General features: G+C 54.6%; 5 protein-coding genes and 1 non-coding gene across 10 annotated transcripts; 2 read left to right on the forward strand and 4 right to left on the reverse strand.

Annotated features, from left to right (window-relative positions):
* Window positions 1-158: 158 nt before the first annotated feature.
* Window positions 159-230, reverse strand: TRNAW-CCA (transfer RNA tryptophan (anticodon CCA)). The gene has a single exon. It is a non-coding gene; the product is annotated as a tRNA-Trp (tRNA).
* A 25,439-nt stretch (window positions 231-25,669) lies between these two features.
* Window positions 25,670-30,228, reverse strand: RNF112 (ring finger protein 112). The gene is given in 14 exon segments (XM_058676343.1): window positions 25,670-26,140; window positions 26,255-26,329; window positions 26,471-26,524; window positions 26,601-26,770; window positions 26,893-27,019; window positions 27,104-27,243; window positions 27,246-27,318; window positions 27,534-27,584; window positions 27,853-27,957; window positions 28,342-28,476; window positions 28,589-28,795; window positions 28,903-29,188; window positions 29,859-29,899; window positions 30,026-30,228. Coding segments are annotated over 14 exon segments (1,989 nt in total). The 5' UTR covers window positions 30,080-30,228.
* A 16,737-nt stretch (window positions 30,229-46,965) lies between these two features.
* MFAP4 (microfibril associated protein 4) lies at window positions 46,966-49,792 on the forward strand. Its single transcript, XM_004599642.3, has 6 exons — window positions 46,966-47,036; window positions 47,249-47,330; window positions 47,588-47,742; window positions 48,158-48,254; window positions 48,344-48,526; window positions 48,888-49,792. The coding sequence occupies exons 1-6, from the start codon at window positions 47,031-47,033 to the stop codon at window positions 49,133-49,135; spliced, it is 771 nt and encodes a 256-aa protein (XP_004599699.1). The 5' UTR covers window positions 46,966-47,030; the 3' UTR covers window positions 49,136-49,792.
* A 379-nt stretch (window positions 49,793-50,171) lies between these two features.
* Window positions 50,172-54,960, reverse strand: MAPK7 (mitogen-activated protein kinase 7). Its single transcript, XM_004599641.3, has 7 exons — window positions 54,818-54,960; window positions 54,270-54,506; window positions 53,617-53,782; window positions 51,667-52,745; window positions 50,862-51,553; window positions 50,428-50,561; window positions 50,172-50,330 (listed from the first exon to the last, which is right to left on the reverse strand). The coding sequence occupies exons 2-7, from the start codon at window positions 54,499-54,501 to the stop codon at window positions 50,177-50,179; spliced, it is 2,457 nt and encodes an 818-aa protein (XP_004599698.2). The 5' UTR covers window positions 54,502-54,506; window positions 54,818-54,960; the 3' UTR covers window positions 50,172-50,176.
* A 6,374-nt stretch (window positions 54,961-61,334) lies between these two features.
* On the forward strand, window positions 61,335-68,112 carry B9D1 (B9 domain containing 1). Of its 2 annotated transcripts, XM_004599640.4 has the most exons (7): window positions 61,384-61,471; window positions 62,167-62,235; window positions 62,753-62,864; window positions 64,834-64,930; window positions 65,129-65,191; window positions 67,609-67,676; window positions 67,868-68,112. In XM_004599640.4, exons 1-7 carry the CDS (start codon window positions 61,409-61,411, stop codon window positions 68,008-68,010), a joined length of 615 nt encoding a protein of 204 aa, XP_004599697.2. In that variant the 5' UTR covers window positions 61,384-61,408; the 3' UTR covers window positions 68,011-68,112. The 2 variants fall into 2 exon arrangements, with proteins under 2 accessions (XP_058532324.1, XP_004599697.2); XM_058676341.1 differs by lacking the exon at window positions 62,753-62,864 and having other exon boundaries at window positions 61,335-61,471; window positions 67,868-68,005.
* A 4,548-nt stretch (window positions 68,113-72,660) lies between these two features.
* EPN2 (epsin 2) lies at window positions 72,661-108,119 on the reverse strand. 4 transcript variants are annotated; one of them, XM_058676336.1, is made up of 10 exons: window positions 108,018-108,119; window positions 105,893-106,660; window positions 103,961-104,131; window positions 87,912-88,024; window positions 86,863-86,955; window positions 86,391-86,565; window positions 76,604-76,774; window positions 76,021-76,107; window positions 73,856-74,068; window positions 72,661-73,527 (listed from the first exon to the last, which is right to left on the reverse strand). In XM_058676336.1, exons 2-10 carry the CDS (start codon window positions 106,485-106,487, stop codon window positions 73,229-73,231), a joined length of 1,917 nt encoding a protein of 638 aa, XP_058532319.1. In that variant the 5' UTR covers window positions 106,488-106,660; window positions 108,018-108,119; the 3' UTR covers window positions 72,661-73,228. The 4 variants fall into 4 exon arrangements, with proteins under 4 accessions (XP_058532319.1, XP_004599693.2, XP_058532321.1 ...); XM_004599636.4 differs by having other exon boundaries at window positions 73,856-74,071; XM_058676338.1 differs by lacking the exon at window positions 103,961-104,131 and having other exon boundaries at window positions 73,856-74,071; window positions 106,588-106,660.
* Between the last annotated feature and the right edge of the window lie 31,753 nt (window positions 108,120-139,872).

Below are 139,872 nucleotides of genomic sequence, written 5' to 3' on the forward strand. Positions count from 1 at the left end.
ACAATCCACGAGTCCCTTGTATGTTTACAGTCGCAGCGACGGGGGAAAATGAGCAAAACTTCCCTTCATGTTTACCTTAAGACTCTGAACATGCCTAATTTCTCAGGTATTTCTTTAGCGTTCACCTGCGGTTGGCCGAGGTAAAAAGTGACAGTCACTGACCCCGACGTGACTTGAACACGCAACCTTCTGATCTGGAGTCAGACGCGCTACCATTGCGCCACGAGGTCACAGCAAGCGCCTGCCTCTGCGTCGTTAAAGGCCTCGCTCCCTCCGCCGCCGGGAAGGTGCGGGCGGCCCGCGCTCCCTCCGGAAGTGCCGCCCGAGTTCAGCGGAAGAGCCGCCCGAGGCGGGGCAGCGGGCAGCGGGGCGGCCCTGCGAGGGCGCGGGGCTCCAGGACGTGGGGCGAGGGGGCCGCGGGGATGGCGAGTCGCAGGGATGGCGCCCTGACACCCCCGCAGCCCCAGGACGAGGGGACGCCGGCGTCGGGGCAAGGCGGGCGGCTGAGGGCGGCGTCCCCGCGGCCGCCTGGCAAGATGGCGCGGGTGCCCGGGAGCCCCGGGACGCGGAGGGGCTGCCGGTGGGGGAAGCGTCGGGCGCCTGAAAGATGCAGTTGTGTTATTTAACTGTAAGAGTCGGAGGAAAATCAGAGCAGTTTATTGGGAGAAAATGACAGTTGTGGGGGGAAAAAAATCTCACCATTCTCTTACTAATATTGTGATGCGCGGTTTGTTTGTTTACTGGGTGTAATCCCAGGTACTTCAAGGCAATTCGTGCAAAAATGAGATTTAAAAAATCAGATTTTGGCATGCAGAGAAAGTTTTTTTTTTTAATCTATGGCTACCCCCTTTAAAAAAAAAGATTTATTTTTATTGGAAAGTAAGATATACAGAGAGGAGGAGAGACAGAGGGGAAGATACTCCGTCCATTGATTCGCTCCCCAAGTGAGCCGCAACGGCCAGAGCTGAGCTGATCCGAAGCCGGGAACCAGGAGCACTTCCAGGTCTCCCACACGGGTGCAGGGTCCCAAAGCCCTGGGTCGTCCTCGACTGCTTTCCCAGGCCACAAGCAGGGAGCTGGATGGGAAGTGGAGCTGCCGGGATTAGAACTGGTGGCCACATGGGATCCTGGCGGCACATGCAAGGCAAGGACTCCAGCCGCTGGGCTACCACGCCGGACCCTGTGGCTACCATTTTTTCTTTATTTTTGACAATCTTTACATAGTTATTTAGGGCAAAAAGTTTAAAGGGCTACAGGAAAGTGGGTAAGACTTGATGGTTACCACGGTCATGCAAAGTGGGTGGACACCACAGTAACCTCAGAAATCTGGCTCGCCCCAAGGGCAGCCAAGGCCACGTACGGGCCAATGATGGACAAAGACCAACCTTTCCTGTCCTTTCAGAGCCCAAGCAGGGCTGATGCCTGCACCATGTCAGAGGGGGCATAAAACCTTTGTCTCGGCCACCCAGCTTGTCCTTCCCACTTCTGGTTCTCTCCTGTCCTGTTCATTCCTCCACCGCATGGGAAAGGCCCAGGAACGGACTTCTCTTTGCATAATAAAGGTCTGTTTGTACTTGGCTGGTACTTTCTTTCTCAGGTGGTCAGCAGATCTAACAAGACTATTATTTCCACATTTTTTTTTTCCTGTATCTGGGATAAAGGGGGAGATAAAGCGAGAAGCCCCACCCAGCCTCCCACCCATCCCAGGTCCCAGATGTGGGGCATGCGCCATGGTTGTTGCTCAAGTGGTTTTGATAATTCAACAATTCTGAATTGCTGCCAGTATCACCACTCCAAGCACAATGCAGTTGCTGCAGAATCCACTGACTGACATAGTCCACCTTAGAGTCTCTGTTGCTACCCTTTTTAGTGCACATTTCCCACAAGTATTTTGAAGGTTCCTCCTTCAAAATTTATAATTCTGCTTTCTATGAACTTTTTAGTCTCAAGGGGTGTGTGTGTGTATGTAAATAACAGGTGGCTCACACCCCTAGAAGCAACTTGTAAGGTTATCCAAAGTCACATTGACACCCCCTCCCTGTCACTCCCCAGTTCATTTTTAAGATGTGGAGAGTGGAATGCTGTCCTCATTTCTGCACTGGTGTGGCCCCTATATTTGAATTCACAGTTTTCCCTGGTATAATTCTTAGTGGCTTCTTGTCTTACTTGTTAGCACCTTTCGTCTCTATTCTGGACAGTATTTTCTTTAGAGAGAGAACCCATGGTTTCATCCACTGACTTCCAAAACGCAGACCACAGCTGGACTTGAGTCAAACTGAAGCCAGGAGCTCCATTCGGGTCCCCCCGATGAGGTGGCAGGAACCCCACTACTGGAACCACCAGCTGCTGTACCCCCCACAATCTGTAGCAACAGGAAGTTGGACTCTGGAGTGAAGCCAGGCACCCCCACATGCGATACAGGCCTCCTACCTGGGACCTGACCCCTAGTCCAAATACCCTCCTGTGAAGACGTCATTCAGATTCAGTAAATGTGAAACCCACAGGGCCCTGGGTCTTGGGGCGAAGGGAAGATCCGGAGTGTGCCTCTAGAAAACAGACATTCCCGGTGTCTGGTGCTTCCAGTGAGGCTTGGTGCGCAGCCGCCAGGGGGCGCCCGAGCCTCGGGGGAGTCAGGAGGAAAATCCGGGCGGTGGTTTTGTCTGTGTGGAACGGTGTCACACTAGCAAGCGCTCGGGTGGGAACGTGGGTTCCCATGTCTTCCAGAGGGCCTGGCTTGAGTCCTCGCTACTTGACATCTGACCAGCTCCCTGCAAACAGCCGCATCAAAGCGGTGTCCACTCCCCCAAAGGCGCAGAGGAGTTCCAGGCTCCCGGCTTCTGCCTGGCCCAGACCTGGCTGCTGCAGGCATAAAGGGAATGGACCAACAGATGGAAGTGCTCGTGGGTCTTTTCTCTGAGTTTCAGATAAAGTGGATTTTAATTTTAAAAGTGTGGCGGACATTTGGGGTTAACTGTGGCTGTCACCAGGCTGGCAGAAAAGCCGGGACGGAAGTGGTCCCCGATTCTACCTCAAAGTGACCAGAGCCAGCCTGCTGCTCACTCTCAGACTTCTTCCCTTCTCCCCTGTGAAGCCCTCCAGTATACCTACCAAGTGAAGTCATGCTGTGCCTCACCTCCAAAATTAGAGGTCTGGAACTTTCTGGAAGGAATGCCTCCTGCCCAAAGGAAAGACTGCAACATCCAGAAGTTTGAAACCCCTGCTCAGTTTTGTAGTTGCACCTGTGGCATCCTGGTCCCTCTTCTCCTGGGATTATGGACTCAAAAACTACATTGTGTCCTGTGACAGGGTATGCCACTAAACCACAGCATGACCATGTGACCAGGTGAAGGGACTAGAGGCAGGCAGTGAGCCTGGCTTCAGCCTTTCTCTGCTGCCTTCCTCAGTACATCAGCAGGGAGCTGAGTGGGAAGTGGAGTAGCTGGGACATGAACCCCGGATGGGATCATGGGACTTGCAAGGTAAGGCTTTAGCCATTGAACCATCATGCTGGGCCCTATTTTTATTATTATTATTATTATGCATGTGAATGCACCTGCTTTATGCAAACCACAGTAACATTTTTCCTCTTTTTACCTCTTGAGATCGCCACCCGGTAACCTCATGTCCACATCAGCACCCCTGTGGGCAGCAGGCAAAGAAGGTGTGGCAAACTGCATCCTACAACCCAACGGGAAGCCTGGCCTGGTTGCGGTTGCTGGGATTCCCTCCTCTGCTCTTACTGGGAAACACATCAGTATCACAAAGTCTTAGCCTTGCTGAAGTGATTGACACCGCCAACGCTTGGCAGCATCCTTCTTCCAGTGCTGCCTGCCCCGATGCTGTGGTGAGCTCACCTATGACTCTCCCAGAAGGTCTGCCCCAGTTTCCATCCCTGTCAGTTGCCCATCTGCCTTTGAGCATTAAAAAGAAGAAAAAAATACAAATTCAAAAATACGAGAGTGGTAGGTTTTTCAAAAGGATGTCAGTGAGGTTTTTTGTTTTTTTGTTTTTTTTTTTTTTTTTTTTTTTTTGAGCTGAAACCTACTTTCTAGACATCACCTGATCAGACACGTGCATGGCTGGAGACAACAGCGTGGGAAAAGAGGCCCAGCTGGAAGGCGTCCAGGTCACTAGGGAGACCGCCAGCTATTCTGCAGCTACGTGCAGGGATCTGCAGTAGAATAGATGCTAAGAAAACCCACAGGTTGCATGCTAAGAAAACCCACAGGTTGCATGCTGGAGGGGGCACAGCTACAAGCTGGAGCTGGAAGTTTCCTCCTTCACGTCTTCAAGTCTCATTCCCCTTCGGCCCCTGTTCCAGGGCCATGGTGGGGCTGTTTATGTTAGCGATTTTCACCATTAACCCAAAAGGCCAGACAGAGAGTTACACAGGAGGTCTTTATTCCAGCAGGAGAGGCTGCCACTGGGAAGTGAGAGCAAGCAGGGTAGAGGATGATAGCAGGGGGGGAAGACCACAGAGAGAGAGGAAGGGAGCGTGCTTTTATGGCATAGAGGTGGGTATTGGGAGTACATGGTCGTGGGGATTGGCAGGTGCAGCAGCGTTAGGCGGGAGCAAGGGATACGCGACCACAAGGGATTGGTGGATAGAGCTGTCAGGGAACAAAACTGGGCGTGGAACTGAAGAACCCAAAAGCGAAATATAAGGGAGCTGAAAGCCTAAGGGAAACGACTGTTTAAAGCAGTGGCGGGTCTAAAATGGTGGGGGTCTCATCAATCTTCGAGGCTGATGTTGGCGCCGCTCCTCACAGTCTAGGCTGGCCTGAAGCTGTAGCCACCACCTCATTTACACTTTCCTGGGTGGCTGAGAGGCGTGCCCTCCTTGGTGAAGGCTGTTGGATACAGCTCAGTCTCACATGTGTTGTTCCAAGAACCACCTCAGGGGGCCAGCCGCTCTCACAGGAAGTTTCTGGAAAGAACGGCTGTGCTCGCCCCCTGGTGAGCACGCACAGGTTGCACCAGTCGCATCTTTATTATCAACAGTGTGGGCTGGAACCTTGCCGGCCTGTGTGGATGCGACCTGGGGCGTCTTCACATTCCCAGCTGTGAGCAGGGTGCCAGAAGGCAGCTGAGGTGGTGGTGGTGGTGGCAGGGGTGCCACCTGCTGGACTCTGTCCCTTCAGGCTGAGAAGGTGTGGGCCCCTGGAGGCTGCGGGCTGCCCTTTGCACCTCTCAAGCCCAGGATTCCACATCTTGGTCATGATTCTTTTAGAAAGAGGAGGCTTGGAAGGCTGGGGGTGGAGTGGAGATGACGAGGGAAGGGGCGTGGCTAATCAAGGACACGCTCATTTGTTTGAAATGTTGATGAAAAGCTGTCTATCATCAGAGATTTCTGCCCTCCGTTTTTAAATTGCATCCTTTATATTGAGCTATGGCTGGGGGCGGGGGAGGATTGTGCACAGAGCAAGCGCCTCCTACCTGCCCTGCCACCCATGTATTGTCCAGAAACTGTGAAGAGCTGCTTCGTAAGTATGCAAGCAGGGCGGGGAGAAAGGAAGGGAGATCTTCCAACCACTGGTTCGCTCCCCGAGTGGCCAAGCATGTTCTCCTCTAGGTAAATATGAGTAAAGCAGCAGTTAAAAATAAGTGCAAAAATGGACCCTCTGAAACGGTCTCCATCAAAATGGCTGCTTGCTTTCCTGCTCGCTCTCTCCTTCCTCCTTCCTTTTTTTTGGGGGGGGGGGGGACAGTGCTGGAGCCACCTGCCCCCTAGGGAGGAACACACAAAAGCCTACCGCAGACTTTGCACCTTCTCAAACTTGGCCAATCGCTGTCCTCATTATCCAAGAAAAAGACTTTTCCTCGGCTGCTGTTTTCTGCAGGGCTGCCAGCATCCGATTCCTCGCAGCCCACCCAAGGGAGATGCCCGCTAGCTTTCAGATGTCCTTCTTTCTCATGCAATCAGACTCCACAGCAGAAGGCAGGCAGGCTGGGCCACGGACAGTGAGTTCTACCCGTGTCACACGGAGGCGGTCTGGGGAACAGCCGGAAGCAGGGAGCGTCTGCGCGGACGCTGAGTATTGAGAGAGGAACGCTGTGTGGGAGGAGCGAAGAAGCAGCTGAGTGGGTAGGAGAAGCTGACAAGCTGGGGCTCTGCCAGGTGGCATGAAGCTCAACCGGAGATGTCCTATCTCCCGAAAGTGGCTCATCCTGGACCTTGACCTTCCTTGATCAGGGCCTCTCCTGGAGGGAGATGACCGTTTGGACGCGGGGCAGGGTGAAGGCTGACGGCAGGAGGCTGTCCACCAGCGGCCCCACGGGGGCTGGACAGCAGGTTCTTCCTGGAAGGGAACACGCACTTGCAAGGCTTGCCTTTCTCTTTTCCTCTCCTGTCCTTGGTGGCCAGCTTCAAACACAGATCCCAGCTGTGACTGACTCAAACCAGTGGAAGGCTCAGCACTGCTGGCAGCCGAGTACCAGGTCAGCTCTCCCAGCTGTTCCTTCTCCCTGTCTGGCTTCCCCTCCAACAGAAATCCAGGCCAAATGAGATCAAAGCAATTCCTGTTTCAGACTGCGAAAGACAACCCCTCAGCGAAGCTCCGCTGGGCAGAAGCAGAAATTCCAAGGCCATATCAGTGCCAATGTCTCATGAGTGCCAGTTCGACAAGTCCCAGCTGTTCCACTTCTAGTCCAGCTCCCTGCTAATTATCCTGGGACAATAGCAAAGGATAGCCCAAAGCTTTGGGCCCCTGTACCCACTGGGGAGACCCAAGGAAGCGCCATATGGCCTGGTGTTGAGTACTGGCTGCAGCTTCCTGCTAAGGCAGTCCCTTGGGAGGCAACAACGATGACCCAAGGGTTTAGATTACTGCCACCCACATAGGAAACCTGGGTTCCCCCATCTGGGGAGTAAGAAACAAGATGGGAGCTGTCTGCCTGGTTCTCTCAGATTAAAATAATAAGAATGCAAATTTGGGAATTTGCAGACTTAGTAGAAAGCTATAGATTGTATTTTCATGACCATTTTGATGCCAAGGTTTTCATTGAGTTGAGTCTCAAATACCCTGATGGAAAGTTCTAGAAGGACTACAAAACGGGTATCGTTACTCCACATTTCCTCTCTGTGATCAAAGTGATCCCTCAGACTTTGATTTCCCTGAGACTGTGGCCCAGTTAAGTTTACATAAACCAGATCAGATGGGTGTCCTTCAACAGTCCCTCTGAGCGGGAGCTTGCCAGGGCTGCCCAGTGGGCCCCAGGGGCTGGCGGGGTGGTGGAGGGAGCACTTCCTGTGAGCAATCTGAGACAGCAGTGGCAGTTTCGGTTTGCCTGGGCAACCAGTGTGAGTGCAGCCACGAAGGTCAGTTTCCAAGTCCCTGATGGACACCATATGACAGTAAATGAGTCCTTTTCTAGATCTCTCGGCCCCAGTGGCAGTTTCAGCTGCACTTAGTCCTATGGGTATGGTTCAGGCTTGATTTGTGCTCTCAAGGTCATTGACGAGATCCAATGGCCACGCTCCATGGTGCTCACAGGATGTAGCTGACGGGGCTGAGGGAAGGTTACATGTAGAAAGAGGCTCCAGGGGCCAGGCCAAGCGCCCTGGCACACCAGCAGCAAGACGAATACGCTATTTTTAAGAGACTTTTTAAAGATTTATGTTTTTTTAAAAAAACTTGGCAAAGTAAATACAGAGAGAGGAAGTGAGACACAGAGAGAGAAATATTACATCTGCCAGCTCATCCCCCAAAATGGCCACAGTGGCCACAAAGCCAGAAGCCCGGGGCGCCATCCTGGTCTGCCACATGGGTGCCAGGGGTCCAAGCACTTGGGTTATCTTCTGCTGCTTTCCCACGCGAGTGAGCAGGGAGCTAAACTGGAAGACGGTGACTGAGACATAAGCCTGCATTCCAGTGTGGAATCCTGCTGCCACAAGTGGCTGTTTCACCTGCAGTGCCACGGCCATGGCCCGTTTTCCTTTTTTTTTTTCTTTTTTAATATATTTATTTGTTTTTGTTAGAAAGATATACAGAGAGAAGGAGAGTCCAAAAAAAAAGATCTTCCATCCAATGATTCACTTCCCAAGTGACTACAATGGCTGGAACTGAGCCGCAATCCGAAGCCAGAAGACAGGCGCTTCTTCCGGGTCTGCCACGCAGGTACAGGGTCCCAAGGCTTTGAGCTGTCCTCGACTGCTTTCCCAGGATACAAGCAGGGAGCTGGATGGAAAGTGGAGCTGCCGGGATATGAACCGGCACCCATATGGGATCCTGGCGCATGCATGGCAAGGACTCTAGCCACTAGGCTACCATGCCAGGCCCATTACCTTTTTTTTTTTTAATTCTAAGTTATCTTCCAACCTTGTATACAGCAAGAAGACAGCCCTGTCTCTGCTGGAAGTTAGTGATCAGCTTCAAAGCCTTCAGCAATACAAGGAAAGTCTAGTGTGAGAAAATGCCCTGTACCAAGAAAGAAGAAGCAGTTAATGTCCCAGTGCCTGAGTATCGGGGGTTCTGTCCTTACCACGTAGTGACTACATGGGTGACTTTGAACAGATACTCAACTCCAAACTGTTTCCAGTATAACCTACCTCAAAAAGTTGTCACAATTAAGGAAAATTATATATAGAGACAGGTTGGTTCCACAAAGAACAAACTTCAGTTTAGGAAGTTGAATGACAAGTGCACCTGCCAGGCTTTCAGACTTGTCAGAATGTGGGATCCCAGGGGTGAGTACCAGGGCATAGCCACATCCCATTTGGGCACCAGCATCAAGGCCTATATTCTGTAGGCATTTGGGAAATAAGACAGCAGATGGAAAAACCCTGTCTCTCTCCCCTCTCTCCGTGTTGGGGGGCGGGAGTGGTGGGTGGTGTCTGCTCCTTTCACATAGAAAGTTTTAAAACCATAGAAAGTGCTCTCTGTTTGTTGCTTTGTTCTTGATGTCTAGACTGCAATACAATGTTTTAATGCTTTTCAAATGAAGTCTAGCTTCTTTTTTTAAAAAAAAAAAAAAAAAGATGATTTATTTGAACGAGTTGCAGAGAGAGATGGAGACAGCAGGGAGAGACAGATCTTCCATCTGCGGATTCACCGCCCAGCTGGCCACAATGGCCAGAGCTGGACCAGTCTGAAACCAGGATCTTCACACGAGTGACAGGCCCATCTTCTGCTGCCTTTCCCAGGCCTTCAGCAGGGAGCTGGGGCAGAAATGCAACAGGAGGGGATGTAACCCAGCTCCCACGTGGGTTACTGGCACTGCAGGTAGTGGCTTTTCCCACTACACCATAGCATCATAATCTTTGACCTCTTGTTTTAAAAAGAGAGTGAGTGAGGGAGCACTCCTTATCCACTGCTTTCCTCTCCAAAAATCCCGCAAGACTGGAGTTGGTCCAGTCCCAAGCTAGGAGCTGGGAGCTGCGTCCAGGTCTCCTCCCTGGGTGCTAGGGACCCAGTGACTGGAGCTGCTGGCTACAAGGGCATGCATTAGTGGGAACCTGGAATGGAGTGTGGGAGCTGGACCTCAGCCCCAGGCAAAGTGGCATTTCCACAGCCTAGGAGCTTTCTGACCTCCTGTGGATATTCAAACTGAAATGAGAGTGAGAACAAGATGTAGGTGGGGCCCAATGATACAGGCACAACGCAGGAAGCCCAGGTTGGGGCTTGGGACATGCCATCCCAAAATGCAACTGCAGGGGACCAGAAATATCCCACCCCAAAATAGACCTCCTCAGTATTTTTCCAGCTGGTTATTCTGAGACTCGGCAGCTACAGAAGCAATCTGGAAAGCTTATCTCTGGTCAAACGAGAGGTCCAGCTCTAGAGGGAACGTGTCTGGCTTTGGGGCCACTTGTCCTGCCTGGTGAGAGATGCTGGCTGCTCCCAAGGGCTGCAGGTGCAAGCTATCCTCTGAGTTCCCGTTTAGGCAGTCAACATGTTCATTACATTTTTTACTTAAGGGGGAAAAAAAGCAAAGGAAGGAATCAGAATGGCTGTCCCATATAGGAATAGGAATGTTGGAGGGATTAGCTACGTTAACCCTGTTTGGAGCGTCATGCACATGGAGCCACGTGAGAGGTACAGTAGACACATTTTCCCCTGCCCGTGACACTAAAGACGAAAAGAACTCAATGGTCATGGGTCCCCTCCCCCAGGGAATTTTGTTCACCAGCGAATACTGACTCTGGCACACAGGAGTGGAGACTGGCCCTTAAGAAACCAAATAAACATAGGGATGACCCTAAGAACTGGCTAAGCCAAGCAGAGCCACACAACAGTGCTGAGGGAGGCCAAGGTCAGGGACGGCTTCAAGTCCAGCCCCTCCCTGTATCCCACTCTCCGGAGTGTCCTTGGGAAGGCAGGGACAGTTCCTGCAGACCACGGGCTGAGAGTGAAACACAGCTGGCCATGAAACTCCAGTGCAAAGCGCAGGCCCGCACACATTTACCCAGGAGACATGAAATTCTGCTTTATGGAAGGATTATAAGAGATTTTAATATCGGTAGGTTGATAAACCTGCAAGAAAGCGGTAACTTCCTAGAAACTTGCCCCCTCCAAGGACTGAATCGTGAAGAAGTTGGAAAGTCGGAGAACTCTGGCAGGTTGTCACCGGCAACCTGCTGGCAAAGCGCGGTGCTGCACCAGGCGGCTTCGGTTAGAGAATCACACCCATTAAAGAGCTAATGTCAGCTCTTTACAAACTCTCCCCACCCCTCAAAAAAAAATCAATTCAGTAGACTTCAATTTTTAACGTTTATTTTTCTTTATTTGCAAGACAGAGGGAGAGGCAGGGAGATCTTCCACCCACCGGTTCACTCCCCAAATGGTCATGATGGTTAGGGTTGGGTCTATATGAAGCTGGAATCCAGGAATTTGACCCAGTGCTCTGATAGGGGATCCAGCCTCCCAGGCAGCGGCTTAACCCACTGTGCCACAACACCAGCCTCTAAAAGGTTTTTAAGAAGGAACACTTCAAAACATTTTTAGGAGGACAGAGTTATTCTGATGCCCACGCCAAACCAAGATACTCCAATAAGAAGATGACAAACCAATATTTCTAGCGCATAGAGATGCAAAGATCCTTAACAAAAATATCAGTGAGCCCCATTCCACAGCATACTAAACAAGTCCACATTATGGTCAGGTGGGATTTGTTAATTCTTGGAAAGCAAAGGGTTCAGCATGAAAAAATCAGTAGCTGCAATCCACCACATCGAGGGAAGGAAGGACAGAGATCATGTGGCAAGGTCAGCTGGTGTGGCAAAAACTGCTGACACAGCACAACACTTTGTCAGGATAAAAACCCCAAACTGGAACGGTAGAGGGCACCCCCGACAAAGCCGGCAGCCCTGCTCGTGTCCATGGATCAAACACCAGCACGTTTTCCTAAGATCCTGAAGGCAAGGACGCCAGCCGCCCCTCGTGTGCCGGATGAAACTAGACGTCCTAGCGGTACAGAAGGAAAGGCAAGCGAAACAGGGAGCAGCCACATATTGGAAGGGAAGGGACATCTCTGCTTGCAGGTGACAGGATTCCATCTGGAGAAAACTCTTTTTCAAAGATCCCACCCAAAAGCCCTGTCAGAACTCACAAATGTTGTCAGCAAATTCGCAGAGTAATGAGTTTGCGCTGTTTTTATAAACTAGCACCGTGCCATCCAAAGAGAACATTGCGAACAATGCAAGTTACAATCCCATCAGAAGACTAAAATACTTCAGAATAAACTCAACCAGAAAGGCAGAAGCCTTTAATTTGAAAACTACAAAACACTGTTGCCCTCAAAGATAAAAGATGGTGGAGTGACAGTCTTTGTTTCTAGTTTGGAGACAATGTTGTTACAATGCCAAAGTATACAGTGGGCCCTAAGGCAATCCCTAGTCAGATCACCATGGCGGGGAGTTGGGGGGGCGGGTAGGGGGAGATTGGCAGAAAAGAGAAAAATTCTGAAATTCATCTAGAGCTCAAAGGCCCCTAAATAGCTAAAACAATTTTAAACCAGAAGTCCAAAGCTGGAAGCCTCACACTTCCTTGGTTTCAAAATATTTAGCAAAGCTCCTGTAATTAAAACAGTTTGCCACTGACCATCAAAGCAGAAGTAACAGCCAATGGGACAGAACAGAGAGCCCTGGAAAATCAGCATCAGTGGAGTCAGATGACCTCCTCTAAGCATGTTAACATACAGCAGAGAGCCAACACTGTGGTGTAGTTGGCTAAGCTTCTGCCCGTGGTGCCGGTATCCCATAGAGGTGCTGGTTTGTGTCCCAGCTGCTCAACTTCTGATCCAGTTCCCTTAGGTGGCCTGGGAAAGCAGCAGAGGATGGCCCAAAGCCTTGGGACTCTGCATGCACGTGGGAGACTGGGAAGAGGCTCCCAGCTCCTGGCTTCGGAATGGCTCAGCTCTGGCTGTTGTGACCATTTGGAGAGTGAACCCAGCAAATGGAAGATCTCTTTCAAAAAAAATCTATCTTTCAAATACAAATCTATCTCTCTCTCTCTCTCTCTCTCTCTCTCTCTCTCTCTCTCTCTCTCATTTTCCTTTCAAATAAAAATGGCAATTGAGCTGCATTGACTACATGTAAAAACTCCTATACTGGGCTCGGCAGGTTATCCTAGTGGCTACAGTTCTCTGCTTGCATGCACCAGGATCCCATATGGACACCGGTTCGTATCCTGGCTGCTCTACTTCCCATCCAGCTCCATGCTTGCGGCCTGGGAAAGCAGTCAAGGACAGTCCAAAGCCTTGGGCCCCTACACCCACATGGGACATCTGGAAGAAGCTCCTGGCTCCTGCCTTCCAATTGGCTCAGCTCCAGCCATTGCCACTTGGGGAGCGAATCAGTGGATAGAAGATCTTCCTCTCTCTCTCGCCTCCTCTCTGTATATCTGACTTTCCAACAAAAATAAAATAAATATTAAAAATAACTTATCCTTTAACATTAAAACATGTGGCAACAGGAGGGAATTTGGCACAGCCTTAAGAGTACCTGGATTGGGGTTGGTGCTGTGACATAACAACTTGGGCTAAATCTGCAATACCGGTATCCCATTTTCAGCGCCAGTTCAAGTCCTGGCAGCTCCACTTCCCATCCAGCCCTCTGCTAGTGAGCCTGGGAAAGCAGTCGAGGACGGCCCAAGTGCATAGGCCCCTGCACCCGTGTGGGAGACCAGGAAGAAACTCCTGGCTCCAACCTGGCCCAGCTTCAACTACTGGGGTCATTTTGGCAGTGAACCAGCAGATGGAAGAACTTCCTCTCTCTGTTTCTCTCTCTCTCTCCAGTTCTGCCTTACAAATAAATAAATACAGTTATATATAGTTGCTATGTCTGCGTTCTGGCTGCACTTCCGATTCTAGTTTCCTGCTAGTGCATAGACCAATCTGGTCTTTCTCTCAGGATGTTCCCCGCCCGGCACATCCTCTGTCGCTCCTAAGAACTCACATGAGAAAGGGGAGAGTGCTGACCAGGCCCTTGGCCGACTGGGCAGCTGGGGTCCTCTGGCTCTTTCCCAGCCGCTTCTCGCCATCAGGCCAGCAGGTCTCACTCCGCTGCCCCTCATGGCTCCCCGCAGGAACTCGGAGTCCCCTTTGAGCCTGTGTGGGACCCCACGGTGCTGAGAGGTGGTGGATGTTAAACAGGGCACAGCAATCGTACCCCTGACCGTTAACGCATAGGCACACACACACACACACACACACACACACACACGCTATGGAGCCAGGCAAGTTCTGACCACACACATTCCTGCAGCCCAACCTTGAACTCCGCACTCCGCTCACGCAAGGTCTGCAATGTACCCCACTCACCATGGATTCTTCCAGACCCCTGCCCCTTCCCCCAGGTGATCCTGCACAGACACTAAGCCCACACACATCCATAACAAGCTGCTCAGCTGTGCTGTGTGGGTGTGGATCACGGGGGAGTATGGCAAGTTCTTCTTTAAGATTTTTATTTGAAAGGCAATTCAGAAAGAGGGAGAGACAGCTCTTCTACCTTCTGATCCACTTCCCAAATGGCCAGTCCAAAGCCAGAAGATTCTCCTGGGTCTCCCACATAGATTTAGGGGCCCAAGGACTTGATCCATTCTCTGTTGCAATAACAGGAAGTGTAGTAGCCAGGACATGAAATGGTGCCCATATAGGATGCTGGTGTCCCAAGCAGAGGCTTCAACTGCCAGGTTACTCAATGCCCTTGCAGGCAGATTCACTATGCAGAACATTGCCTGGTATCTAGCCAGAAAAGCACAGTTAAATGTCCTTCTGTCCCATGGTGCTTTAAATTTGAAGGCATCGGGGCAGCACAGTGGTATAGCAGGCAAATTTCCAGCCAGCAAGCACCAGCATCCCATTAGGCACAGACTTGACTTCCTGCTGCACCACTTCCTATCCAGCTTCCTGCCCGTGGCCTGGGAAAGCAGCAGAGGATCAGTCAAGTCTTTGAGACCCTACACCTGCGTGGGAGACCCAGAAGAAGCTCCTGGCTCCTGGCTTCAGATCAGCTCAGCTCCGGTTGTTATAGTCGTTTTGGGGAATGAACCAACAGAAAGATCTCTCTCTCTCCCACTCTGTAAAAATCTGCTTTTCAAGCCCAGCTGTAGACAACCGTCTAGGTTGCCTTGTATCTAGGTAAAAGTTACACTGCTGGGAGAAAAGCAGCCAGTAGCTGGCAGGCACTATGGGCCTGGTTAGTGCCAACTCTGTGTTAACTACACCAGCATACCAGTGTAGTTGCCTATTCTATGTGTGTGTGCTTTTTCTTTTTTTAAGATGTGTGGGGAATGTAGGGAATGCCAAGCCAGGACAGGAATCACCCTAATAAAGCAAACTTTAAAAACCAAATTGAGGGCCCAGCATGGTAGCCTAGGGACTAAGGTCGTTGCCTTGCGTGAGTCAGGATCCCATTTGGGTACTGGTTTGGTCCTGACTGCTCTACTTCCCATCCAGCTCCCTGCTTGTGGCCTGGGAAAGTAGTAGAGGACGGCCCAACACCTTGAGACCCTGCACCTGTGTAGGAGACCCAGAAGAAGCTTCTGGCTCCTGGCTTCTTATCAGCTCAGCGCCAGCCATTGCAGCCACTTGGGGAGTGAATGAGCAGATGGAAGATCTTTCTCTCTGTCTCTCCTCTCTTTAACTATGGCATATATATATATATATATATATATCCTTAAAACGAAATGAGAAAAGTGCAGTCACCGAATTCTAAAATTCACTGCAGCCCCTCAGTGGCAGACATGAACTGAGGGCAGGATGAACTTGAAGATGGATTGAGGGAAGATTGGCAAGCCCATGAGCAAAGAGCAGAAGGAATGAGGAAAAGCGAGCGAGGACTCAGGGCTTGGCAGCAGCACTGAACATGTCACCCTCGGGCTACCCCAATTCTAGAACCAAAGATATGAAACAGTGAAGACCTTCAAACTAAGTTTGGTTCATTAGGGTGGGTTTTGTTTGTTTGTTTGTTTGTTTGTTTTGGTTTTGACAGATCGTAGTTGTTTACCTGCATGTTAGCAGGAAGCTGGAATTGGGAATGGAGCCAGGACCCTACTCTGGGCACCCCAGGCATCCCAGGTGGCAAAGATCCTTTTTACTATGGATCATGGGGGCGTGGCACGTGGCAGCCTTAAGGCATCCTATGTCAGCTCTAGGGGCTGATCATGAAATGTTAGAAGGTGCAGTTTGTTGCTCAAAGTAGCCACAAGCTGAGTGAATTAAAAGCCTAAGGCCGCTGTTCCAGGCTCAGAACTTCAAACAAATCCATATCTTTTTTTAAAAAAAATGTATTTATTTTCATTACAAAGTCAGATATACAGAGAGGAGGAGAGACAGAGAGGAAGATCTTCTGTCCGATGTTTCACTCCCCAAGTGAGCCGCAACGGGCCGGTGCGCGCCAATCCGATGCCAGAAACCTGGAACCTCTTCCAGGTCTCCCACTCGGGTGCAGGGTCCCAAATCTTTGGGCTGTCCTCGATTGTTTTCCCAGGCCACAAGCAGGGAGCTGGATGAGAAGTGGAGCTGCCGGGATTAGAACCGGCGCCCATATGGGATCCCGGGGCATTCAAAGCAAGGACTTTAGCCGCTAGACCACGCCGCCAGGCCCAAACAAATCCATATCTTAAGAGAAAAATATCTGTCATATAGCAAGGAAGAGTCAGCAAAATAGAGGCTTCTGCCTTTGACATGAACCAATACATTGCATAGAACAAAAATGAAAAACTGAGTACAACTTCACTCCCCTGGGCAAAATCCCTCAAATGCTCAAACGGGCAAAATTCGGGCATGTCTAAAGAAGCTGATTTCTCTGCAGAGCTGCGGAAGCTACTATGTAAATTGGGAGGTGACCCCAAGGGGGAAAGTTCTGTTCAGGGAGCAAGCATTTGGCACAGTATTTAAGGACACCTTGGGTTCCAGGCCCAGCTCCATGTTCTCGGGCACCATGGGACACAATGGGATGACTGATGTGCTGGGCCCCTGTCACCCACGTGGAAGACCCGGATGGAGTTTCTGGCTCCTGGCTTCACACTGACCCAGCCCTGGCTGTTGCGGCCATTTTGGGTGAAGAGAACCAGCAGAAGGAAGAGCGCTCTCTCTCTCTCTCTCTCTCTCTCTCTCTCTCCCTCTGCCTGCCTCTGCCTCCCTACCTTTCAAATAGACTCCAAGCCTGGGAATGGGAAAAGGTTTGCGGGATGTGCAGAGGGCCTGAAACCTAATGTCATTCATGTCTGCACACTTTCTGAGTGGCCCTCTGTCCTCCAGACAAGCAGAGTGGATTTGTCAGACTCCAACAGGCCTCTCAGCCATCTCCCAGTGAGGACAAAAAATCCAGAGCGTGAAATCCAGGGTGCCCTCCAAGAGGAGGGGCAGCTTGCGCCCTTGGGCCTTGTTAAGCAGGCCCCCCACCAGATCTGGGACCAAGGCCTTTGTCACAAGAGCTGAACCCTAGCCTCGCTGTGTTTGGTACTTGAAAGAGCTTATCTGCCTCCTAGAACCATTGAGACCTAAAATCAGAAAGATCCGAAGGACCAGAGGCAGGAAGCCGGCTACCCTATCAGCCAGCTGATGCGCAGAAAAGGCGTGCCTCAAGGCGCTGAGAGGGGTGCCGGGCTGGCTCGCCCTGGGAAGGGCCTTTGAAGCACTCCACTGTGGCTATCAAAGCGAGGAAAGGATCCGTCCAATTCATGCTTTCCCCGGGAAGTCAGCACCCTGGCTGCACCAGCCTGGGGTTCCCACAAAGGCTCAAAAGCAAACATTTCCGGAACAGCAGATACTGAGTCAACTGTAAAGGGATGCTATTCTAGGAAGCTCATTATCACAGACCGTCTTGCTGGCCTGTTCACAGCAGTGATGATGTCAGAGCTTGAAGACTCATAATTTGCTAGAAATAAATACATCACCATCACAGCGTCTTGCCTTCTGTGCACCCAGTCCCAGACTGGACAGTGATCCAACAATCTGGAACCTGTGTCTCCTCTTTCATCTCAGGTTCTTCCCCCTCACAGGCATAAAGATTCAAGCAGAGCTGTTAGGTAAAGTGCACAAAAGAGATTGACAAATGAGTGAATTCACAGTCAAATGTCAGTGTAGGCTACCCTATGGGGGAGATGCCCAGGGTCCAGTGTGGTAGCCTAGTGGCTGAGTCCTTGCCTTACAATCAGCAGGATCCCATACAGGCACTGGTTCGTGTCCGAGCTGATCCACTCTCCATCCAGCTCCCTGCTTGTAGCCTGGGAACACAGTTGAGAACGGACCAAATCCCTGGGACCCTGTACCCGTGTGGGAGGCCCAGAAGTTCCTGGCTCCTGTCTCCTGGCTTTAGATTATCTCAGCTCTAGCCATTGCAGCCACTTGGGGTGGGGGGGTGAACCAGCAGACGGATCTTTCCCTATCTCCTTCTTTCTGTAAACCCACCTTTCCAACAAAAAAATCAATGTTTTTAAAAGAAAAAGAGTTGTCCATCGGAAGAGCGAAGGAAGCCAGAGAAGAGCCGGAAGCTGACACATCCACTCAACCGCTAAAACAGAAGGTAACCTACCCCAGCGACAGTTGCAACATAATTTTATTACAATGAGAGGCAAGGCGACCTGGACCAACCCACACCCCTCACCAAAGTGCAGCCTCAAACAACACATTTCCAGCGTTTTTATGCAAGGTTGATCACATAAGGTTTATACAAAGGTCAATACAGAATTCATTTCCAGGACAACTCATTTCCAGATATTGGAGGTTGATCAGGTTGATGGGACCCCAGTTAATTTCAGAAGTTCCTGGTACAAGGGGGGAGTTAATTACAAAAATTTCCGGTATGGGGACGCACTCCTTTAATGATTAATATCTCATTCTGTGGGCCCTTCTTAACTAATTCTATTAGCAAAAGCATTTTACAGAAACAAGAGCAAGTTAAATCACATTGTTCTGTCCTAGTTACGGCCTGTTACCCCAAAACATTGGTGAGCTTGAACAATAGCGACTCCATGTTGTTTGTACTTTAACCTCTGTAGAAACAATAATAACCTCACATTATCTTTACATTTGCATTTCACTTTTGCAAAGCTAAAGAGCAAAATAGGGTTGCTCCCACTGATAGCAGTCCCCTTTGTGGGGTGGGAGGTGCCCTAACTGAATATGTAAATGAGGTTCCATTTGGGCCGGGTTTAGTGAGAATGAGGCATTCTGGGAGCTTCTGGGCGTGGTCATCATGGCAGCTCTTCCTTCCAGGTCCCAGAAGAGAGCCGGTGCATGGTGGGAAAGTGGGCAGGTGAACTGGATTAAGGGTACAATTACAACACAAGGTTAGAGACAAGAATTGTGGAAAACCTTCGGCTTATTTGTATGGCAATACTCAAACCCTCAATTTGACAGAAAACTGCGTTCAGCTAGAGACCCTCCTCAAGGAAAGTATGAACCTTGAGGGCTCCCCCAGAGGCCGATCTGGGACCAGACAAGGACAGAAAAGAAGCTTGTTCCATGCAATTCTTTTTTTTTTTTTTTAATTTTTTTAAAGTGTTCCCTTATTCTTTTTTTTTTTTTATATATATATATTTATTATTTAACTTCAGTAATTACATTGTATTATGTGACACAATTACATAGATACTTGGGTTCTCCCCACCCCTCCCCACACCCTCCCACCATGGTGGATTCCTCCACCTTGTTGCATAACCACAGCTCAAGTTCAGTTGAGATTCCCCCATTGCAAGCTTATACCAAACATAGAGTCCAGCATCTTATTGTCCAGTCAAGTCCAACGGCTTCTTAGGTATACCCTCTCTGGTCTGAAGACAGAGCCAGCAGAGCATCATCCCAGTCAATTGAAAGCTCCAACATACCATCAGCACAAATTTACATCATTATGGAATTAATTGACATAGTAATGAGTAACCAATATGGTAAAAGTAAATGCGAGTTCTTAACCACCTTCTGTGACCACCTCATTGACATTTCAATTTTAGTTTATACACAACATATAACATACATAACATAACATGTTATACATAACATCATATCATCTTAAATTAAGGCAAACATGTGGTATTTAACCTTTTGGGATTGGCTCATTTCCCTTAGCATTATGGTTTCCAGTTTGGCCCATTTGGCCACAAAGAACTGCATTTTGTTTTTTTTAATAGCTGAGTAGTATTCCATGGAGTAGATGAACCATAGCTTTCTTATCCAATCCTCTGTTGATGGGCATTTTGGTTGCTTCCATGTTTTTGCAATTACTGATTGTGCTGCTATTCTTTTTTTTTTAATTAAGATTTATTTATTTTTATTACAAAGTAAGATATACAGAGAGGAGGAGAGACAGAGAGGAAGATCTTCTGTCTGATGACTCACTCCCCAAGTGAGCGCAACGGCCAGTGCTGTGCTGATCCAAAGCCAGGAGCCAGGAGCCTCTTCCGGGTCTCCCACGTGGGGTTCCAAAGCTTTTGGCCGTCCTCGACTGCCTTCCCAGGCCACAAGCAGGGAGCTGGATGGGAAGTGGGGCTGCCGGGACCAGAACCGGTGCCCACATGGGATCCTGGCGCGTTCAAGGCAAGGACCTTAGCCGCTAGGCCACGCCGTTGGGCCCTGTTCCATGCAATTCTTGCAGCAATAGAAAACAGGCTAGCATAGCTAATGCTTGTTTATGTGAGTCCTTGGATGTGTAAGCCCAAAGATAAACACCAAAACACATAATCAAATCGCAATGGAAATAGGGGAGGGCTCAGAACACTCATCATAGGGTCTCAAAGACACTCAGTAATAAGCAGTCTGGCCCTGGGACTGTCCCGAGCCCCTGGGACGGAACTGCTGAGACAATGTCAGTGTTGGTGGGACCTGTGCAAGAAACGGTGGTGTCTGAATTAGAATCCAAAACGAGGTTGTGATGCTGGGTAATGGCCTCACCTCTGGGAACTACTACTGAAGGCAGGGCCTAGTGTACCTGTGTGTGATTCTGAGTATGGTGTGGGAGGAGATCAGCCTCATAAAGAAAACCCTGGTAATTCTAAGTCATCAATCTGCACAGACACGGCTCCTTGGCTGGATCGGGCAAGACTTCGTCAGGAATGAGTAAATAATATGACCTGCTGAATGGTGGGAAAGTGTAACCAGCTGTTAAGGACAATGGGAGGGTTGGCATGGTAACGTGCGATGCTGATGGTGAAGGCTCTGTCGCCTTCCTGCTACATGCCCGTGGGTGCTCCCCCTGGGTTACATCTTGCACTGGTTTTTAAAATTAGAAGGTGGGTCCTCTGGATGGCAATTAGGTCACATAGGCAGGACACTCAGGAAAGGAATTAGTGCCCTCTTAAAAAGGCCCCCCCTCTCCTGCCCCGATGAGGGGTAAATAGTGTGCTGTAGCAAGGAAAGCCACAACCTGCGATGCCAGCATTGTATACGGGCACTTGTCCCAGCTGCTCCACTTCTGACCCAGCTGCCTGCTAATCCACCCGGGAAAGCAGTAGAAGATGACCCAGGTGCTTGGAGCCCTGAACCCATGTGGGAGACCCGAATCAAGCTCCAGGCTCCTGGCTTCTGCCCTGCCCAGCCCTGGCTGTTGCAACCATTCTCTTTCCCGCTCTCAAAAAACGAACAAACTTACCTTTTGTTTTTGTTCATTCTCCATTCCTTTGATTTCTTATGCAAATCTTTGCAAAGATTAAATAAATCTCTTACCAGAACTAAAAAGCCAGGGTCCTTTTTTCTGAGGGGCCTAGGAGCCCCTCTTTTTAAGTGTAAACCCGGAGGAGGAGAGCAGCGATGATTGTGTCGATACCTGTCCTCCATCCCTTCTTCCAATCCCTCTCCTGGAGTTTCTCCTCGGGAAGCAGCTCCGAGGTGCTAACCTACTTGTCCTGGAGTTGTATGATGTTAATTATTTTTCTCTCAGAAATAACTAGCCCAGAGGGCCCCAGATTGCCAGGGTGAATTTAGGGTGCTGTGCTGTACCCTCACCTGGGGACTGACACCCCCTACATATGTGTGGACACCTGTACAATGGGCTGTATCTGTAAGGCCACATCACGGAAGGGCAAAAGAAAAAGTTATGTTTGGTGCAAAGAAAAATCAGAAGCCCATGCCTGCCAGAGGTCTTCAAAAAGTCCATGCAAAATAGCTATCATGAGAACACTTGGCAGAGAATCCAATTTGGAGCAGGGGCTACCCCAAATAGAGTCACTTCTTTACTTCACTTGTCTAAGTAAGGTGGGCCTCCTTCCATGTTTGTGACGTGCTCACAGATTGCATGTGACACACCCCAGGCCGCTTTCATGCACCATCCAAGACAGAATAAACATTCTGTCTTTTGCACATTTGTGGAGAGGGTTTTCTGCACTGGCAGATTCCATTTTAGAAAATGTTTTTCTCTGCAGCACAAGGCCTGCCTCCCAAGGTACTGCAGGCAACAGTTTGGCAAATGTTTGGTCACGACAGAAGGTGCGGGCCACCACCAGGCCTACAAGAACACCCTGGGTGTTTGTCACTACATCACCCCATTTCTGTATCTCCCTGCTCGTCAGGGTAGGGAGACAATGGCACCAGAACAGCTCAGCCTGCATGTCCCAATCCCTCCCTGCCATAGAAATGCTTTTATCATGCTTATTTTACTTGTATTTGAAAGGCAAATTTTACAGAGAGAAGAGACTGTTACAGAAAGATCTTCCACACACTAGTTCACTTCCCAGTTGGCCATAATGGCTGGAGCTGAGCCCATCACAGTCAAGAGCTTCTTCCAGGTCTCCCACACACGTGCAGGGGGCTCACGGACTTGAGCCATTCTCTATTGCGTTCCCAATCCACAAGCAAGGAGCTAGATGGGAAGTGAAGAGCTGGGACACTGACTGTTGTCCATGTAGGAGGCATCCCAAAGTGCTTCCCCTTGCCTGTGCCCTGGTTTGGTGCAGGTCAGTAGCCCCTGGGGCCCCTGCTCCATGTAGGCAAGGTGGTTTTAATCTGGACCTTCTGCTGTCTTCAACACCAGGAAGGTTTCAGAAGTGGGGACCCCGCCCTGCGCAGTTGCTTAGCGGCTAAAGTCCTTGCCTTGCATGTGCTGGGATCCCATATGGGCACTGGTTCTAATCCTGGCAGCCACACTTCCCATCCAGCTCCCTGCTTGCGGTCTGGGAAAGCAGTCGAGGGCGGCCCAACACTTTGGGACCCTGCACCCGCGTGGGAGACCTGGAAGAGGTTCCTGGTTCCCGGCATCGGATCGGCGCGCACCGGCCTGTTGCGGCTCACTTGGGGAGTGAAACATTGGATGGAAGATCTTCCTCTCTGTCTCTCCTCCTCTCTGTATATCCGGCTTCCAATAATAATAAAATCTTTAAAAAAAATGTATTTTATTTTTATTGTAAAGTCAGATAGGAGAGAGGAGAAGAGGAGAAGAAGGAGAGACAAAGAGGAAGATCTTCTGTTCGCTGGTTCACTGCCCAAGTGACTGCAGCGGCTGGAGCTAAGCCAATTCAAAGTCAGGAGGCCAGAGCCTCTTCCAGGTCTCCCACACGGGTGCAGGGTCCCAAGGCTTTGGGCCATCCTCGACTACTTTCCCAGGCCACAAGAGGGAGCTGGACGGGAAGTGGAGCTGCCGGGATTAGAACCAGCGCCCATATGGGATCCTGGTGCATTCAAGGCGAGGACCTTAGCCGCTAGGCCACGCCGCCAGGCCCAAAATACATTTTTTTTTAAAGTGGGGATCCTGAGGTCCTCTCTAATCCAGGAACTTGAGTTGGTGACATGCAACAGGTCAGAGCTCAGCACATGACAAACACCTTGGCCATAGAGCGATCTGGGCCTTTGCGACTTGCAGGGCTCACATCGGAAGCCCAGGAAGTCATCTCATTAGATCTTGGAGTCTGGGGATACTTGTGGGTTGACAGAGGTGCAGAGGCACTGTTTTGGGGTTCAGGGAGACTTGGGGTGCAAGGGGATGACCTCCTCAGTCACAGTATTTGGCCTTGGAAGTCTGGGGTTGGAGCTCTGCCTCATGTCTTAGTTGTTTCCTTGGAGCCGTGAGTTTCCTGAGAGCTTCCATGCCCTCCCCTGACATATATGTGTCCTACGCACTGCCACGGGGCTGTTGCAAGCTGGAGGGGGGTGGTGTTTGGGAATATCCACCACCTGGCACAACTCCTGTCCCCACGGGGCCACCACGTCTTCTCCCAGAGCAGACTCAAATGGACTGCTGCCATGGCTGGTATTGCTGGGTGGGATCCCAGCCCCATGGCACCCTCCCTGTGTGAGTCCTCAGAGGCCCCGAGGCCTGAGCCCCATCCGCCAGTCCCCACAATCTGGGAGATCTCAAAGCTCATGTGTCCACCAGATGATGATGGAGGAATTCAAGGAGAAGTTTCCAGAAAGCTTTCTCCACACAGTCTAGACTGAGTTCCCACCCCTGGCCCAGTCCCCAGGAGAGAGTCACCCTCATCTGTCCTTACCCTGCCCCCTGGCTCAGCCAATCTTTGCTGGCTCTCTCTCTCCCTGCATAATGACATATTCTGTCCCCAGCACACTAACTACCGAGCCATCTGTCCGGGATCACGTTCTGCTCCTCACATGCGCAGTTCCATCAGTGCCAAGCATTACTGAGCAGGTGCAGCCCCACGACAGCCCAGCACTCTGCCGTCTGTCTCAGAATGTGCTCTGCCGTTTCCAGGAGCCAGCCACTGGGCAGATATCCCAGTTCCAACCCTGGCCAGCGGCACAGGCTTCTCTGGGTTTGGATACTGGTGACTGTTGGTGTGCTTCTGACAAGCAGCTGGGTCTGGGAGGAGGACCAGGCAGTTGCACTCCACATGTGTCCTCTGGCTTGGACACCTGCTGGGGTGACCCCCTGGTGACGGGATCTTTTGAGCAGTTTTTCAGATGGAAGATGAGAGGGCAGGGACCCCACATCTTAATGGACAAGCCCATGAAGATGATAAAGCACTTGGTCTTTGACCTAACACTCAAGTCCATCTTCTCAACCACACACACCCAATGGTGGAGTTCACTGTTCATCTCCTCCCATTCTGTAGTCTTCTGTGGCTTGGATTTTATCTATTTATTTACTTATTTTATTTGAAAGGCAAAATTACAAAGAGAGAGAGAGACAGAGAGAGAGATCTTCCATCTGCTGGCTCACTCCCCAAATGGCTACGACAGCCAAGGCTAGGCCAGGTCAAAGCCAGGGAGCTGCAGCTCCATCCAGGTCTCCCACGTGGGATGCAGGAGCCTACGCACTTAGACCATCTTTTGTTGCTTTCCCAGGCACATCAGCAGGGAGCTGGAAGTAGAGCAGTTGACACTCGAACCCAGTGCTCACATGGGATACTGGCCTCTCAGGCAACAGTTTAATCCATGGCACCACGTGACCAAGGAACCCATGAGGCTCAGATTCTCAATTCAGTAACCTACGGGAAAGCTGACATTCACACACGCATATTTTATTTTTCATAAAGGTCAAGTGCCCATCCAGCCCATACAGTTACATCCTCTGGAGGGAGAGTCTCTCGCTCCCCACTGCCACTGCCCCTGAGTTCCTGCGAGACCCCACGTTGGGCACTGAAATTGGAATGGAGCAGAGTTTCTTGCGAGCTTGGGCCTGCCCCCTTGGCTTTTCCTCTGCCAGACATGGACAGAACACTGCCAAGGCTGCTCCAGCTCCCAGGGCAGTTCATGCGCCGTTCTTTGGTGTCTGAGCTGTCGGATGAGGGCGTTCCCCCTCCTGGAACACGGACACTCCTGTCTCCAAACGGGCTCCAGCAAGGGGCACAAGCCCCGGGAGGTCAAGGGCAGGGTCCTTCAGGACAAACACCTGCACTCCCTGGCCACCGCCTCCGTCAGCCTCCGCTTTTCTCTCCTCCGGGGGTCTAGGCGGCAGGCAACCTTGCCCCACTCTTTGGCTCTGCCTCCCCTCCTCCTCTCTCTCCCCCAGGTTGCGGGGGAGCAGGGGAGGGATGTGGACTTCCTGCATAGAGTCCGCTGAACCTTCTTACAGTCCAGGGTCACCAGGAAAACCCTGGGAAGAGATCTGCACTTGCGGTGAGAGATCCAGCGGTCAAGTTCATCTGGGATGATGGCAGATCAGCCAACTATCTGCAACCACAAACAGGTAGGGCTCTACTCCTCCCCCGACAACAGAGTTCACCCTCACCCGACCTGGCTCCCCCCAGGGTCCCTGCCAGCCACCGGTGGAGATGTCACCTCCCCACCCCACCTCCTCCCCCCACCACACGTGCCTCCTGCCCTTTCCTGTCCCCTGCAGCCGTTACTCTTCCTGGAGAAGGGGCTCACGGTCTCCCTCCTGCACTCGGTCGTCCTCTTCCTTCTCCATGCAGCCCACGGTGGCAGCCAGCCCAGCACCCACGCCACCCCCGACCACAGCTGCCCCAGTGGCCCCCACTGCGGCCCCGGCTGCCACCATCCCAGCCTCGGCAGCCAGCGCAGCGGCTGCCATGCCAGCACCCACCACGCCCCCAGCCAAGCCCATGAGCCCAGCCCCCACGGCACCCCCCACCGCGGCCAGGTGGCCGCAGAAGCGCATGGTATAGGAGTCCATGAAGGCCTTGGCTGTGGTTTGCAGCTCGGCCTCCAGAGCAGCTAGGGTCTGCTCCCTGCCCTTGCACAGCAGGGCTGCCCCGTGCCGGGCCAGAACCACATCCTTCTGGGCAGACAGCAGGTTCCGCATGGTGTCCGGCAGGACACGGAGCGCTGAGAAGATGCGCTTGGTGGCCATGTCCTATGATTGTAGGGGTTAGAAGGAGGGAGACAGGAGGTTGCCATCAGCAGGGGCAACCTGGGGGTCCCTCCCCCACCCCCAGGGAGTGCACAGGCCCTGTGGGGGGCGGCTCACCTGCTGCCTCACATACTCCTCAAACTCCTTCTTGGCAACCTCCACCCTCCTCAGGTCATGCAGCTGGGCGGCCATCTGTCCATGGGAAAGGCCAGGCTGCCTCCTTCCTTCCTGCCTCCTCACCACCGCTCCTGGGGCAAGGCCTCTTGCCACAGACCCCTGAACCACTCCCTCCCACTGCCTCCCTGCTGTTGCCCTCCCCGCGTGGCTCCGTACCTCGTCCGGGGAGCTGAACCCAGGCCCCGTCCTCCCCATCCAGCCCGAGAGGTTCTGCAGAAGACACCATCGCGGGGTCAGGGAGAGCTGGGGCTGGCCAGGCGCCTGGGGCCGCAGGGAGCTTTCACACCTTGATCTCCTGCGCCAGCTGCTGCCCCGTGAGCAGGCGTCGGTCCCCCCGGGCCACGGCGCGCCCCTCGCTCCAGTACCCCGGGCAGCGGCTCTTGGCGTGCTGGGGGACTGCACCAAGCACGTCCATCACGTAGGCTGTAAGCAGGTGGCCACAGGCGTCCTCGGCTCCTGCGGGATAGGTGCACCCCCTACCCTGTGCTGGCACGGCTCTGGGGTGCGGATGGGGTGGGCTGGGGGGGTGCCAGGCCAGGGTTGAGAGGGCTGTGGTCTCTGCTGTGGGCAACACTCACCACCTCCTGGGCTGCCATAGCCTTGGCCTCTATCCACCCAGCGCCGCCCCAGAGCTGGCAGGAGGTAGCAGCGGGCTCGCCGTCCTTGAAGCAACTCCTGGACCTTGGGGTATCTGCCCGCCAATTTCTAAGAGACAGACGGGGTGGGCAGAGAGGTCTGAGCTGGGCACCTTGGACCCATCCATACACCCCACCTTCTGCCATGGCGCACCTGGAGGACATCACCAGCATGCACCTGCCCAGCCTTGCAGGGATGGGAGGAGTCTCGCACAAGGAGGTCCAGGTGCTGGAAGACATTAGGGTTCCACTGCCCACGGCTGGGGATGGTTACAGGGTAGGAGCTGGCATGTGCAGCAGTGGGGGCCTCACCTGGACTGGCACCATCCCATAATGCTTGCCCATCACCTCGGCCACCTGGGTGAACATCTGCAGGCGCAGCATGGGGAGGCAGGGCCAAGGCAGTTGGTGGGAACCAAGCTTAGGCTCTGCCGCCTCAGGGTTCTGCCTGCCTCTGTCCCTGCAGGCAGCTCATGCTCACCCTCCACACCCAGACCCCGCCCACCCTGCGTCCTAGCTCCCCTGGCCAAGGACCGGGAGCCCCTGATCACTCCTGCTTTAGCCATGGTCATGGGCTTGCTCACCTCCAGCTGGTCCAAGTCAGTGTCCTTCAGCTCCTGGGAGGTGTTGAGGATCTGGGACAAGGAGAACAAGAGGCTAGGTGTGGTGGGAGAGGGGGACTACAGACACACAGAGTGGTTCTGGGAAGACCCAGAAGCTGGGAGAGGTGCCCCCCTGCCCCGCCCTCCTCCCCCTCCTGCTGGCCCCAAGCACGGCCAGCCTCCTGCAGGACATCCTGTACTCCCCGCTTTGCTGGTGGGGAGACCCTCAGAGCTGCAGGGACCTCAGATACCAAGGGCACGTGAGCCCCTAGGAGGCAGCTGAGCCGCGGGGCCTCCCCACCTGGTAGGAGCTCAGCATCGCTGTGAGGGCACAGAGCTTGATCCTAGTCTCTCTGCTCAGCTCCGGGCTCATGGTATCGCCCGTGTCCACCAGGAACACAGCCACCTGTGGGGGGGACAGGGACGGGCTTCAGGCCCGCCTTGCTCCCCCAGGGCCTGTCTCCCTGCAAAGGCGGGTCTGCTGCTCCTCCTCTATTCTCCGTGCTCATTCTCCCTCCCCTCCCTCTGTCTCACTTCCTCTCAACTCAGGCCTTGGCTTGCTGTTACTCTCCCTTGCTCTAAGTCTTGCTCTCCCTCTGCCTTGTTCTGTCTCCTTTGGTGTGTCCCCCCTCCCTCTTCAGTTTCTCTTTCTCACCTGCGCTCTCTCTCTCCTCTCTCCACCTTGTTCTGTTGCTCTTTGTGCCCCCACCCCTTTTCTCTCTCTCATTTTCTCTCTCTCTCTCTGCCCCCAACACTGCTCTCACTTGAGGAGTGCCTTTTCACCCCTCACCTTCTTCCCCTCCTTTCCCAGCAAGAAGGGGCGACTCCACATCCAAATACCCCTGGTGAGGCCATTGTTGCTCCCAGAGCCGAAGCCCTGCAGACAGCCTTCACCTCCTCTGGGCCAGCCACCGTCTCCGGATTCCTGCAGGGACCAGAGGGACAGTGCCAGTCAGCCAGTCCAGCTGGTCCCTCCCAGCCAGGCCCTTCCCTCACCTCCCTGCCCCAGGCCAGCCTCCTGCCCAGGTTGCCCTCACCAGGCCAGGCAGACCCTGGAGCAAGCAGTTGAGGAGTGAGGACTTCCCGGAGCGCTGCTCCCCGAGGACAGCAAGGAGACACACGGGGGTGTCCCTGGCCAGGGGGTGCTTCAGGCAGCGGTTGATGGCACCCATCCTGAGGATCAGACCGCCCGAGGCGTTGACCCGCACCAGCAGCAGCGGTTCTGCACGCACAGCACATGTCTCCTGGGGGAGGGGAGGAAGGGAAGAGGGCACCCCACCCTGAGCATCCCAAATGGACCCTGATCCCCGCCCCACCACTGCCACCCCAGGGTGAGGCCTGGTGCACGCACCTGCAGCGCAGCGGGCAGTGGCCGCTGTGGCAGGAGCCTCATGCGCTCGCCCAGGCCACGGAGGCCCTTCTTCTGCCGGCAGGTCTTGCGGCACTCTGGGCAGCAGGGCGGCTCGCAGCCCGGGACGCGGTGCGTGCTGAAGCACCGCAAGCAGAAGTCGTGGCCACAGTCCAGCGAGACCGGCTCCCGCAGCCGCTCCAGGCAGATGGAGCAGGCAGGCAGCTCCCGGGGGGCCGCGGTGCGAGGCCCCAGGCCCAGCTCCAGCTTGGGGAAGGCCGCGTGGGACCTGGGAGTGAGGAGTGGGTAAGACAGGCCATGCGTGGGTGGCAGAGATTTGACATGGCTTGGGGGTAGGGGTGGGCCCACTGGTGCCAGCTCAGTGATCTGCAGGGAGCTCCGAGGTGCAGCTGCTCCCAGGCGTCCCAGCTCTGCCCCTGCGGTACCACAACGCCAAGACACACCCTGACTCAGCTGCCTGCCAGCCACAGGAGCCCTAGAACAGCTCTCTGCTGTCTGGGCCCTCAACCTCCTCACTGTCCCGAAACAGAAGTCATGGCCATGGAGGCAAGGTGGGCGTGCAGTGACCCTTGGTGGGGGGCAGGGCGGTGTCTGGCAGCAGTGGGCACCTGTGCTCCAGATGCAGCGCCTCTCTCCAGCTTTGGAGCCAGGCCACCCCAGCGGCACTGGGAGGACAGAAAGGAGCAGCCTGCTGTGGTGCTGGGCAGATGGCACCAGCTCTCAGAAGAGTCCTTTCCACTGTACCTCCCCACCTGCTCACGCCTGTGCCCGTCTTACCAGCATGACAGACCCAGCCCTGTGGGCACTCCCTCCCAAAGGATTCAGTCCATCCATCTGTCTGGTCCAGCTGGCTACCTGGGCAGCAAGGCTGAGCTCCCGGATTCTGCAGTGCCAAAGCCCACCACCCAGAGACCCCTGCAGCAACCTCGGCCACTCACCAACTGTTGCTGCTGTTTCCCATGAAGCTCCGCTTTCTCTCCTTGATATGAGAGAGAGAGAGAGAGATCTAGAAGAGAATGCAGACTTCCATCTCTAGCTGGGTTTCAGGGTCCCCATCCTCCCTTCCTTCCCACACCCATCCCCCTTCCCAGGACTTGAGACTTGCCCGTTTGCCAAGCCGGTGACAAAAGGAAGTGACGGACAAGGTGGGCTTCGGCATGGGAGGCTTGGCAGGGAGAGGGTCCAGTGGGAGCGAGCGAGAGTGGAGAGGCAAGGGCTGCTTCTCCCAGGGCAGATGGATGAGCTGGGACTGCAAGGCAGGCAGGCAGGCAGGCGGAGGATGGCGGGGGATGCTGGCTCCTCGTGAGACTTGCCAGAGAGAAACGTGCCGGTAGGTCGGTTGGGGAAGGGCCCAGGCTGCTGCTGGACTCACCCCAAGGGGAGGGGACAGGGCTGCGGGGACCAGAGTGCCGAGGGAGGGAGGGACGGAACCCGGCTCAGAATCCCTGGCAGAGGCTGGGATGCAGGCAAGCTGAGGTGGTGAGTCGCCATGGAGACCGAGGGAAAGATGAGGACAGGCGGGGGGGGGGGGGGCCGGGGGGGGGGAAGAGCCGTGGGGGTGCACTGCAGAGGCGGAGGGCGCCCTCCAGTGGCGCTGTGGCAAAGGGGGGTGCAGGAGGGGCAGACCTGGGCACAGAGGGGCTGTGTGTACCTGCTGTCCCCAGGCTGCAAGTGGCCCTGGAGGTCCTGCCCCTTTCCCCAGCTGGCCCTTCTTCACCCACCTGCATCCCGCTGCCCCCAACTCCCCACCCCCGTGCCTCTCCTACGTGAAATGGTTCGCGTGCTTCAGGCATGTGGGCCACCTCCCATCTGCTATCTGTCCCTTGATTAGGCCCCTCCCATCTGCTCCTACCCCTGAACAAGGCTGACCCAGCTCTCCCTCCCCTCAGCCACTCAAACACCTCCCATGGCTCCCTACTGCCCTCAGAGGGAAATCCAAACCACCCCTCCTGCCTGTGTGGGGCTGCACCTCCCTCCCACCACACCCTCCCTGCCTGCGCTCTCCTCATCCCACATGCCTGGAGACCCACATGCCTGGAGACCCACTGCCTGCCACTCCTTGGTGGGTGTGACTCACACTCAAAGGATGCCCATTTGCAATGGGTTTGGTGGCTAGGATGATTTTAGCACTGTTCTCAGCTGGGGACTCTGGCCATTTTGGATCTCTGAGCTCGGAGGGGTTCCTGGTCCGCTGGGCAGAGCCACCTGCCAGGCAGCAGGTGACTTGTGGGGGTCCTCGGATGCTCACGGGCATGGAGTGAGTGGGTGGGAGCCCAGGTGGAGATCACCCCGCAGCTGGCCAGCAGAGCCCTGAAGCTAGGGTCCCCTCTTCCTCCTCCCGTTCCTTCACAGTAGGCGCTAGAGGGCCTCAGCGAAACCTCAGAGGCAAGGTAGGTCTTTGGCGTAATAATTAAGACTGCCACCATCCGAGCTGGCATTGTGACAGAGCATGTTAAGCTACCGTCTGTGTCACCAGCATCTCATAGAAGTGCTGATTCAAGTCCCAGCTACTCCTCTTCCAGTCCAGCTCCCTGCTGATGCACCTGCTAATGCCTCAAGTGCTCAGGCCCCTGTACCCACATGGAGGACCCAGAAGCAGCCCCAGTTCCCGGCTTGGATTGGCCAGCCCTGGTTGTGGTGATCATCAGGGAAGTGAACCAGTGGGTGAAAGATCTCTCTTGCCCTCTGTCTCCTCTCTCCATGTAGTTCTACCCTTCAAATAAAATGAATCAATTGTTAAGAAAAAAAAATGGTGACCTCCCTCCCCACTCCCTGAGCACAGAAACTCAAGCACAGCCCTGAGGCCAGACCTGGACCCTCTGGCTGCTGAGCAGACATGTTAGCTAGTATGGCTGGAGACCAGTGGGGAGGCCAAGGCCCCGGGTGGTAAGTGGAGGCCTGGGCAAGTCCTGGCCCCCTAGCAGGCACTGTGCAGCAGAGAGAGGCCCAGGCCCCTCCCTGGCCACACCTCGTGCTCCCTGGGGCCCCGCTCCTTTGCTTCCCGGGGGCTGTGCTGGTATCTGGGTGTTCCTGGGGCACAAGGAAGCAGCTGTGAGGTGGTCAGATTCCCTACAGGGTCCCATGATGGGTGTTCTGTGATGGGCATCCGTGGAAACACTGAAGCCCAATGGGAAAGCAGTCTTCAAACCATACTTCCGAGCCAAAAGTAACAGGTGTGGAGTTCCATGTCTGTCACCTTGTAAGATCTGTAAGGTCCTCAAATGCCTACCAGTGCCACTGACCCAACCAGTGTTTGCAAGCACCCACTAAGTGCTAAGCATAGTAGGGGGTCAGCCATGACCCAAAAATAAAATAATAATAGTCATCATCATCATAGTAGGGCAGTGTCCAGACATCATCAAAACACCATAAATCCTTTTCAAAAATCTTCATGGCAAAGAGTTCAGTGCCCCGGCGTGGCCCTAGTGTATCTGATCTGACATGGATAGCATCCTGGCAAAGGTCAAGGGGCTTGCAACCTGCAAAGTTCTGGAGCCTGGCAGGTGGGGACTGCCCTCCTGCCATCCAGAAAGGACCGGAAGCAGCTCCATTCTCTGTTACTCCACTAAGGGGAGGCTACTGCTCAGGTCCCCTAATGGTGTCCCCTGGATGGCCCCTGACCCTCCCCAGTGACTCACAGGACAGGAAGGGCCACACAGAAGCAGGCCTGGTCCTGCTGGGTGCTGCTGGGGGTCAGGGGCATCTTCAGGGTTAGGTGAAGGAGAGGGAGGGGCGGGACTGCAGGTGTAGGTTGGAGTCATGCAGAGGGAGTGGCCCTCAGGCCCCATGGCTGCTGGCTCATCCCTTTTACCCACCTCTTTGTTCATCTCCAACAAAGCCAAGCCTGAGTGAGGCGCAGACAGGTTCCCGAGTGGGAGAACTGCACACATCCAGAAGGCAGACCCGCTGGGCAGGCAGCAATTCACTGGGTGGCCACCTGCAGGCCACCTGCAGTGCTTCCCACAACCTGTGCGCCCCCTGCCGACACAGAGCTCTCTTGGCGTGTCTGTCTCCCACCCCAGGTAATGGCCCCATGCTGCCCACCTGGTCAGTGCCCTGGCCGGAATCCAGCCCTTAGTCTTTGCATTCAGGATCCAGAAATTCCCAGCACCAGCTCTCCCCCTCTTCTTCCTCTTCTTTCCTCCCTTCCTCAGACCAGGGTCCTGGAGGCCCAGCCCAGGCCACCAGCCTCCTCACTTCTTGACCTCTGCCCCCACCCATCCCATCCAGGCTGGGAGTGGGAAGGGACCATTTTGGAATGATGAAGCTCTGGAGTCAAATATACAACCTGCTAGGCCAGGCTACTGGTAGGGAGGTGTCAGGGTCCCCTGCTATAGGCAATAGCTGGTTTCTCTCCCCCCCACCAGACACACCACACACATCATACATGTCACACAAATCACATCAGGCACACACCACACACACAAATCACATTCATGGGCACACAAACATACCACACACACACATCAGACATCTCCCATACACACCACATACACGCAGAGATGTCACAGAGCACACACATCGCACACTACACTTATAGACATATCACACACAGATATACCACACACACACATCAAACACATACCACACACACACCACACAGATACACCACGCATAACACACACATATATACACATCAGACATACACCGCACACAGAGACCATACCACACACACAAAAACATAAACACACCACATACATACCACACATACATGCCACATGCACATTAGACATATCATGCATACACACACATCAGACACTTGTCATGGTCTCCCCTCTTCACACCCTTACACTGAAGTTCCCACCCAACGCTCTCAGTTCACACTGTACGCCCTTCCTACTAGACACACTTCCTACTAGACACACAGACACACGTGCCCAGCCTCCCCCAGCCCTTCAAGCCAGGAGCCCACTCTCGCCAATGCCCCTAAAGAGGGAAGTGCAATACTCCCACTCCTCGGATGAGGAGACTGAGGACAAAAAGGTAAAGCCACACGTGTACAGCCAAACAGCTCTGGATGGTGAGTCCAGTGCCAGCACAAGGAGAGCCTCGCGCTGCACACACTCCATCACCGCTGTGGCAGAAAGCCGTACAGGGAGAGCGTGCACACCTCATGTCACAGCACCCACGCACCCAGACAGGCAGCCTCCCTTCCTCTGCCCCAGCTCAACCTGCCCGTACAGCTCCCGCCACCACAGTGGCATGCAGTCTGATGGCTTTTGCCCTCAGCCCAGGCCTCTGCCTCCCAGCCTCTGCCTGGCTCCCCCTAGCCTGGAAGGAGGTCACCTGCTACTGGGACCCAGACAGGGAGCAGGTGTGGGAGATGGGAGACACAAACCTGGACCCAGGAGCTGCATGTGCCATCTGTGCCCCATCACCCAAAACCAGGGTGCGAGAGACCCTGGTCACTAGATAGGATAGGCTGGTGGGAGTCAGGGAGACACTACAGGTGTCCCAGAGTCCTGCCCTGGAGCCAAGAAATCACTCTCGCCCATCCCTCCCTCACCCTCTCCCCATTCCTCCAGCACCCCTCCACCACCGTTGTCTCCATTGTCTCCCTATCTGTCCACATAACCAGAAAGGTAGGGGTCCCAGGGGCTGGCCCCACGTGGGCACAGCAACCCTCCTTCCCCTGGCATCATCCTTCAGTTCCTGCCCCTCAGTGGTGACCTGTGTTGTCAATGAGACTTCTCTGGGGGCGAGCAGGTGTGGTGATCCAGAGAGGGAGCAGGACCCCCACCACTCTGCTGCCCCCCGCCAACGTGGCTGCCTTCACACTTGCATCTTCACCCTGGCTCTGAGGTGCTACAGCCTCTGCTTCCTAGGCCTGCCCTCCCCCTGCCCACACCCCCCTGCGGGAGCTCCATGTGAACTCTCACCTTGGGCTCTCGTGTGGGCTGCAGAGGCCATGTCGGAGCTGATGGATCCGCAGGGGAAGGAGGAAGCAGGTGTCATGAGTCCAGAGCCAGGATGCAAGCTGGGAGCAGAGATCACAGAGCGCAAGGGACGTGCCAGTCCCCCTGGAAGCTTCCCAGTGGGGCCCGACACCATCATCTTCCTGCAGCTTCCAACACAGCTCACCGCAAGGGTTGCTGGCACCATGGTCAGAGCTGGGAGGTTGCTGGGGTCCGTGTGGTGGGTGTGGAAGAAGGAAGGTGTGAAGAATATTGTTCCATTGCAGGCAGGGCCGCAAGGAATTTCCCGCTGCATGGCAGGGCCCAGCGGATGTCTCTACGACCACCTGAATGCAGCTCCACCTCCCTTGGCATGGACACCTGGACAATCCAGCTGGGAATTCTGTAATCTATTTAGGCATTGTCTGCCTCTGTGGAGCTGATGTTTACTATCAATGTGAGCTTGGAAGTTGATGTTGCTGATACCGTTTTAGCAAAAGGGCCTTTTATTATTGCTGTCTCCATTGACCATATGCTAATCAAAGGTGTTCTGTCCCCAGGTGCAGTGGGAATCTATTCTTTCCCTCTTTGCTTGATCTTTAGGTCCTTCCTTCTGTGATGCCTTTCCTCCCTTAACTGATTCAAGACTAAGCTGTAGAATGAGGATTGTAGTAGGCATGTGTTACTGATTGATATGCACCATCTACTGAGAACTTCCTGACCACAAGGTCAGGATGGATAACATCCTGCGTTAAGGTGAAACAAATTGGCAAAATTATCCTTGGAAACATCCACTTGACCATGACGTAAAAAGTCTGAGCCAGAGTTTGACTGTTTCTGTATAAATAAAGCGGACAGCTTTCCCTCATTGTCCATTATGATCATGAAATCGTAGTGGTCCATTTCGTCTTTATGCCTCACCCACGCACCTTTCTTGAGTTCCGAACTCGGCTGGAGCTGGACTCCAGCAGGAAGTGGAGACTGGTGACTGCTGTGGGTGGGGGGACACAGAGGCCAGTCCCTAAACTCTGCGGCTGAGGATGGGTGGATGACGTAGATGCCAGAGGTGAGCCACATGTGCAGCTGCTTGAGACCCCACACCCACCACCCCTCCCCTCCTGCTGCCCTGAGCTGCAACTTCCCTTTCAAAGGTTCCCAAGCTGACCCTGGACTTCCTGAAGCAGCCATCCATCCTAACCACAATAGGGAGACACACTGGCTTAGGGACTTGGGTTCCCCAACGTGTCATCCCAGGAGCCAAAACTTTCTCTACTGATTTCCACCACAAGTGAGAACGGTAAGAACAATTAGCACTGCTTTGCTTTTTATGTGCTCATTCACGATCGGAAAGTCAAGAGTGACAGAGAGATTTTCTGGCAGAGTTCACATCTGAAGCTGGGCCAGGCTGAAGGCAGGAGCCAGGGGCTCCATTCACGTCTCCCACATGGGTGACAGGGGCCCAAGCACTGGGACCATCTTCTGCTGCTTTCCCAGGTGCATTATTAGCAAGGAGCTGTCAGGATTGGAACCAGTGCTCCAATAGGGAATGCAGGTGTCACAGGCAGTGGTTTAACAACATTTGCCCCAGATGTGTTCCTGTCCTCCCCATCCCACCCCACCCCGCCTGCCCACACAGGACGCACCCCCTCAGACCCAGCTTGGCTCAGGCCTCCAAGGGAAAGCCTCCCAGCTGGGGCAAGCATGCTGGCTCATTAGGTTTATCTTCTGCCTGCCAGCACATTCTACATGGGCACCACTTCTGGTTTTTCCAACCGGCTCCCTGCTTGTGGCCTGGGAAAGCAGCAGAGGATGGCTCAAATACCCGGGACCCTGCACACAGATGGGAGGCCCAGATGAAGCTCCTGGCTCTGGCTATTATGGCCATTTGGGAAGTAAACCAGTGCTTGGAAGATCTCACTCACTCTCCTTCCCCCTCTGTAACTACCCTTCCAATTAAAAAAAATAAATAAATCTTAAAAAAAAAAAAAAAAGCAAGCAAGCAAGCCTCCCATCTCTTCCTCTTATTCCTTTTGTTTCTCCAATAACCACGAATCACGCCCCCTACTGAGACTGTAGATGCAGTAGCTAGAACAGGTAACAAAACAGCACATGTTTGAGCCAGGCGCGATGACGTAGTGGTTAAAGTCCTCACCTTGCATGCGCCCTGGGATCCATATAGGCGCCGGTTCTAATCCTGGCAGCCCCACTTCCCATCCAGCTCCCTGCCTGTGGCCTGGGAAAGCAGTCAAGGATGGCCCAAAGCCTTGGGATCCTGCACCCGTGTGGGAGACCTGGAAGAACTCCTGGCTCCTGGCTTCGGATTGGCTCAGCTCCAGCCATTGCGGCCGCTTGGGGAGTGAACCATTGGACAGAAGATCTTCCTCTCTGTCTCTCCTCCTCTGTGTATATCCACCTTTCCAATAAAATAAATAAATCTTAAAAAAAAAAACAAAACAAAACAGCACATGTTCAATCACAGACGGGCAGCCCTGACCTCCCGCTCGAGGCCCAGCTGTCCAGACCAAAACCCAGCTCCCACTGACGTCCACGCTCCAAAGCCAGACAAAGTTGTTTATCTGATCTTCCAAGAAATTGGGAGACAGAGTTTAATAGCCAAATCCCCAATCAGGCCACTTTGAGCTGGCATGATAAACAATCCCCTTGGCTTAAAACATATAAGGAAAGCAAGTTGGGAAGCGCCAGTGCCCCTCTTAACTCTGTTTGTGCTTCTGCAACCTTTTCTTCTGTCGGCTTATGGGAACACTCCTGCTTCATAACAATGAGTGTGGCCTGTTCTTTAAACCCATTTTGTTGTAATCCCGTCTTTGGTGGGCCCCTGCCTTAAGGATCTCAAAGGCTGGCAGGAACCACCATTGTGGCACATCAGGTTAAGCGGCCATCTGCAATGCTGGCATCCCATATGGGCACTGGTTCAAGTCCTGGCTATTCCATTTCCCATTCAGTTCCCTACTGATGCAGCCGGAGAAAAAGCAGCAGAGGACGGCCTACGCTCTTAGGCCCCTGCGCCCGTGTGGGAGACCTGGAAGATGCTGCTCGACTCGGCCTTGTCCAACCCTCTCTATTGTGGCCATTTGGGGAGTGAGCAAGCAGATGGAAGATCTTTCTGTGTCTCCGAGCCTCTTCTTCTCTTTATAAAATCTGAAAAACCAAAGTTAGACACAAAAGAAGGACTCGGGCAGATTTTCCTTAGATGTCTTCGAAGCTTAGCCTGGCAGGATTAGGGCTGTGGGATTCCAGGGCCAGAACAGAGGGTGGGTGAGCAGGCCCTTGGGATGTAGCTGGAACAAGGTGGGGTGGCTGCTCAGAGGCAAGGGGGCAGGGCTGCTGTCAACACTGCCCATCGGGGACCATGTGGCAATTTGGAATTTCACTTGTGTGACAGTGAGGGGCAGGGAGGGTGAGTGCCCCAGCCAGCCTCAGCTATGTCCCAAGCCCTTGATTTCACCAGCAGGTTCAAACATGGGAGCCTGGCTGACCATCTGCCTGCTGCGGTCAACAGGCACTCCAACTAATACCTGTTTTGACAGGACTTTCCACAATGTAGGAATAATTCCTTTTTTTTTTTTTTTTTCAAGATTGATTTACTTTTTTGCACAAAGAGAGACAAAAGAGACACAAATCTCCCAGCCACTGATTCACACCCTAAATGGTCACAATGGCCAGGGCTGAGCTGAGCTGATCCAAAGCCAGGAGCCGGCAGCTTCTTCTGGGTTTTCCATGTGGGTACAGGAGCTCAAGCGCTTGGGCCGTCCTCTGCTGCTTTTACAGGCCATCAGCAGGGAGCTAGACAGGAAGTGGATCAGCATGGACTCAAATCAATGCCCATATGGCGTGCTGGTGCCAACGGCAGAAACTTAACCACATCATGGTCTCTAAAGGATGCTCCTAATGATTTATTCACTACTCCTAGTTTACCTGGAACTTCAGTGTCATCTCTGCCAGGTTGTCAAAAACAGAAGCTTGATTGGTTTTTTGTTTGTTTGTTTTTTCTCTCTAATGGAAGGGGAAGGTTTCAGGTATCCTAAGTACCAGATTATAAACGAGCTGTCAGACCTAGGGTGGCTCAGTCAAGTTCTTGTCGGCAGGGAGATCGCAGGCGGCCTCACCCTGAGTCTGAAGCCATCCCTGATGAGAGCCAAGGGGCTGTTCCTGACTCCCCCAGATGACAGGTGTCTATGTGGGCACCTCTGCCGGACACCAGCCATGGCTGGGTGCTGATCAGCCAGGCCTCCCCCAGAGCCTATGGCAGTGACCAGAGTTCCTTTCAGGGAGGTGGCCGGTGGGGCAAACCCCAGAAAGAGTGGGTGGGACACAGACTGCGGGCATTTGTGGCAGAGGGAAGGCACGGGCCACTTCCGGCCTGGAGAAGTTCTGGAGTGTTGAGTAACAGAAGGAATGTTGAATAGGATGACAGAAGCTGAAGTGCGTAACTCAGCAGCTCTAACAGTTGCCAAACACACAGAGCCATGGGAAGTCCATGGTGGGCCACTGAGGACCCACAGGCAGCATGGTCCAAACAGCAGGTGTCTGCTTTCTTGCGGTTCTGGGGGCCGCTGTCTTCCCTGGTGGCCTCATGTGGTCACCCCTGTGCGTGTGTCTCTGTCTTAATTCCCTCTTCTGATATAGTCACCAGAGTCACAGTGGCAGGATGCCCGCCCTCAGGACCTCAGTTACGCTTCATTTCCTTTTTCTCAAGGACTCTAATCTCCAAATACGGTCCTGTCCCAAGGCATGTGGAGGTGGCAGGCCACACCATCTGGCCCACAGTGAGCCCTGAGCAGACAAAGGGCTGGGGAGCTTGGACAGGGCGAGCGATGGAGTTTGGCAAGGCCAGCAGGGCCCGTGAAGTCCCCAATGTCAGGCTACAAACTAAACAAAAACCAGGATTCTGGGCCCGGCGGCGTGGCCTAGCGGCTTAAGTCCTCGCCTTGAAAGCCCCGGGATCCCATGTGGGCGCCGGTTCTTATCCCGGCGGCTCCACTTCCCATCCGGCTCCCTGCTTGTGGTCTGGGAAGGCAGTCGAGGACGGCCCAAGGCTTTGGGACCCTGCACCCGCGTGGGGGACCCGGAAGGGGTTCCTGGTCCCGGCATCGGATCGGCGCGCACCGGCCCGTTGCGGCTCACTTGGGGAGTGGAGCATCGGATGGAGGATCTTCCTCTCTGTCTCTCCTCCTCTCTGTGTATCCGGCTTTCCAATAACAATAAAAAAAAAAAAAAAAAAAACAGGATTCTGTCCCCTAAACAACAGTGGGGCAACCATCAGAGTAGAATTTGCAGAACTTCTGCCCTTGTTCTAGCAGTGGAGGGAGGAGAAGGGGCAGAAAGGGCAGGGGACTGGGGCCCAGTTTGGTGGGGGGGCGGGGAGCTGGGACAGGAGGCAACTGGAAACCACAGCTCCCTGAGGTGAGGATCAGCCCACCCCGACCCATTTCACAGATGAAGAAACGTGGAGAGGTTCAGCGACTTCCCTGGCTCACACCAATTTTTGTTGTTGTTGCTTTAGGATTTATTTATTTTTATTTGAGAGGCAGATTTCACAGAGAGGAGAGAGCTCTTCCATCCACTGGTTCACTTCCCAAATGGCCACAACAACAGTTAGGGCAGGGCCGGGCTGAAATAAACAGCCAGGAGTTTCTTCCAAGTCCCGCATTGGTGCAGGTGCCCAAGCACTTGGACACCCTCCACTTCTTTGCACGCCCATAAACAGGGTGTTGGATTGGGAAGTGGAGCAGTCAGGATTCAGAACGACACCCATATGGGATGCCACTGCCACAACTGGAAGCTTAGCATACTATGCCACCACACAAGTCCCATTTTTTTAATTATTTATTATTTTTACTTCATTAATTACATTGTATTATGTGACACAGTTACATAGGTACTTGGGTTCTCCCCACCCCTCCCCAAACCCTCCCACCATGGTGGATTCCTCCACCTTGTTGCATAACCACAGCTCAAGTTCAGTTGAGATTCCCCCATTGCAAGCGTATACCAAACATACAGTCCAGCATCTTATTGTCCAGTAAGTCCCATTTTTTTTAAGGTTATTTTATTTGTTTAAGAGGCAAAGTTACAGAGGGACCATTCCCCGGGTTCACTCCCAAATGGCTGCAACAGCTGGGGCTGGGCCAGGTTAAAGCCAGAAGCCAGGAATTTCATCTGGGTCTCCCACATGGATGCAGGGGTACAAGTACTTGGGGTCATCCTCTGCTGCTTTCCCAGGTGCATTCGCAGAGAGCTGGATCAGAAATGGAGCATTTGATTGCAAACCAGCAGGTGCCCATACGGAATGCCAGGGCTGCAGGTGGCGCTTTAACTGATTATACCACGATGTCAGCCCCTCACATCAGTCTCTTACACCAAGAAACTTCAATAGCTAATAGAGTCAGGCTGAGGTAATCTCCAACAAATGCAGAGAAGGCAAAATTCAAAAATACAGCCTTGCCCTCTCCACAGCTGTGATCCCAGGGAGGCCAGGGGCTGCAGAGGCACAGGGCACCAAGCAAGGGGTACAAGCTGGGGAACACTGACTGCCGTGGTGGCAGTTAGTGGGGAGGAGCCGGGCGACAGCTAGAAACCAGAGATATGCTAAGCGCCTCTGTACGTTCAGAGTGAGGTGGTGGGCTTCTGGCAGCCAACCTCCCCCACTGGAGTTCAGCCTTAACGCCCTCCCCTCCCCCGGGCAACCCGCATTCCACTCCCTCACGTCCACCATGACCCCAGGTCAGGAGCATGTGGGCAGTGCGCCAGCAGTGAGAAACACAGCCAGCTGGCTGGCGGAAGCCAGGTCCCCTGGCCAGCTCTGCTGTGACAGACAGCTTCTCGCAGCTGGTCTGATGGGCACATGGCCATATGGAGCTGAGCTGACAGCTAGCCATGGCCAGGCCCCTGCGCATGGCCTGCCATTGCCCATTGACCTACACCAGCTAGGTTCTGTGGATACTAGATACCACCCAGGCACTGGTACCAAACTGGCCTCACGTCACATTCTGGTTCAGGCCAACTTCTGGGGCCAAGTCATGCGCGTTGCCAAGCATCGGATCCCCAGCAGTACAGCTGAAGGTAAGGTTTGTCTCTGGCAGGTGACTGCAGACAGCCTGGTACACAGTGGGTGCTTGCTGCAGCTAAGCCACCATGGGGGATGCTCACATCCTGTACTGTGGGAAGCCCTGGGTTCAAATCAGTTTCATTCCTGAGTCCAGCTTCTGGCTAATGGCCACAGCATGCGCCAGCTGAAATAATTGGGTCCCTGCCATCCACTGGTGGGGGCTCTGAGGGAGTGAGCCAGCAGACAGCTGAAGGCTCTCCCTGACCCCTCGCTGCCTTTCAAATCAATACATAGTTTTTAAAAATAATGGTACTATGAGGGTGGAAATTTAACCCTGATGCAGGGACTGGTGGTGGGAGGGCCTAGGGGGAGACATGTCCCTGGAGTGGAATTCTCACCACGGGGTTGGCTGTACCAGCCTGAGCTGGGCCCAGCCCCTCTCCCTATGTCTCATGGCTCATCACACGGTCCTACCTCTGCGTGAGCTCCACCATCGCCATGTTGCACCTGCATCATGGGCCAAACCATCACCACTGCCCACTCCCATGTGCTTGCAGAACCAGGAGTTCAGCAAAATGAGCTGCCCCCAAGGCCTGACTACACATGAGAGGCTGACATACCAAACCAAAGGCAGCCCTAGAAGCCAGCCTGGGCTACTCACCTCGATGGGTTTTGGATCTCCCCACTGCTCTGTCTTGACCCTCAGAGCTCACTCCCCAGGGCTTCAGTGTCTCCTGGTCAGAAAAGCAGGAGACCGCCACGATACAGGGGCAGGCCTGGGGACAGTCAGGCAGCAGAGGCAGGTGCACTGTGTCAGCCTGGTGTATCTCATTGATAACAATGCTCACTTATGGGTCTGGTACGATGGGAGTACTCCCTCTGATATCTTCAGAGAGGGGACCAACTACTGCTGTGTGCCACCAAGATTTCTTCCCAGGAGAGCTCAACTAATTCCCCAACCACAGTGGGCAAAGGGCACACATGTTCATTAAAAAACTTTAGGGTCAGTGCTGTGGCATACCAGGCTAAGCCTCTACCTACGGCATTGGCACTCCATACGGGTCCCACTTCATGTCCCAGATGTTCCACCTCTGATCCAGTTTGCTGCTAGTGGCCTGGAAATCAGCAGATGGCCCAAAGCCTTGGGACCCTGTAACCACATGAGGGCACCCATATGAGGCTCCCGGCTTTGCACCAGCCCAGCTCTGCCCTTTACGGAAGTGAACTGACAGATGCAAGACCTCTCTGTCCTCCTCTCTCTGTAAATTTGCCTTTCAAATAAAAATAAATCTTATTTATTTATTTAAAAGATTTATTTATTTTATTACAAAGTCAGATATACAGAGAGGAGAAGAGACAGAGAGGAAGATCTTCCGCCCAAAGTCTCAGCCCCCAAATGAGCACAACGACCGGTGCTGCGCCGATCCGAAGCCGGGAACCAGGAACCTCTTCTGGGTCTCCCACACGGGTGCAGGGTCCCAAGGCATTGGGCCGTCCTCAACTGCTTTCCCAGGCCACAAGGGAGCTGGATGAGAAGTGGAGCTGCCGGGATTAGAACCGGCGCCTATATGGGACCCCGGGGCGTTCAAGGTGAGGACTTTTTGCCACTATGCCACGCCGCTGGGCCCAAATAAAAATAAACCTTAAAAAAAGTCATTTTTTTCAAGTCATAAGCAAACTGTGCCACTCCTGAGCTGCCTTCTCTCTGCTGCTGCCACCTCCTCCCTTTCCCATTCCTGTGTTTGTGTATTACTTGCATAACCCAAAGTCCCCAGTACTTCGGACACAATTTATTAGTTGTTTCGAGGACTAATTTTTTTCATTATTTTCCTTTTTTGTAGTCTTATGCTAAAATTAGCTGGCATTTGCTGAAAGAGATTAGGATTAGATTCAGCTGTGTGTTTACAGAGACCAAACAGAGGCTCAAACTGCATAGAAGTTTCTTTCTCTCCCACGTGAGAAAGACCTAGAAGAGCAGCCCAGGACTGGCCTCACCAACGCACCACAGCCGAGGAACCCCGCACACGCCGAGCATGCCTCATCCCCACTGTCCTGGGTGGCGGCGGGACCGAAGGGGAGGACAGACGCCTGGATGGGGCATTCTTGCTGTTATCATACCTATTTTGGCATCTTTTTAAAAGAATATTTTTTATTGGAAAGTCAGATATACAGAGAGGAGGAGGAAAGACAGGAAGATCTTCCATCCAATGATTTACTCCCCAAGCGGCCACAACAACTGGATCTGTGCCAATCCGAAGCCAGGAGCCAGGAGCCAATTCAGGGTCCCAAGGCTTCGGACTGCTTTCCCAGGCCACAAGCAGGGAGCTGGAAGGGAAAGCTGGGCCACAGGAATTAGAACCAGTGCTCATATGGGATCCTGGCACATACAAGATGAGGGCTTTAGCTGCTAGGCTATCGTGCCGGGCCCTATTTGCTTCTTTTTTTTTTTTTTTCTTTAACAAAGATTTATTCATTTATTTAACTTCTGATGCAACAGCCAGGGTTGGATCAGGCCAAAGCCAGGGACCACAAGTTCCATCTGTCTTCCACGTGGTTGATAGCACCTGGGCCATCTTCCTGTTTTTTCCCCAGACAGAAGTACAGCAGCCGGGACACGAACTGGCATCTCCATGGTATGCTGATGTTGCAGATGATGGTTTGGCTCCCTATGCCACATCATTAGTCCCTTCTAACCACATCTTATTGGCTAAAAATCACATACATGACTTCATCTAGCTAACGTGGAGGCTGGGCAAGGGATTCAGGTAAAAATCAGGGTCTCGCTGAGATGACCAAGTGAGGAATGGGAATTGAGAGGAAGCCAAATGGCCTGTCCATAGACGATAAAAAAATCACGTTGAAGGGGCCTGTGTTTTAATGTAGCCAGTTCTTGTCCTGGCTACTCTATTTCCAGTCCAGCTCCCTGCTGACAGCAGTGACGATGGCCGGAAGTTTCCGAGCCACCATCCACACGGGATACCTGGATAAAGCTCCTACTTCCTGGCTCCTGTCTGGCCCGGTACTGGCTATCATGGCCATCTCGGGAATGAATCAGAGTATGGAAGATTTCTCTCCCTCCCTTTAACCCTAACGTTCAAAATAAGATTCTTTTTTAAAAATCGTGTTGAAGACAACCTAATCACAAAACAGTTATGATGTTCATGCGGTTGATAGGTAATAATTACTAAACAGTTCATCCCAACGTGGTGAACACAGCCTGTGCGCGGCCACTGATCTGAACTAAGCTCCTAACACAGAGCCTAAAGCAATGCTGAACCAGAGCAGCAGCTGTGGCTGAACTGCAAGAGGTTCTGGAAGCACTTAACCGATTAAGCCGTCTCCAGCCCACACTCCCGTTCCCCATGAAGGCTGTCAGATCGTGTCACTGGAGCAAAGCCTGTGACGAATAGGCTTCATTTTGGGGGACTGCCCGACCCACAAACTGCTTTTGTTTTGCTTTGCTTTCTTCTGTCTCGTTTATAATTGCCCAAGTCAACTCCGTTGAGTTTAATTAGTTTAAGATTTTCCCTTTTAAGAAGTGAGTGCTGTTCTTGGAGCCAGACACACATTGCTTAATCCTTGCCACACCCCTGTAAAGCAGGCGGTATTACTGTCCCTGAACAGCGGAGGGGACCGAGGCAGACAGATGAGGACATTTGCCGAGGTCAGTGAACGGGCAGAACCTGGGTCTGCTTCCAGAACACACACTCTGGAACAGGCATCGGCAATCACAGGCTTATCTGCCCACTCAGGGGAGAGAACGCACCCAAGCCTTGGAGTGTCACCCACACAACAAATGTACCTGACATGACATCGGCAGTTCACTGCCTGTGTTTGCCACTGGTTAGGGGCAGAGACCATGCATACTGGGGCAGTAGCATGCAGTGTAGCACGCAGTAGGTACTCCAGAAATGATTCATGGGCCCACTGTGTACCAGGCCCTCAATGTGCAGAAATGAGGGACGCAGACCCTGCCCATTAGTACTCAGGGTCCAGAGGAGCCCGGTGTGCCAACAGTACCAACCAAGAAAGACACAAGCCTGGCACGGCTGGACCATAGTTCCCATGTCCCTCACAGTGGACATGGTACTGAAGGCAGGCTGTAGCCCAACCTGAAATTCCCCAACCCATTCTAGGCAAAAGATCGGGCCACAGGTAGCCACCAGAGGCTTGATCAGGGGGTAACAGAGCCAGTTGTTTCTCCAGGTGATGAACTAAAGGTGGGAAGGAAGAGAGTGACCAGAACCCGGACACGGCCGCTGTGGGGACACGAAGCAGCCCCAGTGAGAGGAGGGCATGGCAGAAAGCAGAGAGCCAGGAGGGGAGGGTGGGCTTCCAGGCCTGAGCAAATGGGAAATGGACTGATGGGGTGCGGGGGCAGCAGGCAAGGGGGTCTGGAAAAAGGAAGGAGGGTCAGGGTGAGGCGAAACAAAAGCTGCCCTGATGGGCCAGGGAGCTGGGGGAGGGGGTAGGAGAGGGATGGCCAGAGCCAGGGAGGAGGGCCCGGGAGGGGGCTGGAGAAGGCCCTGGCTTGAGCTGGGGCAGACAGAGCAGTTGGCCGCCGGCAGCCTTGTGCTCATGGCTCAGCAATGTCCTGGGCCTGCCAGGAGACGGCCTGGCCCTCACTGCCCCGGCCCCCACCAGCCCCAAGCCAACTCCCACATCAGGAGCTCTGAAGCCGCCCCCCTCTACCGCCCCTCAGAACTGAGGCACACCTCCGCCCAGCCTCCTCCTCTTCAAGCCTCCCCTGGATAGTGGATGAAACACAGGCCAGACAGGACTGCAGAACAGCCATCTGCAGGGGGCCGCCAGGAAGTGGGGTGGGGGGACCCAGGTCCAGCAGGCGGGCAGGCAGGCAGGCAGGCAGGCGCAGGAGAGAGGTCCAGGGAGCAGGGGAGCCAGCAGGGGAGTTAACCGTCTGGTCTGCCCGACAGGCCTAATGAGACCCAGGTGGTCGTTGGCCCCTCTCAGGGAAAGCTGAAGCTTCTGCTGGCCTTGTGGGGAGGGGGAGAGAGAGGGGGGTTCTGTAGCTCCAGGAGGCGGGGCGAGACGGCCCGCTCGGGCAGGGGGGCGGGGGCAGTGCATAACTTGGACCGAGGCAGTCTGGGGCCTGCAGACACCCAGCTGCTCTGAGCCGAACGCACAGCATGAAGGTAGCGAGCGGCCGGGGGAGAGGCCCCTTGCCAGGGAAGAGGCTGTGAAGGCCTGGGCTGTAACTCAGAACTCTTCTTAAGCTCGGAGTGTCCCAGGGAGCAGAAGTTCAGACTGGAGCCAGGTGGCCTGCGCCACCAGGAGACAGATGCAGAGGGATGGGGGGGTCTGGGGCCAGCAGAGGAGCCATGCTGACCGGGTTTTCGGTCACCAGGCTCTCCTGGCCTTGCCGCTGCTGCTGCTACTCTTCTCGCCACCACCCTGCACCCCCCAGCTCTCTGGGATCCGGGGAGATGGTAAGTAGCACTGTGCTGGCAGACACAGCCAGGCTGACCCACACTGGGCAGAGCGAACACTGCTCAACCGGCAGTCGCCTGCCCCAGGAGGGGGGGGACCCCACCTTTGAGCATCCCCTACCCCTTGAAGAAATCACGCTTCTCCAGTGTGCCCTGGCCCTTCCCACTCAGAGCGGGAGGAGAGCAGGGGGGAAGACACTGAGGTAAATTGTGGGGTGGTACCCGAACCCTCCCCTCATTGTCTGTGACACCCCCAGCTTTGGAGAAGGTGTGCCTTCAGCAGCCGCTCGACTGCGATGACATCTATGCGCAGGGCTACCAGGCAGACGGCGTGTACCTCATCTACCCCTCGGGCCCCAGTGTGCCCGTGCCCGTCTTCTGTGATATGACTACTGAGGGGGGCAAGTGGACGGTGAGTGGGACGAGGTCTTGGCTGGGCGGCCCCGAGTTCTCCAACCTGTAAGCCTCACCTTTAGGGTGCGCTAACTGCGTACATGCTCAGCTGGTTTCAGAGCGGCTGCCTGAGGTGGTGAGCAGGTGAATGCGCGGAGTTCTCCAGTCCCGGGCTGGTACTGGCCCAGTGCAGGTCACAGAGTCAGAACCAGCACTCCAACAGGTCCACCTGGATTCCAAAACACTCCTAACCACTTTCCCTTCCTGCCTCTCCACACTACCTCCGCTGTGTGAGAACCCAGCTGGGTGCTGGCACTCACCCGCTCAAGGAGCAGCATGTGCCTCGTGTTGGCAACTCCCGACCCTGGCTTGGGCCTTTACCAGTCCTTGCCTGGGATCCCCGACCATCCAGGTCCGTGTCCCTTGCGCTCCAGGTTTTCCAGAAGAGATTCAATGGCTCAGTGAGTTTCTTCCGGGGCTGGAATGACTACAAGCTGGGCTTTGGCCGTGCCGACGGGGAGTACTGGCTGGGTAAGGGATGGCCAATTGGCTCGGGGGTAGTTGGGGTGGCTGGCCCCGAGCCAGGTGCTGGCTGGTTGACAGCTGCCTCTCCTCCCCAGGGCTGCAGAATCTGCACCTCCTGACACTGAAGCAGAAGTATGTGCTACGGGTGGACTTGGAAGACTTTGAGAACAACACAGCCTTTGCCAAGTACGTGGACTTCTCCATCTCCCCCAACGCAGTCAGCGCTGAGGAGGATGGCTACACCCTCTACGTGTCAGGCTTCGAGGATGGCGGGGCAGGTAGGCCCTGGGTCTCGGTAGGGATTTGAGGGAGGTGGAGAAGGCAGGGCTGGCTCTGCTTCTTGGCCCCTGTCCCCCTCCAGGACCCTCCTTCAACCTTCCTGGGCTTGGCAGCTTCACTGCTGGCTGCAAACCAGCTTACCCTAGCTTGGGCCCCAGCCTGGAGAGCGGCCACGCTGGCCCTGCTCCAGGCTGCTCTGTCAAGGTTCAGCTGTCTGTCTCGTGTCTGCCCAGCATCTGGCTCAGCAACAGGGTCCCAGGCTGCCCCATGAGCTTTCTCGCGGTGCCCCCAGGGCACCCTCCCACTGGGGGATCAGCACCTCGCTGCAGCAGCCCCTTCCCTCCACCCCTCCCCCGCCAGGCGACTCCCTCTCCTACCACAGCGGCCAGAAGTTCTCCACCTTCGACCGGGACCAGGATCTCTTTGTGCAGAACTGCGCGGCCCTCTCCTCGGGCGCCTTCTGGTTCCGCAGCTGCCACTTTGCCAACCTCAACGGCTTCTACCTGGGCGGCTCCCACCTCTCCTACGCCAATGGCATCAACTGGGCCCAGTGGAAGGGCTTCTACTACTCCCTCAAGCGCACCGAGATGAAAATCCGTCGGGCCTGACGGGCTGGCTCCTGTGGGCCCTGCCTTCCCCGGCCGCCCTGGGGCTCCCTCAGCTATCCTCCTGCTACTCCCTTGGCCCCCACGCTCCGGTTTCTCAGGAGGGGCCTAGCGGGGTCCACAGCCCCCGCTGATGCCCATCACACCCCTGCAACATCCACCTAAGCCTGGCACTCCACCTCAGACCATGCTGCCAGCGTCTCCCAACTCATTCTGAGGCACGGCCGGCCGGCCTAGCTGGGCTCCACGACACCCTGTGCCAAGAGCGGAGAGCCAGGAGCCGTCCTCTTTGCCACAGGCCCATTGTTAATCTCAGCCAGCTGCCTCTCGCAGCTACCTCTGGCTGAGGCCACCCCAGCTGCACGCTATCCTCCCTCCACCAACTCTGTTCCCTGAGGGAAGCACCAAGGATGGTCCCCATTCCCCAAGCCCTAGTTCATATTCAACTTGCCCCACCTTGCCTGTCCCACAGTCCCAGCCCCTGCAGCTTGATGCCCCCGCCCCCAAATAGCCACAGCCCAAGCAGATATGGACAGAAGGTCCCCCCCTGCTCTGCTGCCGCACCCCCAGAGCTGATATGAGACCAGAGGAGGGGCAGAGGACCAGCTCTGGGTGGGACAGGTGGGGAGTGGAAGTCTCAATAAATCCTGGGGACCTGGATGAACGGCTTCGGGCACACAGGTGTTTGCTTCGCCCACCAACGTGCGCACCTGGCTGCTCTGTGCTCCTCTACAGGCACAGCCCCCAACTCCAAGAATAACACCTAGAATCATGTGCCAGAGGTAGCCTTATATTTCACAGGCCTCGTTTTGATGGCAAAAAGACAGCAATAATAATATAATTATAATAGTAATTTAAAAAACACAATACTGAAAAGAATCACTCCTAGGAAGCCGCGGTTTGCTGATCCGTCATGGCTCGGGGGTGGCTCAGGTGGCTGCTTAAGGCTGAGGGTGGGTCTGAGATGAACCTGCAGTTTGTCCAGGCAGGGCCTCACCTGCCGGGCCAGGAGGCCTGGAGTGGAGCCTTCCTGGGGCGGGGCGGTCAGGGATCCTGGAGGTCAGGCAAGTCGGCCAGCAGCATCGGGGAGTCCATCTGGATCTCTCGCTGCAGGGACTCGATGTCGGCAGGGTTGATGCCATGACCTTCCAGCCAGTCAGCGAGCAGAGAGGCCGACAGGGAAGCCGAGTCGGCCTGGCTGGAAGGAAAGGTGGCGGAGGCAGAGGCTTACCACCTGTCCCACGAACTAGGGCCTCCTGCCCCACAGCGCCATTCCAGAAGCTCCGTCAGCTTACCCATCCTGGGGGCCGTCAGCCACACCCATGTCGAAAGACTGGTTCAGGAATTCTTCCAGGTCAAAGCCAACGCCATAGCCAGCCCCGCTGCCCTTCGGAGTGCCCGAGAACACGGGGGGCAGGGGGTCCTCCACCTGCAGGGGATGGTAACAGGTCACAGCAGAACACCAGCAAGTACAGTCAGATATGCTGACTGCTCTACCCAGAGACAGTCCCTGGGCCCGCAGAGCACCAGCGGGGCCTTCCCAGATGGGATTTTGCTAACATCAAACACACAGCCTCCTCCTCAGTATACGCTCCTTCCAGGAGGGGGGGATGAGCTGAAAGGGATAAGTGTCATGTCTGGGCAGGTCTTGAGGAACACACCCACTTCCAGACTCATTTACCCTCAGCTCAAAGCCGCGCATCCCTGGGACCCGGGCCCTTCCTCTAACCTGTGACTTGGACAGCTGCTGGGTCACGAGGCTGACATCGGGGGACTCAGATGTAGAAGGCTGCAGGGCAGCCCTGGGGTCTGGCGGCGGAGGACCAGACGGGAAGTAAGGCAGAATTCCTGAGGTGCTGGGGCCTGGCAAGCCAGGGGCTGGCACAAGTGACTGTGGGGCTAGGAGGCTGGTGGAGGTGGCAGTCTGGAGTGAAGTTGGGACAGGGATAGGCACAGGAGGGCCCGGGGGGTGGGGCACGGGGCCTGGGGGTGGGCAGGTGGGCTGGGGGACAGAAGCGGGGCTGGAGCCTGCAGGCTGCAATGGGGGACCAGCAGGCTGGGCTACAGGACCAGGGGGAGGACTGGTGGGGTGGGCTGGGGGAGGCATCGGTGCTGGAGCAGTGGCTGGAGCCACAGTGGGGGCGGGGGCGGGGGCCACGGTTGGGGGACGGGCCATGCGAGTCCAGCGCTCCAGCAGGCTACGGTCATTATCACTGAGCACAAGTCCAGCCAGAGGGTCAGTGGAGGAGCCCCCAGCGGCCCCCGCCCCACGCTCCTTCCGCTCCCGCTCCTGTCGCCGCTTCTCTCGCTCCTTGGCTCGCTCCTGTCGCCTCCGCCGCTTCTCCTCCCGTTCCCGCTGGCGCTCCTGGGCTGTCACAGGTTTCCGAGGCTCAGGAGCCTCCAGGGGGGCACTGGGTCCATCTGCAGGGAAGTTGGGCAGGGCGGGGGAAGGTAAGAGCCTGCAGCCCTGTGTGAAGCAGAGACACCCCCTCTGCCACCCCAGTCCTCAGGCAGCTGCTCGGTCCACAAGGCACCTCTGAGTCGGCTCCGCAAGGACTTGAGCAGTGCAGCTTTGAGGGCGGCCTTGGTGTTGTCGGAGATGGCGCCCTCTCTTTTCGGCGGGGTGGGTTCGCTGGCTGGTGGGGGTGGCTGCAGGGTCAGATCAATGGTGTCAGGTGCAGGGCCAGAGCACGGCGGCGGGACTGGTGGAGGTGACTCCATGGCACAGTCCCCACTGGGAGCCCAGGGGCTGGGCATCTCAACGTCCGGACAGCCAGGCTCACTGGCCACGGGCTGCAAGGCAGGCTGGAAGCGGATCTGCTGGCGGATGCCCTCGCGCCGGGCATGGAAGTCCTCAATCTCGGCCACAATGGCCTCCTTAATGCGCTCGCGGGTGAGGGCTTCACGATCAAAGGCGAAGTCGAAGGGTGGGGCACAATCAGGCTCATCATCGGGATCATGGTACTTGGCCAGGAAGGGATGGCGGAGGGCAGCGGCTGCCGAGATGCGGGCACTGGGCTCAAAACGCAGCATGCGGCCCAGCAGAGAGAGGGCCTGCCGGTCAGCACCAGGGTACACGGTCTCCCAGGGCACAGGCTGGCGTGGCGGCAGGCTCTGGATATAGGCCCGCACCCTCTCAGCCCCCACGGCCTGAATCACAGCCGGCGACGGGGTACCCAGCACCGTCATGATCAGCTGTAGCTGATGCACGTAGTTTTTGCCTGGGAAGAGCTGGCGCCGGGCTAGCATCTCGCCAAAGATGCAGCCCACGGACCAGAGGTCAATGGCCTGGGTGTACTCATGCAGGGAGAGCATGAGCTCGGGGGCACGGTACCAGCGGGTGGCCACGTACTCGGTCATGAAGTACTGGTGCTCGGCGGGAGACGTGCACAGGCCACGGGCCATGCCAAAGTCCCCAATCTTGAGCTCACAGTTCTCATTCACCAACAAGTTGGAGGGTTTGAGGTCCCGGTGGATGACCTGCGCCGAGTGCATGTACTTGAGGCCCCGCAGCAGCTGGTAGAGGAAGTAGCGCACGTGCTCCAGCGTAAGCGGCTGCGAGGAGTGGATGATCTGGTGTAGGTCGCTCTCCATCAGGTCCAGGACCACGTAGCTGGCAGGGGAAAGGCAAGGAGGCATGGGTTCTCCACGGCCCGGCGACCAGGAGCAGTCTCCCGACACCGGGGCCTAGGCGTATTGATGACACCTTACTGAAGGACACTGAATCCCAGATTTTCTCACACCTAGTTTCCTCATCTGAGACACGATGGGGCTGGACAACAGACTTCAGATTTGCGAGCTGATTCTACTGTTTGGCTGCTTGAAGGACTACAACGAAAACTCTAAAAGCATATCCACTTCCGACGGGGAAGTATTCCGTGATCACTTAGGGCCGTCTGCCACGGGAGCAGGATGAAGGGCAGCATAAACTTTGCCCAACATTTGAGAGTTTACATGCTGAGTTTCAATGAAATCACAAACCTGGGGCTGGCACCATAGCACAATTGGCTAATTGTCTGCCTTCAAGCACCAGCATCCCATGTGGGCGCCGGTTCATGTCCCGGCTGCTCCACTTCCCAGCCAGCTCCCTGCTGGTGGCCTGGGAAAGCAGTAGAGAACAGACCAATGCCATGCGGGAGAGCCCGAGAGAGTTCCTGGCTTTCGATCAGCTCAGCTATGGCCGTTGCAGCAACCTGAGGAGTGAACCAGCAGATGCAAGAGCTTTCTTCAGCTCTCCTCTCTAGAAACCTGCCTTTCCACTAAAAATAAACAGCTCTCAAACAAACAAGAAAAACAAAAGGAAGAAGATACTGTAACCCCTCTACCCCTCTTGAGGAATAACAGCTGTCCCCGGCAACGCCCTCATGGAGCACTGGCCTTGGGACTGTGAAAATTACCCCAGCCTGCCTCACCACAGGTCCAGCTGCCCTTCCGAACGTGCGGGAACACAGCCCCAGCCCTGCCCTGGCCCTCGGGCTCCTTACACGGATTTGAACTCGCCATAGGGCACGGTGGGCCTCAGAATGTCCTTGATGGCAATGATGTTGTCGTGTTTGAAATGTTTGAGGATCTTCAGCTCCCTGAGGGTCCGCTTGGCGTTGGTCACCACGTCGAAGGCATTAGGGATCTTCTTGATGGCCACCTGCTGGCCTGGGGAGCAGGGAAGCGGCAGGTGTTTGGGGACCATACGGCCACTGCAGGCCCCTCTTAGCATTGCCCTGCAACGATGCAACCCACAGCAGCTCCCACACGCCTACTACACCTACTTGGTACTAGGCCCACATCAAATGCTCTCCAACACGTTAACCTTAACCTACCCTGGGTAGTAGGTCCCAAAAGCTCCAAGTCACACACCAGGAAACCCGGTTCAGGAGCTTGCCGGAAGCCGTGCCCCTTCCACCTCCAGCACACTCTGCATGTCAGACAGCCCACCCCTTGGGCCATGTGTCTCTCAGACACCAAGCACGTGGCATTCAGGATCAGGGAAATATCCCCCAACGGGGAGGCAGGCTGGTGGGATGGCGAAAGGCCATTTCAGGGACTGTTGGCAGACTTGGAACCTGCCACCTGCAGAAACCATTTCTAGAACCAAACCGGGGCCATGGCCCGGTCTTTGCCTCCCAACCCGGCCACTCACCGGTGAGGCGGCGGCGGGCAGACGACACCACCCCGTAAGCCCCGTTGCCGATGGTCTCGATGATTTCGTACTCGTCCCCCACGTCGAAGGTCACGTCGAAGGAGCGGGCTTTGAGCAGGGCCAGGTTCTTGGCAGCGACGGAGGCCGCGGTATGGGTGGGCTCGGCCTTCACTGACCCCGGGGGCTCCCCAGAGGCGTCCTCGCCGTCTTCCTCCTTCAGGGGCTCGGCCATGGTGTCTGCATGGAGATGCCGGTGAGAAGCACTTGCGACCCCCTCCCTCCTGTTCCCCCTGGGGCCTCAGTTTCCCCTCCGTGGGATGGGGAAGCAGGACCAGGGCACTTCCTCCAAAGTTCCCAATCCGACGGCAGCCGGCCACCGGGACGACAGGGGACGGGGGCTGCTGGCCTGCAGGGGATATCCGACGCCGGGTGGGAGTCGGGGCCCCGAACCCGGGTCGGGGTCTGCGGGGGGCAGGGCGCGGCAGTGCGGCGCCGTCCAGGAAGAAAGGGAGGGCGGGGCGCTCGGGGGCGCTCGGGGCCTCGCTCACCGAACGGCGGCTCCTCGGGTCTTCAGGAAGGCCCCACCGGCTTCCTCGTCCCCAGCCCAGAGGTCTGCAACAGCCGCCCTCCCACTTACCCAAGCACAGCGGCCACCACCGTACAGCCGCGCGCCGCCCAGCCCATCCCCGCCGCCGCCCCGCCTCCCAAGACCACGCTCCCTGCAGCGTCTGGCCAATCACGAAGCGGCCTCCGCGGAGGGTCCCGCCCCTGATACCTGCGGAGACCAATCAGGACGCACAGGCCGAGGATGCCACACCCCCACACCACCACCACCCCGCAACGCGTGCCCGCCCGAATCCGCCTCGCTAGAGGGGGCCGCCCCGCCGGGGCGCAGGCCCTCGACGCCTGCGCATTGGCGGCCCCGGGGAGCATGCACTCGACGCCTGCGCGCTGGCGGCCCCGGGGGAGCATGGACTCGACGCATGCGCGCTGGCGGTCCTGCTCCGGACGTGGGGAAAGCGGGTCGCTCCCTCTCGCGTTTGTGCGCCTCCTTCGGCTTCCACGTCCTCCTCTTTTGTCCCCCGGACTCGAGCAGCAGCCGGGCCCTTGGGATTGTTACCCGGGCGGCGGGAAGGCCCCATTTCCGGGGTTCTGGGAGCTGTGGGAAAGCCGCATGCCCCGGGTGAGGGGCAGCGGTCGCGTCCCGCCACGGACACCGGGCTCTCCGGGATTCTAGAACGGCCGGTCTCGGCACGCCGCGGCCGGGTCAGCCTGGGCTCGGGCGCGGCTTCTCCCGGGCTGCGTGCCCGAGTGTGGACGCGGCGGGCCTGGCTCGGAGTCTGCAGGGAGCCCGGCCCTGGCTGGAACCGGACGGCTCGCTGCTCGCTGGCCTCGCAGTCCTGCGGGTCCACCCCGTGGGTGTGTGGCGGGGACCCCTCGGGCGAAGCAGGAGCTCCTAGAGCCAGACCGACCGGGTTGTTACTTCCTTAGGTTGCAAACTAAGGAACTAACGGTCTGAAGGTCCAGGAAAGAAATGGGAATTTCATGAACCTGTGCTTTGGGTTTGTTGGAATCTCCCGCTGTGGGCGTTTTAGGTCTTTTCATTTAAATATACGGAAAGTGCCACCTGCGTGTCCGGTTCCAGACATTATGTTTTCACCAACGCGGATTGCATTGGGATTTAAAAAAAAATCTCCAGGCCATCAGGAGCCTCTGTCTTTTTCAATGCTAAAACTTTTATTTTACTTGCACTGAATTTTAGGAGGTTTATCAGGTTCTGGACGTTAAAGTAGAAAAGTCTTTTTGTTTTTTGTTGTTGTTTGTTTGAAGATTGTTTATCTGAAGGCAGAGTTAGAGAAAGAAGGGGAGACACAGAGATCTTCCTTCTGCTGGCTCACTCTCCCCAGATGGCCACAAGACCATCCTAGACTGCTCTCCCAGGCCACAGGCAGGGAGCTGGCAGGCAGTTCTGTCCTGTTTGGATGGACCTGGCTGGAGGCAGCAGCTCTGAGCTGTATGGCAGACCTCGGCGAATCTGTGGGTGTTTGTAACTCAGTGGTGTTTGTGTATCAAAACTGACCTACACAAGAAAACATGGTGTGGATGACAGCGAGTTAGACCACTTCATGTGACTGGGACCCCCAAGACCGAATGAATGGGTCAGGGAGTGAGTGTGGAGTGACCCAAGGCCAGGGGGACATCACTGTTCACTACACAGAATTTATATATAAAGAAAATCATCTTTCCTTCTTTAACCTTACCTTACTGTAACTTTGTTACTCTTTAATTTTTTTCATGTTTTGATAAAACACTTTGTAGGGCTTGCAACATGGTTCAGCTACATAAAAATATTTTCTTTAGCAACTTTATTGCAATTTGTGTGTGTGTGTTTTAGCTTTGAAACTTGTCACAAACTAAGACACAAATAAGTCAGGCTAGACCAGCAGTGCCAGGATGGTGAGAGTTACTGCACACCAGGGTCAGTCGGGCTGAGATGGAGGCAGCTACCAGCCTCTCCCATGAGGATTGGCTGCGGGAGGAGTCCCTGGGGAGGCACCCGGGGTTTTCCCCATCACATATTTGCTTGATCTTTTTTTTTTTTAAAGATTTATTTTTATTTTTATTACAAAGTCAGATATACTGAGAGGAGGAGAGATAGAGAGGAAGTGGAGCTGCCAGGATTAGAACCAGCGGCCATATGGGATCAAGGTGAGGACCTTAGCCACTAGGCTACGCTGCCGAGCCCATTTGCTTGATCTTTAACAAAAATAAAAGGCTTGGTGTAATAGCCTAATGGTAACCCTTGATTTTATTAAAATAATAGATCTTTGGGCCCGGCGGCATGGCCTAGTGGCTAAAGTCCTCGCCTTGAACGTGCCGGGATGGGCGCAGCCCCACTTCCCATCTAGCTCCCTGCCTGTGGCCTGGGAAAGCAGTCGAGGACAGCCCCAAAGCCTTGGCACACTGCACCCGTGTGGGAGTCGCGGAAGAGGTTCCTGGTTCCCAGCTTCGGATTGGTGCAGCACCAGCCGTTGCGCTCACTTGGGCAGTAAATCTTTAAAAAAAATAGATCTTTAATAAATAATAAAATAAATCTTTCAAAAATATGAGGTCATGCCCTTGCCATAGTGTCTGCATCTCATGGAATAAAACCCATCACTGAGGTCAGCAAGGCCTGGGGAGGGGGAGAAGGGGCTGTGGGAGCAGGGGCGGAACCACAGCGGCAGGGTGGGGCTGCAGGGGCTGCTCCGTTCTTGCGGTTCCCCTGACATCATCTTTGCCCTGGTCTCTGATCTCCCCACCCTACCCTGAGTGGTAACCGCAGGCAAAGGCCCTGCAAGTTGGCTGAGGAGCCAGGACAGCTGTGAAAGCGGCTGGGGTGTGTCCGGCGCAGGGTACAACATCCCAGGAGGAGGGAATTGGTCATGGGAGCAGGGATGGGTGGGCAGAAAACCAAGTGGGGAGTCTTCCAGGCTCAAGTGTGAGTCCACCTTCACTCACCTGGCATTTGAACCTGGGAGTGCCAGGTAAAACAGAGGCAACTCAGTAAGATTTTAATTTCAGATCAACAATAATTTTTTTGTTCTTTTTTATTTCTTAATATTTTTTTAAAGATTTATTTATTTTTATTGGAAAGGTGGATATACGGAGGAGGAGAGACAGAAAGGAAGATCTTCCATCCGATGATTCACTCCCAAGTGGCCGCAATGGCTGGAGCTGAGCCAATCCAAAGCCAGGAGCCAGGAGCCTCCTCCAGGTCTCCCACACAGGTGCAGGGTCCCAAAGCTTTGGGCCGGCTTCGACTGCCTTCCCAGGCCACAAGCAGGGAGCTGGATGGGAAGCGGGGCCACCGGGATTAGAACCAGCACCCATATGGGATTCTGGCGCGTTCAAGGCAAGGACTTTAGCTGCTAGGCCACCTGAATCACTCTTTTTTAAAAAAGCATTTATTTAATTTAAAAGGCAGAGAGAGAAAGAAACCTCATACTGGTTTACTCCTCCAATGCCCACCGCAGCTAGAGGCTGGCACAGGTCAAAGCTAGGAGCCAGAAACTCGGTCAAGATCTCTGCCGTGAGTGGCCAGAACCCCCCCAGCCGTCTGCACGGTCACTGGCTGCATCTCCAGGGTCTGTGTCTGCAGGAAGCTGGAGCCAGAAACAAACCCAGGCACTCTGATGCCAGAATGTTCAGAATGCCCACTCCGTTTATCAGTCAGGCACCCAATGGGCTGGTCCAGCACCCGTGCCATCAGCACTGTAAATACCACTCCAATGCTAGGAGTGGGCCTGGTAGGGAAACTGCGGGCACCCCTCTGCTAGGCTGTAGCTCCCACTGGTGAGCACAAGAGCCAGGGCTGGTGGTGGACTGGGCTGGGCAAGGCAGCAACACCTGTTGGCATGTGTGTGGGTCGGGTCCTGGGACAGGTCAGGCTGAGCTAAGCTGCAGCACGCATGGGTGTGCACAAGAATTTGATGGTATGCGGGACAGACTGTAGCACTTGCCTACATGGGCAAAAACTGGGTCTGGTGGTGGGACTGGTGGAGGTTAGTGGGGGTCACCCTAACTAGGCTATGCATGAAGACTGGGTCTGTGGCAGGCTGGGCTGGGCTGGGCCGCAGCACCCATCAGTTTGTGAGAGAGATGGGGCAGGGAGTGGAACTGACCAGGCCGCTGCAGCCACCAGGATTTGTGTTGGCTGGTGCAGGTGACAAAATGAACCTGACCCTGCACTGGCTGGCACACACAAGAGTCAAGTCAGGTCACCCCAGGTGAGGTTTCTTGGGGAACTCCCCGGCTAGACCGCTGAACTCAGACCCTGGCCACAGGGAGAATCACAATACATATGGTCTGACCTTGGAGTGTATGAGTTAGGACTGGGCCACCTCAGTTGCTGTGCCTGAGCACTGGACAGCATGCCCGGATGCACACAGGGGACATGACAAACTCTAGGCCAGCAGAGGATGGAAAGCAGAGGGGTTGGCCAACTCTCCTGGCCAAGCTTTGCAGCATGTTCCCGGGTCTGTGGATGCACTGAGGTGACCTTGGTCAGCCAATAGATATTGGTTCAAAAATTTTCAACCCTGATGCAACGAAATCAATAGTGTCTCAGAACTATCAAAACCACTCAAGTGACACTCTTCTCCACATCGGGGTCTCTAAGCATCGTCAAAGGACTGTCCCCTATCCCCAGGTGCTGACAGTTTGACAGCAAGAAGCGGCACCCTCCCCTGCAGACATACCAGAAAAAAAAAATTGATACATTTGTCCCACTCAACTTCCTTAAGACCTCCACGCTTCCCACCCTAATCAGAAACCCACACAGGTACACATCCCTCTCAACTATGTAAACAATGTTAAAAATAAAAGCTTAAAAAAAACCCCACTCCAAGCCTCAGCAATTACTTGGTTGCAGTTGCAAGCATGCGCCATTAACTCCCTCCATTATTCCCCTATCTTAACTGATGCACCATTGTGTTTCTTTAAAACAAGGAGATACTTCTATTGACTGTGACTTTTTAAAGCCTTATGTATGTATGTATTTAAATGGCAGAGTTACAGAAAGAGACAGAGCCCTTCCTTCTGCCGGTTCACGCTCCAGATGGCCTCAATGACCCAGCCTGGGCCAGGCTCAAGCCAGGGGGTTCACCCAGTCTCCTACATGGGGGGGCAGAGGCCCGAGCACTTGGGGTCATCTTATGCTGCTTTCCCAGGTGCATGAGCAGGGAGCTGGGAGGATATGCAGTCTGGGGGATGCGGGTCTGTGCCTGTCCCACCCTCACAGTCCGAGTTCTGCCATGCTTGGCAGCTTCCTCTTTCCCAGGTTATCTGCCCTTTGCCTGCTTCCATGGGCCTGGTAAGCATGGCGGGGATGGAGTACAGGGGTGGTTAAATTTCCTGGGCTGCCACAGAGGTCAGACCTGGCTGGGGACAAACTGAGGCGTGCCCTACAGACACCTGTGCTGCTGCGTGCCGGGGTCTCTGATAATGCATTTCTCTTGCCCCCTAGCACTGTCCCCATGGGAAGGACAGCCTGCCCCAGGGCTCCCAGGGCACTAGGCCTTCCCTGCTAATTCCCTGGACCGGCAGCGAGCCCCTGAAAGCCCCCCATGCTACCCTAGGTTTGTTCAATCCACCACCAAGCTTCCGGCCCCATGATGCCCTGTTGGATTGTGGGGGCAACCTCTGACAAAGGGAGGTTGGACACTACCACGGGCCACCGAGTATTGACCACCACAAGCATTTTTGCTGAAAGCTCACCTCCCTGCACCCCAGGTCTCCACGGCCACCGGCCACCGGGAAGTGGAGCAGTAGGGCCAGACAGGACAGGGTGGAGGGAGTCTCTGTGAATCCCTGGGGAGGAAAGCCTCCCTGACCAGGTGTGACCAGGTGTGACCAGGTGTGACCCCGTGGGCTCACCTAGTGGGCTGGGACACTCCACATCCCTTTCCCCCCAAGGAAGGTCGGCTCTACGCTTAGTAGATGGCTGCTGGAAAAGCATAATGACCTGGGGTCCGTATTGGGGACCCAGGGTAGCCCTTCATTTCCTGGATCCAAGAGAAGGTCTCCAACATTTCCTCTCACCTCACATCAGCCAAGAGGCTCTTCCCCCACCTGCACCCCCAGCCGGCCCTGGGGCGGGGGGGGTCTGTATGGAGGTCCGAGTTTGACTCTGCGGGGATGGCGTCCGCATCACTTCCCACGAGGATACGAGTCCCGCGGAGGACAAACCCGGGGCGCCCGGGGCGGTGCGGCCTCCCTGCGCAGCAGCCGGCGCGCCCCCCGCCGCCGTCCCCGCGGGACCACAGCGACACCCAGTGGCCCGAGCGCTGTTTTTTGTTTCCACCATTCGCTTTCCTTCAGAACGCCACCGCGCTTTTCCGCCTCGCGCTTCCGGCGGAGCCGCCGTCAGGACCCACACGCTCCCTGTTACCGGATCGGACCGTGCAGATGGCCGGCCGCCTGGCCGGTCCCGCTAAGGACCCAGCCCGAGCAGGCCCCGCCTCGAGGATCGCCCCTGCGCAGGCGCACGCTCAGCAGCGCTCGCGAAGGCGATGAAACGTGTCCCGCGCGCCACGCCGTCTGTATCCACGGCAACGCGGCTCCCTCACTGCCCGCACCCCGAAACGAGCCCCGGTGCCATGGCGACTCCGACTCCCAGCGTCTTCCTGCTCATGGTCAACGGGCAGGTGGAGAGCGCCCAGGTGAGCAGCCAGGGGGACCCCGGACGCTGCTCGGGCCACTCCCGCGGGGATTAGGTCCGAGCTGGGAACCCCGAGTCCTGGCGTGCGGATGCCGACTTGGCCCCCGGGACAGGCTGAGCCGCTGTGGAGGTCGACCCCGTTGTTTGAGGGGTGATAGGAGGAAGCGGGACTCGAACCCCGCGGCCCCATGCGCAGTGAGCGCCCCAGCCCCCGTGAGCTTGCGTTAGCGGAATGACAGAGGGATCAGGAAGGAGAAGTCTTCTTCCACTGGTTCACTCCCCAAGTGGCCGCAACCGCTGGAGCTGCGCCGATCCAAAGCCAGGAGCCAGGAGCCTCTTCCCGGTCTCCCACCCGTTTGCAGGGTTCCAAGGCTTTGGGCTGTGCTCGTCTGCCTTCCCAGGCCATGATCAGGGCGCTGGACAGGCCTCGAACCGGCACCACAGATTACCTGCTAGGTCACAACGCTGGCCAGCCTGGATAATGTTGTCCTATGCTTGTGACAATGGGCAGAGGTTTAGGTTAACAGTCCTGCCAGGGCCCGATGCTTAACAGGGTCTCCTCCCTTCTGCCTTCCTCGGGCATCCCACCACAGGCCTCAGGCTCACACCTTGTCCGGGTCTGCCCACTCTGTCCTGTGCTCTTCCATCCAGGCTCTCAGCCTGGCTGGCTCACCCACGAGTGTTCTTCCTCCACAGTTCCCCGAGTACGACGACCTGTACTGTAAGTACTGCTTCGTGTATGGCCAGGACTGGGCACCCACCGCGGTAAGCTGGGCTCTGGGCAGTGCTGGGGTTTCCCAGGGCACCCCCACACCCTGTTTCTCGCCCCCCAAGAGTACCCAAGCAAGTGGGGGCAAAGGTCACCGCCTCAGCCTGGCTCCCTGGCATCTCCCACCTGCACCCCGTGTGCCTGAAGTGGGAGACAGGAACCTCCCCAAGGTGGCCGGGGGGCGGGCACTGTAAGTGAAGGCCTGCAGGAAGTATGAGAGCCAGTCGTGGGGGCGCCTGTGGAAAGAGCAGGAGGGTGTGCAAAGACCTGAGGCTGAGAAGGTGCCCAGCCCGTTTGTGGAACTATGGGGGGCCTGGTGTGGCCGCCCACAAGGCCAGGAGGCAGGTCCTGGAGGGCCCAGCAGGTCAGGGGAAGGACCAGGCGCTCATCCAGAGAGTTGTGAGCCGAGAAAAGAGGGGTCCTGCCTCCAGCTTCTCCGTGTGGGAGCAAGGGCAAGAACAGGGAGGCGGGCAGGAGTGGGGCAGCCGGGACTAGGAAACCCTGTCCCTGCAGGGGCTGGAGGAGGGCATCTCCCAGATCACATCCAAGAGCCACGATGTGCGGCAGGCGCTGGTGTGGAACTTCCCCATCGACGTCACCTTTAAGAGCACCAACCCCTACGGCTGTGAGTCAGAGAACAGGGCTTCCCCGCGACGCCCTGCGTCTAGTCTAGCACCATGCACACCGATGCTGCCTCCCCTGTCTGATGAGCTCTCCTGCTCCATCCTGCATGCGTGCCTTCATCCCTGCCCATGTGGTGCTGCTGACCTTGTGCAAATGCAGAGTCCACCCCCCCCAATCCTTCAGACAGACATTCTGGTTCCCCTGAAGGACACCAGGCAACCAGCAATAGGGCAGATTCTCAGGCTAACATTCAGGATGGTCGGAGTTCCCACACAGCTGCCCTGCACTCTTTGCTGACTTAGTAGAGGGGGCCGAGAGGCTAGCAAGACCCCGTGGCCTCTCTGGGCCCCAGGGTGCTAATACCAAGGTTTGAAGCCAGATGAGAGGCAGAGGAAGGTGCAGGGAAATGTTTGAAGCCCCCAAGGGCTGCCCAGGGAGGGAGGATGGGGGTGGGAGTCGGGCTGGTGGGATGACAGCCTGGCCCCTGGCTCAGGAGTGAGAATTCAGTGTGATCACACGTGCTGCGCGAGGACCATGGCCCGTAAGATGACAGTGGAGCTGGAACTTCCTCCTGCCTTCTGTCCTCACTGTGCTGTGCCTTTCCCTGCCTTTAAAAAAGATTTTTCTGAAAGCGTGACAAATCTTCCATCCTCTGGTTTGTTCCCCAGTGGCCATAGCAGTCAGGACTAGGCTAGGCTGAAACGGGAGCCAGGAGCCTCACTGGGGTCTCGCACATGGTTGCAGGGGCCCAAGCACCTGGGCCGTCCTCTGCTGTGTTCCCAGGCACACTAGCGGGCAACTGGCTTGACCAGGACTTGAGGCAGTGTGCTACAGCACCAGCAGGCACATGGCCAGGGTGTACTGTGGTAGCAGAACATTGTTCAGCTGGAGCGAGGCGCCAGCTCCCGGATGTGAGTACCACTGACCTGGTGTTGAATTTAGAAAGGATGCTGGCAGATCCCGAACACTGTATGACTGACTGCTTTAGATAAAGTTCCAAGAACATGGGTGACACTGTGTGACACACAGGGAGGCCCTGAAGAAGATTCGAGAGATGCGGACAGTGGCAGCCTTGCTGTGGGCTGGCCAGGGGAAGGGCATGGCCCTTGGCTTCGCGTCCACTGAGCACTTGGTACACATTGGGCCCGGTGGCTCGCTGGCCCTCCCTGGGCCAGTGACGTGTCCCATGCAGAGGAGAGGGACACTAACACAGTGGGATTTTTGTTTTGTTTTAAAGATTTATTTATTTTTATTGGAAAGGCGGATATACAGAGAGGAAGATCTTCCGTCTGCTGATTCACTCCCCGAGTGGCTGCAAAAGCTAGAGCTGAGCGGATCTGAAGCCAGGAGCCAGGAGCCAGGAGCTTCTTCCAGGTCTCCCATACAGGTGCAGGGTCCCTGCCTTGGGCTGTCCTCCACTGCTTTCCCAGGCCACAGGCAGGGAGCTGGATGGGAAATGGGACAGCTGGGATACGAACCAGTGCTCATATGGGATCCCAACGCATGCAAGGCAAGGACTTTAGCCACTAGGCTACTGCGCCAGGCCCAACACAGTGGGATATTACCAGAAATGGGCACAGCTGTCAACTTTTTAAAAAAGATTTCTTTTATGGGACCAGCATTGTGGCATAGCAGGGTAAAGCTGCTGCCTATGATGTCAGCATCCCATATGGGTGTTGGTTCAAGCCCCGGCTGTTCCACTTCCCATCCAGCTCCCTGCTAATGGCCTGAGAAAGCAATGGAGGATGGTCCAAGTACTTGGGCTTCTGTACCCATGTGGGAGATCCAGAAGTAGCTCCTGGCTTCAAACAGAGCGGGACAGCTGTGGGAGGAGGGGGTGTGCAGGGAACCCAGCCAGGTGCAGCCCTGTGCGTTCCACCTGCAGCCTGCAGCTCAGCTGGTTGTGCCCCACTCTCTGCCCACGCCTTCCCTGGCTCTCCCCTGCACCGACCCCCGCCTTGCTCCCCCAGGGCCACAGATCGTGCTCAGCGTGTACGGCCCGGATGTGTTTGGGAACGACGTGGTCCGTGGCTACGGGGCAGTGCATGTGCCCTTTGCCCCTGGCCGGTAGGTTCCCACCCCAGGCCCGCCTGCTGCACCCACATCACCTCCCGAGGCTCCTTCAGCCTCGGGCTGGAAGACACCCTGGCGGCGGTGGGGCGGGGAGGTGCAGACCACTTGGGTGGTGGAGCCTACAAGGACCAGGCCAGGCCTTGGTCCTATGCTTGGGTGCCCACGGCCCATCCTTGCAAACGTGTGTTCCAGGTACAAAAAGACCATCCCCATGTTTGTCCCAGAGTCCACGTCCAAACTACAGAAGTTCACCAGGTGAGTGCTCCGCCTGTGTCCTCCCATCCCCCCAGCCCAATTACCTGCTGCTGGTCTGCGGGTGGCCAGAGGGCACACTGCACCCTCAGCTTAAACCAGGCCATCTGGCCACCCCAGCCCTGGAGACAGAAGGAAGCAGGTCCCATGGTTGCTGAGGTCAACCGGCCTCCCCTCGGCCGCTGGCTGGCAGTGCAGGTCCGTGCGGGGTCCGTGCGCCCCTGCCAAGAGTCTGTGTGTGGCGTGCAGCGGACAAGAAACGCAGCAGCTCGGGAGAAGGCTGGGCCCGGGGGCCGTAGCATGTGAGCTGTGTACCCGCTGTCACAGTGGCCGCAGGGACCTTGTTCTAAGTTTTATGTATTGATTTGAAAGGTAGAATTAGAGGGGGAGAGAGAGGGAATTCCACTTACAAAATGGCTGCAGTGACCTGGAGCTGCGCCAGCCCAAAGCCAGGAGCTTGGAATTCCATTCAGTTCTCCCATGTGCATGGCAGGGGCTAAGCACCTGGGCCATCTTCCGCTGCGTTCCCAAATGCGTTAGCAGGGAGCTGGATCAGAAGTGGAGCAGCTGGGACTTGCTGACAGCAGGGACCCTTGATTGCTTGGCTATCAAATGCCTTTACAGGTGGGCACCTCTGTCAGGAAGTGACGTTTAAGCTACACAGGCGAGTGGCCGCCGGGGGAAGTGGTGGAAGAACACTAGGCACTGGTGTTGTGGCTTAGCAGGTTAAGCGGCTTCCTGTAGCGCCAGCATCCCTTGGGGTGCTGGTTGAGTCTCAGCTGCCCTGCTTCCAGTCCAGCTCCCTGCACCTGCGCCTGGGAAGGCAGTGGAAGATGGCCCAGGCGCTCGGGCCCCTGCTCCTGCATGGGAGACTGGGAGGCTCGGAGGGTTTTGGCCTGGCCCAGATGTGGCTATTGTAACCATTTGGAAAATAATCCAGTGGATGGAAAGCCTGTCTCTCTCACCATCTCTAATTCTGCCTTTCAAATACATAAATAAGTCTTTAAAAAAACAAAACCCTACAAGCAGAGCGGACAGCTGAGCCCTCGGAGGTCAGCTTGGCTGGGAGGCTGGGGGGACACACCCAGGAGGTAAGCAGGACCAGGATATAGAAGGACCCAGGAGACAGACACCTGGGGAAGGACCTCTTACCCAAAGCCACGTCCTGTGGGAGCTTCCAGGACCAGCCAGGCTGGCTGACCATCAGCAAGGACTAAGAGCAAGTGGAGGACTCCTGGCACTCCTCCTCCTGCCCAGCTGGGCAGTGTGACCGGCCGAATCTTTCCACAGCTCTGTCCGTAGAGGCCTCTCGCTGTAGCGGAGACCTGAGCCATCCTGCTCCCGCCTTCCCTTCCCCAGCATCCTGCCATGGTGTCCCACTACCCCACCCGTCCGCCCCTGACACCCTCAGCCCAGTGCTAGTGTCAGAGTCAATTGCAGCACCTCATGGCGAGCAGCAGGAGTGGCGAGTGGGCTCAGTGCTGCGGCCCCCTCAGGCACCTCTTGGGGCTCCTGCTGCCTTGCCTCTTCCCCCGCCCCCGGCTGCAGGGCTCCAGCAACCCCTCCCCAGCCTAAGGCCTGCTTTCTTAGTGGGTGTCAAACCTCCCTCTGATGAGGACACTGATGACTCACCTGCATAATCCAGACTAATCCGGAGTAATCTCTGCATCTCAGCGGCCTTACCCTTACCTGCAAGACCCCTTCCCCAACCCAACTGCTGCAGGCCAGTCTTCCCCCTGGCCACGCCTACATGTCTGTAACCCCAGGCCCTCAGGATGACAGCCAGAACGCCACTCAGGCCCAGCATCTTCTCCCAAGCTCTCCTAGTTGGGTCTTCCTTCTTGCCAGCCAGGAGAGTGGAAGCCGTGGGTGCCGCCCTCATTCTAGCCCCAGTGCGTCCTGCTTGGCTCCGGGCTCCCCGACTGACCTGGGGACTGGGAGTCCGCCTGCCCATTATGTCGCTCCTCTCTGCTGCCCCGAGGGCGGGAGCGGGCGCATGTTGCCATGGTCACCGGGCTGCCAGCGCAGTCCCCAGAGACCGCAGTCTCGCTGGCGCGTCCACGAGGCGCCATCTCCTGCCCAGCGTAAACCGGGCGTCGCGAGTCCTTCTGCTCCCAGCCGGCCAGGGTCCCGGGGTCCGAGCCCGGCAGGGGTCCCCCTTCCAGAACGGTGAGCGGTGACCACGGGGTTTAGGTCTAGGCTCTTCTAATCCTTGTCCCTCCGCCTCCTCAGCGCTGCACCTTTCTAGGGTTTTAGACTAGGGTTCAGGCTGCACTCCTCGCATCGGCAAGTCGACCCCAATTTCGTGCTCGGAGCAAGTGCACCTCAAGGGGATGACTGGGGGGTGAGGGAAGCCTCTCCAGCGGCAGGGGCCGCGGGGAGGTGGTGGCGCCTCCTCACCCCCTTTTCCCTGTTCGCAGCTGGTTCATGGGACGGCGGCCCGAGTACACAGACCCTAAGGTGGTGGCCCAGGGAGAAGGCCGGGAAGGTAAAACCTGGTGCACCCAGCCCCCTCCTCCATGCACAAGCAGGTCCCCTGGCATCCTCCCATGGAGGACCGAGGCCCATTTTACAGCGGAACATGCTGAGATGGGAGGCGGAGGGAGGCCCAAAGCCCCTGGGCTTCGCGTCTTGCCCCTTCCCAATCCATCCCTCCTAACCTGACCCCTGTGTCTCCAGTGACGCGCGTCCGCTCCCAGGGTTTCGTCACCCTCCTCTTCAACGTGGTGACCAAGGACATGAGGAAGCTGGGCTATGATGCTGGGCCTGCAGACACACAGGGCACTTTGGGGCCCAGCCCAGCACAGGGCATCCCCCGGTGAAGGTAGCACCGCCGGGTGGCACGTGATGAAAAGCTGGACTCGCGGTGGTGTGGGAGAGGACAGACCGTTTTATAAAAATAAAGGAAAAAATATTTTCAGAGAGCGCAGGGGTGTGGATGCCTTTTCTCCCACTTACACCTTCCCCGCCCCTGCCCTGCAGGTGGGAGCTGCCAGACCACTACACATCACAACCACGCCTCAACCCACGTCCTTAGCTTCCTCTGCTGCCTCAAAACGGGCATATTGGCTACCCCCAAAGTGGGGGGCATGAGGAAGCACCCCAGGGCTACAGGACCCCCAGGACTGCCCTCAGCTTGCCCTATCACCCACAGCACCTGAGGGGGAGGCTGCTGGCTGGAGTGTCGCTGTGCCCATGGAAGGAAAGCTTGGCATCTGAGGGGGTTCCCTGGGATGTGACATCACCTGCTCCCCACGGGCACAGCCCTCCAGAGATCCCAAGAATGGCCGGTGTACATACAGCCATTGCTCACGCCTCATTTGGGACCCAGGTCTCCAGTGACCTTCACCCCTACCTGCCTTCACGCTGCTTGGTGCCCTCATACCTTCAGTTCCTTGCGGCCGTTTGGAACCGGGAAGCCTGTGCGCTCTGCATCTTCCCCACAGCTGCGCCCCTAGGGGGCGCCCTTACCCTGCTCACGGCTACGTTTGCCTCTTTGGGGTTCGCCCCCTGCAGGGACGCCGAGGAGGGCCCCCAGGAAGCCTCGGGCCGTTCCCACTCCTCCACACGCAGCCAAGGAGACTGAGTGAGACTGCACAAGCCTAGCTCTGACTGGCCCTGTGTGGTTGGGCTTCTGAAGTCAACCAACTGTAGGTGGCAACTACTGGATGACAGTCACTTTTAAAACTTTTTTAAAAGATTTTTTATTTGAAAGGCAGATTTAGAGAGAGGAGAGACCCATCTTCCACCTGCTGGTTCACTCCCCAGGTGACTGCAATGGCCAGAGCTTCTTCCAGGTCTCCCACAGGTGTAGGGTCCCGAGGACATGAGCCACCCTCCACTGCTTTCTGAGGCACACTGGCAGGGAACTGGATCAGAATTGAACCAACCAGGATTCAAACTGCCACCCATATGGAATGCTGGCATTGCATGTGGAGGAGTTGCGTCCCATGCCAAGGCACTAGCCCACGGTGTAGTCAGGCATTAAAAATTCTCTGCAGAGGGACCCTAAGGATACAGGAGGCAGTGTACGGGTTCTAAGCAAATGCGCACTGTGTGTCCAGGGCACTTGGGGATCCAAGGTCCTCCCACTGCCATCCTGGTTTTAATGCATTTGGCACCACCAGCAGCATCCCTGGGAGGCAGCAGCAAAGCTCCAAGTGTTTGGGTCCTGGCCAACTGACGTGGGAGACTGCTTTGAGTTCTGGGTACCTGACTGGGTTGGTCCAGTCCTGGTTAGTGTGGGCACTGTGGGAGTGAACCAGTGCACAGATCTGTGTTGCTCTCTGCCTTTCAAATAAAAAAACAAATCAAAAAACCAAGTCAATAGGGCCAGCATTATGGTGTAACAAGGGCAATGCTGGCATCACACATGGGCACAGGTTTGAGTCCTGGCTCTCCACTTCCACACCAATTTCCTGGTAATGTGCCTGGAAAAGCGGCAGAGGATGAGCTAAGTGGGAGACCTGGATGAAGCTCCTGGCTTTGGACTGGCCCACGCCAGATGTCGTGGCCATTTGCAGAGTAAACCAGTGGATGGAAGATCTCCTTATCCTCCTCTCTGAAACTCTTTCAAATAAATACAATTTAACAAATAAATACAACCTTCCGAATATCTCTGGTACCCCCGGGGCCGGGGGCGACCACAGTCCCCAACCCCCATGTCACTGGTGAGGTGCACTTAGCACGTCCAGCTGCGAGCCTCCATGGTGTGCTCTGTCCAGATATGGAAAGTAAGATCAGAAGTGGGTCTGTTACAGTGAGATGAACAAAACCCCTGGTACATGTGTGGCAGAGGCTAGCAGAGTGGCTGGGGAAGGACAGTGATAACACAGCCACTAGGCGCTCCAAGTGCTTCACCTCACGATGGTGACAGCTGAGCCAGAGCACAGGGCCAGGGCCAGCCCCAGAGGACGTCACCAAGCCCTGCTTGTGTCACTGCCCGTCAGGACACGTCTGTGGGAAGGAATCACACCGGGAGATGTTTCAGGCCACTGAAATAAACACTGCCACGTGGGGGCTAATAGGTGGAACTGACGGAACCGTGCGCTCCTACGCTGCTGATTGCTGACGGAAGCACAGGCCTGCGGGAACCGTGGCCTCTGACACACACAGCTCAGGGGCAGCAGGGACGGATGGACAGATGGGCCATCTCCAACCCCCAGGAGTGTACACCACCCTCAGCTGGGCCACCATGCCACACAAGTGTGAGAGGCAGAACATGGGGCCTCTGAGGACTGGCCCCAGTGAGAGAGGAGTTAGACTGGGTAGTAGCAGAGAGGGCATTCTGGGTCCCCAAGTCATTTTTTTCTCAAATATAAAGGGGTATTTTCCCCCACCATGTCTTGGATTCACCAGAGCACGTCTCTCCCAAGACAAGTACATATTTTAACATATCAGGAACATGCTTCCCCAAGAGACAAGGGAGACATTAACATATCAATTCCCCACCTGAAGCCTCAGCCCGATTCTGTCTCAGGCCATTGCCAAGGGGGAGGGCTTCAAACTGGCCTCTTTATCTTTAGAAAGGGACCAAGGAAGTTGGCTAGTGACACCTTTCTGGGCCTCCTGTCCCAGGGCCAGGTACCCTGGAAACCAGGAATTTGTTTATGGAGAAACATCTTTGAGAGGAACCTTTAAAAGATGCTTTCCCTTCCATTGATACGGATCGTTTTACTTCTCCTCCTACCACTATGGCGGGGGTAAGGGGCCTTCCCATCTCAGAGTCCCCTCCCGTCACTAGGATGGGAGTCTCCTTTCTCAGCTTTAAATCTTGCTTTAAAAATAAACTGTCCGCGCGAAAATTCTTCTTTCCTGTGAGACAAGAATTGAGGTTGCTGCCGTATTCGGTGTCAAAAACCCTACAACACCAGGACCATACAACTGGCTGTAGTGGTGACAGCAGGCAGGGGCATCTCCCGGTCCACTTGGTGCCCTCCTGGGGCAGAAGAAAAACACAGCCAGAAACCACATCATGATACAAATGATAAATTATATTTATACAGTAAATATCAACAGTCTACATAAATTCCAAACCAGCCACTGGCCACCAGCCCCTGCGGCTGAGCCACAACCGGGGGACAGCTTGCACTCCAGCGCCCACCACGAGGAGCTATTGTGGCATGTGGGTAGCACACGTGGCAGTGGCTGACAGCTTCATGATCAGTGCAGTGGGTGATAGGGCGCCTACCTGGAGGGGAGCTGAGGGGCTGTCACAAGGGGCCTTTAGTCCCATCAGGAAGGGCTCCTGGGCTACAACTGCCGACCCCAGTGAGATGTAAGGCTGGCCCGGGCTGCGCACCATGTGAGGGGAGAGCACCTTGCCACCCAGTGCCCCCAGCCAGGACGAGGCCCACGACCCAGGCCCCAGCCCCAGGTCTGCCAGAGCAGTGGCTTCCCAGCCCCCTGGAGCAGGGTGCCAGGCCCTTCCAAGAGGCCCAGGAGAGGGCAGAGCTGGCCTGGCCTCTCATACATCTCTGGGGTGTTGGTGCACAGGGGCAGATCTCCTTGGGGGACCGCATGAGGGCTGGCAAGCGGTCAGCTGCCCTGGGACCTGGAGGTGACAAGACCGCATAGGAAAACTGAGCCAGAGCTGCCAGACAGGTGAGCTGCCTACCCCCCTCTGGCCTTTCATCTGTACTTAACACTTGTGACCAGTGGTAACTGGGTAAGGACAGCAGAAGCCTGGGAGAGGGAGGGAGTATTAGTGCATGTCTGTTAACAATCTATTCCCTGTGAGCATCCCTTTTTTGTAAAAACCGTCTCCAAAACAAGCTAGGAGTCTTGCTCAGTCTGCACGTGAGTTTGTGGTGAAGGGCAGGTGAGTGTGGGCCAGCCCTGGTCCCTTGTTCCTGCCTCAACCTGGGGACCTGTACATACCCCCCAACACAGGTCCTCCCCTCGTCCACCTGTATGGGGATGCGGGAGGGCAGTACAGACCTCCGAGGCCCAGACATCTCCACTGTAAACACAAATCCTTCCAAATCCCTGCAGGCCTTTCATTTAAAAAAGGATTAGTTGATAAAAACTGGTGAGTCACATTCATACATTAGGTTTTTTTGTTTTTTCATCTTTTTTTTTTTTAACTTTTAGGATGTTGGTTTATCAGTAAGAAAAATTGCCTCTCTCTGGTGTAGTAATTCACCAGTAAAGGGAAGCTGAAAAGGCAGCTGGAGGCTAGATTTTGTTGTTTTTAAGAAACATTTATGTGTAACCAAATTCCCCTATTTTTTTCCTATAAAGAATTTTCTTTAGTTTTTTCCATAAGGCATTTTTTGTCATCCAAAGATCTCTTTTTAAAATTTTCATATAGCGTTAAAACCATAAATAAGAGGATTTAAACCACTAAAATGACACGAGCCAATATCTTAACTCAGCCAGACCTGGTAAAATCTATCAAAACTAGACAGTTAAATAAGAACCACGTTATAAAAATATTAGCCAAAAAAAGACTATTAGATAATTCTGCAAACTCAAATATGAAACTGTACTAAACAGGTTATGTGCAAACGTTACAGCACAGAGCCACGTGGCAGGGTTATGCTCGGATTAGTTGTAAAGCTCGCGCAAGTGGAGTCCAGTCCAGAGTGGTCCGCAGCGGCTGCTCTTGACCTTGATCACACAAGGGGAAGGAACAGGACCCGCAGGCCCCTTCCCCACGAGGGCAGCAGCGTCTGGGGGTGGCCGGGCGGCCCAGGGCAGGGCACACAGGGCGGAAATGACTGTCCCCTCTCCCGGGACTGGCTCGGGCCATGGGAAGGGCAGCACTGACTACTTCGGCCTCCCTGTCCAGGGCCTTGGAGGAGCCCAGCCAAGACCTGAGCATTTGGGAGGAGGCAGCGGGAACCAGTCAGGTAGGGTAGAGTGGAGATGCCCGTGTGCTGCTCCAGGCTGTTGGACTGGGCTGCAGGGACAATCCTTTTATCAGGAAGCCAGAACCCAACCGCTCCCCAAACCTCACCCCCCAGCCAGCATCCCACAGACCAGAGTCCCAACTCGGTGTCTTGTGGCACAGGCACTGGGCCAGCCCCAGGCCAGGCGCTAGAGAAGGAAAGGGTTGGTCGTGCCAGAGGCCTGGGCTGCTGATGGAGGAAGGCCCACACTGCCCACCATGTTCGTCGCTGAGGGGCCCAGGGGTGCCAGAGAGGGGCCCCCAGCCCCCAGAGCTGGGTGTGGGGCTGTGGAGGTCATGGGGGCTGTGGCCAGAGGCTCCAGCCCTGGACTAGGCCCGAAGGATGCACTGCTCCCGAGGACTGGGCTCCCCCGCAGCTGGTTCAGGGTCAGTGGCTGGGGCTGGTTCACCTGGAAGGGGTTCACCGGGGCTGAGGTGGCGCCTGTACCTAGGGAGGAAGAGGACAGAGGTTGAGCTGCTTGGGCAGCCCTGATTCCTGGGCACGCCCGCTTACCCCACATCTCCCCCCTTTATCCCACTCTTAACTAATCAGCAGCTTCCATGCCCACCTGTGGTTGGGGGGGAGGGGAAGGCAGAGCTGCTCTCTAAGGTACCGGTGGCCCCATGGCTAGTCATCCCCAGAGTTCGGGGGTTGCCCTTGGGACTCAGTGGGAGAAGCCATCACAAGGCAGCAGCCAGGGTTAGGGCGAAGAGACCTGCCAAACACCCACTCTCAGGCACAAGAAGCAGATGGGGGGCCAGGATGAGAAGCCTACCTGGAGCCAGGAAAGGGTTGAGGGACTGGGCCGGCGGCGTGGGCCTGGTCACCAGTGAGTCAAGGTTCACCAGGGCTGCGTTGGGGCCCAAGAAGGACTCGGGCGTTTTCCGGGCGCTGCTGGGCTTACTTGAGGCAGCTGGCAGGGGCTGGGACTCAAAGGGGTCAGGGCTAGTAGTCCCGTTGTCCTGGGAAGGCAGAGGGGCCACAGGCTCTGCTGCGAGTCAAAAACACACACAGACACAGGTGAGCTTGGGGGTGGTGACCTGGTCACACACCTGCCTCTGCCAGTCACAGAGCACTGAGGCAAACACAGGCACCCCCGAGCGAAGGCCGGGGCCGCCCACTGGGCTGCATGGGGAAGTAGGACAGCACATTCGCTGGTGTCTTCAAGAACCAAGCAGCCACAAAACCACAGGCCAAAATGAGGGACCAAAGAAAAGGTGGAGATGAGCAAAGAAGGCCGTTACCACAGCACGGAGTGGAGGAGCCGACGAAGCCAAGTGAACCCCCACCAGAGCCTGGGCTGCATTCCTGCCAGACGACCTGGGAGGCAGTGGAGACGGCTCAGGTCACTGGGTTCTCACCACCCACCCAGCTACAAATGCAGGGTCAAGGGCTTCAGTCCCAGCGTGGCCCACCTGCTACAGGCTTTTTGGGGAAGGAACCAGCAGATGGAAGCCCTCTGTCTCTGTCTCTCTCTGCTTCTCAAATAAAAGCAAGAAACAAAAAAATTTTTCAAAAAAGATTTCAAAACAGTACAGCGTAATCCTTCAGAAAAAAAAATTAGGAGGTGAACTGTGACTTGTGGCTAGGCATGAGTAATTTCTAATTTTCTCACAATTTCAGTTGCTCAGTTGTCTACAATGAACTTTGTTTTTAGGAAGAAGAAAGCCAATTCTATTTCAACGGAGGGTGTACTGAAGTAGTCGGGGAAAATGCCACCACTTGGCTGGGAGGCAAGGTGGCTGGGGCTAGGGCCCGGAACCACCCTCAAGCTCCTCCCCGCCCCAGCAGCTCTTTCATAGGAATCCAGCCCGAGGAAGTCACACAGCACAAAGATGTTCACCACAGCACTACTGGCCTCAGCAAAAATGTGACAGAAACCTCAAACAGCCTTGCCACTGCTGCGCTGCAGGGCATGCTAAGTACACAGCCAGTTACAAAGTGTTTTCTAGCGAAGAAAATGTTGCTGCAACGGATGGGCAGAGGGACAGATTCAACTCTGACCCTGAGACGTGGAGAGGAGACTACAGGTGCTCAGAAAAAACGCTGGCAGGAAAGAGCGGCTGAGGGTCAGACGTGGGTTAGAGATGACTCATCATCTCCCGTAACCCATTCCACAGGGCCTACATTCGGAAATTCCTAAGTGCGCAATTCTAGATTTTCCAAAGCAGGAACAGTTCTATAATTAGGGACAGAGACTTTAAAGTCAACAAGCTGCAGTAGTGACTGAGTTCCTGCACCCTGAGGCATGGAGGGCTGAGGGGCAAGGATGGGCAGCAAATCTTTTTGCAACCCCTTCTCCAAGCTGCCCCTGCTGAGAGACCCTGAAGTCGGGAGTGGGGGGGACTGGCCTGCAGCTGGCTGGGCTACAAGAGGAAGAGGCGAGAAGGCAGGCAGGAGGGCAATGGGGAGGGTGCAGGACAGAGAGGGAAGATTGGGAAGGAGCGAGGCTCCTACTTGTGGCCAGGAGGCCCGGCCCTCAAAGGACGAGCTGCCCAGCTCTCCCCAGGCCACACAGGGCTGTATCCCCAGGTCTCTTCTAGTTCTCCAGGCCCACTTTAACTCTAGTCCCTTCTCTCTTCACCCCCAGGTCCTCCCTGCCCAAGGACACCCCTGGGAGGAAGCTGGGCCTGTAGTCTGCACTGTGAGGGTCTCTGAGGAGTGCCTCCCCCAACCCGCAGGGGGTGATGGGGAAGCCCTGAGGGTGTTGATGGACAGGAAGAGGTGGACCTAGGGTGGGGCCTCGCCGGGCTAGGAGGCTAGCACTGTAAAGGGAAGAAAAGTTCAAAGAAAAATTCAACCTCACGACTTCTCAGTGTCGAAGTCAAAGTTCCTGGACTGGATACTTCAGGCCCCCAGATAAAATGCAGAGAGTGTAGAGCCGCGGCAGAGCTGGAAAGCTGCTCTCCCTTCTGCAGCGAGGGAGCCTCCCTGACGTACCTGCTTTCTTTGCAGTTCGTAGGTTGTCAAACTCAGAGAAGTCGTCTTTAACTGTACCATTCACGTTACTGAAGAGCTCAAAGGACCCTGCTGGATAGAGAAGCCAGTAGTGTGGGCTAAGCTTAGATTCCACGCCCTATGTGGGCTAGCTGTATGGCTCCTCACAGCTCTCCCTCCAGCTGTGGGAAGGCAGGGTTGGAGGGGGGAACCTCAGGAGTCAAGCTGCGCCAGGCAGGTTCAGGTCACCTGGCAGGCTGGGAGGGGCCCGGAGTGAAGCAGGGAACCGGCCTTGGAGCCACGTGTGGGTGCCACCCACTGCTGCTCTCATCATCCCACCCTGAGGGAAGGGAGCTAGAGGTGGCCTATGTCTGGACAGGAACGCCGCCTGAAGGAATGTCCTCTCTCAGTAGCCCCTGGGGAAGAGCAGTGGGTACATGAAAGGGCCTGTGAGCCCCTCATTCTCCCTGGACAGCTCAGGATGTGGGGGTCAGGAACAAAGGCTACCCGGCAGGGGTGGGCACCAATGGAGAGCGGGAGCCAGGAGGAGCTGCTGGTTCAGGGTGCGGCAGGAGTGGGGACTCACCAGATGTGGACATGGGCTTGGCGGCGGAGGCCACACCCCAGGTGTCAGTCTTCCCTGCACCAGGGGCTGGCTGCTGCGGAGCTGCCCAGGGGTCTGAGCTCTTGGGAACAGTGTGTGCGCTGGTTCCAGTGGGCACTCCCCATGGGTCAACAGAAGCAGCTGGCTTGGCACCTGAGGAAGGCATGGTCAGGACTCAGAGATGCCCTCACCAAGTGTTGGGCAGCTGGGGCACAAAGCGAAGGGTGTGCCAGGTAGGGTGCTGTCCCACACCAGTGCCCTGCCCTGTAAGTTCCAAGAGGAAACACTGGGAGAGGCACCCTCCAAAACGCTTCCAAAGCCCCCTTCATCAGAGTACAGGCTGCAGGTCCCTCTTTAGACAACTGCAAAGAGGTACAGCGGACATGGCTGACACACAGCTGGGCAATAAAGTGACAACATGGATTCATGGTGACGAATGGCTTTTTGTTTTTGTTTTGAAAAAAACAGAAGACGCCTGGTTGCATGCACCAAGTGCCAATCCTGAGGGTGAGTGGGTTTTGTGCAGCTGCACAATACTTGTGTGAGCATGTGTGTACGTGTGGGCACATCACCCAAGCATGATCTCTGTTCTGGCAGGGAACCCACGGCTGTCTCTGTGATGCCCAGTGTGCCAGGTGCCCTGCTTCCCCCTGTGGCTCGCCTTGCTGGCCATGGAGACACACAGGGCCTACTCCCTGTGCCGCTCTGTTCCCGGATGCACCTGGAGCTGCTTCATCTCCCACTGGGTGCCCTTCCGCGGGCAAGCCAGGCAGAGGGGCAGCTGGCACACGATGCCACTGGGCCCACCCAGTTCCATGGTAGTTGCACCAGCAGCTAGCTCCTCCAACAGCCCAGGGAGTTGCTTACCAACCTCTCTAAACACTTAGAGTGACTACTTTTTCATTTGTGCCACCATGGTGGGTATACACTTTGCTATTTTACTGTGGATGTGACTTCCGTTTCTTTATGAAGTTGAGCCTCTTTTCAAACACTCATGGGTTATTCATGCCTCCTTTCCTATACAGTGGCTGTTTTAGTCTGTTGCAGCCACCTGGAGAGTGAACCAGTGAATGGAAGATCTCTTCTTTTAAAAATCATTTGTATCGGAAAGGAAGATTTATATAGAGGAGAAACAGAAGAAAAGATCTTCCGTTCACTGGTTCACTTCCCAAATAAATGCAATGGCCAGAGCTGAGCCAATCTAAAGCCAAGAGCCAGGAGCTTCTTCTGGGTCTCCCACGTGGGTGCAGGGTCCCAAGGGTTTGGGCCGCCCTCTGCTGCTTTCCCAGGCCTCAGGCAGAGAGCTGCATGGGACATGGAGTAGCTGAGACATGAACCAGTGCCCACATGGGATATGAGCTCCTGGAGGTGGAGGATTAGTCAGTTAAGGTTAAGCCAACACACCACCAGCCCCTCTCCCTCTTTCTGTAACTTCCGAAACAAATGAATCTTAAAAATAAACTGTACAAATAAAAAATAAGTGAAACTTGGGCCCGGCGCGATAGCGTAGCGGTTAAGGTCCTTGCCTTGAACATGCCAGGATCCCATATGGGTCCTGGTTCTGGTCTCGGTGGCCCTGCTTCCCATCCAGCTCCCTGCCTGTGGCCTGGGAATGCAATCAAGGACAGCCCCAAAGCTTTGGGACCCTGCACCCGCATGGGAGACCCAAAGGAGGCTCCTGGCTTCGGATTGGTTCAGCTCCAGCTGTTGTGGTCGCTCAGGGAGTGAACCATCGGACAGAAGATCTTCCTCTCTCTTCTTCTCCCTCTCTCTGTATATCACCTTCCCAATAAAAATAAATAAAATCTTAAAAACAAACAAACACAAAAAAGTGAAACTCTTGGGATTCTAACTACAATTGCTCTAAGCACCAGATCAGTTTGGGGAGAATTCCCATGATCATATCTGCCCCTCAAAGTTACCTTTTAAATCCATTTTCCATGAACTTTTTGAAGTTCTCTTGATATCAGATATATACTCTTTCCTTTTACTTAGTAATATTTTCCTTACTTATTTGAGAAACAGAGAGATGGAGATCTATCCATTAGCCTATTCCTGGAATGCCTGCCCGGCTGAAGCCAGCAGCCGAGAACTCAGCGTGTCTCCCACACAGGTGGCAGGGACCAAGCACCCGCGCCCTCTCCTGCCGCCTCCTAGTGGGCACCAGCAGCAGCCTGACATCGGGACCACAACCAGGACAGGGGTGGCCATGTGATATTCTAACTGCTGCACAAATTACAGCTTCCTGTTGCTATGACTGAAGCTCCAGCTGTCCTGCAAATGCTGGTTCTAATCTAATCTCTGGGTCTAAATCTGCCTGGTTTTCATTGTAATTTCTTTTTTTTAACTCAAGAACTTACAAGTGTTTCTACAATTTCAAACGTGTGGCACCTTCTCCCTTAGCTCTTGGCTACCGATGGTGAAGGGCACTGCGATTGGCAAGCATGTTCTCAGTGGTCCTGGTGTTTTAAAATGTCTTGGGGCTGGCTTTTCTGGCCAGCACATGGTGAACTCTTTAGAAGTGTGCAGGCGACTGAGAAGGTAGAATCTCCTCGCTTGTCCACCGTGCTGCGTGTCTCCTGTGTTCTGGTGGCGTCCTATGTACTCATCACTTACATCCCACCCTACCCCTTTCCGTAGCGCTCCAGGCCAGACTGGGGGCCTGCATGTCTCCGGTTTCCTCTCCTCTCAGCACTTTCACAGTGCAGGCGTGTTCTGACCCTGTGAGATGTCATCTTCACCAACAGGAGCACCAGTGTGGTGCTCCAGGGGCTGACGGCTTTGAGCTGTGGCTGGGTTTCCTTGGGAGAAAGAGGATTTCATGTGGAGCCCTGTGGGGCTGCCAGTGCCAGCTGCATGGACATTGCCCTGGAGGAGCAGGGAAGCTCTTGAGAAACTCCATCCAGGAGTGCATGAGCAGGAAACTGGATGGGAAGCAGAGCAGCTGGGATCTGACAGCTTCAATCACTGTGACACGTCCCCGTCTCTGGCTTTCTTTTTGGATCACCTACATACAGCAACTTTCTATAGAACTCTGTAATGCAACTGGACTGAGGGCTCGGTGGGGTAATAAAAGACAAGGGTGGTGCCCAGCAGGTCTCTGATGGCCTAGTTGAACTTTGAGGCTAAGAGCGGACCGGGCACCTCTAGGCTTCCGAGAGACCTCCTGGGATCCTCATCTCTACATATGCCTCACTGAGCCCCACTGAGCCCGTTTCCTCAACAGTAATGCTTCCTGATGGTCCAGCACCACCCCCAGGCCTGCGTGGGGTCCAGCACCACCCCCCCGCCCTCCCCCCTGCTCCACCTAGGTAACTGCTCAGCATTCCCCCAGGATGGCTCCTGCCCCGAGACCTCACCAGCATGCAAACCATTACAGCTGGCAGCCAGGGGACAAGGCAGGAGAGAGGCCTGAGGACATAAGGACCGGGTTTCCCCCACACAGGCACACCTACACTGTGTTTAAGCATCAACAGCAGCTTGCCAGCACACGGGGAGACCCAAGGTAGAACCCAGGCATCTGTCAGTTCCACGCAGCTGGCCCCTGGGCTTCCTGGCGGCCTTAGCCACATTCACACACACCACACGGCTCCCCGCAAAATTTGCAGGCTTCTATGTGCACCTCACATCAGGCCGCAGGTATGAAGACCCACAAGTGGACAGCCTGTCCTAGGTGCAGCTCTCCCCTGAAGCTGTTCTACGGCCTTTTCTGACTTTCCCTGGGCGCCTAGCAGCTTTCCCTTCAGGATCTGCTGTCAAAGTAACAAAAACCAGGGTGGTCTAGAGACTTAGCTCTCAACAACCTAACCAAGCCAGCCTGTATCAACAGTCGGCCACAGCTCGGGGCCCCTGGGGAGTGGAGTGAAATACATGCTTGGGGCATGGTGTGGTAGCCTAGTGGCTAAAGTCTTTACTTCACATATACCAGGATCCCGTAGGGCACCGGTTTGTGTCCCAGCTGCTCCACTTTCCATCCAGCTCCCTGCTTGTGACCTGGAAAAATAGTTGAGGACGGCCCAAAGCCTTGGGACCCTGTAACTACATGGAAGACCTGGAAGAAGCTCCAGGCTCCTGGCTTCAGATCGGCTCAGTTCTGGCCATTGCGCCCACTTAGGGAGTGAAATCAGCGGATGGAGGATCTTTTCCTGCCTCTCCTTCTCTCTATAAATCTGACTTTCCAATAAAAAAAAAAAAATCTTACAAAAAAAAAAAAGAGAGAGAGATATACTTGGTTCACACCCTACTTAACTCCAAACCACCAGATCACCACATATGAGCCGCTTAGCCCAGTGAGCTTTGGGGGTGGGGGAACAGGTGAAGTTCCATTCTGCCAACGAAGCTGTTAACCTACGTGTGCCCAGGACACTATGCAAGCTGCTGGCTGATCCACGTTAGACCCGCAGACATAGCTAGGCAGTCCTGGGGCCAGCGCCACCCTGACTCGGGGACACAGTGCTCCCCTCCTGCTGCTGTGGGAATGTAGCCAGCTCTGGCCTGGGGGCCAGCTGGCCCTCAGAGAGCGCTGCTGGCCAGGAGACTCCCCTGTGAATGGACTGGCTGCTCGCGCTCTCCCCCTGCACAACCTCGGTGGGGGCCAGGCCTTGCCATACAGCCGATAAAACAAACACTTATTCAAAGTCCGGGTGAGTGAGGAAGAGGAAGGAATCAAGGTCAGGAGGAGCAAGCAGCTTCCGGCTTCCTCCTCTGAAGGACCATTCAGCGGAGCACATGTCCCCTGGCTCAGAGGCCAGCCCAGCATGTCCCGACTCCCGTGCATGAATATTCATGTGCACAGGGAGGCAGTCACAAGCCAAGCAGGGTTGCTGAGAAGCCAGCAGCAACACCTGCTACTGCTGCTGCTGGGGGCGGAAGATGGAAGACTGTCCCAGCCTGGGGAGGGGCCGGGGAGGCAAGTGGTCGGACAGGGGCTGAGCAGCCAAGAGCTTCTGAATCACAGGCCTGTGGGCCCTCCCAAGACCAGGTGGCCGCTTTGTGTATCTGGAACAGGCAGGAAGTGCCCTGTGCAGGCCAGGTTCCAAACCCCTCCTCTCGGCCCTTAGCATTTCCTTCCGAGGCCACTTGGCCAAGTGCTCGCCTGTGCTGCTTGCAGAGAAGGGGAAATGGCCGGGCTCACTGGGAATGGTGCCTTTGCCAAGTATCACTGCTTTCCTGCAGAGGGTGCGGCTGGCAGTGCCATGGGAGGAGATGCTGGGCCTCCTCATTTGTGCCCACATCTCTGGGCAGAAGGTTGTCCCTGGAAACACTGCCTGTTGGATCCTGGGAGTACCAGAGCAGTGAAGCCACTGCCACATTCTTGCCCAGAGCTGCGGCAATGGATACGGAAGCAAAGGACCGGTGAGCTCAGGAGCTAGTTCCGCACTGCTCCGGCAACAGCTGACCTACCACACCACCACTGGGGTCCTGTGGAACCCTGGGAGGTGAGTGCTGGGCCTGTTCAGACAGCCGCTGTGGGAGACACAGCACACGCAGCTCGGTCACAGCCATGCACGCAGAGCACCTAACCAGAGCTGGGACTTGACAAGCATCCCCATGTTCTAAACTTAATTTACTGCCATTATTTGAACATCAGCAAATTTCAAAAACTCAGGATTTAGTCTTCTTTTTGAAAACCTGGAATTCTAACAGGCAAAAGCTAGAAACAGAACTCATGTCCATCAGGGTTGGACAGCGAGACATGAAGCTGGGTGCCCACACAGGGAATATCATTCAGCTCTGAGGGGGATGAAGGCTGGTGAGCACAAAGACGAACCTGGCAAGGATGGGGCTGAGTGAAAAAGCTAGTCGCAGATGGACTTGATTAAATGGGTCTGTTTGTAGGAGACACCCAAATGTGCAAGTCCTGCAGAGGCAGAAAGCAGACTGACAGTTGCCAGTGGCTTGAGTATAGGGCTCCTTTCTGGACAAAAGCAATGTTTCTAAAAGATACTGGCAATTGTATGAAACTAAAAATGCGTAAGAAAACACATCTAAATGAGTTACCCACTTTCAAATGGTTAGAATGGCCACTCTTTCTTAGTTACAAAACCCTGGAGGGCCCAGAGTGATAGCCTAGTGGCTAAATCTTAGCCTTTGCATCTGTACTGGGATTCCTTATGGGCGCTGGTTTTAATCCCAGCAGCTCCACTTTCCATCCAGCTCCCTGCTTGTGGCCTGGGAAAGCAGTCAAGGGCAGCCCAAAGCCTTGGGACCCTGCACCCACATGGGAGACCCAGAGGAGGCTCTGGGCTCCTGGCTCAGGGTCGGCTCAGCTCCGGCCGTTGCAGCCACTTGGAGAGTGAAATCAACAGATGGAAGATCTTCCTGTTCTCCTCCTCTATGTATATCTGACTTTCCAATAAAAATAAATAAATCTTTTAAATAACAATAATAATAAGCCTTTAAAAAGCAAACAAGCAAACACTGGAGAGGTCAGAGTTGTGATGTAGCAGGTTAAAGTGCTGCTTACAATGCCAGCATTCCAGGAAAGAGCTGGTTCAAGTCGCAGCTGCTTTACATTCAGCCCAGCGCCCTGTCTGAGCGTCTGGGAAAGCAGCAGCAAACGGTCCGAGTGCTTGGGCCCTTGCAGCCACGGGGGAGGCCCTGGTGGACCTCTGAGCCCAAGTCAGTGCAGCCATCTGGGGGAAGGAACCTGCGGACAGAGGATATTTTCCTGTTCTCTCTAACTCTGCCTTCCAAAAAAAAAAAAAAATCTTTAAAAAGAAAAGAAAGGAGAGGGCTCTTGAGCACCAGTCTGCAGCAGGTCCTGCTCCCTTTGGCCCCCCAGCTGCCCCACCTGGTTCCTGTCTGGTTGCCTGCAGCGATGTGAGAGCCCCAGTCCCTGGAGGTGGCACTGCCCCACCCATGCTCTGGGCAACTCGTCAACACAACCCTGAAGGCAGGGCCCATGGCATGCACAGGACACCAGGGCCTAGGGCACAGGCAAAGGCAGGGTTGGAAAGGACCAGTCACTTTGGGGAAAAAAAGTGAGACCATCCAGGCCTGCTGAGGTCTTGGCCACACCCTCAGGTGGGCAGCACCAGCATTGCCCACCCATTTCCTAATTAATTAAGAGACCACCAATGGGGAACATCTTACCTGTAGGTTTCCCATCCAACAAGGAGGGGTCAGGGAATGCTTAAAATCCCAAGACCCTGCCTCAAACCTTTGGTGTCTCTCTCCCTCCCCTTTCGAGAGGCAGCCCACCTCCCGGTTTTCTCTCCAGAGGTGCCTTCCCCTCCCTCTTCCTTCCCTGCTCGCCTGGTCCCTTTGCAAATAAACTTTTCTGTCTGCAACAGATTCCTAGTTTTTATTTCTATAATAAGCTGAGGAAAGAACCCACTGGGCATTTCTGGTAACAAAAAGGGTATTTTGTCTCTCCTGACTGGATAATACATCCCTGGTCAACAAGTCATTGGGCAGAAATACATGACAGGTAAAAATCAAGTCTCCCTCTTCCACATCAACCGAGATTGAAGTAGAAATCCCTGACTCCTGACACCCATCACCGGCTTAAACATGCATGGCCTGATCTCTAATGGGCTGAACAGACATCCTGAAGAGTGCCTGCCCACACTCAAGGTGCTGTAACCTTACAGAAGACTCCTTCCCCGATTTAGGCAAGCGCCTGGATCCAAGGGGCCCCACTCCCAATTCCAACTAAGGCACCCTACGTGGCAACAGTGTCTCAAATACCTAGGTCTCTGCCACCCACAAGGGAGACATGAGTTGAGTTGCTGCCCTGACCTGCCCTAGCTCTGGGTGTGTGGGCAGCTGGGGAGTAAGCCAGTGGACGAATCTCTCTCCCTTTCTGCATCCCTCTGCCTTTCAAATAACAAAATGTTAAGGGGCAGGCATTTGACACAACAGTTCAGTCATCACTTGAGACGCCTGCACCCCATAGCGGAGTGCCTGGTTCATGCCCTAACTCGCCCCTCCAGTTCAGCTCCTGCCACTGTACATGCTGGAAGGCAGCAGATGGCCATGCACTTGAGTCCCTAACACTCAAGAGGGAGAGCTGGATGAGAGGCACTCCAGGAGTGAACCAGTGGATGGGACATCTATTTTGACACTTTTCTTTATAAAATGTTTATATATTTATTGTATCTATATACATACTTAAGTTTTTAATTTAAATACTTGTTTATTATTTTCACACTTTTCAAATAAAATGAAAATCAACTAAAAAAATTGCTGGAAATCAAGCCGAAGCCCCTGTGCAGCAGGATTACTGCTGCCAGGCCACGGCTTTGGGAGCACTCTCAGCCCCGGCCTCACACCGTCTCCAGGAAGGCTTGGCAAGACCACAGCCACACAGCCTCCCTCCCAGTCACCCTGCACAGGTCTCAGTTGAGTGGAAACTGTACAACTGTGCAGGCTCAAGAAGGCTCTTGCCAAAAGGGGTGTGGGCTCCACCTGCTGAGGAGGAGGGCACAAAGAGTAGCCCCCAAGTGCATTCAGTGTCAACACCTCCTCTACATCACTGCCAAACCCTTGGCAAGGCTAAGACTAGGACCCAAGTGACCTGGATGCTGCCCAGCCTCTCTCCCACCCAGCCTCTCGCCCAGTGCACACAGGGCAGGTCTCAAGTCAAGTCTCCTTGCTTCTAATTGTCTGTCTGGCCCTTCTCCTGAGAACTTAACAGCACACCGTCTGGCCCCTGGGCTGAATCTTGCCCCAGGGTTCTTTCTAGTGCTGCCATCCCATGGTTTCCTGTGCTGTCCGTTGCTGGCCAGGGCCTGATGGTCTTAGGGCTCCTGCATGGCAGGACACTTAGGCCATCATTTAGGAATCCTAGTTGAATACAAAAGACGGTTCCAGTTTAGGAAAACAAGGAACACAATCATGATGTCCCAAGACCCTCAGAGTTAACCAAATAAGGCCCACAGCACACCACGCAAACTGTGAAGCTGAGGATGGCCTTTCTCTCCCCCCAGCAACCAAGAAACACTTTGGGCTAGGGCATTATGGTGTGGTAAGTCTCTGAGGCACTGGCATCCCATACTGGTGCTGGTTTGAGTCCTAGCTGTTCTACTTCCGATCCAGCTCCCTGCTAACAGACCTGGGAAGGCAGCAGGAGATGACCTTAAGTGTTTGGGTACCTGCACCCATGTGGGAGACAGGGAGATGCTCCTGGCTTCAGACCAGCACAGCTCTAGCCGCTGCAGCTATTTGGGGAATGAGCCAATGGATGGAAGATTCTCTGTTTCTCCTCTTCTCCCTGTTACTCTGCCTTTAAAGTAAAACTAAAATAAGTCTTTAAACAAACAAACAGAACTGCCTGTCTCCAGGATGATCATCCAGATCCAACTCATTGTGCTGCAGTTCTCATTCACATCATGTACCACACACTCTTACACATGCTGGAAACAAAACTTGGGCTTCCTCACTTGGCCCGCAGACCACGGAAGGGCAATCCCAGCAGCAGCGGCTGAGTACAGGGTGGTCTGCAGCTGGCCGCAGCAATGGCTCCAAGCCCTTCCTTCATGCTGACCCAGCGGGGATGCTGGGGCAGCTCTGCGGCTCAGAGAGCTGAGATGTGCCCTGGATGAGGGACAGGTCATTTCTGGAGCATAGGGGAAGTCAGCTCTCCCCCTACCCAGGCAGAAAAAGAGAAGGCTGCACCACTGTCTTCAAGGCGCAGGACGAGGGCCTGATGGACATCGCCATCAGTGTCTGGAAGCACCTGGACACCCCCAACCGACCCGACAAGGCACAGCTTGTCCCCCTCACCCAACCAGCGGGCAAGCTAAATCAACAGCAGGGTTTTTACCAAATGACGGCCAGGGGTCTGAAGCGCTCGCAGGAGCTGCTGGGCCGCCCCAGGGGTTGGTCTGGTTTGCAGAGGCTGCCGGGCCCCAGGGCTCTGACTTCTGGGTGGTGGGGCCTGAGCTGGGGAGAGCATCCAGCAAGTCCAACAGAGGCGTCTGCGGCGGGCGGGCACCGTGCTTCAGAACAGAGAGAAGACAGGTTTCACTTGGCCACCCTGAGGACAGACCCACCCTTCCTACTACCTGGACCATGTTATCTGTTACTTGGGGGGGGGGTCCTCACCCCAAGAATGATGATGATGAAGACCGACACTGGGTGGGCTCACCCCAGGCAACAGCTCAGCTAAGTGCCCAATTCAGATGACAGACCTGAACATTCTCCTCCCGCCATAGCCGAGGTGTCTGTGGAGTGTGTGTTGTGTGTGTGGCCTCAAGCCGGGGGCAATCCTGTGGTGGGGGGTAGGACACTCTCACCTCTTTCCTCTTGGGAACTTTGACGGTGTCTCTCCGGCTCTCCTCGAGGGCCATCTGAAGCCTGAGGTCATCGCCCCGCCTGAGGCGCTCTTCCTGTGGAGGGACCACAGGGGCTATGGGCACTGGGGTGGGCACTACCGCACGGGCAGAGCAGCGAGGGCCAGCAGAGTGCACGTGGGGCTGAGCACTCTGAGCGATCCCCCCACAAGCCTGCTGGCAGGACTGGCCCAGGCGCCACCAAATCAGGGAACAGGGAATGCTTCATCTACAGTACTTTTTATTCTCAAAATGAAAGTGGCTTTATAATTCTATTTATAGGCACAGTATGTCTCCCTTATGAAACATAGATCTGACAAGCCGGGAAGGAGAGATGAAAATCACCCATCCTCCTACCACCTACTGTGAATGTTCCAGAAAATAGCTCTGCATTTCCATGAATTCTAACAGAAAGGATTCATTGTATTTACTGAAGGCAAAAATTACCAAAATGCAAAAGACAGGGCTGCCCCAGCTTTTACATAATGGTTTAGCATAAATGAGTGTATTTCTCATGTGGTGTTATAAATATTAATTAAAATGGGTTCTCTCACAGCAGCTTCTGCCGAGCGCCTCCACCACTGGGATGCACAGGCCATGACAGGGGCTGTCTGGATACTTAAAATCTCAGTATCCAAAGGCCTTCCTCTGGGCTACCCCTGGCCCACCCACCCTCCAATCAAAGGGGTGACAGTGTGCAGGGTCACTTCAATCTCTCCATTCCTTTCACTCCCAGGGCTGAAGAACAATAGGAACCAGGGGAGCAGACCACAGCCTGTACTCCAGTCACTGGAAACAGCCCCTCGCAGCCCCTCTCGTTTCCTGGATTTTCACCTGGCCTTCTCCCCTACACAACCCTTACCACTGCTGACAAACTGCCCCTGCATGGGGCCTCCCTGACCAGCACAGTGGGAGGCAGGTAGGCGACAGACCACACTGACAGCAAGCACAGTTCACCTATCTTCACTGCGGGCAGTGTGTTATCCCCCACACACGCTGCCTGCAGCACTTACCTGCTCAGCCACCTCTCTGCTCATGGCAAGAGCCAGCTGTAGCTGAAGCTCCTCTTCTCCACTAGTCTGAGGCCGGGCCTGCTCCAGCTCGGAGGACACCCGTGGGGAGGTGGCTGTGGGGAGAAGGCAGGGTCACCAGTCACATCATATGCAAAAGATGGGGTTGTCACAGCCCATACCCAGTACTTCCTGGTCAAGCCGCAATCCATTCCCATCTCAAACCCCCAAGAGCTTAATGATCCAGAAGGTAAGAAGGATTACAGACATCTCAAGCTTAAAATCAGAGTCCAATGGGGCTTCCCAAATATAGTGTAAGTCACAGGGCGTCAGGGGAGACGCTGCCCTGGGGGTCAGGACTCCTGACCACCAGTACCTCAGAAGACAGGAATAGAATCAGAGACCCCAAGTGGAGTTCTGGAAGGCAGAGACAAGAGCACCCTTCAGCCAGAATCAGGCAACCGGGACCCCCAAGGTTCCCCAGACACCCTGCGGTGGCGTCGTTGTGGCTATCTCGCAGGGCTGAGGATCACAGGACATGAAGCCCACCTGTTTGTGCAGTACCCCTGGACAGCTGGGCTAATACTAAACACTGACCTTAGAAATGTCTCTTTGTTAAGTCCCCAGCTAGCTTAAACACCTATAGGCAGCTCCTGGAAAGACAGTTCAGACTGAATGATGGGACATAAATTCCCTGCTGCTGTAATAAGCCAAGTGAGGAAGTCATACTCACGCGGGGGAAGACGTGAGGCCTACACCAGCAAGTGTGCATCAGGGAGCACGGGAGCCTCTGGAATGAGATGTGAAGCTCCTGGCTCTCCTCCTGGCCCTTCCTGCCTGCCGCCCCAGCTCACAGCCTTCCTCCCTCTATTTGTCCCGCAGAGGGTCTGCCCTGGGCACCTGGCCATGCTCTGCTTCTCCCTCACTGCACTCACACCACAGGCAAATACCCGTTGGCTGGGTGCATGGAGAGATGGAGGCAGCTGTTACAAACAGCTGAACTATGTACTAGTTCACTCTTTTATTAAGGTCGCTCTAGCAATCCTACACATCAGGATTTGCTCGCCTATGCTGCCTTGCCTGAATCTAGGCCCCCTCAGGATCTGCCTCTGGGCGAAGTTACATGCGGCACTGACCCTTCATGAAGGCCAGGGATAAGGCGGGCAGCCCCGGGGTCATCTATGGAAGAACCAGGGAGATGGCACAGGCTGCCCTGGGGGCAGGAGCAGGTAGCTGATGCTGCCAAGAGAGGCATTACCTCATGGAAGTGTTTAGAAACACACAAAGCACACCATGGTAAGAATTACATAGGAAAAACTCCTGTGACATGAGGTACAACATGGACCCAGGGCCCCGAGGAAAGGCCATCGCCCCTCAGTGGCGTCACACCTCCTCTCCCAGTCCCGCTCTGGGTGACAGGACTCACTGATGGGGCAGCAGATGCACCAGAGAACAGTGCAAAAAAAAGGCACCAGATTGCCGTGTGTCTCGTCTAACCAGCAGAGACGGGGCAAGAAGCAAGGGTGACACTGCAGTTACAAACACAGATGTGTGCTTTTACATGAAAGCCAGTAAAATCTGAGAGTCACCACCCAGTTATGTATTCTAACGTACTTCTTCAGAAATATAGCTGGATGATAACGCAAAGTCCTCAAGCCCACCTTCATTCATAACTAGGTTGCTTAACAGCACCTAGGTTTTTGTTGGTTCTTTTTCCCAGCATCACCTGTGCAGATCAGACGGCTCACGTCTGGGCTTTTCCGTGCTGAAGGGCACACATCAGACACACTGCTTACCACCAAGTGAGAATCCCAGGTTATAGACTATAGCAGGAGGCTCCACTGCACACTCCCACGCTACCCGCCCAGCGCCTGCAGGCCCGGTGCAGCCAGGCCAGGGAGCAGTGCCCAGCTCTCCACAGGCCAGGCTGGGGAACCAAGGCCTCCCTAGCCCCTGAGTGTTTCAGTGAGTCTGCGAGGCTTCAAATGCAAATGTGCACTCTCCCGGATGTTGCTGACACAGCGCACAGCCAGCACGTGCGGAAACGACTCACCACATCAGAGTGGAAATGACACAGAGGGTATCCCTCAGTGCTGCGGTTTGTGCAGGCGGATGCACAGCTCTCAGTTCCGCAGGTGGCGGCATTCACTGCCACAGCCCCGGCGGTGAGCCAGGCCGTGTGCCACAGGGACGTGCAAATCTCGGTGTGAGCGTCTCAGCCTCACAAAGGGCCTCTGTGCCAGGCACAGGACAGGGAACATAGCTGCCGTTGTGAGCCAGGCCTGAATGGACCTGAGCCTTGCTGGGCCCTGCTCCGAGGATGTGAGGATGCATGGACCCAGGGCCCCGAGGACATGCCATCACCCCTCAGCGCCGTGACACTTCCTCTCCCAGCACCGCTCTGGGGGGAAGGGAGTGGGCACAGGACTCACTGATGGGGCAGCAGATGCACCAGAGGCTTCCCCTTCTGTGAACACCCCACCTACAAGAGCTCCGAGTCCCCACTCACAGGCCGAGGAGAACCACCACGGTCGGGCCTCAGTTCCTCCCCTTTGGCGTCTATGACTGACCATCAGAATGCAGTTACAGCAGAGCTGGGAGCTCCCGCTAGCTCCGACACTGTCTCCCCAACTGTCACCCTGCCGGCCCGGAACCCCCAGGCAGGGCCGGGGGGCCTGCACTGTGTGTGTCTAAAGCAATGGCAGAAATGCTTTGTAATGAAGATGCATCAGCTGGCTGCATTCAGGCAATTCTGAAAGCAGAACACAAGGTAGTGAGTTAGAAACAGGAAATCACTTCTTACTAGCAATGCTTTGCAATTTTCCTAGAAAGTAGGGAAGCGGCATCTGCTGGTTACATGGTACCAATCAGAGGAATGAAGACGAGAGCCTCACAAGATGTCAGACGAGGAGGGGAAAAACATGTCGCCGTGTGTGCCCAGCCTGGGCTCACTGACAGCTTGGCAAGAATGCTGTGTTCGAGCTCCAGGGGCCGGAGCAAAACCCAGCTGGGTTTCAGCACTACTGCTACTGCCCATGCCCTGGACACACCACTTGGGGGTGAGGTGGTGGGAAAGTGCTGAGTGCACCAATGCTGTCCCCACGCTTGAACAACAGTGGGCCCACTCAGCACAGCAGACCCCTGGGAGAGGGTGACCAAGGCATGTGACACCACGTGGTACCCCTTCTCCACTGGGGCCCACAAAGCAGAAAACCCCCCTTCCCGAGTCTCCACGGGCACAGGGTCAGGCCCTCTGTCCAGTGACCCCTCCTCCTCACCAGCAAAGCTCCATCCTCAATACTAAATGTCAGGGTGGTGCCTGAGGCAACATCTTCCTGTGGCTTCCCAAGGACACCCCAGCAGATGTCCTCAGCAGGGTCCTCTGCCTCCTCGCAGGGAGCAGCCAACCACCAGAAAACAAGCTCACACCATCTCAGGCAGCATTCAAAATGAACGGTAGCAAAGCCAAACAGGTTTCAAAATGAGGAGTGCATTAAGTCCGACACAGCCACATTGCAGCTGGTCTCCAGGAAAGGTGGCTCTGCAACAAGCGGACAGGCTGCCGCAACTGCAGCCTAGCTCTCAGCAAAATGCTGACATGAATGGGAGCCAGACTGCAGAAGGACACTCAGTTCCCAGAACAGGCCGAGTGCAGCAGGAGGCTCAGATGCACAGAGCCAGGCCGGGACACTCTGGGGACCCAGGGCCAGCCTCCTTGGTCTAACAGGGCTCTGAGGAAAGGGGTCACACAGAGGATGGGGACAGGGTGATCAGGTGCAGCACTGGGCCCTGGAGTGCTGCTCCTGCTCACAACAGAACAGCAGCAGGGGGCTCTCAGGACAACCCTGGCTGGACAGAAGGAGGGCACTGGCAATCACTGGTTCTCACACAGGAGGAGACACGTCCCGCAGCCAGGCGTGGGATGTGGCAATGCCCGGTACCTATGTTTAGTACGTGAGCACAGGAGGAAGTGAGGACCACGCCTCTCATTCCTCACTGCTCCCCCGACAGGAAGCAGCTGCTGATGGCTGTCCCTGTGTTCCACCCAGCCAAGTTCCCCACTGCACGCTCAGCTTCCTGACACTGCCCCACAGGGAGGGAATCCGGGGAGCTGTGCTTCCTACCTGCGCTGGTCCCCACGCTGTCCACCCCAAGTCACAGGTCCTCAAGGGTTGCATTCCCTGTGGCGGCAGACCACCACACAGACAGCATGTTCAACAGAGTCCAGCATGTGACAGGTGTACAATGCTCACTCTCAGTGAACCCACCACCACACTGAGAGACCAGGACTGGGGCTTAAAGGGATAGTAACATGTTCACACCTCAGCCAGGAAGAGGTACCACTGGGCCCTCAGGACGTGCCCTTAGTCATTAGCCCTTCTCACAGAGGAAGCAAAAGCCCAGAGGATAATGTGGCTGGCTGGTAACAGACTCAGCACTCCAGCCAAGACCTAGGACCTAGATCACCAGCTTTGGGCTGTTTCACTACCAGGCCCGAGGAAGGCCTGTTCTCAGGGGCTGCTCCTCCTGCGAGGACAGCCCACAGACAAGCAACACCTCCGGGGAAGAGGCAATAGCAGCTGAAGGAACCTGCCCTTCCTGCTCCCTGCAGGACCTGAGGGGAGGGCACCCAAGAGCACGAGACAGGAGGGCTCTGGGTGCTCAGGGTCTTAGGAGGGGCTTTGGAGTGTCTAAGCAGAGCAGTGCTGGGGACTTGGACTTGGGCCTGGACGGCAGCTGGCAGTAGTGGACAGACTCTGGTGCACTTGACAGAGGCTCTGTCCCAAAAGCCATGTTCCTGAACACCGAGGGTCCTGGCCAGCCCTGCTCACATCTGGTCCTGTGAGCAGGGTAGCGTGTGTGGGTATGGATATGTGTGTGTGTGTGTGCACGCATGCTGTCGCAAGGGACACTTCTGGCAGCTCCTTTGAACATGACCTGTCACGTGAACATGAATGCATGCTGCAGTGGAGGTGGGCCTTCAAGTAGCCATGACAGTTCTCCAGGGCTTGCCACCCACCAGCAGAAAAGGAGGGGAAGGAAGCCTCCTCCCTGCAGGCCTCAGCAAACTCACACCCAGGCTGGTTGGGAGCCACTGCCGCAGTGTTAGGCTGCCTGGGGTGGAGCGCGTCTGTAGCTGACCCAAGCCTCAGCCAGCACACACGTCAGGGCCCTCCCACTGTGCCCCACGCTGCCAAGGGTTACTCCTGGCATGCAAGGAATGGAGCTGCTTCTGCTGTCTGGCTCCAGTACCATGGCTTCCCAGCTGCCTGGGCCCTGGTCAGCCCTCCATCTTCCTCAGACACCTGCCACACAGCACACTAGGCCGCCTTGAGTCTCTGCCTGCCTATCCTGCCTTGCTCACCCACCCATGTCATTGCCAAGGCCATCTCCCCAGGTACCTGCCCTGCTGTGCCACCAGACACAGCTGGGCAGACCTCCACAGGGCAGGCGGTTTTGCAGTTTTATTTAGCACTGGTTCCAGGCACTTTTGTCTTCCCATGGAGCCACTGCACATTCTGCACTACACACCAGCTGAGAGCAGCCACATCCCCTTACCTGTTGCATGCTACAGGGAAACAGAGGCTGGATCAGCCGGTGTGGGTCAGGACAAGAGCAGGTGTCCAGGCATTTAACAGCTCACATGCAAGAGGAGTCTCTGGTTCAACTAGTCACAGCTCTGGCTTCCCCTGCCCCCCCACCGTCCCAGGTCCTGCAGCCTCAGTTACTAGACAGACAAGAAGGCTGAAAAGTGGGGAGAAGGCAGGCAGGGCCTGAAAGGCATCCTCCATCTGCCTGCAGGATTCAAACCTCTCTTAGTCTGAAATGAAAAAGCCAGTTTGTGCATTCATTTTGGGGCTGCAGACTAGACCCTCCCCACCACAGGAGCACCTGTCGGGAAGCGGGGCAGGCAGGGCTCTTCTCCCCCTCCGGTGCCCAGTGCCTGCCATGTCTGTGCACAGTGATATCACGAAGCCACAGCCTGCCCCTCCTTGGGCGGAGCTGGAATACAGGCCTCATCCTGCAGGGCCACTGTGAGTATGGCTCAGCCAGCCCCAGCCGGAGCTGCTCCCAGGAATGAGGTGCCCAAGGAGGGGAGTGAACACCAACACCCAAACCTATAAGCAGGCCCCACATGAGGTGGGAACCTTCACCAAGACAAAAATTATCTCTTCTCAAATTTAGTCATGAACTGGAAATCAAAGAACTTAAATGCCCATGCCAGCATCTTAGAATAATACTTGTAAAAAAAAAAAACAGACATTTTAAAAAATGTGCCCCCCAAATAGTAATTTCCATGTAACAATCCTTAAAAAAAGATCTATTGCCCCCACCATGGGCTTGGGACCTAGCAGCCAAGCATCTCTGCCCAATGCTGGGCACAGTCTGCCTGGAAAGCAGTCAATGCCTCTAAGACAGAATGATGTTCATTTACTTTTCCCATTAATCTCACTTGTGGGAACGCTAAAAAAATAATCCAACATAGCACACACACACACACACCCAAAACAAAAACAAAAACAAAAATAAAAAAAACCTTTATGCATGTTTACCAGAGCACAACAACAACTCTGGTCTTAAGGAGGACAGAGAAGGGTTTACATGCAAAGCACAGACGTAAGCACACGTAATGCACATGTGGTAGCCCAGGGGAGAAGTACCACAGTCTTCCCATTGTACACAGTAAAGAGCTTAACCTGCCCACGGTTTGTCCTTTACTGCTAAGTATAGCTATGCAGCAATATGGAAATCATATGGGAAAAAAAAAATTCAACTGGCACAGCAGTCTGATTTATCCTGGGACCCAGGGACCTTGGCATTAAGAGTTCAGCCTGCCCCCTCCTTGTCTGGCCTCACACTGGGACGGAGACCTGCCCAGGGAAGAGCTACAGTATGCCAAGGCTACATGCCGCAGCACCGCCCCACTCACACCCTGGGAGCCACAGTGAATGCCCTACATCTATCTGCCCCTCAAGGTCAAAGTCTCAACCTTCGGCTGTGGGCCCTCAATGATCAGGGCTGGCCTGAAATGCACAAGAGGAACAAAAGAACATTCTGGAGGAAGATGCTTTGACGATGCTTCAGGCAGTCACGAAGGACACACCCTAACAGTGTTCTCTGGCTCCTTTCACAGTCACAGAACCCTGTGGAGACCTGTGGTTCAGACCTATCAGCACAGTGACCTTCTGGGGACAAGGGCCTTGTCCTGACCTTCAGCTATGACCATGACAAACTGCACAGCCTGGAGCTTCTGACAGCTCAAGGTCACCATCCAAGAGACGTCACTCTGACAGTGCTGGGCCAATCTCTGCAACTAGAGGACATGACTGACAGTTTGAGGTCAGACCAGGGATGAGGCAGGCGACTCCACACATGGGTGCATTAGGGGCTCTTCTTGCTCAGCATCTGCACGAGACACGCCCGACACACGAGGTGTTAGACGTCATCTGGAGACGCCTTGAAGCACATGGTGGCAAGTGTGTGGGCGACATGCAGACATCACGCCCCCTCAGACAGGGATCTTGAGCATCCAGGAGAGGAGTGTCCTGGAGCCAATCCCCGAGGATGCCCAGGGAAGTTAAACGCCGATGGGCTGGGTCAAACTGCAGAAAACGCTTGGGCTGTAAAGTCACAGGCCAGCAGGCAGGGACACCGTCACAGAGAGTACCAGCATGCCGAGGAGGAGATACCTCAACAGGTACACAGCTGCTGCTTCTCTGGAGCAACATCCCATGATGCTCTGCGCTGCAAGTTAAAAACTCGCACGAATGGACACACATTTTTGTGGAGAGGCCAGTCACCTAGTGCCCTCTGAGCTGGCAGCAGGAGGGTGCTAAATTTAATCTGCAACCTCAACTTGCAGCATCACCCAGACAGGGAGAGAGAAGGACTGCCCCCAGTCTGACTGGCAATCAGTCTCGCAGCTCTGCAGCCAGGGCTGCTGAGCATCCAGGGCATGTCCCAGGACTTCCAATGGGACAGGTACAGCCCAAACTCAAGACACTGCAAGCTCCTGGGGCAGCCAGCATGTGAGTTGGGGGCTTATGGAACAAAGGAAAGGTGACTGGCCATAGGAGACAACAGCACCTTATTACTAAGCAAATACTACTGGCTGAACTTCAGCCTGAGCCTATGAGAAGCCATGGAAACACACCAAACATGTCTGTATTTCAAAGCCCTCAGAATGTACTCTTCAAACCCCAGTGGCCCGTGCCTGAGGCAGGAAATGATCAGGTCCCATGAAAATAGCACTGCAGAAATGCACAGAGGCACAAAGCAAGATGCTGACACTCCTCCCTCAGAAGCAGCCATGCAGGCTGGCTGCTGGGGTACCGGGGGAGGCCCGGACCAAGGGGCTGCTCTGACCGTTTCAGCAAGAACAGGATCATTTCAGATCATGCAGTGTACTCACAACACAGAACAGGGTAGAGAGACTAGATCTGGTACGGTTCATTTCCCTAAGTTAAGACAAATGGACCTCGACGCCTTCTCTACTGTTTATTCACACAATTTTTAAAAGACCCTTTTGAGGTTAGCTGTTTGAAGCTAGACAGTTTATTGAGCATCCCACTGTTAGCAGGTGTGTAACTTTGCTCTCCAACCCAACTCAAATGTTGCCCTGTGCTTACTGAGAGTTTACAGAAAATACTCTGGGGTCCACATGGTGGCAAACAAGCCTAAGTGGCAGAATACAGTGCCAGCACTGCATATGGGTACCAGACCGGTTCTAGTCTGGGCTGCTCTACTTCCCATCCAGCTCTCTGCTTGTGGTCTGGGAAAGCAGTCGAGAACGGCCCAAAGCTTTGGGACCCTGCACCCATGTGGGAGACTCAGAAGGAGCTCTTGGCTTCAGACTGGCTCAGCTCTGGCTGTTGTGACCATTTGGAAAATGAACCAGAGGCTAGAACACTTACTCTCCTCTCTCTGTAAATCTTCCAAATAAAAAATTAAATCTTTAAACAAAACAGTATTTGTTCCTTTATTAAATACCATAATATAAAAAAAAGTTACATGAAATGGACCATATACTCTTCATAGAGAAGTAAATTTTATGGGGCCCAGCATGGTAGCCTAGTGGCTAAAGTCCTTGCCTTGCACATGCTAGGATCCCATATGGGTGCTGGTTCATGTCCCAGCTGCTCCACTTCCCATCCAGCTCCCTGCTTGTGGCCTGGGAAGGCAGCAGAGGACAGCCCAAAGCCTTGGGACCCTGCACCTGTGTGGGAGACTCGGAAGCAACTCCTGGCTTTGGATTGGCTCAGCTCCAGCCGTTGCGGCCACTTTGGGAGTGAATCAGTAGAAGGAAGATCTTCCTCTATGTCTCTGCTTTTCTCTGTAATCTGCCTTTCCAGTAAAAATACATAAATCCTAAAATAAATTTTTACCAGCAGATGGGTGATTGGCTGATCCACTTCCCAAATGCTTACAACAACTAGTCAGGCCTGGCCAGAGCCAGCAGTCTGGAACTTAATAGAGGTCTCCCGTGTGGATGACAAGGTTCCAAGTACTTGAAGCCATCATCGTCTCCCTCCAAAGTGTGCACGGCAGGAAGCACAATCAGGAGCTGAGGAGCCAGGACTCACACTACATACACTGACGTGAGCTATGGGTGTCCCAAACACTGATCTCTTAACAGCAAGTGCCCGTTTAAAAAATTCTTGATCTCAAAAGATAGGGAATACAATGCTAAATCATAGTAAGTGTACACTATATTTGCCTATATTTGAGAGCAAATTAAAAATGAATTTCCCCAAAACTCCGCTTCCAATTCTGTCTTCATCACTTAGAGTCTGAGGAGTGACTCCGTTTCAGCTTCCTCACTGACCACACCTCCTACCCAACTACCTCCATGTCCCACACTGAAACCCCACTTCAGCCTCAGGCTCTTACAGCAAGGATGAATATCTCTCAGTTGTGCCCCCAGAAAGGCCCCTGTGGGACTGCCGCTCTGAGGGTGTAGTCCGTGTCCTGGTGGGCTCCAGTGATGCTGTTCCCCCCTCCAAGAGATGCGCTCTCTTCAGAGCAGGCCAGTGCCACCAGCCCTCCCCGCCTCGGCCACCAGGACTGACTGCATGGACTCAAGGAACACACTCATATCCCAAAGTAATGTGTCACCCGATTCCCACTGCCCACCAAGACTCCTGGTCTGACACCAAGGTCAGGTAGCAGGCCTCGAGGGCTAGGGCAGTCCTGACCCCCGGAAATACCTGGCTAGTGGCTGCCAACTGCTTCTCATCCCCAAGTTCCCTGATGGTGCCACTCTGACCTTAGCACTCTGTGCACCCCCACCTCCCACCTCTCAGGGCATCTCCACTCACCTAGGGACACTTCTGGAGCAAATGCTCTGCTTGTGTTTGGGTTTGTTTTGTTCACATGTGAGAGTCAAAGAGAGCGCTCTGATCCGCTAGTTCACTCCCCAGTGCACATAACGGCTAGGGCCAGGTCCAGGGCAACAGGCAGCAGCTAGGTCTCACACATGGAGTGCTAGAAACCCCATTATTTCAGCCAGCACTGGCTGGAGGCTGCAGCCGGGAGCCAATCAGGCACCAAAGCCAGGCACTCTGATCTGAAGACACAGCCGTACTGACTACTAGGTTTTCAACACCCACGCCTTGCATTTTCTTTTCTGAACAATTTCCCACATCCTCGGGTTATCAAAATTAGGTCTGTGGAGGACTCCTTTTCTCTGGTGCCTAGTTCTTCTTCTTAATACTTACTTAAACATATTTGAAAGAGATGGGAAGACACAAAGAGAAATCTTTCATCTGTGGGTTCACTCTCCAGATAGCCACAACAATTAGAACTGAGCCAGGAGCTTCATTTGGTCTCCCACATGGTTGGCAGTAGCCCAAACACTTGGGCCGTCTTCCACTGCTTTTCCCTGGCAGCTAGACTGGAAACAGAGCAGTCACTACTTGAACTGGCGCCCAAACAGGATGCTGGCATTTCGGATGGCGGTTTTACGTGCTACACCACAATGGCAGCCCCCTAATTAAAACATTTCTTATGTGCACATGTCCATGTGTCTCGTCCTTGACCTTGGCTCTGCCTTGTTTTCTCACCCTGATGTTCCTCTTGCCCTCCTTCCTTCTGGTATCTGTTTAATCCGATGGTGCTGGAATCCTCTTGAGTGAAGCAAGACCAAGTGTACTAAACGGGCATGGCCTCCAGTGACCACAAGGTAAATCACGGCTGGGGCTGGCGGAAGGCACAGGCAAACAAACTCAAAGTGCCAGGGGCCTAGGCAACGTCTGACAGTGCCCTCAGCACAGATGTGACCTAGTACCACAGCCAGCCACTCTGCGCTGGACGACAGCACAAGCCCTCCTTGGGCCAAGGAGCTGCCAAGACATGAGGAGCCATCAGAGGAGACCTGGCTGAAGTCCACTCACGGCCAAGTCCACCACTGGGACTTCATGTAGGATTCACCTGAATGAATCAATGGGCAATGAAGGTTCTTTGTCCTTTAAGATAAGTAATGCTGGGGTAGGCAGCAGGCACTGTGGTGCAGTAGGCAACAGCACCTCAAGGCACACACGAGTGCTGGTTGAGTCATATCTAGCCTACACTCCTGGTCCAGCTTCCCGCCAACATTGCTGTGAGGCAGAGATGGTGGGCCAAGTACCTGGGTTCCCACCACTTAAGTGGAAGACACGGATCTCAAGTTCCTGACTCCTGGCTTTGGCCAGGCCTAGTCCTGTTGTGCGCGTTTGGAGAAAACCAGTGGCTCTCTGGCATTCTGCTTTTTCAATTATATAAGTAGAAGAGTCACAGATTGAAAAAGTAAACAAGAAAACAAACAAGTCAATCAATCTACAACTCTGGCAGCTTAACTCCCACTCAGAAATTCAAGGCACCAGGTGCCCTGGGACTTGTTCATGGTTTGTCAGAGACTGGGATTCAGGGAGCTGTGCAAGGGGTGCCAAGAAGGCTAAGCCGGGTCTTGCTGCCCTCCTCACCAGCCCTGGACAGAAGACACCCCAGCACAAGAGACAGGGAGGGAGACGTGGCCTCAAGCCTCCACAGTCAGGGCCAGCAGCTGTGCTCTCTTCCCTAGTCTCGATTTAGTGGGAATGATTCTCACATCACCTGCCTCCCCCTTCTCCAAGGACGATTTACTGATTCATACACTATTTATTGAAAGCACAGAAATAAGAAACAGAGGGAGAAGATGAAAGTGAGAGAGAGGGCGAGAGCACGCACACTTTCATCTTCTGGTCACTTTCTAACTGGCCACAAAAGCCATGATTAGGCCCAACAGAAGCTAGGGGAGAGGAGGCCCATCTGGGTATGCCACCTGAGTGGCAGAGGCCAAGTACTTAGGCCATTACCTGCTCCCCAGACACACTAGCAGGAAGCTAAATCAGAAGTAGAGCTGGCAGGACTGATGCTCCAAACTGGAGTGCTGGAGAGCAGGTGGCTCAACCTGCTGCCTTTGATGCTGGTTCCTGCCACCTCAAGAACTTCTGCGATGAGGACAGCACTGTGGCCTACCACGTAAAGCTGCTGGCACATGTACCACCAGTACCCCACATGAGTGTCAGTTACCAAGCTGCTCCTCTTCCAAACCAGTTCCCTACCATAGCCTGGGAAAGCAGTGGAAGATGGCCCAAGTGCTTGTGCCCCTGCTACCATGTGGGAGACCTGGAAGTAGTTCTAGGCCCCTGGATTTGGCTTGGTCCATTCCTGGCTATTACAGCCATCTGGGCAGAGATCCAATGAATGGAAGATCTCTGTTTCTCCCTTTCTCTCCATAACTCTACTTTCCGAATACATACATACATACAGCTTTAAAACAAACAAAACGGAACTTCCACAATTTCTCCCTGTCTGCTGAATGTCATGATCTGTCCTGCTCAGAGAGAGGGAAGAGCCCTGAGCAAGGTAACAGGTAGACCGTTTATACCTGGGTGCACGTCCCCACTGGCTGTGCCATCATATGGGATCTCATGCAAATCTGAGAGGCCTGCTCTGAGAGGGCTGTGCACCTTCTGTAGCTGACAGACACAGTCCCACAGATTCACCACGTGCTCAGATTCTGGGAGGGCCACCAACACAGTAAGTCATGGCTTCAAGCCTTGATCAGGGAGGACAGCGGCTGTGCAAGCCAGGACAGAGGCCTGTTCAGGCACCAGTAACTAGCAAGCAGAATCTCTGGCCTGGACTTCTCTCCCTAACTTGTGACCCTTGGAATTTCCTAGCATCTCCACTGTCCACTGTGTGGACAATCTGCCTCTCACACACGCAAACCTGCTGACCCTCAGCTGTCCTAACTAATGTATAGCCCAGTCATAGACTGTTCCTGCCACCACTGTCCACCCCCTCCAAGCAAGGTTCCTGGTCCTGCTTTAATAAAAACGCAAAGCTCAGCCACGTCCAGAGCTCTGGGGCACGTCTAGCTGGAGGCTCCAATCTCTCCCACTGAAGTGGTGCAGCGACTGCCCTAATTCCTTCCCGGCCAGAGGGGTCCTGTGAATCTTCCCAATTCTCAGATCCCTTCCCAGAGCAAACACAGTCCCCCAGTCTCATAGCAGAAAGGCTTGTAAGGCCCCATGCTCACCCACTCCTCCAGGTCCTCTGTCCTCTCCACCCTGACCCCACCTGCCACCTCCCTCACTCGTAGCAGCCTCACTGCTGAGTCTCAAATCCCGGCTGGCTTCCACCTCTGGCCCTCTGCACTCTGCCCTCTCTGCCCAGAAGGTGCTTCCAGACTTCCAGGCAGCTTGCCCTGCCTCCTCTTTCAAGCTTTGCATATTTAATATTGTAAACCAGCCCTGTGCTTCCCATAAAACCACTTGGCCAGTTATTTTGTTGTGCTGTTCCCAGAGTCCTCCCCACCTAGCAGGCTGTGTAATTTATTTACATTGCATTTTTCCTCCCATTAGTTCCTGATCTACACAGGGCATGGGGTCTGATCTGCATTTAGCACAGTGCCTGGCCTGTCACTCAACATAGTGACTGCTATGCTACAGGGGCTGTGGGAACCCAGAACACAGATGGGACGACAGGCTGCAGAGGGGAGGTCAGAGGGATGCCCTCAGGCAGACACCTGACTCTACCTGCGGGGACATAAGGTTAACATAGCCTGAGAAGTGGGACACAGAGCTGGCAGAGTGTGGCTGAGGTCGCCAGGAACAGCTCTGCCTACCCAGGTAAGGCTCTGGGATGGACCTGCAGAGAGCCTGGCATCTAAGGGACACTCTGGACCCCAGGGCTGAGATCCTTTATTCTGATCAGGATGGGGGCAAGGGGGAGACGGGGATGGCAGGCTGACAGCACAGGCACCAGCAAGGAGGCTGGCAGCAAACTGAGGCGCAAGCAAGCCTGATGTCACGAGGCCATGTTCTGAGTGAGCCCCACTGCTGGAGTCCAAGGTGCACCCAGATCCATAAGCATGTACCTAAGCATCTACCTCCTACCACCTGGTGAGGCCCCAAGACAGAACAACAAGAAACAGGGGAAAGGTCCCGCTCCATCAGCCCCCAAAAGCAAAACCCTTCCTGGTCTCCCCATTTCACAGAGGAGAGGCCTGGAAGGCCCCATGCTCACCGTCTACTGAGCGTGTGGCCTGTGATGAGACGATGGGTGTGAGGTGTGGAGAGGCACAAAGTTACAGGATGAAGCTTAACTCCGTGTTAACACTTGTTGGCCAAAAACTCACACAGGAAGTAGTCAAAGAAAACACACACTCATTTTTATCTTTAATTTCTATCCACGCTAAAAGGAAAAATCTGAAGCTTAAATGACTTGTCAGATTGGAGAGGGGGAAGGAGTAGAGAGGAAACTCAGGCCAAGGGGGTGGAGGCAGGCCAGCATGGTGAGGGCACAGATCTGATTTAATAATATACAAATGCCTCAGGGAGGCCAGCTGGACCCCAAGGCTCAGCAGAGCCCTCCCCAGTCCCTCCAGGAGCAGCACCGGAAGGTTGGCACTTCAAGGAGCTCTGTGGAAACCTGCTGGACACAGCCCAAATACAAGGCCAGAGAGATGGGGAGGTGGGGCGCATAGCAGCAGGGCTCCCAGGCAGCCCTTCACTGCATGCTGTGACTGTTCCCATCCCTTACAGCTGTGCAGCACCAGGCTGGGCCGCCTCCTCGGCACTCAAATGTCAGCCTGGAAGCCACCAGAACCCTGTATAAACCGTAAGGGGAAGACAGGAGCATAAAGAAACTAGCCCAGAGCTAAATATAGCAACGGCGCGAATACCCTAGTCAAACAAGCTCCAATATTAATGAGGTATGAATGAGCAGGAACGGTTTCTAGGGCTGAGTAGGGGCTAGCCGCCCTATCAGCGAGTGGCATGCAGCCCTCCAGCCCCTCCTGGCATGAAAGGGCAAGGGCTCAGCCTCCTCCGGAGCTGCAGCCCCACAGGGTCCCAGGGAGACTAGACCGAGGAGGGCATTTTTTGGTCAGTGACAGCCAATAGCAAAAATCTGTTCCCAGTTGAATCTGTGAGAGCTGGAGGCTCTGACCAGGCTACATTATCCAAAAAGGAGCTGCATTTTCAGTCACCCATTCAATTAGGAACCTTCAAACACGTGCCCTCGCGCTGACAGCACAGCCAACTCTCTTGTTCACCATGGAAATGAGGACTTCAGGAAAGACAAAAGTGAATCGGGAAACAAAAACCACCCCATTTTTTGCTCAGCATGGCATCCAGGAGTGTGTTAAGGGTGATGGCTTCCAGTGCCTGTCCACTGAGGATCCTGCATTTGCTCAGCATTGTGAGGTCTGAATCACGCATTTCCACGTCCACAAACCTAGTGGTATGATGCACCAGCATGGGGGGTGGGGGCCTGTGGGGAGCAGCGCCCCCTCCCATGTGTCAGAGCTGGGGGTGCCTGCACCTCGCCAGCAGAGCGTGAACAGCTGACCCGCGATGCTGTGTGGTAGCATCGCCTGGCCGTGGGTATCTCAGGGAAAGAGGATACCAGGCCCAGCAGGAGGCAGGGAGAGAGTTGGCTGTGCTGGCACAGCAAGCAGCGAGCACCCCCCACCAGCAAGCTGCCCCATATATTCTAGGAAGGAAGAAAGCAAACCGCCGTCCCACCTCGGGCTGCGCGGTCACAAGTGAGGCAGGGCTGGGACCAGTCGCCACTTGGGCGGGAGGCCAGCCCCAGGTGCGGCAGGAAAGGGTGGCGCTGGCTCAGCAGCTGCAGCTCCTCGCTCTGACCCAGCGGGGCCCCTGTGCGGTGCTGGGGGCACAGCGAGGCCTCGGGTGCTGTTGGGCAGGGACACACACACATACACACACAGAGAGAGACACGCCATTAGAGGGTGTGCAGCGGCCCTGCGAGGATACAGGCTGAGCTGCGGAGCCTGCTGGCCACACTCTGACCCTGGACATGCAGTACAGGCTCAAGGGCCAAGGGAAGCAGAAAAAGAAAATCCGAGCTGTGGCTGCAGCTCATCACTCGGCCCAGCGGAAGCCTGGGGGCCCTGTGCCTGGAGGGAGGACTAACAAGCAGGCTCCTGTGCCAGCACCCACACCCGGAAGCGCCCCACCATCCTGCATGAGACAGGACATTTCCACTCCTAGATGCTTGGGAATAAAAATGTGACAAGAGCAGAGCTGCTGCCCTCGCTGGACATCACAACAACTCCACCCTTGAGGCACAGGCCAGAGTTAGTCTCTCTGGAAGTGGTCAAGATGGCCCTGGGCAGAAAGAAAACAGTCTCCCTAGTTTCCGGTGCAACTTAACCCTGAGGGAGACTTCTGGAGATGAGGCTTAAAATTGTTTTCAGCAGTGTCGCGAAGCTCACAGCCTTTGCTTAAGCAAAGGACAACCCAGCAACAGGACAGAAAAACACCAACTTGCTCCTGGCTGACAGTCACTTAGCATTCCTAGATACAGGAAGTCTGACCGGGTGTGCAAACCTCCCAGCTGACACAGCTCTCAAAACGCTGGTGGTGATGGTAGAGTCAAACTGAAACCTGCCAAACTAGGAAACATAAGTGCTCTGCTAACACAACCACTGGCCACGCCAGGCTCAGCAGGGGCTTGCCAAACTACAAACAACTTCCTTTCAAAAACAGAAAAAGAGGGTCCAGTTCTGCTGACAAGGCGTCCCTGCATCCAAAAAGGGACCAAGTCTGGGATCTGCACTTGGGTTTCTGCAGCACAAGACTCGATTTCTGCATCCCCCATTCCACGCAGCCTCCTGAGGCTCCACCCGGCCACACAACACCATTTCTGGGACCCTTCCAGGTGGACCCACAGAACACCAAAGATGGCTCAAAAGATGGTGCGTGGAGACTGGCATCTTATGCCCAGATCTCCACTTCTGCTCCCCGGAACTGCTTCTGAATGTTGGGCAAAGACCCAAAGTAATCCAACATGCAAAACCAGAGCAGACCAGCCTCACCCAGCCATGCAACCGAATCCCCAAGAATCCTCACGTGCTCATTAGAACAGCAGGCCCCACTGGCGCTAACAATGCGTACAGGTCTTTTTTGCATTCTCACTCTTTAAAAACTGAGACAGACACCCGATCTCTCCCCTCTGTGACGCTCAAGTAGAATAATGCACTGAGCTGCCCTAGAGACCTGCAGCTCAGTCACCAGCAAAACATTTAATACCAGATTAAAGCAGCAAGATTATCAAGAGAGAGCATTTGTTTCCTCCTGGCTGCCCGGGGACAGCCAGCTCCCCATTGTCTGTGCGGCAGGACAATCCCTCCACTGCCAGACCTTCCCTGAGGCGGAAGCAGGCAACACCTGCCAGGGCCCACCTTCTGTGAGGCCTCATGGAGCCAGCGGCTGGCCCTGGTCAGACACACAGATTGAGAGCCCTGAATCACAGCAGCCAAGGGACAGCAGGCCCTGGAAAGCCCTTCTGTACCTGTAACTCAATCCAGATCCAAAACACAGCTGAACCTCCGTGGCACCCCCCGCCCCGGGGCACCCGCCCTACCTGTCGCCCTGCCGTATCTTCCCACAGCACTTGAGCAGGCAAGGGCTGGGAACAGTGGGGTTACTCACAGCCATGATAGGAGGCCGGCGAGCCCCCGGCTTTGCCATATTCCTGCTCTGAGTAGCTGGTGGACAGGTTGGGCTGGCTGGAGCCACGGCCAAAGGTGATCTGGTTACTGCCCATGCCAGTGGCCACCTGAGCCATGCGCTCTTTGGTTTTGAGGGCCTGGGCCCTCTCCGCCTTTAGCCGCTCCTCATCCTTGAGGAGGGCCACCAGCTGTTTTGACTTCTCCCGCACGTTGACGCCCTGGTCCTTGCCATCACGGTCGGCGTACTGGAAGTCCTTGAGGGTCTGGATGGCAAAGATGTTCTCGCGGCACTGCTGGGCCACCCGCTCGGAGCCCGTCTTAATGAGGTAATCCAGCAGCGTCAGTGCCTTGTACACGTGCCGCCAGTTCTTGCCATGGTCGTTAAGTCGCTTCCACACCATGCTCATGATCTCCGAGAAGGCCACCACGTTGTAGGTAAGGTCCGCGATCTCGGTCATCAGAGAACTGGACGGGCCCCACGGGTCATTGGAGGTGGCTTCCCGGACTTTGATCTCAGCCTCGGAGTAATTGTTCACAATGTTTTTCATCTGCCGTCTAATGGATGAGGTCGTCATTTTTGCTTTCTTTGTTGCCAAGTCAGAGGCCCTTCACAAAGAGATGCTTTCCTGGCCTCCGCCAGAAGGAAACCTGTGAAGGCCAGCTTCCGAAACCAACCTGAGGCAAGACGCCGGCACAATCATTTCCTCCTGTGGAGCCACAGCGGATGTGGGAGGCTGGGGGCCAGTGCCTACGGAGGAAGCAGAACATAGCCAAGGGCAGCCGTGAGCCACAGGGCAGGGTCGGGCGGACACAGGTGTGAGCCACCAGCCACAGCCAGGGTCGGGCGGACACAAGTGTGAGCCACCAGCCACAGTCAGGGTCAGGCGGACACGGGTGTGAGCCACGTGTTGGCCACAGGCGTGAGCCACGGGGCAGGGTCGGGCAGACACAGGCATGAGCCACGGGGCAGGGTCGGGCGGACACAGGTGTGAGCCACAGGGCAGGGTCAGGGCAGACACGGGCATGAGCCACAGGGCAGGGTTGGGGCGGACACGGGTGTGAGCCACGGGGCAGGGTCGGGCGGACACAGGTGCGAGCCACGGGGCAGGGTCGGGTGGATACAGGTGTGAGCCACGGGGCAGGGGCAGGGCAGGGTCGGGCAGACACAGGTGTGAGCCACAGGGCAGGGTCGGGCGGACAAAGGTGTGAGCCACAGGGCAGGGTCAGGGCAGACACGGGCATGAGCCACAGGGCAGGGTTGGGCGGACACGGGTGTGAGCCATGGGGCAGGGTCGAGGCAGGGTTGGGCGGACACAGGTGTGAACCACAGGGCAGGGTCAGGCGGACACAGGTGCGAGCCACGGGGCAGGGTCAAGGTGGACACAGGCGTGAGCCACAGGGCAGGGTCGGGCAGACACAGGCGTGAGCCACGGGGCAGGGTTGGGGCGGACACGGGTGTGAGCCACGGGGCAGAGTCGAGGCAGGATTAGGCGGACACAGGTGTGAGCCACAGGGCAGGGTCGGGCGGACACAGGCGTGAGCCACAGGGCAGGGTCGGGCGGACACAGGCGTGAGCCACCAGCCAGAGCCAGGGTCGGGCGGACACATCCCAGCCTCCTGAGGGTAAGTACCCGTCTTTCTTCCCAAACCAGATCATGTCATCAAGCCAGTTAGTAAAGAGTGAGAATGTAAACACCATTAAGCCTTGAGAAGGAAGTGAACGCTACATTCCATGTTCATAAAGAGCTCTTCTGGGGGTGGCAAGAAAGAATCAGGAAGTTGGGGAAATTGATCTTGACCACTTACAATTACACCAGGGTGAGGAGGCCACACCTATCCCACCTGTCTTCACCCCCCAAAAGCCTACCTGCACCTTTAAGATTACTCAGTGCTCCCAGCAGCCTGGCAGCATTCTCCCTCAACAGCACTTCTCTCTGGACCCTCTGTTCCAGGCCTCAGGAGGGTTCCATGGCGAGGCGTAAGACCCGCACCTGGCCAGCCAGCACCTGCTACTTCGGCCCCATGACACAGCCTGAAAATACCTGGCTCTTATCCAAGCCTGGAGCTTTAAACACACCCAATCTGCCTCCACATGGAACACTTACAGAGCTATGGTGAGGTCCACATCTCCAATGAGGGGCTCTGGTGTAGGAGTCTGGCGCCCCCCATTGGTCTTGATCAGATGAAGTACCCAGCACCCAGCACTGGAACAAACACTGTTGAGTGAAAAGTTACAGGTTAGAGAACTGCATCCCTGGGGCTGGTGCAATGTCTCAACAGGCTAATCCTCCACGTGCAAGTGCCTGCGTCCCTTATGGGCACAGGTTCATGTACTGGCTGTTCCACTATCCACCGAGTTCCCTGCTTGCAGCCTGGGAAGGCAGCAGAGGATGGCCCAAAGCCTTGGGACCCGGCACCGCATGGCAGGCCTGGAAGAAGCTCCTGGCTCCTGGCTTTGGATTGGCTCAGCTCCAGCAGTTGCAGCCACTTGAGGAGTGAACCAGCAGATGGGAGTCTTTCTGCCTTTCTTTTCTCTGTAAATGTATTTTCAACAAAAATAAATAAGTATTTTTTAAAGAGAAAAGAAACAGTGTACAAATTCCCAGGAAGAGCAGTCTGGTAGGCAACAAAGAAGGCCTCATGCAAAATACTTATGACAAAAAACTATGTGTGTATTTCAGTAACTACCTGTACCAAAACACATCTACCTTCTAGTTCCATTTTCTATGAATTTCTTGACTCTTACATAAAACCGAGAATCTGAGTCTTGGAAGTTTCCAGGAATGGCCACAGACCAGTGTTGTTGGTGCTGGGGCCGGAGACTATGGTTCCATTGATTCCACTGTCCCCACCAGCCCCACAGCCTGGCTGGTTGCTGGGGACTATGGGCCAGGCTCTGCCTCACCTGACACTTAGCAAAGCCCTCTGGGTAAGGAGTCTTCTTCCCAGGGTGGAGATGAAGTGCCTGGGGCCTAGAGTCCCACAACTGGCTCACCAAGGCTGCCTGCCTGGGAGCTGCACCCTTCTTCCAACCCCAGCCAGAATGAGACCCACCACCTCCACCACCTCCACCACCCCTGGCTCTCCTCCAGGCTGCTTGCCGGACCAACAATAGATGGCCCCACCTTCCTCCTTCAGGGATTAGTAGGCACTTCCACTTCATTCTACCTGGGTTCACTCAGCAGGGATGCCTGACCCTCTCCTCAAAAGAGTGGCCGCAGCTGGGAGTTGCACCCAAGAGGCCTTTGCCACCTCCCTCCAGCTCCTGAAGCAGCATGGATTAAGCCCAAGAAGTGGGCCTGATCTGGGCTCAGATGGCTGAGAGTCCCTTAGGAAAAACGAAAGCTTTCCTAAGAGAGGAACCTTGGCCAGGCCCTGCTGCCTGTGGGTCTGGCCATCTGCTGGAGAAAGATGACCCCCAGCAGGACCCACTCCCTAGGAGGCTGTGAGGCCCAGACAGGACTCCCACAGAAGTACCTAAGGCTTTAGGAGTGGAGCTAGTATATCCGGTGAGCATGGGCTGGCACAAGATGGGATGCTGGCACAAGATAGGATGCTGACCAAGGCAGGGCCTTTCTCTACCAAGCTCAATTTACAAAGACACCTGTTAGTGGATGCTGTGAAACACTTTAGGGAAGGAAAAAGTTGCTACAATACTTGTTACAGTCAGAAGCACTTTAGAAGAACATAGTATGTAGCACAGCTGCCTACTGTTTTCTTAAAGTTTATAGATAAGAATGGCTTTCTGGACTGGTAGCTGATGAGAAGGCAGAGATCTGGCCAGCAAGTCCCCACCAAGATAAAGGACACCAGGGGTGCCCCTGAGGAATTTCTCCAGGCTCATCAAGTCAGGCGGGAGGGGCCCACCCACAGCAGGTGGGGCCCAGAGCAGGAGCCCTACAAAAGGAGGTAAGCCTCCAAGGCCTGGCCCAGTTCACCGTGGCCCTGCTCCTCCCCTTCCTGTCTGCAAGGGGCTCTAAGCACGGAACATCTCCTCCCCCAGCACCCATCTGCCAGGACTCACTCCTTCCAACAAGCCCCAGGCACCCCTGCACACCACCCCATGACACGTCCTATTATTTCCAGAACTGAAATTTTGTTTTATTCTTATTCTTCTAGGGGACAGTTTGCACGCTCCACTTTGCAAACTTTCCTTCTCGATTTGCTAATTTTCTTTCCAGCTTGTTGAGCCTGAACCAACCCCCCCCCACACCCCCCACACACACTCAGTTCCTCACTCAAACCTGAAGAAGTGCAATCAAGACACAAATTATCAACCATCTCTTAAGGAACCCCAGGCCAAATAGATGGCTAAGGGGGAAGACAGGGAGTGTCTTGGTCAAAATGATCAAGAAAAACCAACATGGTTAAACATTTAGACCAAAGACAAGCAAAAACGAAACCAACCAGGAAGCATGCAGACTGATTTTCATAAACAACATCCTGACAAACACCCTAACTTCAGTAACTAGAAATGCCTTTAGGAATTCGGTCCCCCAGTCAGGCATAACTTGGAACTATTTGTAGTCAGAGGGAAAACAGAGCACACAAGTTCACACAGCCCTGTTGCCACCTGAAATGCTTCTCAATGGAGACAGCAAGACGACCGTAAACTTGGGATTTATTATTCAAGGTCAGTAAACCTTTGTGATTGCATTCACCGAGCTGGAATGAGTGGAGCTGGGCAGGCCCACAGATGACAGTCAGGCTGAGGTTCCCATCCTGAGAAAAGCCCATGTTTTCAAACTGCAGTGATGACACAGCCACTGTGAACCACACAGATCTGACAGAATCCCCAGCCCACAGCAGAGAACGTGTGCTTAGTAGGCCTAGGCAAGTTGAATCTGTCAGACCTTTCAAAAATGCTTGGGAGCTGCGCAGCCTTCGTTTCCAGAGCCACAGTTTGCTCAGCACAGGACACATCCCCCAGTCAGTCCTCCAAGCCAGGAAAGACTCCTTAGGCCATCAGCCACAGCTACTGCCACCAGCAGAGTCAATCTGTTGGTTCTGCTGCCACGGAAAGGGCAGTAGGGAGTGGGGAGGGAGGCTGGGCCTCGGGCTGGCTGACAGAGCTCCACAGTCCCAGCCGGTGCCCCGACCCGGACATGCCCCTACCCAGACATGCCGACGATTCAGAGCAGGCCACCTGGAGGTCTCTCTGGATGGGAAGGGAAGCTGGTGGATGCCACCACAGGCCAGGGCTTCTTCGTTTGCCCCAGACTGAAAGGACTCACAAGGAGCTGAGGACTGCACAGGGACCAGACACCTATCATGTGGTCTGCCTCCACACCTGAGAGGAGGACAGGACTGGAAGCCAGGAGTAGCCACACGACAGAGGGCAGGGGCACCTCACTGATGCCCCAGGGCAGCTCAAGGACCAAGGCAGAGACACCACAGCGGGCCTGAGTTGCGCCTGCCCTCCAGCACCATGCCCCCGTCCCTGGAGGGCTGTCTCCTTCCCAGAGGGGCTCGCTACTACCCCAAGAATATGGCACCCCAATCAAAATCTACAGTCATCCATCCACCCTTTGGTGAGATGATTCCTACACAGGCAGGCAAAAAGCTGGGGAAAGAAATTCTGGCACACTCAAAAACACCATCAGCTCTCCACTGTCAGTGGAGACCGGAAAGAGAATGAATGAATAAAACAGTAAACAAAATCAGGCTGGGTGGGAGCGGGGGTGCAAGACAAATTTCCAAGCCAAGGGTGATGTCCCTGGAGGCAGGAAGAATCCCGTAAGAATGTGCTCTGAGTACTTGCTGAACTGGATGGAGAGCTTTCTAAATCTGGCACTCACCATGAGAAGAGACAGAGAAGCTCTGTGGTTTCGGGCAGCTGGGGTGGGGGGAGCGGTTGATATCAAGCTCCACGAGTCTCTGCCGCGTGCCCGGGTGCTGAGCCGAGGCTGGCCACGTGCTAAGATGCTCACCAATCAGCTGAGGCCTCTTACCAACAAGAAGATGCTGCTAGGCAGCGGCTTTTGAGCTGCAAGGGTTGTCTCTCGCCCTCTGCTAAACCTAACAGTCAGAGCTCAATCAACACTGACTGTGGCAATTCAGACCCATAAGTAAGACCTCCATCTCAGGGGTGGGTGGGATGGTGTTAGTGGTGAAGCCAGTCTGGGACACCACCTTCCTACAGGTGGTCCAAGATTTGGCTGCTCCACTTCTGATCCAGCTCCCTGCCGATGCACTTAGGAAAGCAAGGGAAGATGGCCCAAGTGCGTGGACCCCTGCATCATGTAGGAGACCCAGAAGCAGCTCCTGTTTCCTGGCTTCCATTTGGCCCTGTCCTCGCTCTTACAGCCATTAGCGGAGTAAACCAACAGGTAGAAGATCGATCTCTCTCTCTTTCCCAAATAAATAAATTGCTTATTCAAAAAAAGAAGGAAAAAAAAAAAAAAAAGCTCTCCATCTCAGGTGGCAGCTCAAACAATGCATGTCAGGCAGTCCCAGGTCTTTTGTCTCCTACAAGCAGATCACAGTGAGAGCCCAGAAAGGGGATACACTCCCCTTCCCCTCAGGGACACACCAAGCGCGGGCCCCTGACGATAAATATGTATCAGAGGCTCCATCCAGGAAGCTGCCTCACAATGTCCAGAGTAACTGAGGGCCACTTTCTCTGTAACAAGCTGCCCCAGGGCTTCTCAGAATGCTAAAATGATGGCTGCCCACCGCGTGATGGGCATCAACGCAAAGTGTATACATACTCTGCATTCCGGGTGGGAGGAGGGGGAGTTACACTAATGAGAAAAACCTCCTCACCTTCCTCCTGGGCAGCAGGAGGCCCCGGCAAGGGCAGCTGGGCCCACAGCTCACATGACCAAGCCCGACGGGCTCTGCAGGAGACAACAGCCCAGTCAGGACAATGTGGACAGAGGCACATTCTTTTCAACAGTGATCATTTCAGTCTAAAGAGAAAGGACTATTATGACTTGGCCCCAGCCATGCTCACAGTAACTTAAGGCCTAATAACCACTGCTCATGCAGAGAGGTGAAACAAAAAGGGGAGAAAAAGAAATCTTATCCTTTCCTCTCACCACAACAGTGAGAAAACAGCCAGAAAAGAAACTTCTCTTACTGGAAGTGGGCTCTCTCCATGCCCATGACTGCCTGCTGGTTAGAGAAACTGTTTTGTATGCATATCCAAAAGACACATTTACGAAACCCTTTCTGCTCCCATACTTCTACAATATCCAGGGAAAGACCACAACCCTCGATGACAGGGGTGCGCGGGGCGGGGGGGGGGGTGGTCCAACAGCCCATGCATTCTCCTCTCTCAGGCAGGAAGAAGCCAGCAGGATGTTGGTCATGCAAGGTTAGGAGAGCTGAAAACAGCTGACTGCCACACCACCACCACCACCCTTCAGGCAAGCAGGAGGGAGACAGGCATTAGAACAGGTGGCAGGTGGGCACCTGCAATCTGATGCATTGTCTTTCTGAAAGCAGAACATAGGTCCCAAACATGCACCAGCAATTCCGTTTTTCTTTGTCCCTGTGCCCTGTTCACTCTGTGGGAGAAGTAGTCCATGGGTCCAGGCTGTGTAGATGGCAACAAGTGGTCATCTTAGAAACTGGAGCCAGGTGGGGTCAGGAAGCCTGGTCCTCACTGTTCTGCATATAAACACCCCAAAGACCGAGGGTTCCTTCAGTGCCCTCCACCCCCATTCTCCTCAAAGCAGCTATGCAAAACTGTCATACCACAGACAAAAAAAAAAAGCAAACAGTGTGGCGTGGCAGGGAAGGCAAAGAACGAAGAGAATCAGGGAGAGCAGATGCCATAGAAGCCAACCAAAAAGCCCCGACCCTTTCCCTAGATCGCTAATTCTGACAGCCCTTGCCCTGCTAGCCACCACAGCGACATGTGGAGGCTGAGCACTCTACTGGCCTGGCCACACGCCACTAAGAGGCGAGAATCGCAACCACCAGCCAGGTGGGGCTGTCCATTTTGGCCCGTGGGGTGTCCCCTTGACCTCTGGAAGGGCACCCTCCCACCACTGTGAATCTGCGACAGTGACACTGTTAGAAGCTGACACTGCCACCCACATGAGACTGGGCCCGATGACTTCACTTGCCTCCTCCCCATGGGCCAGGTCAAGCTGCAGACTGCCATTCAATCAACACGGCCTCAGAAGAAATACGGAGCTGCATGAGAAAATCTAGACTTCCCAGAATGTCATGAATTCAGAGCTGGCAGGTAGCTCACGTGGCGCTACATGCTGAGTTGCTGCCATGTCTTAGTGGCCACCAGCAGTGGCAGTGCAGGGGGCTGAGCTGTGGCTTCCTCAGCACAGCCTCGGCAGACTGGGTTTCACACAGCACCGTGAGTCACATGTTTCTTGAAGGGAGCTGGAGGTGCTTGCCAAGAGGAGCTTGCCAAGGAGCAGAAACTCCACAGCAAGTGAGAGCAAGACTACAGCATGCAACAACCCAGCAGTCTGCTCAGCTCTGCCCTGCACCCAGCACACCTGCAAGGGCAGGTCTGGCTCTTCCAATGCGGTGTAGGAGGAACGAGGTGGATTTCTACAAACAGGAGGCTGAGCCCTATCGGCTGGCTACGGGTCCCACCCCACGCGCATTGGGGGATGGAGGACAAGCCAGGCAAGGGCTGACTCTGCCACCCACACACTGGAGCTACGTGAGGACACTGTCACTTCAGAGGGACTTGGCACAAGCTGACACCAGCCTTGTACTCTTACACTCTACCTGCATGCCCTCTGCCCAGCACACCGCCCTGTCACCGTCTGAGCAGTTCTCTTCCTAGCAACATATTCTAGAACTTAGCGTGTGCGTCCCGTGAGACACACGCACCTAACATAACAGCAGAAGTTTCGGCTCTTTGACAGAAGCATGGGGTCAGGACAGCGGCTAAACGCTCCTGCTGACGAAATCACGCAGTCCCATGCAGTGCAACGGAGCGATCGCAGCTATGCTGGATCAGGCTACATCTCAGAGATGTACCAGGTGACATGAGCACCTTGTGCAAGACAGATTGAACAGGCTGTGTGCCCCAGGGCCAGAGGGGGCAGGAATAGAAAGAGTCCCAGGGTGAACCTGAAGGAGCCCTGGAGTGCTGGGGGCTCCTTGCTTTACACAAGAGCCGCTATGCTGGCGTATACTCAGTGGTATGTAACAGATCATTTGCGATGACACAGATGGACAATCATTAGGTGGCTCCCACATTTACCGTGACAAGCAGGACACTTTAGGGCTAGGAAGGGATGACTCCCCCAGCACATCCCATCAGCTCGGCAGGGTAAATAACTTGTTATGCTGGTTCCAGCCAGAGAGGAAAAAGGGAGGTAGCCAAGAGGGGGGGTGCCCAAATAGGGAATTTCCCTCTCAGCCTTTGTTCCCAGTGGTCTCACGGGCACGGTGCACATGGGGTGATTCTGTTAGAGACAAAGGGCGACATGGGGGACATCACATGGCTGTATTTTGAGACTTGCAGCCTGGCCGACTCAGACCAGTGCAGTCTGCGCAGCCTTCCATGTCTCAAGGGGCAACTTTCTTTGACAGTCGTTAAAGCCTCTGCTTTTCGACGGGCTGCACAGTCAGGAGCTGGGAGGGCCAGGCTGTGATCCTGGCCCCGCCCTAAAGCACACCAGGCTGTAGCAGCAGTGGCGCCTGGGCGAGTTCCGACACCCCTTGAGCTGCAGCATTTTGCTCCTGCTTGTCTGACTTGCTGAGCTGGCTGGGGAAGGCCTCTCTGATTGTCACTGAACAGGGATTGGGAAATAGGTGGTTCTCTGCCATTTTGGGCCTGACACATCAGACCAGTTGTGGGTCTGTGCCATCAGCAAATAAAAAGTCTTCCTCTTCCCAACTTTGAGCACTGATGTTATTAAGAGGGTACAACTGGAGGCCTGGGACTAAGTCCCAGTACTGTCACGCTTTAGCAGCGCAGCCTCAAGCCAGGGGAGCTCTCTGTGCTGTTGCCTCTTCTGTGAGGAGGCTAGGGAAAAGAGCAGTCTGGAAGAACTGTAATGAGGGCTGGTTGCGGGTGCACAGTTGTGGCTCTTGGCATTGGCTGCTTCCATTCAGAGCCCCTTCCAGATCCTGTTACTTCTGCAGCTCATTCTTCCTGTTGCAACCAGCCCTTCCAAGACTTTCCTTGGAGACAGCAGCTGCTGAGGAGCAGAGCCGACAGCAGTGCGCCTGGTGCTTACCAGTGGCTTGTGTGGTCTGCACCCACGCTGGCTGGCACTGGCGCAACTTGAGAGGCATGCCTGTAGACTTCACCTTGCTGGGGGCAGGGCATGGAAGCAGATGTGTAAACACCTGTCATTTGCCTGTGCCACTCTCAGTAGCCCTGAGCAGCCTCCCGTGTTCCCTTGGCTTGCCAGCTGTAGGCACAGAGGCTCAGAAAAGCTCAGCTTGCCTCAGGGCATGCAAGTGAAAGGACAGGACTTAGATCACCAGGGCTGGAGTAAGATCCGCCTGTCTGAGCTCTCCAGTGCCATCCCGAGTCCAAGCTACAAGTGGTCTTGAGTGCCCCAGCTCCTGGCTTTGCATCGGCTCAGCTTCAGCTGTTACGGCCATTAGGGGAGTGAAGCAACAGTCTGGGGTTAGGGAGAGCCACCCCATACAAGACAGAAAACCAGGCTCCACATTGGGTGCTCCTGATGTGGGACACACTGTGGGATAGCAAGGACACCCAGGGCACAGCCCTGAAGAATGAGAGATGAGCTCAGGCTGCTGTGGGCAGAATGTGAGAGAAACACAGACAGCTGGGCAGGCAGGCACGCTTGTGGGCAGAGGCCACCTGCACTGCCAGCGCTTCACGAGCATGCCCAGGAATCTGGGCCTGCCAACCACAGTTACTCACCTTCAGGAACTTTGCCATCTCCTCCAAACAGTAACAACAGTAACAGCAGCTAACAGTGATGGAATACCACATGCCAGGAAGGGCCTTAGGAACTGCCTCACTGACTCCTTGGTAGGGGCTATACCAGTGTTTGCTTAACATGGCAACTTCATTTTAAACTTTAATTTTTGTGAAAGGCAGAGCAACAAGGAAGAAGAAGGGAGGGACGATGGGAGGGAGGGAGGGAGATAGATAGATATTAACCACTGGTTCACTCCCAGACACCTGCAATGCCGGAGGCTGGGTCAAGACAACCCAGAAGCTGTATTCAGGAACCCATCACCTGCTGTCTCCCAGGCTGCACACAACAGAAAGCTGGACTGCAAACGGACATGGGACTTGAGCAGCAGCTTTACCCACCATGCCACAACATCTGTCACATATTAGTTCACAATTTGGCATTTGGGGGTTGGCCTTTTGAGGCAAAATTCACATAGCATAAATGTCAGCATTTTGAAGTGAGATTTCCTTTGGTCTATTCACCATGTGGAACAATCACAACTACTGTCTACTTCCAGAAGATTCCCACCTCCCCTAAGCAGAAACCCAGTATGCACTAGCAGTGTCGGTATGCACCTGCAGCCCCTGGCAAGCCCAACTCCACTTTGTGACCCCCCAGAGCTGCCTACCTGGTACGGCTCACAGCACGGGGCCCTCTAGGTCGGTTCTAGCTCTCAGTGCAGTACCACAGCACGCATCAGTGCCCATCCCTCGTGAGGGCTGAACCACTTCCCCTGCCACGGCTGACCCCACTCTGTGCATCTACTTGTCTGCGTTGCTTTCAGGGCTTCCAGCTCTTGGGAACACCCGTACAAGCTCCTGTTTGGGAGGTGTTTTCGGTAGACCTGGCACAGACTGAGGGCCAGGACGGCTGCTCTGAACATTCTCCGTATATTTACCTTTCTGAGGAGTGGTCAAGGACAGAGGCATTTGTAAGATGAAGAGCTACTGACATTAACAACCCCCAGCTGCTTCTACCACTTGAAATGATTTGGGGACACACTGAGGGAGAGGCTACTGGAGCTGTGCTCTGCTTTGTTTGGAAGCAGGGAACTGACGTCATCAGAATGGAATTTCTGAAATCCTGGCCCAGTAGCCATCCAGAGAGAGGGCAGCGGCAGAGTGGAGAAACACAGACAGGAAGGCCGCTTAGATGCCGCAACTGAGTCACGACATGAGATGAGGGTCCCAGGGGGCGTGTGGCCAGGGAACACACAGCAGATGTCCCAGGCACAGGGAGAATCAGGGAGAACACACTCTGACCATCAGAGGTCAGCGTGGGAGTGGCTGTGCTCTCCACTGCAAGTACCAGTGGAGGCTGCAGGGAAAAGCAAAGACGTAGCCGGAGCGGCAGGCAGGACAAGCACAGGGAACAGACAGCCCATGGCCACTGGTACCTAGCATGGTGCAGGAGACTGTGAGGAGACCACGGACACAGCAAGGCAGAGGGGAATGAGGACAGACACGGGAGGTGGGTATCGTCAGCAGAGGCCAAGAAGGGGCCGAGAACAGGGTGGAGACACAGGAGAGGTCCAATGCAAAGGAGGCAGAGGACAGGGAGCCAGCAGGACCGTGTCTCCACTGGTGAGCACCAAGGGATGCTGATGGACCAGGGGTGAGGGGAGTTGGCAAGCCTGGGGGGGCAGCTCCTCCACTTGTGCACACCCCTGCTGCACACCACCCCTTCCTTCAGGCTCGGGACAAAGCTGAACTCACCACAGCCTACTTCCTGCCTCATCCCTCCAGGGCTCCACTGCCCGAGACTCGCCACCTGCTGCCCAGCTGCCCACGCCTGAGGCCCTGGAGCCTGCACTTCCAGCTCTCTCTCCACCCTCCCTTTCTCCCACGACCTCTGGACTGCAGGCTCCCAGGGGACAGAAGCCCAGACTGTCTCCTCACGGCCGCATGCCGGGCCTGGCACAGCGCCTGGCACAGCGCCTGGCACGCATCTGCTGCAGGAATGAATGACTCCACAGGGCATCAAGTCTGGCCCCCACCTGCTCCGCAGCTTCTCTCCCTCCTTTCCTCCCTCCACCTCTGGAGCTCTCTCAACATCCGCTCACCTCCGAAGCAGTGAATACATAATGTGGCCTAATGATATTGTTATACTGATAACAATAAGATTTACTTAAAAGATTTATTTATTTGAAAGGCAAAGTGACAGCAAGAGAGGAAGAGAAACAGAGACAGAAAGACAAAGACAGTGCTCCCCATGCACAGGTTCACTCTCTGAACATCCACACAGCTTGGAGCTGGGTTAGGCTGCAGCCAGGAGCTTCTTCTGGTCTCCTCTGTGTGTGCGTGCGTGCATGTGTGTGTGTGGGGGGGAGTGTGGCAGGGGCCAAAGACCTGGACTATCACCCTCTGCCTCCCAGCACAACAGCAGGGAGCTGGGCTGGTACTAGCCCTCTGATAAGGGACACAGGCATGCCAAGTGGTAGCTTGACCCACTGTACTGCAATGCCCTCCCCTGTTACTGCTTTAATGCTGCTCTTCCCACCACTGTTTAGTCACCTAGGTTTCTTTTCTAAAACAGAAAACATAGGGGCAATGTTGGTAGTAGTAAGTTAAGGTGCCACCTGAGTGGCAGCATCCCATATAATCACAAGCCCAAGTGCCTAGCAGCTCCACTCCATATCCAGCTCCCTAATGCACCTGAGAAGGCAGTGGAAGATGATCCAAGTATTTGTGCCCCCAAACGCCCATGTGGGAGAAAGGGAAGAAGTTCCTGGCTCCCAGCTTTGGATCGGTCCAGCTCTAACCATTGTGACCATGTGAGGAGCAAGCCAGCAACACAAGACAAGAACCAGGACAGCAAGGGTGGCCTACAAGCATCAGCAAAGGCCCGGATCCCGATGGCTCACTGTCGCGGCAGTCATCCCTGGGCGCTCCCGATGCCTACAGCCGTCTGCAGGCCCACTGGTCCCTGGGCCACACTCCCCCAAGAGAAGAGCTGACTTGCTCAAGCTGACATCCTAACTGGGAGAGCCTGGAGTCTCACACTGAATGCAGCAAGCAGGGGGTAGGGTGGGGCAGTAAACAGCAGCTTGCGTACCATATATTTTTTTAATTCTTCAACGATTAGTAGTATGCCACCAAATGTCAAAACACAAAAACCAAAAAGAGAAGATGAAAATTGTTATTTTCCTTTTGGTTTTATCTCCACTAGCCAAGTGCTTTGGGTCAAACAGTGTTTACACTGCCATTGTCCTGCTCTGTTGAGAAACTCGTCACCCAGAGGCTCACTTCCAGCCCTGAGAACAGTGGGCATCTGCAGATGGCCCAGCTGCTCCCACATTCAGAAAATGCCTACTTACAGCTCTCTGTGCCAAGAGGCAGCGAGCAACAACTGTTTACTTCTTGCCCTCAGAATACACCCTGGTCATGTCAGTGCCACCAACCTCCCTCTCTCCCCCCAGTCCCTCCTGCAGCTGCCACGCGGATAATGAGGCCGTGAGAACAGGTCTGTCCAGCAACCCGACATTGCTGCATGAACCCAAGGCCACAGAAGGCCAGGACTGGCTGCCCCTGTGCCTGCAGGCTCCACTGCTGTGGATCAAATAGACCCAAGGGGCAGCCATGATTTACTGAGTGCCTACTATGTGCAGGCATTGATACAGTTCTCCATGGTATGCATTTCAGATGTGTAGCCAGAGGGATGGCAAGTCTCACAGCTGGACTGTGGCTCTGCTCTTGCTACAGAGCCACCCTACCTCTGGGAAAAACTCAGAAGGGCTCTTGCAGCCCCTCTTGCCTACTCAAATATTCCCCAGATGCAGCTAGGATGCTGTTGGCAGGATGAGGGGGTCTCTCCACCAAGCAGCCTCAGGGTCAGCATGTCCTTTCTACCTGCAGAGCCCTTTCCAGAGTGACAGGCCCACACAGTGCCACTCTCCTGTCCCCGGGGATGACTGGTTCTCCCTGCATCTTTCCAGGACAGTTACATCTTCCCATGTGCCCATGTCAGTCATGCCTTGAAGGGGCTAGGTAGAACACCCTTTGTCAAACATCTTACAGGCAAGATGGCACTGACCAGGCCCTGTCCCACCTTGGAGAGGCTAGGGGTGATGCCTAGCACTGGCTCCCGAGTCCAGGTTCCTACCAACACTGATCTTATGGAGCACCCAGTGGTAAGCCAAGTACACTGGGCTCCTACCAGCCACATGGGAGATCTGCATGGGATCCCTGCTCTTGCCTCCAGGTCACCACAGGCATTTGAGCAGGTGAACAAGGCAATGGAGGCTGACTCCCTCTGTCCATCTCTCTGCCTCTCAAACAAAAGGCAAGTGCCATTCTCCACATTGCCTTTCTGCCCACGTGCAGATCTGTGCACCATCTGCATGGCACATAGGAACCAGACGGGAGACAAGCTTGCCCATCAGAGTGCCTGAACAAGCACAGCATGGCTAGACAGTGGAAGAGTATTGAGCCTTCAAAAAGGAACCACGACCACGCATGTGTCACAGCGTGGATGAGTCCTCAACAGGGTGGCCTCCCCCAACGGGGACTGGGCAGGATGGGCAAATACACACAGACATAAAACAGTCTGGGGGCAGCCAGAGACTGCAGAGACAGGGGTGGGAGGGCAACTACAAGGGTGTCTTTTGGGGGTAATTTAAGACGTTCTCAAATATGATTATGTTGATAGTTACAGTGCCCTAAATATCCTAAAAGTCACTGAGTCATATGCACATATTAAAATTTAAATGAGTGAACTTTATTGCATGACACATCAATTATTTCTCAATTAAACCTCTAACAACCATCCAAAGGCTCACAGCATACTGTATCCACAAAAGACACGCACACTGGACACGCAGGCTGCAGGCGAAGGACGGGTCACGGACAGGTGAGGGGCTGGCAGTTCTCCTGCCATCACAGCCCTATGCCAGCAGGATGCAAACACACCGACACTTGCCTGTAGCCATGCTGAATATGATCCTGTGGCCAACTTCGAACTCTGGAGAGATGCTAAAGTTGTGGTTCTGCCCCAACAGGGACCAGATTCTGTCCCAAGGCCACAGTCTGAATCATTAAACCCAAAGATACTGGGGCGGGGCGGGGCGGGGGTATGGATGGGATGGGGGCAGGGAAGGAACAGAGTTATAAACAGTCCTTAAACTGTGACAGCTCACACTTCAGAAAAATATAAGTCAAAATCATATTGAGATATTACTACATCTGTTGACTGGGCAAAAACCCAAACACCTGATGATGTCTTTGCTAGCGAGGCTTTGGGGCAACAGGCAGCCAAAGATGCACCACAGAGGCCCCTGCCCAGTGTACCTGGGCAGAACCTGTGCCAAGTGCGCCTCCACAGTGACCACCTCCACACAGCAAGAGGATCCACACCAAAGACCGTGAGCTATCGACATGTTGTGGAGACAACACAGATGCCTTCAAAACATGAGATTTAAGGGCGGGGGAAGGGGATTAAAATTAGGAAGGGAACAATTGCATAACATTACACTGCCACAGAGAATGACAGTGGCTCTCCAAGGGCTCACAGAGAGACATCCAAGCAAGCTACAGAACAGCGTACACAGCATGTGGCCGTCTGATGTACTACAGTTCTGTTTGCATGCACCTGCACCCAAGTGGGGAGCAGACCAGCAGGCAAGCTTGAAGCATCTTCTCACTCAGAAGCCCACGGGGACAATGGCTAGAGGAGCACCACCTCAGTGGCCTTGCCTGGTGCTCCCACCCAGCCTACTGCTAGGCCACACCTCTTCTGCCAATCGTATCTCCATGCCACTGAAAGCAAGCAGCAAGCAAGCAGCTTGCCCTGTGCCTTGGGTTTTCATGCCAAAGGCTCCCGCAGCATGGAAAACCATCATGAACTCAAAGGGCTGCTTTTCTCCTGGTCACCTGTGTTGTTACAGTGGTGCTTGTCATGAAGGGGGGGAAAGTGTCACACGCTCCCCCAGCAGCTCTGCCACTAAAACGCATGTCCTAACTAAGCTCCATGAGACAGTAGAAAAAACAAAAATCAATCCAGAAACACCATATTGCACACAGTCTGTCTAAAGAGAGCTGACTTCAACACAATCTTTGGAATGATCAGATGGTGCGGAAGAAAAAAAAACACAGCAAGATTTTTGTGCAAAAGAACTAAATGACAGCAATCTAAGGTGGTTTTTCGGGAGGAAATTCAGCGTTTGTGGTTTGTTGCGATTTTTACTTCTTTTTAAGATTTTATTGGAAAGTCAGATATACAGAGAAGAGGAGAGAGAGGAAGAACTTCCGTCCACTGATTCACTCCCCCAAGTGGCCACAATGGCCAAAGCTGAGCTGATTCGAAGCCAGGAGCCAGGAGCCTCTTCTGAGTCTCCTACACAGGTGCAGAGTCCCAGGGCTTTGGGCCATTCTCGACTGCTTTCCCAGGCCACAAGCAGGGACCCAAACCAGTGCACATATGGGACCCCAGCACGTGCAAGGCAAGGACTTTAGCCACGAGGCTACCGCGTCGAGCCCACTTCTTCTCTTTCTTCAAAAGTTTAACACCTGCCTAATGTCTTGCAGCCAAGTTACAAACCTGACAATTTCTTGTACTGCTTGCCATTTTATTCTACCAATACCCTGTTTTAAATCAAGAAGGATTTCTTTCCTATTTTTTCTGCTTCAGTTACAGTAGGAAGAATGGTATTTCTATTTCTGCAGCACAGAGGAATCCAATTAATTGCAAAGACCATGCCTGAATGCTCTCAGGGAAGTGGTTTGGCACAGAAGCTTGGGTTCTGCTTGAGACACCTGTCACCCACTCAGGGTGCCTAGTTCAAATCCCAGCCACTCCAAAATGGGCTCATTTTTCTGCTACGGCACACCAAAGCAGGCAGTGGTATTGATGCAAGCAGCTAAGCCCCTGCCATCCACGAGGTTCAGATGGGCTCTGGCTCTGCTTCAGCCTGCTCTGACCCCAGCTGTCCCAAGGAGCTGGGGACTGAACCAACAGAGGAAATCTGTGACCTCTCTCTGCCTTTCAAAAACAAAACAAAACACCCAGAAATTATTAAGAACTGAAACAGTCCCTTTATACTGGGCCTTTTCTATATTCTGAGGTAAATGGTATTAAGCACAGTTAGAGTCCACTCTGCAGGCCAAGCAGCGGATAGCCCGGAAGCTGCTGTTCCAAAGCCACAACCCCAGCAGGAGCCTCCAGGGCTCTGACAAGGAGGGGGCCCCCTCTGAGCTTCATCAGCGGGTAGCACCAGCAGGGAAACTACTGGAAGCCACCTAATCCTCTGTACTCAGCCTCTCCAAGCTCAGACCACTGTCCCTGGGTTTGGCTATTTGGGGAGCTTTGAAAACCTACATGATCAGAATTCTACATCCCAGAATGCTTAGGAGTGCAACCAGTCACGGGTCCTTACAACCCCACAACCCAAAGCTGAGAAGCTCTGGTTTAGAATAATCCTCAGTATGGAAAGCAAGTAAAGGGAGAGCCCAGGCAAGGGACAATGGTAGGAGGAGGGGAGGAAACTCCAAAAGCAGCCCAGAGAGCAAGGGCAGAACTCAGGGGGCAGGCCACACTGGAGTGGGACAAGTCACTGGTCCTGAGCAGAGCCTCCTGGAAGCCCAGAGAGAGGACACACTACATACAAGCCCAAATCAGCCCAATCCACAGAAGCTTGCCCTGTCCAGAGCCAGAAAAGAATGCTCCTCCCTCCAGCCATTCAGGAGCCAACACACAGTTTCCTGAACTTCTCAACAGCGGTCCCACAGAAGTGCTTCCCTGGCCCCCAGAAAGGGGGTCCATCCCACGCTTCCTAACCGAAGCCAGTACCTACAAACCCAGTTCCTTTTCCACCCTGACAATGTATATAACCTGCCATCCATAACTCTGGCACACTGTCTTGGCAACACAAACCCAAAACAATGAGGCTCCAGCTCGGTGCCCAGGAAAGCAAGCTCTTGTCTGAATGGCTCTCAGGAAAACACAAGTGTGTCCCCATGACTCAAGAGGGGCCAAGGTGCCAGGCACTGCCGATGCAGCTCACCCTCACGCCCGCAGTTCTCAGGGTAAAGTGTATCCATCAGACCAACAATCTGTGAAGCAAACCCAACAGTCACCAGTGAGACACACTTGCTCAGGAGAGGCCCCTGAATCCTCCATGTGCTGATGGCACCAACACAGAGGTATACTCTTCTATTACATGCATCATACTTCAATAATGGAGTCTTTCAAACTGTGATGAAATAAATGGAATTAAGAGAAAACTGTCAGGGCCAGTGCTGTGGCATAGGATATTAAGTCTGCCTGCGATGCCAGCAATTCAAAGTGCCAGCTGCTCCAATTCTGATCTAGCTTTCTGCTCATATGCCTGGAAAAGCAGTAGAAGACGGTCAAGCACCCTGCACCCACATGGAAGAACCCAGATGAAGCTCCTGGCTCCAGCCTGGTTCAGCCCCAACCATTGCAACTACCTGGGGAGTAAGCCAGCAGATGAAAGATCTGTTTCTCTCTCTAACTGCCTGTCAAATACATCAATAAATTTTTTTAAAAAGGGGGGACACTGTCTTTTTGCCTTCTCACATATGACATTTTGGCCTTGTGCCACACAACGCGTTAGCACATTTAAACGAAGCAATGACAAGTTAAAATAGTAACTACTCCAAATAGCCACAGAAACAACCCAAGCTCTCAGCAACAGGTGGATATGCAAACTGTAGCCTACCCATGCAGTGGAACATTATTCAGCCACGGAACGGAGCCAAGTGCTGATCCATGCTGCAGTGAGGGTCAAGCTAGATCTGTTCCTCCTTAGGTGAAAGAAGCCAACACAGAAGGTTACATCATACAGTACTGTATCTGTTTGAAATGTCCAGATTGGGCAAATACACAGAGACAGAAAAGAGAACTAGGTACTAGCGGGTTAGGGAAAGGCGGGAAGCAGGCAGTCACTACTTAGTGGGTGAGTGCTTCCCTGCGGAGTGGTGGAAAGTTCTGGAACTAGACGGTGGTGATAGCTGCACACAATGCGCATGTGCCGGATGTCACTGGGTCTTTCCCTTCCAAAGGGTTACAAGAAATTTATGTTGTATGTATTTTCTGCAATGAAAACAGCAACACTTTGATTTGTCCTACTGTAACAACTAATAAAACAATTTAAATTCAGATGTTCTATAAAGACAATCAGGGCCAGGTGAGCCGGGGTCAGTCTGCACAGTTCCTGTCAGCTAGGGACCCCCTGGAGCAGACTGGCAGGGTGCAGTCAGGGAGCTCCTGTAACAGAACCAAGGACGGGGAGACCCCAGACTAGCATTACTGAGGCAGGGATGCCCTTCCCAGCTGTTCACAAGCCAGAGGGCACAGACCTTTAACATTCTTGTAACAGTCCCTGTGGATGAAGGCAGAGTTGCCCTTAAGCTGTGAGCACCAAGGTAGAGCGAGGTCAGCCTCCTAGTTTCAGGAGCTAGGAACTGCTGGCTGGCCCCTCGTTGGAGTGACAGCCGGGCTAGGGTCCTGTCATCAAAATGCCTTTACCAGGGCCCTAGAGCCAGTTTCCCAGACACACCATGCCAGCAGCTCGGAGGCAGGAGGGGGTTCACACTGCAGAGAACCGCATCTGCAGGGAAATGTGGTCAGGAGCTCTGCCGCACTCAGGGGAGGGTCCAGGACTAGCATGTCTGGAGACATGCTTGTGGTGAGCACTTAAGGTTTTTGATGGCTACCGCTCTAAAGGGTCATCACGCAGACTCGTGTTTTGAAAATGCGAAAGAATGAACAAACGAAAGAAAGAAAAGAAAGAAAAATGTCAATGCCAATGCAAGACATAAAACGGAAAGCACCAGAATGTACTAGTGTTGGGTGCCAGAAAAGGAGGGCATCATAGCACAAACAATATCCTAAAATAGCATCAGATGCAGCGGGACACGAAGCCCTGCGTCAGACAGCAAAGGAGGGACAGCATATGCCAGGCAGGGACGGGGGGGATGGCTTCAGGACATGACTCATGTAAGGGGTGGAGAGGGAACTTGGGGTTGTGGTACAGGGGGAGGTGAGCAAGCTGGACCACCTCAAACACAAAGCACATGACGTCAGGACTTGACTGTGTAAGCCCTCCTGTCTCTGGAGCAGAAAGAGCAGGAATCAGATACTGAGAGGAAGTCAGTGCGCACCACGGTGAACTGGCACAGCCACATGCAAGCGAGCCCCATGGAGAAATGGTGCTGACACTGGCTCTCACCCACTGTTGCCAGGCAACAGTGCAGGTCCCGGGTGCCAAGTGTTCTGATTTGTCCATCAAGATGCAAGTGTGGGCGCCTGTGCAAGATCTCCTGATTTTAATGCTGGCAATTGTGGGGAACAAATAAGGGCTTCCCAAAGATGTTCCATTCTACTCCTGGAACCTGTGAAGATGGTAGACTATCTGGCAAAAGGGAGCTAAGGAATCAGAGAGAACCAATGTTTGAAATCGGCTGACTTTAAGTGTCCTGGATCACCAAGGGAACTCAATGTCATCCATCTCTCTCTCTCTCTCTCTCTCTCTCTCTCTCACACACACACACACACACACACACACACACACACACACGTCAGAGTCAGAGTGAAGCAGGAGCAGAAGACTGAACCACCATGGGTAAGAGGGAGCATGCCAAGGGAAACAGAAGGCACAAGATTCTCCCCCAGTGCCTCCAGGAGTGTGGCCCTGGTGACACCAGGAGCCCTTGGAGACCCCTGAGGTGGACTTCTGACCTACACAACTGAGTGGCTCTAAGCCACTGCGCTGTGGTCATCTGCTACAGCAGTCCTAGAAAACTACCTCAGCAACCGGTGGATACGCACAGCCAGCCACAGAACACACCTCTGCGCCAGCCTGCCGTCCACCCACGCCACCACTTCCAGCCGGGACTGAGCCAAGTGGCAGGTCGGGACCACCTCCTTGGCACCCAGAAGAATCTGGCCCACAGTGGCTAATGACCTGCATTCCAGGTTAAGCAGGAGGCCCCTTATCTCGCCACAGGGCCCGAAGATTCTCCAGGGATTTATGCAAAACACATCTGCTTAACCATAAGGAGTTTGCGTCCCAAGGGACCATTACTGGAAGCCCAGCTCCTGGCTGAGACAACACCCTGGAGCCCTAAGAATTGGCCTGGAGGACAAGCTGGAGGAGTAAGACTCTTCAACCACATTCTCAGGGTCCACCAAAAGAGACAGGGCTCCTCAGGTCCTTCCCAGCAGGCCAGTACCCCGCCCCAGCCACCCACAAGGCACTCTGCCCTTTGCATCAAAGGCAAGGAAACTGGTTTGGCTTTTTCTTTTTTTATTCTTTTAAAGCAGAAAAACACTTTCAAATAAGCTTGAGTTCCCCACTTTGATCAGAGCAAAGCTGCTGGGATCAGGGTGGAAGGCAGCACCCACTGCCACTCATCACGTGTGCAAACCATGGCCCAACAACCACACCTGCCCCCCTCTTGTGGTCCCCACATCCAGCCCTTCCTCATGGCATCACACAGAGCGTGCAACCTGACTTCCTCTCGTCTCTGTCCCCAGAGCTTGTACTTTTCCTTCAAGATTTCACTTCCAGATCCTCTGCTGATCCCAGCCACCGAGCCACCCCTGCAGCTGAAGGCTACTTGCAGGCAGGAACTTGCACTTCATCCACCCCGGGGATCCCATCCTATGGCACGAGAAGCACCAACTCCAGAACGCATTAAAGGCACCAACTGGACTACAAAGCAGACGACCAAACTATCCCGTCAGAATATTATGACACACTTCATGCCAGGTGAGACTCCTCTGTGAATCTAAATTAGGAACGCCACATCACAAGTATCTGCAGTGAAACTGGGAAAGAAAATGAGGTTTCAAATTTTACAAGTACTGTCTGCTGCAAATCAACACAATGGGGGTGTGGGGAGGGACCTGGCCGGCGAGCTGGAGAGACAAGCTGAAAGATAAGAACCTGCTGGGCCTGCTCCATGGCTAAGGCAGACTGAAGGGAGGGTTACCTAACAGGTGGCCCAGTCTCCTGCCTGCCTCACCTTCCCTCCTCTCTCTGCTGACACCTGCCTCTTCCAAGGGAACTCATCTGCCGCTCCCTCCCTCCTTTCTCAAGCCTCTCCAGTCACCCAAGCAGCTCAGGGCCGCACCCATCCTTCCCTTGGCGAGTGCTCCCTGTTCCCTCTGGCTCCGATCTTCTTCCACCTCCAGTCTCTGGCACTCTCAGAGCCTCGGCTGCGTGCAGAGCTCAGGGGTCTCACCCTATTTGAATCTCCTAGGGCACTTCTCAAAGGTTCTGGCTCCTTGTGGGTCCAAGGCGCAATCTCCTCACAGACATTTTTCAAAAGTGTTCCAGGTCCCATGGTTTGCAGGTACATCCAGGGATAAGAGAGGGGGCAGGCAGTGGCCAGCGTAGCATACAGGTGAAGCACAGGTCTTTTCCAGTGTTTGGGCCCTGCACCCGCGTGGAGGTCCACAGACACTCCTGGCGTCAGTCTGGGCCATCTGGGGGAATAAGCAAGCACATGGAAGATCTCTGTCTCTCAAACTCAGACTTTCAAACAAAAACATCTTGTTACAATTTTTAAAAGATGTATTCATTTTTATTGGAAAGACAGATTTCCAAAGAAGACAAAGATTTTTTTCATCTGCTGGTTCACTCCCCAAATGGCCACAACAGCCAGGAACTGAGCCAATCAAAAGCCAGGAGCCAGAAGCCAGGAGCATCTTCCATGTCTCCCACATGGGTGGGTGCAAGGTCCCAAGGCTTTTGGCCAACTTCCATTGATTTTCCAGGCCATAAACAGGGAGCTGGATGCGAAGTGGGACACAATCTGGCATCCATATGGGATGCTGACACTTGAAGGTGGAGGATTAGCCGTTGAGCTATCGCACCAGCGTCTCAAATTAATAAATCTTTAAAAATAAATAATATAACTGTGGGATGTGGCTGATATTGTGGTGCCGGTTAATCTCTGGTAACAATGCCATACTGGAACTAACATCCCACACTGGACCACTGTTTCAAGTCCTGGCTGCTCTGCTTTCGATCCAGTTCCCTACAGTATGCCTGGGAAAGTACAAGATGGCCCAAGTACTTGGGTCCCAGGTTACTCACCCACATGGGAGACCTGGACAGAGTTCTCAGGTCTGTCCTGGCCCAGCCCTGGCCGCTACAGCTATTTAAGGAATGAATTAGCAAGCTTACCTCCTTTCTTCTGTCACTTTGCCTTTGAAAAAAAATATGTAAATCTTCAAAAAAAGAAAGAGGGGAGGGGATGGGAGGAAAAAAAGGAAAAAGAAAGCAAGCTGCAGACTCATTTGGTGTTAAATCCCAGCCTGTCCACCAGCACTGAGACCTCGGCTCTCCCAGCACTAAGCTGGCCCTCCTGCACCCTGCCCCTGAAACTGACCCAGTCAGTTTCCCAGGCTGCACTGGGCCGTCATCTGCAGCAATTACTCCACCTGCAGGCCACTGCCAAGGGGCCTCTGCCCACACACTGCAGACTCCAAAGACCCGCCCCTTCCCATGCCAGCAGAAGCAAATCCCTGGGTGGCTGCCTCACCAGAGCAGATGGTCATCTAGTCACCTGGAGACTGCTCTTGGTGGGCATGTGCACACAGACCTGCTGTGGGTTCCTGTGCATGCGCGTGCGTGCGCGTACACACACACACACACACACACACACACAGAGCAGACCCACCTCAGGCTGCACTGGGTACTGCCACTAGGTCTGAAATGCCCTCCCACCCTCTGCTCCAGGATACCACTCCAGGTCCACCTCACATTCTGCCTGGTTTCCTACTGTTCCAGATTTTTCTTCCCATTCTTGACCTCCAAAAAAAACCCCAAATCACAGCTCAACAAATTGCTGACTTCTAATTATCTCACATGTTTGTCTTCTTGAATAGTTCTTGGTTACAAGATGCATGGCCCATGATTCACATGCATCATCCTGACTTGAGACGCCCCATGCTGCATACTTTCCCAGCTGACCTGACTCGAGCTACTCTGTCGTCATGAAACCGTCCTCAACACATCCACACTTGGACATCTCCAGGTGCCTCACATACAAGGTGGCATTAAAAACATCTCTTCTTGGATCCTACGATTCCCCAATTCTTCAATCCAAAATACACTCTATTCCACAGGGAGGGCTGGCTTTGAAGAGAAATGTGAAATGTGGGACTAGTGTGCGGTGCAGCCAAGTAAGCCACAACTTGCCTTGCTGGGTTGCGTCCCAGCTTCTCAACTTCCAATCCAGCTCCCCACTTACGTGCCTGTGAAGGCAGCAGATGAAGACCCAAGTACTTGGGCTCCTGCCACCAGTACAGAGAGCTGCATGGAAGTACTGGCTGTCTCAGGCATGTGAAGAGTAAGCGGTGGGCAGCTCCGTCTCCCCTTTCTCTGCATGTCCTTTGCTATGCCTTTCCAAAATATAATTTTTTTAATTAATTTATTTTATTGCAAAGGCAGATACTCAGAGAGGAGGAGAGACAGAGAGAAAGATCTTCCATCCAATGATTCACTCCCTAAGTAACTACAACCCAGGAGCCAGGAGCCTCTCCGGGTCTCCCACGCCGGTGCGGGGTCCCAAGGCTTTGGGCCGTCCTCCACTGCTTTTCCAGGTCACAGGCAGGGAACTGGATGGGAAGTGGGGCTGCTGGGACTAGAACCAGTGTCCATATGGGATCCTGGTGTGTGCAAGGTGAGGACTTTAGCCACTAGGCCACTGCGCTGGGTCTCAATATATAAACATATTTTACAAAAAGAAAAATGTTCCTATTTAGCCCATGAGTATTCCTTCGGTGCTATGGCTCCAGGGGAAGAGGCAGCAGGCTTTTGACAACAACATGTGCTCTGGCTGACGTCTTAACTCAGAGTCTTAGAGTTCGCACACAACAAACTCTGATCTAAACCTACAGGGCACCCCCAGGTGCAGGGCAGGCACCGACAAAGCCATTCGCCACACACCTTGGCTCGCAGCTTGGGAAAGCACACACACCCCAGCCTCCGGGGGACCCAGGAAGGCCAAGGAGAATCAGCCACGGGCTGGCCGTGGGTGCTAAGCCCAATGAGCAAGGAGGAGACGCTCTCTGCCTTTTCAGTGGCACTGAGCTGCTCTGTATGAATGCGATCATGTTTAGCAACAGGATTACCAGAGGATTTGTGGTCCTCCAGAGCCATGCACCTGCTCTGCAGAACCCACGGGCACAATCTTGCAACCTCGGGATTAAAGCTGAAAAGTGTCCCTCTAAGAGTAACTTGGCCAGTTACTGTAACACAGCTTGGCAATCATAACCTTCACCCAGCCCACACAGACTTCCTCCCAGGGAACCCAGCTGGAGTTCACACCCCAGTTCACATCCCAGCAGCTGAGGAGCTAGAATGCCTGAGGCGCCTGGGCAGGGAAGCGAGATCTTGTCATAAAAACCACCACACACAGCTCCAAAGTCAGTTGGACGGGGACCTGATTTTGGATAGGCACAGGTGACCAAGCTCTCCCATTGCTGCTGGGCAGGTAAGGCGAGGCAATGGGAGCACCTGGCCCAGCTGCAGAGGCATGATCTGAACGACACAGGTCGCAGTCAACACACTGGCTGCATGTCCTGGGGCAGGCTATGAATCCCTCTTAGTTTTCTTGTATGCAAAAAAGAGAACCAGCAACAGATCTTGCTGGATCATCATGAAAACTAAATGGCTGCACCTAAAAGGAGTAGCACAGCCTGCTCCACAGCAGACCTGCAGGGGTCACTTCAAGATCATGACTACTGGAGGCAAAACCATTCCCGAACTTCAAAAACCAAAGACTATGAAGCCGCTGTGACCTGCTGGAGGGAGGCGTAACTTCATCAGCACCAAGGGTCCGTGTACGTGGCTAGCCAGCATGGATTCCCTGATGGATGCTCCTCTCCACCAGGCCCAGCTGCGTCTCTAGAAAGCCTTGGCAGTGCACAGCTCATTCGATACATGCAAATGACGAATCAACTTTTATAAGAGCCCAGGATTTACTGCCCTTCTGAGAGCCACTGACACCCCACTTTGTCTTAACGGAACAGAAGGTCCCAACCGGCCCACCTGGTGACAAGTACCTGCAACCATCAGGACAGAACAAAGGGGAAACAGCTCACTGAGAAGCCAGCCGACCTCAAAGCACTATCTGGAAGCACTTCTGAGACAGAACAAGTGTCGCTTTCGAGTTCCCACTGCACAGCCGCTGGCGCCAGACTCCCCTTCCCGCGTTCTCAGGCAGTCCTCAGACCAGGGATCCTAAATTTAGAGCCCAGGCTGGCAGCACTTGGGAGCTGGTTAAAAATGCACATCCTTAGGTCGCATCTACTGAATTAGAAGCCCTCCTCCGCACACCACAAATACAGCAATCACACAAATACAGCAATCATTGCTGCCCCCACTGAGAGATGAGACCAAAACCCTATTAACCGAGCTCCTCAGGCCCTCCCCCAGGACAGCTATCAGACCCAAGTCCAAAGCGCTCTGTTGCACAGCCTGTGTACCAAACAGTCAACACCATTTGTTCTCTGTAGCTAGGCCTCGGCAGCGCAGGGAGGGGTGAGGTCTACGTTCAGCAGTAATGAATTATAAATGCTTAAAGCCACATCATGCATTAGCCCTCCAGAGCGCTGTCCCTCAGGACCAGGCTGCTCTCCTCGTCCTGCTCATCAGCAGGGCGGCCACCAAGCCCCACAGCCCGTGGCACACTAATTCCTTGCGTCATTTTGAGGAGAAAGAGAACCAAGTTGCTTGCTCCGCCTCTGGAAGCCTCAAAGTGCTGCTTGCTCTGCTCAGGCCAGTACCAACAGGAACCAACCAAGAGAAGGAGGTCTCTGGAGGCCAGGCCCAAAGCGGTCAGCAACACTGCATACGTTGGGAGTGAGTGACCGCCAAGAATCCAACATCTGCACCGGGGAGCTTCAACCCGGCTCACCCCAAGTTTGGTTCAAAGAGGTCTGCTTTCTTCTTTAAAATCAAACCCTAAATCCAGCTTCTTTCAGATAAAGTGGCTCATTCCATTACTGACATTCAAACTGCAGTGCTTTCCAATGGTAAGGAAAAAGCCAGAAATCTTATTCAAAATCCCTAACCTGCTTACATCAGCGCAGCAACAATTTTCAGATCACAAATTCCCCCTGCAAACCTGAGTTTCCATTGCTCTCCATGGGAGTTGCAGGAGTGGAAGGGAGCCAGGCCAAGGAATCCAGACACCTGGGTTTGAATCCCAGCTGCGCTGGCTGCTTCACCACTTATACATGGTGGTATACCCTGGTACACATCTATATGAAAATATGGGAAGGGGCCATTTATTTTTTAAAGGCTCCTTAAACAGTTTGCATGACTCTGGAACAAGAAAAACTGAAGTGCCTGTTTGGAAATGGGTACTGTCACACCAGCCCATAGATGGATATGACCACAGAACACACACAGCTCATTTTGTACTACTCCGGAGTTCTACTTTTATACACCTTCAACAAACTAATCAAGAAAGAAAACTCAGGGCCCATGGTGCCAGCATCCCCTATGGACAATGGTGCAAATACGCCTGGGAAAGCAGCGGAGGATGGCTCAAGCACTTGGGTCCCTTTCACTCACATGGGAGACCTGGAAGGAGGTCCAGGCTCCTGGCTTCAGCTCTGGCCATCACGACCATTCAGGGAGTGAACCAGCGGGTGGGAGATCTCTCTCCAACTCTCTCTGGAACTCTGCCTTCCCAATAAAGATAAATAATTAAAAAAAAAAAAAAAATACCCCCGCCGAGGAAGGTATCAAAAAGGCTGCCAGCTTTCACACACTGGACAAACAGCCATGAGCAGCGACTGCACAGCACAGCTGACAAAGCAGAATGCGCTTTCTCCCTCTTCAGCGGCCTGAGTCGCGTCAGCCATGTGACTCGGCCCAGCAGCAAGTGGCAGTCCGTTCTGTGTCTCTGTGACACTGGGGTTCTTAGATAAGGTACAGGAATACCATTTTGGAATCCTACGGACGTACCACTTAGGTTAAACTCCCAGCTGAACCCTTCAGTGGCTGTGCAACTGTGGCCACATGACCTAACCCTCCTGGGTCTGCTGCCTCATCTGCAGACAAGACGATGCAAGATCTATGGGACTGATGCATGACCATCAGACCCACAGTGGGGGGTTGCCCCTGGAACACTTATGTCCCCAACAGACCCACCCCGAGTTTCTACAACCGAGCTGGGCACTGGGGCAGAAACCAGTGGAAGCTCAGGGGACTGGGCACTGGGGCAGAAACCAGTGGAAGCTCAGGGGACAAGGAGGACGGACCACAACACTGCAGCTGGTGGCCACAGGTGGGATGCGAGAACCAGGCCAGCAGCTGGGAGACCAAGCTGGGTACAGCTAAGCAACTCACCACTACCCCTCAAGTTCAACTTCCCTCCTCCCCAGAGCTCTGGGACTCCTCTGAAACTAAGGGCTAGTAGGTCCTCGTGCGAGCAGGTGCCAACACCTTTGGGTATGCACAACCCCCATCAAAACAACAGCAAAGTGCTGACAAAGGGAAGAAAAACCACCGGAAAGCTTCGAAAAATGTGAAGGCACTCCCCAAAACAGTACCACAACAATCCTGTGAACAATTATCTCTTGGCACTTCCATTCACAAAGAGCTAACAGGTGCCACCGCTAACCTAATGCCAGACCAGGAACACCAATCAAGGTTTCAGACACTTTGCAACCACTCTCACAGGACTTTTATCAGAATCTCAGCTGTTGGGAAATTTCCCCCTCATTAGGAAAGACTGTTTCGTAAGATCAGCCTCATTCTTCTGGATGGCTCCTAAGGCGTGGGTCAGCTCTCCAGACCGCACACGGGACACTGGGTGTGGACACTCGGAGGGTCCCTGAGGCTTCACAGCGGGCAGCTCTCCACAGAACTCTGCATCTGTCCCACACAGAGGCACAGGGTCGGCTTCAAAGCCTCCCCAGACCAACAGCTCCTGACCCAGCAGCCTGCAGGCCCAAATCATGGCATTTTCCCAAGCTTATCTAGCCCAAGCTGGTGAGTGCCGGTAGGGATGTCTCACCCCATTTTAGAGCAAGGCAAAGCACGCAAGCCGTGAAGCCAGACAATGAAAGGCTTCCACAAGGCACAGGTGTGCTGCCCCAACACGAACACTCGTTGTGAACACAACACCGCCACTCAGAAACAAATTCTGGTGCTTCCGGAAGATCATTTGGACACAGGTAAAACTTAACTGCCAGCACCAGCTCAAGCGGCACCCTGCCACACTCACTGTGATTCGTTCAGCACCTATCATGCCCTGTCTACAGCGGAATGCAGGGAGCGAGGGGAGCGCAGTAATTAACATCCACCTTTCTCCATCAATTTTAACCCCGTCCTTCACAGGCTATGTCCAGGAGGGGACGAGAAGAACTCCCCAACTCTCACCTTTTCCTGTCCATTGTCTTCCGTTAATCTGACAAGTAAAAGGTGAAGGGATTTTGAATATCTTCCCCACAACCATCACCCACCCGCCAGACACCAAAAAGAAAAAAAAATTGTAATGTCGTGGAGCAAGCCCTGGAGATTAAGCTTCCAGATCTACCGCTGACACAGCTTTTGCGGCGTGACCTTGGGCCAACCTGAGACTCAGTTTCCCCACTACCACCTGAACCCCAATAATGGCTAAAGCTCCGGGAAGCACAGATGGCTGAGGCATCCCCACCACCCTCCTCCCGAGGCGACAGCAGGGAGAGGCCCAACCCGCCTCGCCCCGCCCCGCCGGAGGGAAGCTCCAGGCTGAGGAATGGGTTCGCACAGGCCCTTGCTGGGCTTTCTAGGGAGCTCGAGCTGCCGCCCCTGCACAGCCACCGAGCCAAGTTCAGGTACAAAAACCTGTTGGCACCAGACACTCCAGCAAAGCGCTGGTCTCTCCCTCAATGCGCTCGGCTGCCAGGGAGCCGCCCCACAGGGAGAAAGCGGAGTGGTATCCTGCAGGAGGAGGAGGAGGCTGGTCCCCTGCGCACCCACCCCGACCAGCCCAGCAGGACCGCGCGGCCCGGGTCTCAGGCATCCCACGCGGAACAAAAGGCAGTTGGAGCCTGGCTCTGCCGCCCCCGTCCCCGCTGCGCTGTGGGCAGGGAGGAGGACGGGCACCCGGGCCCCGGAGCGGGAATGGGGACCCCCCCTCGCTTCAACCCGAAGGAGAAGGATGGGAAGGGGGCGAACGGGTCAGCTTCACACAAGCAGAACCGATTCCCGGCAGGACGCCGGGGCTGTGCCCCGGTTGGGAACGCCGAGCCCAGGCTGTGCGCGGAGGACGGGGCGCCCCGGGCCCGGGTGGGAGTGCGAGGAGCCCCCCGACTCCGAAGGCCGGCGAGGAAGCGCTCCCGGAGGGAGAAGCGGGGAGCCCTCCGCCGCAGGCAGGAGACGGGAGGGGGGCCACGCGCGGTGGGGCCAAGGGTGGAAAGCAGACGGTCCCGCCCGGGGCAGCTCGGGGCGCGATGTGGAGCGGCAGGGGTGCATGCTCCAGGCTGGGGGTCGCAGGGGGCAGTCCGCGCCCAGCGGAGGGGAGGGTCCCGCGCCCACCGGCCCCGGCTCACCTCAGCTCCTCCGGGCCGCCCGTGCTGCTGGGAAGGCGAGCGAAGAGCCACCGGATCCCGCCGAGCCGCAGCCGCCGCCGCCGCGTCTGGATCCCTTTGACACCCACACACACACACCAACCAACATGGCGGCCGGGAGGGGGCGCGCCGGCTGCGTGCGCGCGCCCGCCGGCCCCGCCCCTCCAAGGCCCCGCCCCTGCGACCCCTCCGGGGCCCCGGCCCAGCCCCCGCGACCCTGCCGAGGCCCCACCCCCGCGCCACCCTGCGGCCTCCCCGAGACCCCTCTACTGCTGCCGCTCCCATGACCTGCGCCCTAGACCCCAAGCCAACCCCTCACCACCACCGCCACACTGCAGGCCAATTAGTACTCTGCAACCTGCACCCAGACCCCAAGCCAACACCATGACCACCATGCACATACAGGCCAATTAGTACTCTGCAACCTGCACCCAGTCCCCTCTGTGAACACCCAGGGACCTGTGCTTCAGGTATGTGCCATCCTTCAATCAAACCAGCTCCTAAACGCCTCTGAGCAGGGGCTGTACAAGTGGGTCCCATGGTCTCCCTCGTGCATGAACCGCTTCTCCGTGGTTTCACCACACCCAGCACCCTCCCCTAAGCGCCTAGCCACTGAATGTGGACACCCTTCCTGGACACCCCCTATTCCTGCCAGAGTCCATGTCACAGGGGTGGAGCTCACGGCTACCTCACCTGCTTGCAGCCAGCAGACAACCCCCGAAACACACACACCTGTGTGCACACACACAGCCGGGTCTGGAAGTCCCATTCTATATCCCCCTCACTGATAACAGCCCCTCTCAGGGTGGGCGTCCCCCCATTATACCTTCTCAGGGTCCTCCTGGGCTGGGTGGGGTCTAGAATTCCCCTCTTCTGCCCCTCAAGATACCAAGATATTTCTGAAAGTTCCTGGAAGACAGGAGTCAGAAAGTTAAGTTTGCATTGGTATGAAAACAATTTAAAATCCCTCCAGGTGAGAGATTAAAACAAAAAAAGTTCAAGGAAAATGAGTGTTGTGAAAAAAAGTACATGAATTTCCAAATCAGCTTGTCTTCCAATTTCCATTCTGCAGTCGCCCTGTACAATCAATAGGAGACACCTTACTTAACATATGGACAAACCCAAGTGACCACTTTTCCCTGGAAACGTTCAGCACAGGTCTGGTGCTGTGGGGCAGTAGGCTGAGCTTCCACCTGTGGCACCAGAATCTCAAGGTGAGGCGGCTTATTTTGAGTGCCAGCTGCTCCACTTCCCATTCAACTCCCTGCTAATGCACCTGGGAGAGCAGAGGAGGTCCCTGCATCCAGGTGGGAGACCAGGAGGATGCTCCTGATTCCTGATTTTGGATCAGCCCACTTTGGGCCATTTGGGGAGTGAACCAGCAGATAGAGGATCTCTCCCAGCCACTTGTCTCTAACTCTGCCTTTCAAGCAAATAAATAGAACAGAATTTTGAAAAGACCAACACTCCTAATTCCACACACTGGAAACCTTGCCCCACAGCAAGTGCCACACACACACACACAGCAGAGAATTTAGTCTGCCCTCAGTCTGCCCTCTGAGGGTGGAACGTGGGACCCCTTTCCAGCCTACCCTGAGGGTCACCGCCTACATTCCTATGTTGAAAGAAAGCTAAACTGTACAACAAAGAAAACAGAATGATACAATCCATTGAGCTGATCACTGTTTTACGTCATGTAGGAGCCCTTGGAATAGAAGACATACTCCTGCAACCCCCCCAAAAAAACTGTCCTTTATTTTTTAATTCTGATGACAGCCATGTGGAAAAGTCATAGGACGCTGGGGCACGACCCAGTGAAGACAAACAGTAGTGCTGCCTTCTGTTCAGGTTCACACAGACCTCTCTGCCTGGCACGTCCTCCCCTTGGGTGCCATCAGGTCCCTCTGGAGTGAGGATCTGGAGCCCTACGATCTGCCAAGGGAGTCAGGAATTTCTTGGTTCCTACACAGAAAAGTGGAACTGGAAGGAAGTTAAATTACAGGAGTTCTGTGTAGGGCTTGCTTTAGGGTTCTAGGTTTCTAGGGCCTGCCGTAGGGGAGTGAGGGGGAACAGGAGAAGGTCAGAAAGAGACTTTGCTTCTGAGGACTTTCAAGACTCTTCTGACAGCCTTCCATTCCAAGGACATCACGCTCCAAAGCACCGAACTTTGGAATATCACCTTCTGATGCCCTCTGCCTCCCCCACAATGATCCTCATGTGGGAGAATGCCCACAAGAGCCCAACATTCTCCCAGGGGAGCAGAGCCATCCATGGAAATATTCCGTGGGAATCTGTCCTCAGCTCACAGCTCCAAATCCTCAAGAACCCATCGCTGGCACAGATTGCAATGGACTGCCTGAGTAAGCCTAGTCCACGGCAGGTCCTTGAGTGATGGAAATGCCACCTTGTCTGTGCTGGCTGCAGGGTGGGCGGAGGGCAAGCCCCGGAAACATGGTCCCACTGTGCGGTGGACTATGCAGTGCTGGCGCAAATGCAATTGGGCTCATGTGGCTGATGCTTTGAACAAGCACTGGCTGACCTCTGCCACATCATC

Source organism: Ochotona princeps, chromosome 17 (genome assembly GCF_030435755.1).
Source record: "Ochotona princeps isolate mOchPri1 chromosome 17, mOchPri1.hap1, whole genome shotgun sequence".
Lineage (NCBI taxonomy): Eukaryota > Metazoa > Chordata > Mammalia > Lagomorpha > Ochotonidae > Ochotona > Ochotona princeps.

Bases quoted from the DNA above. Each gene is read 5' to 3' on its own strand.
- MFAP4 (XM_004599642.3), top strand. The intron at 48,255-48,343 runs GTAAGGGATGGC...TCTCCTCCCCAG, and splicing joins CGACGGGGAGTACTGGCTGG to GGCTGCAGAATCTGCACCTC. The intron at 48,527-48,887 runs GTAGGCCCTGGG...CTCCCCCGCCAG, and splicing joins CTTCGAGGATGGCGGGGCAG to GCGACTCCCTCTCCTACCAC.
- MAPK7 (XM_004599641.3), bottom strand. From the start codon at position 54,501: ATGGCCGAGCCCCTGAAGGAGGAAGACGGCGAGGACGCCTCTGGGGAG. The intron at 50,562-50,861 runs GTTAGAGGAAGG...CATCCCCTGCAG, and splicing joins AGCAGCTGTCCAAGTCACAG to GTGGAGGACCCCCTGCCCCC. The intron at 50,331-50,427 runs GTAAGCTGACGG...CTTTCCTTCCAG, and splicing joins GCTGACGGCCCCCAGGATGG to CCAGGCCGACTCGGCTTCCC.
- B9D1 (XM_004599640.4), top strand. From the start codon at position 61,409: ATGGCGACTCCGACTCCCAGCGTCTTCCTGCTCATGGTCAACGGGCAG. The intron at 64,931-65,128 runs GTAGGTTCCCAC...CGTGTGTTCCAG, and splicing joins GTGCCCTTTGCCCCTGGCCG to GTACAAAAAGACCATCCCCA. The intron at 65,192-67,608 runs GTGAGTGCTCCG...CCCTGTTCGCAG, and splicing joins AAACTACAGAAGTTCACCAG to CTGGTTCATGGGACGGCGGC.
- EPN2 (XM_004599636.4), bottom strand. From the start codon at position 106,487: ATGACGACCTCATCCATTAGACGGCAGATGAAAAACATTGTGAACAAT. The intron at 86,956-87,911 runs GTAAGTGCTGCA...GTCCCTCCACAG, and splicing joins GCAGAGAGGTGGCTGAGCAG to GAAGAGCGCCTCAGGCGGGG. The intron at 73,528-73,855 runs GTAGGCTTCTCA...CTTCCTCCCTAG, and splicing joins CAACCCTTTCCTGGCTCCAG to GTACAGGCGCCACCTCAGCC.